The sequence below is a fragment of the Budorcas taxicolor genome, chromosome 7 (assembly GCF_023091745.1).
Source record: "Budorcas taxicolor isolate Tak-1 chromosome 7, Takin1.1, whole genome shotgun sequence".
NCBI lineage: Eukaryota > Metazoa > Chordata > Mammalia > Artiodactyla > Bovidae > Budorcas > Budorcas taxicolor.
Window position 1 is genome coordinate 61876353 of NC_068916.1, and position 141924 is coordinate 62018276.

Here is a 141924-nt window from a genome sequence, read left to right on the forward strand (position 1 = left end):
CAGAGAGCAACCTGTGGTAGCCAGAGCACACAAGTGTTTGACTCCACATTGAGAAGCGCACTCAGGATGTGAAAAGAAAACCAAGCTTTACTGAATGTCTGAAATGTTGCCGGTGGAGTTGTTTAGTCAGTGAGTCCTGTTGGCAAATTTGTCAGTAAGTAAGGCAAATTTGGCCTTGGAGTACAGAATGAAGCAGGGCAATGGCTAATAGAGTTTTGCCAAGAGAACACACTGTTCATAGCAAACACCCTCTTCCAACAACACAAGAGAAGACTCTACACTTGGACATCACCAGATGGTCAATATCAAAATCAGATTGATTATATTCTTTGCAGCCAAAGATGGAGAAGGTCTATACAGTTAGCAAAAACAAGACCGGGAGCTGACTGTGGCTCAGATCTTGAACTACTAATTGCCAAATTCAGACTTAAATTGAGGAAAGTAGAGAAAACCACTAGACCATTCAGGTATGACCTAAATCAAATCCCTTGTGATTATCCAGTGGAAGTGACAGATAGATTCAAGGGATTAGATCTGATAGACAGTGCCTGATGAACTATGGATGAAGGTTCATGACATTGTACAGGAGACAGGGATCAAGACCATCCCCAAGAAAAAGAAATGCAAAAATCAAAATGGCTGTCTGGGGAGGCCTTCCAAATAGCTGTGAAAAGAAGAGAAGCAAAAAGCAAAGGAGAAAAGGAAAGATATAAGCATTTGAATGCAGATTTCCAAAGAATAGCAAGGAGAGATAAGAAAGCCTTCCTCAGTGATCAGTGCAAAGAAATAGAGGAAAACAATAGAATGAGAAATACTAGAGATCTCTTCAAGAAAATTAAAGATACCAAGGGAACATTTCAGGCAAAGATGGGCTGAATAAAGGACAGAAATGGTATGGACCTAACAGAAGCAGAAGACATTAAGAAGAGATGGCAAGAAAACACAGAAGAACTATACAAAAAAGATCTTCACAACCCAGATAATCATGATGGTATGATCACTCACCTAGAGCCAGACATCCTGGAATGTGAAGTCAGTGGGCCTTAGGAAGCATCACAAAGCTAGGGGAGGGGATGGAATTCAAGTTGAGCTATTTCAAAAGGTGAAGGAAAAGGTCAGTTTTCATTCCAGTCCCTAAGAAAGGCAATGCCGAAGAATGCTCAAACTACCGCACAATTGCATTCATCTCACACCCTAGTAAAATAATGCTCAAAATTATCCAAGCCAGGCTTCAACAGTACCTGAACTGTGAACTTCCACATGTTCAATCTGGTTTTAGAAAAGGCAGAGGAACCAGAGATCAAATTGCCAACATCTGCTGGATCATGGAAAAAGCAAGAGAGTTCCAGAAAAACATCTATTTCTGCTTTATTGACTATGCCAAAGCCTTTGACTGTGTGGATCACCACAAACTGGAAAATTCTTAAAGAGATGAGAATACCAGACCACTTGACCTGCCTCTTGAGAAACCTGTATGCAGGTCAGGAAGCAACAGTTAGAACTGGACATGGAACAACAGACTGTTTCCAAATAGGGAAAGGAGTACGTTAAGGCTATTTATTGTCAACCTTGCTTATTTAACTTATATGCAGAGTACATCATGAGAAATGCTGGGCTGGAGGAAGCACAAACTGGAATCAAGATTGCCAGGAGAAATATCAATAACCTCAGATATGCAGATGACACCAGCCTTATGGAAGAAAGCAAAGAAGAACTAAAGAGCCCCTTGATGAAAGTGAAAGAGGAGAGTGAAAAAGTTGGCTTAAAGCTCAGCATTCAGAAAACTAAGACCACAACATCTGGTCCCATCACTTCATGGCAAATAGATGGGGAAACAATAGAAACAGTGACAGACTTTATTTTGAGGGGGCTCCAAAATCACTGCAGATGGTGACTGCAACCATGAAATTAAAAGACACTCACTTCTTGGAAGAAAAGTTATGACTGACCTAGACAGCATATTAAAAAGCAGAGACATTACTTTGCCAACAAAAGTCCATCTAGTCAAGGCTATGGTTTTTCCAGTAGTCATATATGGATGTGAGAGTTGGACTATAAAGAAAGCTGAACGCCAAGAATTGATGCTTTTGAACTGTGATGTTGGAGAAGACTCTTGAGAGTCCCTTGGACTGCAAGGAGATCCAACCAGTCCATCCTAAAGGAAATCAGTCCTGAATATTCATTGGAAGGATGATGCTGAAGCTGATGCAAGTGGAGTGCTACCTGCCTTACCAATGATGTCTAGCCTTAACTCCAATGCTTTGGCCACCTGATGCAAAGAACTGACTCATTTGAAAAGATCCTGATGCTGAGGAAGATGAAGGCAGGAGCAGAAGGGGATGACAGAGAATGAGATGGTTAAATGGCATCACCAACTCAGTGGACATGAATTTGAGTAAACTCCAGAAGTTGGTGATGGACAGCGAGGCCTGGCATGCTGCAGTCCATGGGTTTGCAAAGAGTCAGACACGACTGAGTGATTGAACTGAACTGAAGTCCTGTTGGGCTCTTTGCGACCCCATGGATGCCAAGCTTCTCTGTCCTTCACTATCTCCCAGAGTTTACTCAAACTCTTGTCCATTGAGTCAGTGATGTCATCCAACCATCTCATCCTCTGTTGCCACCTTCTCCTCTTGCCCTCTATCTTTCCCAGCATCAGAATCTTTTCTAATGAGTCAGCCCTCCCCATCCAGTGGCCAAAGGATTGGAGCTTGAGCTTCAGCTTCAGCATCAGCCTTTCCAGTTAATATTCAGGATTGATTTCCTTTAGAATTGACTAGTTTGATCTCCTTGCTGTGGAAGGGACTCCCAAGAGTCTTCTCCATCACCACAATTCTATTCCACGCTCAGCCTTCTTTATGATCCAACTCTCATCTGTACACGACCACTGGAAAACGATAATTTTGACTAGAGGGACCTTTGTGGCAAAGTTATATCTCTGCTTTTTAATATGCTGTCTAGGTTTGTCATAGCTTTTCTTCCAAGGAGCAAGGGTATTTTAATTTTGTGGCTGCAGTCACAGTCTGCAGTGATTTTGGAGCCCAGAAAAATACTGTTTCCGTTTTTTACCCCATCTATTTGCCATGAAGTGATGGGACCAGATGCAAGTGGAGTGCCACCTGCCTTACCAAGGATGTCTAGCCTTAACTCCACAGCAACCCATAAGTCAGTTTTTCAAACTATGGGTTGAAACCCAGTACAATAGTAAGAGGGATGAAATCTTTGTTAAGACTAATATTTTTTATTTGCCAGTTCTTTTTAAAAGTTGGGTTAAAATTTAAATAGAATAATTTGCATGTAACTCACAGAGAATAAAATGTAAAATTTGTTGTATACCATGCCATCAAAATGCAAGACATTTTAATATCCCCAGAAGTTCTGCCCCTTTCCAATCAATCCTTTCCCCCACATGCTGAGAAACAACCAATTTTCCAATTTGTATCTTTATAGGTTAATTTTGCCTTTCTGGAACATCATATAAATGGAATCTTGTATGTGACCATTTAAAAAAATAAAATACTGTAAATTATCACATATGTATCCCATGTGATAAGCATTGTTTTATGAAACATATTGTGTGTATGAAGTTGCTCAGTTGTGTCCAACTCTTTGCGACCCTGTAGACTGTAGCCCACCAGGCTCCTCCATCCATGGGATTCTCCAGGCAAGAATACTGGAGTGGGTTGCCATTTCCTTCTCCAGGGGATCTTCCCAACCCAGGGATCGAACCCAGGTCTCCCACTTTGCAGGCAGATGCTTTAACCTGTGAGCTGCCAGAAGATTCATGAAACATATTACAGCTACATATATATTTTTTTCAATGACTAGCATCTATGAGCCAAACCCTCTTCCTGGTTCTGTGGATACAAGATTAGTCAGACAAAAACCCTTACCTTTATGAAATCTTACTTTTAGTAAGTAGAGATAGTCAATAAACAATAAGCACAATATATCAGTAAGTTACATAGTGTAGTAGAGGTGATGCGGGGTACACAAAGAAAAAGTAGATGGGGTAAGGGAAATGGGGAGAGGGTTGAGTTTAGATTGGGTAGGCAGGGAGGCCTCCTTGATCTTTGAGGAAAGTCTTAATGAAATAGTAGAAGTGTGCTGGGCAGAGGGAACAGTTAGCATAAATGTGTGCACCCACATACATTTCTACTTTAAATGAGACTGTTTTGTAAAATATATTTGTTACCTTAATTTTTTAAGGGGGGAGGGGTAAAGTAACTAGTAAAACACAGGTATTATTTCCAGTTTTATTGAGGCTCAGTAAGGTGAAGTGATTTGCCCAAGGTCAAATAGCCAGCAGGTAAATCCTAGCCCAGATATTTGTCTTCAACTCTCCTATTTCTTACAACATCTCCCAATCTAAAACACAGCATTTGACTGAACTCTGCTCCTCCTCAGCTGAAACCACAGGGACCTGCACCTCAGTTTTCCTGGGGAACATTCCAGAGAGACTGCTGAATGAATCTCACCATATGTACACTGTATTTCCAAGACTATTGACGTCCTTGCCAGTTCCTGGGTCCTGCTGAGAACCTGATATTGTGCATCCTACCTTCACACTCTAGCCTGTCTCTATTCCTATAGCCCTGGTTAGAGTCCACAGAAGGCATGACTAGAGGGTCAGAGAAGGTGTACTGATGTTGATGTATACTCAACTACCATTTACGTTTTGATAAATATTTGGCAACGTCGTTTTTGATGATTTCAAATTTATTTGGGGGGTATATATCTATTTGTTTAATCAGTTCTTTAATTTGTTCCAACTTTCAGTTTGTTAAAAAGTGCCACAACAAATATCCTTGAGCTAAATCTTAGTGGACATCTATGGTTTTCTCTCTGTGAGGTCTGGAGGACCCAGGGGACATTCTCCCATGGTGGCTTCTTCAGCCCTGTTGATCCAGCTGTGTGTGGGTTGTCATGGCCACCTGTGTCAGGGTTCATTTATGTATCTAGGACAGCCTGCATTGCTTGCAGAATCTTAGTTCCCCAGCTAGAGACTGAACTCGGGCCAGAGCAGTGAAAGTGCTGAGTCCTGACCACTGGACTGCCAGGTAATTCCCTATTTTTTTTTTTCTTTTAACGAAGTATGAATTGTAATGAAACATAGGGCATCCTAAAGAACTCTAAAGTATAAAATAAACTTTTTTCCTGTTATTTTCTTTTGCATATATAAAGGACTTCTGCTACTTCTTGATCAATGATAAAATATGTAAACGTATTGTTATTTACATGAAGTATATAAATATGAGATAGAGATCGTGGGAGAGTGAGCAAAAGAAAACAGCCACGGCCTCTTATCACACTTATTATAAATAGTTGTTTTGGGGGGCTAAATTACCCCCTCTTACAACTGTTAATTGTCCCCCCCAAATCCATATGTTGAACCCGTAACCCCCAGTGCCTCACAATGTGACTGCATATAAAGAACTCCTATTGAAAAGAAAAATAACTCAGTTTAAAAATAGACATAGGATCTGAAGAGACATTATTTCAAACAAAATATACAAATGACCAATAAGCACATGAAAAGATGCTGAACATCATTAGCCATCAGGGAAATACAAATCAAAACCCCAGTGAAATACCGTCTCATACCCACAAAGACAGCTGTAATTGGAAAGATGAACAACAGTAACTGTTGGAAAGGATGTATAGACACTGGAAACACTCATACTCTACAATGCTGATAGAAATGCAAAATGGTGCAGCTGCTTTGGAAAACTTTGAAATGTATACTTAAAATAGGTGAATTATATGTATGTGAATTAAATCTCAATAAAGCTATTATACAAAAATGAAAGCAAGATATGAGTACTGGGTATGCTTGCTGCTATAAGAGTGTCAGTTTCTGGCCCTCCCAGCTGAGAGAGCAAAGAAACATATATGTTTCTATTAACCCATGCATATAAGCATACCTATACATCTCTCTATATGTACTCATCTGAGTCTGCATTAAGCTAAACATCATTTCATACTGACATCTCCACATCTAATCCAGTATCATGTAGGTCATTCTAGCCTGCCCCACTAGCTTAACAGTAATCTCTCACTCCTGAGTCTCACCATCTGCCCTTCCTTTATTTAATTGCTCGGTTCCAGCATACATGTGTAGCAGCTTCAGGATTACTAACCTGAACGCCTGTGGAAAGCAACTTTAGCGACCAGAGTACAGTGCTCATACATAGTTTACTTGACTCTAGTCTCACTTCACTCATTTCCCAAGATAATTGGGTCAACACCGTTTCCTCTCACCCTGTATGGTGAGGTTATTTCACAAATGTATAACACACTTTATTTTATCAAAGTTTAAATTCCATTATGCGATTCTCCCTACTGCATAAATTACTTTTTAAAATTGAACATAATGTTCAAGGTTTTTGCTGTGAAGTTTCTATGGGTTTTGACAATGTCATAGTGCCGTGTATATCCATCGTTATAGTATCATGATTAAGTATGGTATTAATATGATGAATTAATAATTAATATCATGATACAAAATAGCTTAACACCCAAAAAACCACTGTGTGTCACCTATTCAACTCTCTCCTCCTCTCTCAACATCCCTGAAAACCACTTATGTTTTTACTCTCTGTATAGTTTTTCCTTTCTCATAATGTCATACAAATGGAATCATGCAGCAGCAAGTTGGCTTTTCAGATTGACTTCTTTCATTTAATAATATGCATTTAAGAGTCATAAGCAATTATCCTTCAATTAAAATACAAATTTTAAAAAGTCATAAGTTTTTGTGAAAACAAGCTCATTTCTTTTGTCACTGGATAACACTCCATTGTATGGATGTACCTGTCATTTTTAACAGACTGGATTCTTTAGAGCAACTTCAATTTCACAGCAAAACTGAAAAGAAAGTACAGAGTTTCCCTACATAGGCACAGCATCCAATAGTGTTAACATCCTACCAGAGTGGTACATTTATTACAATTGATAAACCTACATGAGCACATTATAATCACTCAAAAGTCCACATTTTCTATAAGGGTTTACTCTTGCTGCCGTATATTCTACAGGTTTCTACAAATGTATAATGACATGTATCTACCATTATGATATCATACAGAATATATTTACCCACCTAAAAAATCATTTATTCTCTGCCATTGCTTCCCTCCCTCCCCCTAACCCCTTGCAACCACTGATCTTTATTACCACTTCCATAGTTTCACCTTTTCCAGAATGTCATATAGTTGGAATCATACAGTATATAGCCTTTTCAGCTTGGCTTCTTTCACTAAGCAATATACACTGAAGTTCCTTCCATGTCTTTTCAAGACTTGACAGGTCATTTCTTTTTAGAGCTGAGTAATATTACATCATCTGGATGTGCCATTTCTCTTCAGTTCTTAGTTTATTTATCATATACAGGTGTTGAATTTGGTTGAATACATTTTTTTGCCTCATATCTTCATCTCATAGTTTTTCTGATTTAGTCTGTTAATAGGATGAATTACATTGATTCATGAATGTTGGACCACCCTTGCATTCTGGGAATGAGCTCTTCAAGATTTCCCAGGCTTGCAGATATTATCTCGGTTTCTCAGTGTTCTCAAAGGGCAGGAGGACACAGTGTCATAAACTCTGGACAGTAGCCTAATTCTGCTGCTTGTACAAGTCTGTGACTTAGAACTCCGAGATCACACTTCCTGTTTAATGGGGAATGAGGTTCTGTTTGCAGTGAAGACACCAAGCCCCTACATTTCAGCTTGCCTCGTATTTTCGTGGCTCTCTAAATAGCTGTTCTCCTCCAAGTCACTGAAAGTAACTGTCAGTTTTGACATTCACTTACCCTCTGGTACTATTGGAATCAGCTTTTGTAATTCAAGTTTAAGTTTCTGTCTCTGGACAGCTGGGAAGGTAGTATGGATCAATGGTTAAGAGCACAGCTTGGTCCTTGCTTCAGATTTTTTAGGTATATATGTAACAGTGGAATTGCTGGATCATGTGGTAATTATGTGTTTGATTTTTTGAGGAACCACCATACTGTTTTCCACAGTAACTGATGACCTACAGTTTTAAGTTCAGGTTTTTCTAATACAGCAGAAAGAAAAAGAAAAGAGAACAACCAGAAGTAAAATTGACCTTCCCCCATGGAGCCAGATATATACACTTTGGTTGAAGACTAAAAGTAGTTTTGTCCCTTTTACTTATATCGTTTAAATTTTAAGTACTAACTAACAAAATACTTAAAAAGTACAGTCTTTGTATGTTCTGGCTATCCATTAGGTGGTCCTTAGGTGCTGAATCATCGAAAAATCCTGGGTAAAATGCTGAACAAATGTGTGTGCAACTTATTTGCAACCTCTTCCAGGAAGCTTACCTGCCCCTGAACCCCTGGGAGGTTCTTTCTGTCCCCAGAGCTCCAAAAGTGCTCCTGGTCTCCAGCACTTACCACATTGGGCCTCTTTCACGCTCCAGTGCTCCCCCAGTCTAGACTAGAGCCTCAGAGGATACATTTACTCACCAGTCAGTGTCTCCTGCAAGGCCTGGATGGTTTTGGCATTTTCTCTTTGGCTGCGTGTCTGGCTGGTGCTGGGAACAAAGGGTCAGTTTCAGGACTTCAGATCAGCCTGGCCAAGAACAGTGGATACACAGCCCCCATCGGCCCACGTCTGAGAGGCTCCCAGAACTCCAGCCTAAGATCCTTTATTCCCCTTGGCTTTCCATTCCACCCTTTCCTGCCTGGGCTGTCTGCACGCAGCAGGCCCAGGGAGCACATATTGATCTGTTTTCATTTATCTTGGGATTCCCTTATCAATGGGATTCTCTGGTAGCTCAGCTAGTAAAGAATCTGCCTGGAGACCTGGTTTGATTCCTTGGTTGAGAAGATGCCCTGGAGAAGGGATTGGCTACTCACTCCAGTATTCCATGCGAGAATTCCATGGACTGTATAGTCCATGGGGTCGCAGGATTTGGACTTTCACTGCCTCTCAACGGGATTCGCATACTTGGGGTTTACTCCAAGTGGACCCCAAGTGAAAAACAACTGAATTTCACTATCCAACATAAGCACTATTAACATTTAATGTGTAGACACTTACAAAATTGTACAAAGTTTATATGTTAATAATTAGAGTTTTACTTAGAAGTACCCCGTGTGCATGCATGCTAAGTTGCTTCAGTCGTGTCCAACTCTGTGCAGCCCCATGCACTGTAGCCTGCCAGGCTCCTCTGTCTATGGGATTCTCCAGGCAAGAATACTGGAGTGGGTTGCCATGTCCTTCTCCATGGGATCTTCCCGACCCAGGGGTCAAACCTGGGTCTCTTACATCTCCTGCATTGGCAGGCGGGTTCTTTACCACTAGTGGCACCTCCTATTGGAAGGCCTGGTTGGTTTTCAGTTTTTCAACGATATAAACAATGCTGAGATAAACTCTGGCTCCCAGATTATTTATAGACTCATAGAATGCAATCTGAATTTTTTCCACAAGGGGGAGGCCAGCTACTGTGAGAAGGCAAACTAAGATTCAAAAAACAGCTAGAAAGTTCTTACTATTTTGCTTTTGGTATGGGTTGGGGGATATGTGGTTATGTGGCACACAGAAGCTCACCCCAACCTTATGAGGCTGGTAGTAGTATTTTCCTCATTTTATAGATAAGGAAACTGTGGGATGTGTATGGATTCTCACCAACCAGGAGTGCGAAGGTGGAATCCAAAGCTGTCTTCTAATTCCATAAAAGTGGCTCTCTTTCCTTCTCAGCACCTCCAAATGGGGAACAGTGTGTTATTCTCCTTACATTCAGTTCAGTTCTAGGCACTGTGCTGGGGACACTCTGAGGCGTGCAGAAATGAATTAGAGGATCCCTCACCCTCAGGAGGTCATTATCAAGTGTGAAGACAGACTTAGAAGTGGAATGGCTAAATGTCCACTAGAACAGGGAGAGCCCTGGAAGGTGGAAAAGTCCATTTGACAGTGAGACCAAGCACAGCTTTGTAGAAGAAGTGTGATGCCAGTAAGAGCTAAGGTTTATTTAGTATTTACTCTAGGATGCACTGTGCTTAGAGCTTCATATGTATCATCTAACTAAAAGTTCCCCATGGACCTGGACAGCATTAACATTCTTTTTATAGGGAAGAAAATGGATGATTAGAGAGGTCAAGAAATTGGCTACTTGTGCCAGACCCCTGCAACCCAAATCCTTAATGTTTATTTGGCAGGACCTAGAAAGATTGATAGACCCTTAATAGCCAGAGCTAGGAAAGAGACTTCTAGGAGAGGAAACAGAGAAACCAAGTCTTGGAGGCAAGAAATATGAGCGCATTTGGGAATGCAAAAGGATTGATGTGCCTAGAGTGTGAAAGAGGAGGGATCTGAAGAGATAAAAATTAGAGGGAGAAAACAGCCATGTTGGAGAAGTCCATGAAGAGCAAACCAAGGAGATCCTACTGTGTTTTATACTGGGGGGAACCAACCAAAAGAGAATGACATCAACTGTGCTTTATTAAGATTCATATGGTGTATTGCATAGGGAACAAGAAGACTATTAGGGGATTTTTAAATAATCGTGGCCAAAGGTAACTAGAGGAGAAATGAGAACCAGAAGACATTACTGAGATAACTCCACAAGATCTGACCTCTTATTAGACTTTGGGGAGAAAGGAGAGAACCATGAACACAGTTTCCACCCTTGGGCAACTGGGAGAATGTAGCGTGTACACCAGCAGGGGCTGTGGGGAGGGAAGGTCTCTTCCTGTATAGGTTTGAGGAACCTGAGGGACCTCTGGGTAGAGGGGAGTTAGGAGCAGGAAGCTGGTGATTTAAATGTGGTACCCATGGACCAAAAGAAATGACTGGCAGTGGCCAGGGAAAATCCATACTTAAGATTCAGCAGGGGATGTTCATACCCTGATAACCTGCATTTCTACTGTCAGATTTATGCCGTAGAGAAATAAAATCACATGTGCACAAGAAAGTGTATGAAGGATGTTCACAGCATCATTGCTTGTAGCAGTGAAATGTGGATTGAGGGGAGGAATTAATAAATAAGCCATAAAATAGCCACATTGTTCAGTGGTTAAAAATTAAGTGGATAAAAAATGTAAACATGGACAGATCTCTAGAACATATAGTGGGTGAGAAAAGCAAGTTGTAGCACAATAATAATGTGCAATTCTACTGATGAAAACAAGAAGAAAAGAAGCCAAACCAAAAAATGTTGTCACATATATTTTAAATGGTGTGTGAGGGTGTGTGTGCACACAGAGAAAATTCTGGAAGGATAAACATACTGTTAATTAAGCTGTAGGGGAAGAGTCATGACAAAAATGAAGAGCAAAAGGAGTGAAGTGGGATTTTCAGCCTTAGTTGCCAAGTTTTAATTTTACAAGAAGAATGCAATTATAATTTCATGAATAAAAATACTCATACTATAAAAACAAAGTATATATAGATTCAATGGGGATAAGAGAGAATGGAAGAAACAGGGACATAGTCCAAGGCTCTGGATAAGGCAATATTATTGGAAACACTGGGAGAAGTTTCTGAAAGTGCAAAGTGGAGAGGGGATCACGATTCTCACTGACTCTGCAGAGGCAACCAGCAGGATGAGACCTGTGAGCTCAGAGAGTTTTCAACACCTCACAATTATAATCACAAGCTCCTGTGTCCCAGAAAGGTCACCATGTCCCACCACGAGCCTTGGAATGAGATGGTGTTTGTTCTGTTCTTTCCGGAGTTGTAAATATCCTATGACTTTTCATCCAATTCTTGTGTTTGTACATGCCCTCCCTTTCCCAGAAATTCCAGCATTCTTGGTATTGTCATTCCAGTCCTTCAAGCTGCCTGTAAAATCCACTTCCTCTCCTTCTGATTCTGGCCAATTCTTGCCTCATCTCTGGTCTCCCATTCGAAAATATTCCCACTCCTGGTTACTTATACGAACACTGTGGGAGGCCTTTTATGGACTAAGTGTCACCTGGTGATAGATGAAGCTGATTGAACATATAGAGGTGCTAAACTTCATAGGAAGTATATCATTTAATTCCTCCAACAATCTAGTAGGTATATACAATTACAACCTTCATTCCTTAGTGTGTGGTAGTAAGCATGTGGTGGGTGAGTGTTAAGACAAATGTTGAATGGGGGGCATAGAGTTTGGGGGACTGGAGTGGAAGGGACTGGATGAGGGGATAACTTCTTAGGTGCTGGAGTGGGAGTTGGAGGGAGTTCAGTTTACCAAGTGCCTTTATAGCCATGATTTCATTTGGTGTCACCACAGTGATCTAATGATGGGAATCATTAAGGAAAATAATGAGTCAAGCTTTAATTCCCTTAAAGTGGCAATCATCGGGTCAAAGGCTTTGGGGGCTTATTAACCCATCATGCTGCCTTGAGTGAGTCTGCAAGACGGTGGACACAGACCGAATGGGGGTTCTCCGTGGCTTCTTTTGGCACGGCTCTTCACTGATCATCAGGGTTTCTAGCAGCCGCTCCTCCCAGTCTGGAAGCTCTTGGCCAGGCAGCCTCTGCTCTCCAAGCCCGCCCATCCCAGGAGATAAGGCTAAGTGGCAGAAGAGCCAGTTTCCTGGGGTTAATAAATAGGCTGTTTATATCTAGAGGCAGTCACGGGGCAGGCACAGACAGGCTGGGAGGTCACAGTCTGGCTCAATGTGGAGGATTCTGATAAACATTCTCCCAGTGAGCCTTCCGAGATGCAAGAACAGCTCTGGGCTCATCGCCCTTGCAGAGCACCAAGGTCCCCACACCTCACTCCCTCCTCCTTTCTCCCCTTCTATTCCTCTTTCCTGGCTTCTGTAATGGAGAGAGGATACATTTTCACTGTAGATGCACCCATAACTTGGGGCAGGCAATCCATCCCTCTGCGTCCCAATTTCTTCCCTTATAATATGAGGGTAATGACAGGGCCTTCCATGCAAGAGGTATGGGAAGGTCCCTAGCCCTGTGTCTGGCACACACAGTGGGTATTTTTCCCCCTGCGCCCCATCCTTTCCCCTAATCCTGGCCCCTACCCTTTTCCCTTTCTAATATATTTTCCTGATTCGGTCCTGCCCTCACCTCCACCCCAGGCACTTCCACCCCCTCTGACTGTGCTTCTGGGTGGATGGGAGAGGCAGCCAAGCTTAGCCCTGAGGAGGGCTGACCACTGTGGGGCCAGTCTGGCCAGGCCAGCCTTGGCACTTACCACAAGACCACACCCTTGTAGCTTCTCTACTTTTAGTAAATAGCCCACAGGATTCGGGGGTGGAAGGAGGATGTAGAAAGGGGGAGGCCAAGATATTTTTCTCTTCAACTTATTATTTATTGCCCTCAGTATGACTCTTCCAGTGGCTTAATGGTCAGAGAACATTGAGTAAGCTGCTGTGTTACTTTGAATTTCCCATTCACTCTCTGGACTCAGTGTAGTGTTGGGATAAAAGAGGAGAGTATCAGGCCCTGGAGCCAGATTGTCTGAGCTGGACCCTTGTCTCCACCACTTACTGGCTTGGGTTACTAACCTCTCTATCCCCCACTTTCCTCGATTTTAAAATGGAATTTATATTATATGTGTTGTATAGGGTTGTTATGAGGATTAAATAAGTTAGTCTGTTTAAAACACTTAGAACAGAGCCTAGCCCATAGAAGGCACTCAGTTAATCTTAGCTCAGCAATTCTATGTAAATGGGGAAGTAAAGCAGGGGTGTGTGCACATGGGAAGAGCAGGACACCCTCTCAGGGTATTCCAAAGTCCTGAAACCCCACAGTCCGCCTCCTTGTTGACCTCTGGATAAAAACATTTCAGGAGCTTGTACACAAAGTACTTAATTGTCCCAGAGAGACCCTAAGAAATTGGACAAAGAATTTCAAAGCCAGATGGAGCCCTTAGAGATCATGTGGTCCAGCTTCTGAAGGTTCAGAAAGGGCAGAGAAGACCAGAGAGACTACAGGGCCTGGTCTGAGATCACAGAGCAGTGCTGAGCTGTAGAATTGTGGATGGTGATTTGAGGGGGCAATGGGGTGGCCGGATGCCGAGGGTCAGAGCGCCAGCCTCCATGCCCTCAAGAATGCTTGGTTCAGGTATGCACTGCATGGCTGGGATACTTGGGGTCATCCCTGGCATCTTTAATAATAATGATAACCATGGGAATAGATCCCACACCCTGCACCAAATGTTTTCTCATGTATTCTCTCATCCACATAAAATCTCCATTTTACAAATGAGGAAAGATGTGTTTCTCAAATAGCTAGAAAAGGGCAGATCTGGGGTGTGAATATGCATTTCTCTGATGCCCAAGTCAGCAAGACTCTTCTATGCTTCCCAGTGCCTAACTGGGAGCTTGAACCCACAGCTCCCAAAAACAAGATCTTTGACTTGTCTGACAGAGCTGGCCAAGCATCCAGGAGTGGATGAGCCTGGACTACCAGCCATCTTTTCAGCCCCTGATCCACAAGCCACAAGACAGCCCAAACCCTGTGTGAGAGAGGCGGATCCTTTCTTTCACGGGCCCTGCCTTGATGCTATCTGTTTTTTTTTTTTACAACTTTGAAAGATTATAATATATTCTCCAGAAAACATTCAGCAGTACAAAAGCCCTCCCTGAGCCCTCCTACCCTATCATAGGTCCATCACTGGTGGAATGATTCAGAAATTCTTGAGCTCTGGAAAGGTCCCTGGTTGGTCCTGACGGAACACAGGTAGCTATAGAGGAAAACCCTGCTCAAGTAAGGTTCCTGATGCTGGAGAATTTTGAGGGCAGATCACTTCAAACTCAACCACGAGTCTCCCACATTTCTTGGACATTTGTGGGAGAAAGAGCTCTTCTCTAGGAAGTTTCTGTTGCATACCAGGCTTGACATCCTTGAACATGATGGGTATGGTCTTGCTGTCTAGACTTGGGGGAGAAGCAGTAGCTGGTTTTGGAAGAGGTGAGAAAATAGGGCTTAGAACATGGAGTGAAGCATCAGGACCTGACTTTCCCAGCTTCATCCAGGGCAGGATTACAAACAGATGCAAAGTGGGAGAAGCAGCAGCCAGGGAGTAGCCTGAAAAAGAACCTCTACCTCTCAAAAACATAAAGTCTATACAGTAGCTGTCATGAATTTGTCAATTTAACATTAAGAAGCACAAGAGCAGGGTAGGTGGCAGTGGGTATGTCTGTTAGTAGAGTCTAAGGACCTAAGACACTTGGAGTCCAAGGAACTAGGTGATCCCCAAGGACCCTCTCGTCTGATAGTCTCGTGAGGTTGAGAGATCAAAGCCTGGGAAGTAGGACAACACCTGATTCTGTTCCAGATGCCCTAAAATCTTTTGGGGTTCAATGTGAAGGCCAGGTTATTTCCCATGGATCATAGAGCCTTAAGGAAAAGGAACTTGGTGTCCAGACCTCAGGTAGGCCTTCTGTTTCTGGGTCAGCTCACCCTGATCCGTCTCCCTAGCCCTTTTCTCACCCTCACCTGCACTTCACTTCCTGAAAAGACGAAACTTGTTGAGCTGCACCTCTCCCCTATGGAGGGTGCGGAGGGGAGGCTTTTCCCTAAATAAAGGCAAAGTACAAGGGACACTCCCAAATCTATGTCTCCCCTTTCCTTTTTCTCATTCGTTCAGTCATTCACTCATTCGTTCATTCACTCTTAAACAATTATTAATTAAATACCCTCTGTGTGTGCCTGGTACTTTTCTAGGGCCGAAGTTATAGTAGAGAATAAGACATAGTCTCTGACATCATGCTGTTTATATTCTAGGTGGAAGAAGAATGGGATCGACCAAAAGTAGGTAGACAAATAAACCAGTGAGAGCATTTAAAATTGTGAAAAGGAATAAAAGAATAGCAAAACATGATGCAGCGGGGAGCTTTCTTCTGTCTACTGTCCTTAAAATAAAGTCCAAGGCGGGAAAGCCCATCTCCATCTGCCCCTGTTTACCTCTCTAGCCTTTCACCTCGTCTCCTTTCATCTTGAGCTCTCTGTTTCAGCCGTGAAGAACCTGCGTGTCAAGGGGCCAGCTCGCCCCTGATCGGGTAGATCTTGTAGCGTCAAACACTCTCTTTTCACTGCCTCTCTCATGTCTCTCAGCCAGCTAACTCCTGCTCCTTCTCGGCTTACGAGCTACTTCCAGCGGGAAGCTGGTCCTGCTCCCAGAATCCAGGAGCAGTGCCTCTCTCTGAGGTGCGCTTTCTCCTTCAGGAGCATCCATCGTCCTCTGCAGCCAGGTTGCTGCTTTCTCCACACCAGACTGAGCTCCTAGAGGGCAGGACTCTTATTTTGCTCTCCCTGAATCATAGAAGCCTCAACAGTTGGCACAGTGCACAGTACATAGCAGATGCTTAAGAAACATCTGTTGAATTGACACTTCGTTTAGTACATTTTGTTATTGTTGTTTAGTTGCTAAGTCGTGTCTGACTCTTTTGCGACCCCGTGGACTATAGCTACCAGGTTCCTCTGTCCATGGGATTTCCCAGGCAAGAATACTGGAGTGGATTGCCATTTCCTTTGCCAGGGGATCTTTCTGACCCAGGGACTGAACCCAGATCTTCTGTATTGGCAGCAGGATTCTTTACCACTGAGCCACCAGGGAAGCCCTTAGAATGTTTAAAAGCTCAGCAATACGATGAAAAGTCATCGATGAAGCGTGGCTTTGGAGACAAAGAATTAATTGGGAAAAAATATAACAATTCCTCAGTCCTTTCTTGAGTTCATATTCCAGCATCTTTCAGCTCCAAAAATGCTTTACTAGAGACTCCTAAAAGGCTGATCAGGCAGGCAGGACAGAAATTATTGACCTTACTTAACAGCTAGGGAAGGTCACGTCCAAGAAGGGTGAATGTACTTCATCAGAAGTTACCCAGCCAGGTGGTAGTAGAGTGTATCTGGATAAGGTTGGTGCCCCAGAGACATCACACCCGATCTCTGCATCATGGAGGGAATGTGGATGGAGGTACTCATAGACCGACTCTGAACTAAGTGTCCTGGCTCATCTAAAACTCAAAATTACTGCTTCAGGGTGGCAATGGCGGTTGCCACAAAGGAGGAGACATGATTGGCCCACAGTCTACCCTCACTCTGTAATGCAACTCCAACTAGGCAGATTCTCCAGGCCACCATTCCATTTGTCCTTAGGGACTCCTCCCTGGGGTCAGTTCATGAGACACTGTATACTCATCGACTGACTAGGATGGAGAAAACCTCAAAATTCTAACTTCCTCATTTCAGAGTTGGGAGAGTCAGGGCTCAGAGAGATGTGAGTAGTCTCTGGCATGGATAAATGTAGGATCAGGAGTCCAGACTCTTGGTCCAAAACTTTCTCAAGTATCCCCTTGACATGACCTTCTGTGTTGGGAAAAGGGTGTCGATGCTGTGGACCTGATCTAGCCATTTGTTAGCTGTGGTCATGGTGGGGAAAGAGAGGCAGAAGGGATGACAGGATACCCACCCCATCCAGTTTGTCCTACGCTAGAGTTTATTCATTCCCCAGTAGTCCTCATTGGTTTTATGTGTGGTCAGTTAACCAGAGGAAGCAGAATATGGGTTGTCCACTGTTTAGTGACTGTTTATGAAGATCATTATTCTTCCAGGCAATAGTCTCCCAGCCAAACAATAACAGAGAGGACAGAGGGCAGGAGGGATGAGGCCAGGAGATAACATAGGTAGGGCTCCCTGCTACTAAGAATCAGGGAAAAGGCTATATGTGTTAGGTTCCACCAATATATAAGAACTTCCCAGAGAAGGGAAGCGACATTTTGAAAGTTTCAGACTGTATCCAGCCCAGGTGTGACTCTTTATTTACTGTGGGATACTGGACAAATCATTCAGCCTTTCAGAACCTCAGCCTCTTAAATGAGAGGGTTGAATAAGATGGTTTTTAGGGACCCTTTTCCATAACTCTCCCCACAAATGAAGTGAGTTTCAGAGGAAGTGAGAGTCAGTAACTCCATTTCAGATAAACTCAATAAACCTAGTATTTGTCAGGCCAGGTCCTGTTGAAGTTTAATTGGGAGATCTGAGGAATAGAGTTAACACAGCAGGCCTGAGACTGCTATCCTTAGAAAGATCTGTTCGCACAGTTGGCCCTGGGTTGACATCCGGGAACTTTGATGTCAAAGGACTTCCACAGTTCCCAGAACTGATAACGGTGGCTCACTTAAGCCTAGACTATTTGGATAAACAATGTGGCTCATGCTGAACACCTGTTTTTCTTCTGGGAGTCTGGCATTTTGGTACATGCTAGGCGGAGGATGCCTACAAGGCCAGCCCCCAATAAAAACTGAGCCCTGGGCTTCCCTGGTGGCCCAGTGGTTGGGTATCTGCCTGCTAATGCAGAGAACATGGGTTCAATCCCTAGTCTCGGAGGATTGCCCATGATGAGGGGCAACTGAGCCCACACACCCCAACTATTGAGCCAGCACTCTAGAGCCCACGAGCTGCAACTACTGAAGCTTGGCACCTAGAGCCCATGCTCTGCAACCAGAAAGCCACCACAATGAGAAGCCCCTGCTCACCGCAACTAGAGAAAGCCTGCACACAGCAACCAAGACCCAGCGCCACCAAAAATAAATACATAAAACCGATCACCGAGTCTAATGGGGCTCCTCAGAGGACCCTTTACAGGTATTGTCATAGTCTGCTGCTAGAGAATTAAGTGCATCCTGTGTGATTCAACTGAAGAGGCCTCTCGGAAGTTTGTGCCTGGTTTCCCTGAGTCTTTTTCCCATGCACCTTTTCCTTTTGCTGATTTATTCTGTAATCTTTTGCTGTAATAAATCAGAGTGTGAGTATGATTGTATGCTGAGTTCTGTGAGTCCTGATAGCAAATCATTGAACTGGTAGGTGGTCTTGGGAACCTCAGACAGGGGGTAAGTCTAGATTTCACAGAAACAACTATAATCCTAGCAATCTTTTAGGAATATACAGTTTAAAACTAGCACTATCCAACAGAAATATAGTATCAGTTGCATGTGTAATTCAAAATTTTCTATCAGTCACATTTTACAAAGTCAAAAGACACAAGTGAAATCAATTTCAATATAATTTCTTTAACCCAAATATAAAAATATTAAATGTTACCATGTAATGATATAAAATTTTATTGAGATATTTTAATTCTTTTTTTTCCTTCCTAAGTCTTCAAAAACCAATGTATACTTTATACTCATAGCACATCTCCATTTGGACTAGACACATTCCAAGTGCTCACTAGCCACACCCAGCTAATGGCTGACAAGTGGGATAGCACACAGTTAGAGATTAATGACAAGGACTCCAGAGATCAACATCTTGTCAGAATCTTGGTTTTGCCACCTACCAACTGGATGGCCTTAAGCAAAGTCATTTAACTAATCTATTAGTTTCTTCTCTAAAATGGGAATAATGTTAGCTACCTCATGAAGTTACAGGAATTCCAAAAATATGGGGTCGCAAAGAGTTGGACACGACTCAGCGACTGAACTGAGCGCCTAGTATGCATAGGAGGTTGGGTGAATGCTGACTGTTACTCTTATCATCCAAAAGGTTGGCCTCTGAGATTAATTTGCTCATCTCCTCATTCCATAGAGAAAGAAACTGAGGCCCAGAGTTTGGAAGGCACTGATTTCAAAAGCAGAGGCTCCAGCCACCTCTTTTCCTGTCCTCTGGCTAGCTCTAAAGACTGCATCTGCCAATTATTTAGGAATCCAGCAGCTTCAGGGCCCTACCTGGATTCTGCCATCCCTTCTTGATTATAAAAATGGGCCACCATTGGAGTTGGCACGAAGTGGTGGGGCCTGGGCCTCCCTGCTGCTGCCTCCCCATCTGGGTTGGGCTGGCTGACCTCATCACTGGGTCCAGTTATTACTCAGCACTGATAGGGATGGCTTCCATTGTTTTCCCTTTCACTGCCCTTCTTGTTTATTAACTCATGTTCCATCTCCCTCTAAGACACAGAGCATCAGCACTTTTCTTTTAAAACCTCCTTTTAATCATCTACAGTCCCTCTTCACCCACCAAGCAGGTTGGTAGTGAATGTGCCTAAAAAAGAGAAAATGAAGAGGGACTTGGTGCTCACTTATCTGATATTCAGTAGAGCAGCTTCTCAGGCTGGAAACAAAACTGGCTTATGATTCCTCTGCACATCTGTCTCCACCCTTCCTTTCCTGAAACCCAAATGCAAATCATCTACTCTCCTCTGACAAGCTCACTCAGCATAACTCATGTGTCCCAACCCAGCAGCTGGAATCAGACCAGTTTTGTGGGCTCAGAGCTAGACTAAAATTCTACTTATTCAATTTGCCAAATAGTGTTTATTTGGCATTCATTTATTTAATATTTACTGAGCATCTACTGTGTATTAAGCCCTCTGCAAAGCGGTGAGAATGAGACCATCGTGGACCTTATGATTTAGTGTGAAAAGGGGACAAATAAGAAAGAATGGTAAAGTAAATGGTAAACAAAAGGTTAATGTATAAAATGTCAAATGCTCTAGGAGGTAGAATAAATCAAGGGGACCTGAACGAAACTGTTTCCTTAAGAAACGACATCTGTACTGAGACCTGAAAATGGTAGGAGAGAACCAGTAAAAGAGAACAGAGAGAGTTCCAGGTAGAGGCAACAACATAGCTGGAGGTGAGAGAGAATGGCCTGTTGGAACAACTGGAGAACAGTCCAGTACAGCTGGGTAGAGAGAGCAAGGGGAGTGTGGTGAGAGACAAGGAAGCGGCCAGATTTGGAGGATATTGTCCCAGGGCTAAGGAATTCGGACTTTAACCTGAAGGCCAGGGGAAACAGCCTGGTGCAGAATAACATCTTTCAAAACAGGATTCCAGGGAACAAATCAACCAAATGTGCTAAAAAGGCTGATGGTGAAAAAGTTAGCAAGTATGATATTCATCCTTGTCTTCATGATCTTTGTACTGAGGCTCGAACTGCCTTTGAAAGGAGTACACAACACAAAGGCCCAATCCAATGGCAGGCTATCCTCCTTAACCTCCCACCCACTGTTCATGAGATCAGTACTCCCAAGTCTGGTTCAGCCCAGGTTTTCCTTAGACCCTTGGAGCTGCAGAGCCCACCATGGAGAGATTGTCAAGGACCCTTGTGTAACAGATGGACCAGAAGGAAAGTCATTTGTCTGTGGCCCTACTGCAAGCCTAAGGCTCTGACTCCTTGTTTTCCCCAAAGAAATTGAACACAAGGGCTAGGATTAGGGTAAGGCGATTCAGGCACTCACTCATGGGTGCCATCTCTGCACTCGCCTCACCCTAGTCCTGGCTCTGCTGGACTCACTTTGAAGGCGGGGATTGTAACTTCCAGAAAACTCTCTGGCATCTTTCATGGTTTTTGTTTGTTTGTTTAACATTTTTTGTTTTGATGTGGACCATTTTTAAAGTCTTTATTGAACTTGTTACAGTACTGCTTCTGTTGTTTGTGTTCTGTTCTGGTTTGTGGCTGTGAGGCACATGGGATCTTAGCTCCCTGACCAGGGATCGAACCCATGCCTTCTACATTAGAAGGTGAAGTCTTAACCACTGGACCACCAGGGAAGTCCCCTTTTTCATGGTGTTGACAAGGTGCTAGGCACATATTATGAGGAATCCTAGATGCCTACTGATGCAAATGAATACCGCATTTCTGACAAACTATGTATACAGATGTTTGTATCTTTGGGTAAATACGACCTTCAAGATACAACAGAACAAAGTCCAGAGGGCCCAAGAATGTACTCTAGGCCTGGATTCTGGTCCGCTCTCGGCCACCAATTTGCTGTGGATGAATTGTTCCCCATCTCTAGGCAAATGAGGCAATTGAATAAATAATATTTGTTGACTACATACTCTGTGTCAGACACTGTTCAAATGCTTTCATGCTTTAACTCATTTAAAGTTAAAGGCCTTTAAGACTCTCTTCACTTCAATAGGCTGTGGTTTGAGATAAGGAAGGAGTCACAGAGAATGTGAGATCAAGGCAGCCCTTCCAAATTCCCACAGGGATCATACCATCTAAAATCATGATAAAGGCATGGTATCTCAAGGCACTTGTCCATCAGAAGACACAGAATCACCTGCCTCAGAGTCAGCTCTGGAACATGGCTGAAGGTGGAGTCTCAGCCTTTGCCCCGAGATCGTAATGCAGTGATTCTGAAGGGGGACCTAGTTATCTGTACCAAAAGCTTCTCAGATGACTCTTTTAGTCTGATTTGTGAAGCACTGACTGCAACACATACTGCTGTCTGTGGATAGAATCATGCATGGACCTCGAACTCACTGACCTGGTCATCAGCATCTCAGAGCAAAGAAACAAATTGATTTTTTTTTTCTTTTTTTCCATGTGAGATCTTAGTTCTCTGACCAGGGATTGAACCTGCGCCCCCTGCACTGGACATACAGAGTTTAAACCACTGAAAAAGAAACTGTAGTCACTCAGTCATGTCCGACTCTTTGCGACCCCACGCACTGTGGCCTGCCAGGCTCCTCTGTTCATGGAATTTTCCAGGTCAAAATACTGGAGTGGGTTGCCATTTCCTTCTCCAGGGGATCTTCCCAACCCAGGATCGAACCTGGGTCTTCAATTGCAGGCTGATTCTTTACCATCTGAGCCACCAAGGAAGCCTTAAACCACTGAACTATAGGGAAATCCCCAAATCCGTTGCCTGACTAATACCACAAATACTAAGCACCTGATGTGTCCTAGGCCCTGTGCCAGCTGGTGATTATGGTCCCTACTCTTAAGGGACTCCTGGTCTAGGTCTGTCACTTATTTTTAGAAGCAAGTCATCTAGCCAGAACCAGGAGGGCCTTAGACAGCATCAACCAATCCCATCATGCAGTTCAGGAAACTGAGACCCAGAGAGGGAAAGTAATATGTTCAAGACTATACAGGGAGTAAATGTATTTTCTGCTCTCAAACCAGCTGAGGAATCCCAATGTTCTTCTAGGGAACGGGGCTGCATTCAAAAATTCTAGAGCAGTCAACTCGTTGCTTTTTAAGCACTAAGCCTACATAGAGTAAATATTCCTGGAGGTCTCACTCCAGATCTTGCTGACATTTTAAGTCTTTGATATCCCTTCTACCAGATCGGAGGCAGGAGGAAACGGAACACCAGGGGAAGTTCCATCAATTCTTCGGTGCTTTTTAAGCCCCTTCTCTGGCTGGGCTGAGGACACGGCGCTTGCCACTTCCAGCACTTTGGAGTCGAAAGAAGAGGGGGCTGCCTCACGGGTTCACAAGCACCTGGCGCCCATCTCTCGGCCCACACTTGCTTATGTCACTGTCGCCCAGCAGGGGAAGCGGAGGGGAAGTCATGCCCGCCCCTGAAATGCCAGGCGCCTTGCAATTGGCTACAGAGACTCCGGCCCGGCAGCGGATTGGTCATTGCTGAGGGCTTGAAAGGTGGATGAAAGCAGACGACACCTCAGACGGACCGTGGCCCAGGATCAGACAGCGTCTGCGGCAAGCCGAGACGCGTCCCCAGCCCATCATGGCCCGGCTCCTCCGGGCATCCTGCCTTCTCTCCCTGCTCCTGGCCGGCTTCATTCCCCCGAGCCAGGGACAGGAGAAGTCGAAGGTGAGTGAGCCTCGGGGGTGGGGGGCCAGGGGAAAGAACACAGCCCGCAGGTGTCACCATCTCTCGGTGAGGGCTTCCCTCTAGAAGGGTGACAACCTAGGTGCGAGAGACGCCCTTAACTCCCCTTGCCTCCGTCTTTGGCACACTCAGACTGTCGTCAGACTCCTCGCACTTTCATCTGCTGGAGACCTGGGTGCTCCTGGTGGGCGGAATGAATGAGGGAGGAAGGTTTGTCTCTCCAGAGTTCACACTTTCTTCCCCACCACTACCTCCGGGCCGCCTTGCTACATCCAAACCACCGTCTGTTTCTGAGACCCTTCCCTTCCAGCGGACCCTGAAGAGGGTAGGGGGCCCAGAAAATGGCCTGGAGACTCGGGGTCTGGGTGGCTGCAGAGTTCCCAGGGAGAATGGCAGGCAATATGTGGTGCCCAAATAGCCCAAGCATAAATGCAGGTAGGATTCTGGGACACTGGTAAAAAAGGCTGACAGAACGAGCTCTGGGCTGGCAGCAAAGAATGCCCAGGACACTGACTAGACCTCTCATCCTTTGTGGACCTCAGTTTCTCCATCCACTGGAGGTGAGAGCACAGGGCACAAAGAGGCTGATGACTTCAGAGGAAAAGCTGCAAAGCTTGGAGAAGCTGAAAAATCCACACATCATTCTCTGAAGGGTTTCCTGTTTGGGGGCAACCTCAGTACCCACCAGCCACAGCCCTTCTTGGCCTGCCAGCTCCATAGGAGAGGCAGAATTCTCTTGAGCCTGAGTCTATCCTCAGTAGAGCGTGTGGTCCTTAGCTAGAGTGGGGATGCTGAGGTCAGGAGCAGGGGTGACCTGACATGCTTAGACCTCTCCTCTTCCCCGGGGTGGGGAGTCAGGAGCCAGGCATAGACCCAAAGAGAGAGATTTTTGTTTCCAGCCTCCCAATACACACACACACCGACACACACCCCTCACCTGTATAAAATGAAGAAGCTTTGCGCTTCTGTTGTTTCTCAAATCTTCCATTCTAAGATCTTATGACTCCACAATTCTATTTCCATAATCCTATCTATTGTTCAGGAAGCCCATTAAAAATGCAAGGCTACTTCTGCTTGTTTCTATCTCGTCCTGTCCTCAGCCTAAATTCTAATCGGTCTGCCTCTCCTGGGAGTCAGCCTAGAGACTGGATAGTTATGGGGCCACTTCCTCCTAGCCTCTGGCTTTGTATCCAGTCTTGTTCATAATCTCCAATTCAGAAGGTATTTTCCTGGGCAGGGATGGGTCTGAGTTTCGATATTAGGGTGTGGAACTGAAGTGAGGGCAGGCCATGGGTAGGGCAGCATCATGGAGTCAGTCCTATAACCTCAGTTTGGGGAGAAGCAGAGATGGGAAGATGGGGCCCTGTTTCAAGAAGGTGGAGGTAAGAACATGGATCCTATGAATAGCTCATCATAGTCATGTGTTCTCTGTAGAACTCTGGGGAGGAATAGATGGATTCAGAGAAAACAGGATGTGTATGGGCTAGAAAAGCCTTAGAGTGGGGTGTGATCATATCAGATGCAACCAGTTAGGATTTGCTAGCCAATGACAATCTGGTCCTGCCCCATCTTTCCTCCCAGGTCTTGAGAGGGTTGAAATCTCATAGCCTCCATTTCTAGGACTCAATCACTACTTATCTTACCCCCAGCTCCAGGGCCAAGGCAGGGGCCCAGGGGCAAGTGGAGGAAAGGATGGACAAAAGGCAACAGCCCCACAGGAATATTTGCCTCCACCCATTTCAAAGGGAGGGGCTGGGGAACAAAGCCTTTCCTCGCTGTCCTCTCTCCAGTCCATCTTAAGGCTGCCCAGGCTCCCTGTCCTTCCCCTACAAAAGGACTTCACAGAGGCTAAAGAGAATAACAGCTGCTGACGTGTGTGGGCTCCTAGTAACCGCTGGTTTCTAGGTGACTAAATCAGGCAGATAGAATGAAGGAACCACCGGCTGACAGTCAGAGCTGAAGAGCCCTCTAGACAGCCTTGAATCTGACCCCTTCTCATAATCAAAGAGCCAGAGCCCCAGAGAAGGGACAGGATAGTCACAGGTAGTCGCATGGGAGGCCCGGCCAGGCCTAGAACTCAGGTCTCCTGCCCCCAGTCCAGCTCTCCTCTCATACCTTCACACTGTTGGGAGTGGTAAGATGAGTGACGAGAGAGACACAGGACCAGCAATGCAAGCCAGCTGGGGTCCTGGCAGGGTCTCCCCTCCCACTCTCAAGCCGTCTGAACTCTCCTGTCTTATGCAATTGTGGGAGAATTGAGGTAACCTCCCCACCCCCCACCTCCATCTCCTCTGACCTCCTGGTTAAGGTGCAGGGTTCTGGGACTCCAGGGACCCACAAGAGGAGGGGCGGGGCCTATAAGGAGGTGGGGCGCATGCTCAGTACTGAGAGCAGGCTGTAACTCTTTCCCCTACCATTGTCACTCTCTGACCCCTCTCAGTCTGAACCCACAGCACCAGCATTGCAGGCCCAGTAGAAAGCAGGAGGCTTTGTCACAGGTCCCTTTTCCTGGAAATACTCTGCCCAGTGCATCAGCTTCCACATACCGACTGGGGAACACCCAAGTCTTCTTCACAGAAACACAGCAACGTCAGGACCCTTTACCCTACCGCTTGATGAGGGCGCGGGGGCTGGGTTTCTTTCCAAGAGGCTTTCAAGATGGTTTTAATCTACTAGCAAATTCCCACAGCCATTTTGGGAGACAGGTGGTTTTTCCCTCACCCATCAACAGATGGAAACTCAGATTGAGAGTGACTTGCTCGGGGACACACAGCCAGCAAGACTTAACTCTAATGAGGGGAGATTCCCCTTGCCCCACCCCACCCTGAAAATGGGCTTAAAAGCTGAACCTCCCGCTGTTTTCAAGCTTCTCTTATTTAGACAACCTCTTGGCTTTTTTTTTTTCCTCCCCATTTCAGTTTGTTTTTGGGCCAGGGCAGAGTGGAGAGGCAGGCAGGAGGCCTGGCTAGGGTGTGTTTGTTGTGTCCTGGCTGTTTGCGTTTGGAGCTGGAGCTGACCCCAGCTGGGGCCCAAGAGGCCCAGGGGCTGGAGGAATGTCAAGCTTAGGTCTCAGGCCTGCCTCTGGCACCCACCAGAAGTCACAGGGCATGGAATATTAGACTCACGTGAAGCAGGGAATTCGTACCCGAGCCAAGAAGATCGCTTGCAGCAGTCAGGGAATGGCCATGTGGAAGGAGTCCAGCTCCCCCAGCTCAGCAGGCCTACGGAGTCTCCAAGACAGAGTGGCTTTATTACACTCCCCCAGGGCTATGCCCTACCAGCCCAGACGGCTCTCTTCACTCGGTTGGGCCCAGGTGCACCTCACCTTAACAGCCAGTCTTCCAGGACTGGCCAGAACAGAATGCGTGAATTTGCTTCTCTTAATTCCAACCACCTGTCTCTGGTCTATAATGCTAGCTTGCATTCAGTTTTATTGTCTTCCCACCTCTCCTCAGATGTCCAGGCCAGGACTGCCAGCCCACCTGCTAATTGTGGTAGTGATGCCATGATGCTCTCTCAAGAGTAAACCCAGATTTTTGCATTCTGCATCAAAAAATGGTAGAGATGAGATGAGGATAGGGTGGGGGATGGGGTGGATGTAAATTCAGCGTCCCACTTGCTGGCAGTAATCCGTTCCCTCTTCTCCCACCGAAAGCAATACTGTCAAGCCATCGTGATTCAGAACAGCTGGTCCAGTTCAAGGTTCTCACTTTATAAATGAGGAAACTGAGGCCCAGAGAAGAAAAAGGGCAAGTCCAAGACCACACAGGGAGTTAAAGGCAGAGCTGGTTCCTTAACTCACAGCCCATTGTTCACTGACTCTACTAGTCTGGAGGCGGACTGCAGAGAGGCAACTGGGCAAAGAGGAAGGCCTTAAGGTCACTGCCACACTGCTCAACGCAGGGAACATCGGATCTATGCCAGGCACTGGTCTTTATCCTGACCATGCCATTTAATCCTCCCAGCAGGCCTGGCCCCATTCCTGGCCCCCATCATACTTCCCTATTTCTGAACAACAGCCTCAGCTTTCCAGTTCTCCAGATTGGAAACGTCTGAATCACCATTTTCCACACTGATGTTTCCTCATTTCTGAGGAAATTTCAGCTCTTCCTTTCACGACGATCTACTTCTGGCTCTCATCACCACTTGCCTGCGTTATTCTAACAGCTTCCCAGTCTCCACCATCCCATCCAATAACACCGGCAAGGGGGTAGTCTCCCTCACAGCCTGCCTGGTGGCTGTCTAAACTGACAAGTGATGCAGAAGTAATGACCATAGTTATTTCTCCAAGTTTCCGTAGCACTCACCAGCTTATTCAATGCTTTTAATATTATCTTGTACAATGAATTAGGAGACTTCAGTTCTAGTCCAGTTTGAATTCTTGGGCAAGTCAAGACCACGTGGGCAAAAGTGTTCCACCACTCCCTGGTATCTTGAAAATGGTGGTGTCCGAGTTCCCTTCAGGCTCTAACCACTTCCTGGTGCTGGTCTCTTGCAGATGGACTGCCATGCTGGTGTGGGCGGCACCATCTATGAGTACGGGGCCCTCACCATCGATGGGGAGGAGTACATCCCCTTTAAGCAGTATGCTGGCAAATACATCCTCTTCGTCAACGTGGCCAGCTACTGAGGCCTGACGGGCCAGTATGTTGGTAAGAGCCACCCGCTCTTCCCCTGCTGTGTTTGGGGCTGTTTCTGCTAGTTGGGCACATTCCAATCACAGGAGCTTTTCTGGTACAAGAAGAATGGGGGTGATGGTCATCATGACATTTTAAACCCTGTACCTGAATCCTACTGTGTTCTGTGGTTCTGTGAAAATAATTATATAACCTGAGGTCTGATCCCCTACAAATATGTTCTAGAAGAGTCTCAGTTATCCTTCATCCCTGAGTATCTCAATTGCCCTAAAAGAAGAAGGATGGATGAGATTGGGTTTGTGCCTGGAACTTCCTTTCATTGGAGTAAGAACAGTAGGTTCCTCTTGCTGAGAAATTCTCCCCTGTCCTCAGCCCATCTGCCTCAGTGCTTCTCTTGGCCCCTGGCCTGAGTTCCCAGAGTTCGTGTGTTAGTGACAGAACCAGGTTTCATGATCCCTGGTACCCTCTACTTCTCCTTAGCTGGGTCAGAGTCAAAAGCCAGGGGACAGGCAAGCCAAAGGCATCTGACAGCACCCACCAGAAAATGCTTTGGGAGTGTGGGAGGGAAGCAAGGGCAATCTAACTTAGAATGTTCTATCTGAGAGTCATGGGCAGATTCCTGGAAGTATAATGACAGTGAACTGGATGGCCCAGTGGGTAGTGAGTGCTCCGTCTAGAATGCTTCCATGTAGCCCTTGGAATAGAGCAGAGTGCGTTTGGGCAAGAGGTGGGCTGACCATGGATGCTGCACCAGAGGCCAAGAGGCACTGAGTGGGGTGAGAGCTGGGCCAGGCTCTCCCCTGGGCCCCTGAATACCCAGAGTATAGGCGGGGTGTGAGGGCTCCATCTCACCCCAGGGACGTCATCTGCCTTCTGCCCAGGGATGGATGGTTCTCACTCCAGGACACTCAGTCCTGACAGTCCTGAAGGAGCCCACAGCCTACAGGCCCAGGTGGTGGGTTTAGGCAGTGGGTGTCTGATTATTAATTTGAGAAAGCACATTGCTCTCTTCTCCCCCAGACCTCCAACCCATCCAGGTTGGACTCCATAGGACGGGGCTTGAATGCCAGCAATGCCACACTCAATGGATTATCTTGGGCAAGTCCCTTCCCATCAGGCCTCAGTGATTTCAGCTATACAATGGGGCAGGCAGGTGGATGGTACACGGGAGGTGGGACTCCTCACCAGGCTATCCCCATCTCTGCTCTCTCCCTGTTCCAGAACTGAATGCACTGCAGGAAGAGCTTGAACCATTTGGTCTGGTCATTCTGGGCTTCCCCTGCAACCAATTTGGAAAACAAGAACCAGGAGAGAACTCGGAGATCCTAGCCACCCTCAAGTGAGTGCTGACTCAGTGTCCTGAGAAAGCTCCTCCAGCACATCCCTCCCACCGTGCCCCGGCCCAGGCTCCAGGCATCTTTTATGCTGGCCCCTACTCATGAGGGATATTTATCAGCCACCAAGAACTACTCTCTCCTTGCAGGAACTCTGTTTAGTGGAACAAGTAGAAGAGGTACCAGGAGAGACAGGGTCAGGGATGATGGCAGTCAGCCACGTTGGGGTGAGAGGAGGACAGGTTGAGGGCAGGGGTTATTGAGCAGTTACCAAATTGAAGGAAGACTGCTGACCCACATTATACCTGTGCCCATTTAACAGTCACTGGCTCCCACTGCCCATCATAGCATAAAATCCCGATTCCCAACCCCCCTTCCCCAGTTCTGTCCCCTCCTCTTATTTCTGAGCCCATGTCCCTGGGACCCACACAAAAATATTCCTTAGGTATGTTCGACCAGGTGGGGGCTTCACCCCCAACTTCCAGCTGTTTGAGAAAGGCGATGTGAACGGGGAGAAAGAGCAGAAGTTCTACACATTCCTGAAGGTGAGTACACAGCCAAGCCACATTGCTGAAGAGCCTCTCTGCCTGGCTGATGCTGGCTCTGGACGGGGCTGCAGCCGCTCCTGGCCCCAGGCCACATAGACAAGGCCTGTGCCACCCTCCTTTGTTCCTGGGCTCTTGGGGAGTTTCCTGGCATCTGATTATTATTCCAACTAGAGGGCTTTGTAGACCTTAGGGGCTCATCAACTCATTTTACAGATAGGCCCCAGAAGGGACAGGCTTAGGGTCTCACAATCTGCTAGAACCAAAGCTGGTGCTGGGATTCAGTTTTCTAACTCCCAACCTGGTACTCTTTTCTCAGTGCCGGGCTATTCTCCTTCCCCCGAAAAGTCCTGGGAAGGAGGAGGGATTACAGAGTGGGAAGGGCCCCAGGCAGAGTTAACACTTCTCTCGTCTCTGCTCCAGAACTCCTGTCCTCCTACCTCGGAGCTCCTAGGCTCACCCGGCCGCCTTTTCTGGGAACCCATGAAGGTCCATGACATCCGGTGGAACTTTGAGAAGTTCCTGGTGGGGCCAGACGGCATCCCCATCATGCGCTGGTACCACCGCACCACGGTCAACTCTGTCAAGATGGACATCCTGACCTACATGCGGCGGCGGGCAGTCCTGGAGGCCAAGTGGAAGTAACTGAGGCCCACCTCCCCCCTCCGCCCCATGTCCACCACACGGGCTAAGGAGGGCTCTGTTCAGGAAGGAACCCATTTCTCCAACTATGCCACACTCCCACGCTAGACCCTTTACTGTGACACAAGGCCCCAGCCTGAGATGAACGTTTGTGTCTGTACTGCTCTGCACATGGGCGTTTGCACACATGCCTACAGGCGTGTGTACACACGAGTACAGGGCCACACGTGTCAACCTGCACAAGCGCATATGTGGCAACAGCTGTGTGCCGTGAAGAATGCCAGAGAGGAACTTCCCTTTCCTTCTAGTTCTCTGTTCCAGTGATAACCATCCACTTTCAGCTGAGTCCAAACTGAAAACCCAGCTCTAGATTCAATTGTTCTGCTTTAACCAGGACCTCACCCTACTGGGCTGGCATCTCTCACTGCCTCCAAACACCACCCAGAAGTGCCCGAAGTTTCTGGGTCCGCCGCGCTGCCTGACCCCCTCATTCTCCACCACACAGCCTCGCTCCTTCCTGAGGGCCCTCCCCCGCCCCCCACCCCACCACCCCCACAGCATTCCCTGAGAGTCACCAAGGCAGATGTGAGAGCAGGGGCCACGCTCCCCGTGTCAGGGGGCGGCATCGCCATGAAGGAGGGGCCCGAAGCCCGCGTGGGCGGACCTCCCTTGAGCCTGTCTGAGGGGCCAGCCTTTAGTGCATTCAGGCTGAGGCCCCTGGCCAGGGATGCCACCCCACTCCCTCGGGGGGTGTGTCCTCTCCCCTCACCCTGACCTGCTGGCATGAGGCTCACCCCTGTCTGCCTAGTAAAGGCCTTTCTGCAGCAGCTGAGCCTACTGTCGTGCTTCTTCCATGGGGCTGCCCCAGCGCGGGGGCAGGAAAGCTGGAGGTGGCGGGAAGGAATGAACGGAGGGCTCCAGGGCCTTGCTTTTTGGTTTCCACCTAGGCCCGCTCTGCTTCCTCACTCAGCATTTGGAGTCTATAAAACCAGCTCCATCTACTGTCACCCCACAGTTCTCTCTAAGGCAGCTAGCACTGAGATGAGGTGTTCCATTTGACAGATGAAGAAACTAAGGCTCACAGAAGGGCCAGGCATTGCCCAATGTCTCCTGACAAGTGAGGGGCAGGACTGGAGTGTAAACTCAGGCCGCCTGGCCCCCAGCCCCTGGATGCTCCACCCTCACAGAAGCTCTGAGCAGGATCCCAGGGGATGCCTGCCAGGAATAATGGTGGTGCTCTTTTGGGGGTGGGTGGGGGGGGTGCGTCTGGGAAGAGAAGGGCACAGAGGGAAGAGGGGCCAGGAAAGAAGCACGCTGGTTGACAAGGAGGAGCACATTAGCCAGGGCATAAAAGAAATCCGGTCACAAAATGCTCATCTCTAGCTTGGATTTATGTCCAAGATTTGTGCAAACAGCTGTCCAGGGATCAAGAACCACCCCAGTCCAGGCCTCCACACCACAAGGCTCCAGCTGAGGGCCTGGTGGCTCCAGGCTGGGGCCCCTCGGCCGACGGGGGTCTCTTGACTAGAGATCGGCATCCGCCAGCAGTGTCCACAGAGGACAGCAGGTCCAGGCTGACGGCACCTCTCTCCACTCAGGGGCACAATAGTAGGCTTTTCCCAATCACTCCAAAGGAGAGGCCCAGATGGACGCCTTCTGGATGGAGCCTCTCCAGTCTGCAGACCGTCCAGGTTGGGGCCAGGGCCCAAGCCGGCCATCCATCTCAGCCTCCGGAGTGGCTGCAGCTCTGGCCACACAGAGCCTGTGGCCTCTAGCTTGCCAGTAATCTGAAGTCAGCTGGCTCTGTGAGACGAAGGTGGAGCAGGGGACTGGTTTCACTGAGGTCCTTCACGGTCATTTTTGGTGGACTCTAAATAAACAAATTTAAGATTTAAAGATGAGGTAGTACGGTAGCTTTCAAAGTCCTATGGAAATGAATACAGTAAGAGTGGGGGAAAAACCAGGGTTGCTGGGTGTTAATGAGTGCCAGGCCCTGGTCGAAGCACCTTAGGTACGTCATTCAATCCTTGCCCAAACCTAGGAAGCAGGCAGATTATTACCGCTTTATGGGGGAGAGAAATGGGGCACAGGGGAGTTTTTAGAAACTTGCTCAAGGTTCCAGGTCTAGGAAGTGTTGGCACCCAGTCAGTCTGGTTCCAGATCCCAGAAATGGAGTAGTTCTGGGAGAAGGGACAGTCCTGCCCGTTTGGCCACCCTCTGCACTCATCAAAGCAGACTCCTATGGCTCCACAGAACCCCTAGGGCTCCACGGGGAGACATGAGAAAGTGCCTGACCAGCTCAACGCCTCCTCCTCCCAACCACAAGATCCTCCAAACCACACCCCCTCCGAGTTGCCCTGCAGCCTCTGCCCACACTATTGCAGAGGGGCCCTCGACCACCAGGCATGGCAGGCTTCATTTCTGCACAGCTGCAACCTTTAGAAAACTCTTTGTGCTGAGACGGACTTGGCCTCCCCATGGCTCCCACTAGTTGCAATTCTGTTTCCAGAAGCCCCCACAGGCAAGGCCCCATAAAAGCCTCACAGAAAGCAAGGGAGAGACTAAGGGCCCAGAGTCCTTTCGCAACCAGCAAACAGACCATTTTAAAATGTCCAAGGCCTGCAGGCTATCCTTAGGATAAAGACCAGCCCTCCTGCTGGGGCTTACAAGGCCCTTGTGGTGTGACCTACCAACCTCCCTGACCTTGCCTTGTCTGCCTCCCTTCTCCATCTTGTTCCTGGCTCCAGCCAAGCCAGACTTCTGTCGATCCTCAAGTCAGCCATAGTTCTTCACTCCCTCCCACCAAGACCTTTGCACTGGTCTTGGCCTCCTCCCCAGCATCTTACACAGAGCATGGCACTTAGAACATTAAACTATAATCAGTGGAAGGAATGGTTTCAACTCCTTCATGATGCAGTCACCACCCTTTTCTTCTCAACACTATTTGAGAAACCTGCACCTCTCCTCCACTGAGATCAGAAGGTAGCAAGACTGCCCCCAAATTGGGACAATCCTGGCAGATTAAAAAATTATCTTTTTATAAACCAAGGCCCATTACCAGGGGTCACACTCACCTGGTTCTGTAGGCCTGGCCGTAGGTAAGTCCATCACTTGGGAGCTCTGATTACGTACCCCTCCAAAGGGCATCCGCCAGGTGTATTCTGGCTGCAACAAAACTGGTGTTTAGTAATCAATAACCATAGTAGCAGCTACTGTGCCAGAACAGTACTAAGTTCATATTAATCAACTATAACTGAATCCTTACAACAACCCAGGTTACCAACCCCATTTTACAGGTTGGCAAACTGAGGCTCAAATGGGGTGGAGTAAGTTGTCAAAGGTCATCCAGCTTGGCAAGTGGTCAAGCTTTGATTTGAATCCAAGGCGCTATAGTCGCGCAGTACACTCCAGGGTTTAAAGATGCATGTAAGGAATGGTGATGGGGGAGAAGCGGATGGGATGGGGGGCAGCTGGCACTGACCAGGTTGAGAGATACCTGAGGGGCTGTGGCAGGGGCACTGAAGAGAATGAGAAAGAGGTCAGAAACTCTGGAGACAGAATGATAAGGAGAAAAAGGGAAGAAAACAGAAAAAGGAAACTGAGAAGGAAAAGAGAAGAAAAGGCAAAGGGAGAGAATGCATGGTGAAGACTTTATACCTGGTGACACGTGGAGGTCATGAAAAAGGTCAAACTCCTGGCCTGGCTGGCCGGAGAGAGCCCTCCTGCTGGCCCTGCTCCCTTACCCAGCCTTTTCTGTCCCATACCAGGGCCCTTGAGCAGCCCTGAGCTGGAAGGTCCTGCCCCGGGGATGGCAGGCTGCACACCAGTCTGTTCCCAAGGGGCCAAGGATGCAGCTTCTGACCCTCTCCGTTGACCTTGCCCTTGGCATGTGTCTGGCTGGCCTGTGTGTGTGTCCTGGAGTGAGGGAGGGGGCATGAACTCACCAGACGGAAGAGGCGTGAGTTGGGAAGTGGGGGCGGGTGCTCCATGGCCGTGGGGGGTGGGGGGTAGCGGATCTGGGACCAGTCCTCAAAGCCGGGGTGCGGCCCAATGGGGGGCATGGGCGGGTAGGCATAGGGGCAGGCCCCGCAGAGGTGTTCCGGGTGGGGCTCCAGGTGGTAGCGGTCTGCTGAGGTCTGCAAGAAAGGTGGCATCTGGCTCTGGTCTGTGACAGGCTGCATGGGCCACCCCAGTGACATTCATCCCGTCTCCCATTCTCCTCTTAGAGTCTCAGTTCTCCGAAGGCTGGCATGTGGCCATGGAAGGCTGCACATGGGCCCAGAATACCAACCATAAGGACAGCTGGTGTGCCCTGGGCGCTGGTTCTTTACCATGTACTGTTCTAAATGCTCCAGCTGCGCTTTTTGTTTCGTCTGTAAAGCACTTAGCATCACACCTTGAATAAGGGGACAGAGGGCCTGACGTGTAGTCGAGCTCACAATTCATTCTGTCATCTGCTGGGCGTGTGTGTGCTCGGTCACTCAATTGTGTCCGACTCTTTGTGACCCCGTGGACTGTGGCCCAAGCTCCTCCGTCCATGGAATTTTCCAGGCAAGAATACTGGATCAGGTTGCCATTTCCTTCTCCAGGGGATCTTCCCGACCCAGGGATCGAACCCGAGTCTCTTGTGTCTCCTGCATTGGCAGCCGGATTCTTCCCCACTGTGCCACCTGGGGCCTCACTAGTTAGCTGGACGCCTGAGCAACCAGTGCCTCCCGCGTCAGACTGCGGCTCCCTGGAGGAGGTAAAATGCGGTAGGGGCTGCCTCCTCCCTCAAGCCGCCTCACCTTTGCTTTCCTCTTCTGCTGCCTCAGGGCATCTTTCGCCTTTTCCTCGTCTTTGAAGGCTTTTAGCTGAGAGAGAGAGGAAGGGAGAGAAGCCTGTCAGCAGAGGCGCTTCCTGGCCAGGCCTGGGTCCAGGGCCTAAGCAGGGTGGACTGGCCAACGCACGAGGCCACCACTCTGGGCTGTCCTGCCTGGCCCAGCGGTGGGAAAGGGCCCTGGGGGGCAGAGCACGGCCCAGGCCGGGGACTGCGGGTAAGGCCCGCTCACCATGGGCACAGGTCAGGACGGCTGCAGGAGCCTCACTGACGCCGTGCTTCAGCGTTCATACCTCTTAGCTTCAGTGTGGGAAAGAGCGGATGGCTCAGAGCTAATTCCTACTTATGCTCTTTAAAGGCATCAAAACCGATTGTGGAAAATCAGGGCTAGGAGAAGTAGAGAAGGGAGAGGACTCTCTGAGGGCCACAGAAATGTATCAGCAGAGCTGGAAGGAGAATCGGTGAGTGTCCTGCCAGCCAGTGTCACCAGGGCCGTCCAACCCATGTGCCCTCCCCCTGGGCACAGCCAGCTGCCCGCTCCTGGGTCCCGCTCTTCTCACCTGGGCGTGGGACAGGGTGACCTGGGCTTGCAGTTTCTCCACCTGCTTCTTCAGCTCTTCCTTCTCTTCATTCATGCGCTCCCGGTCGCTACGCTCCCTCTGGAAGTCCTCCTCAAAGATCTTCACCTAAAGGGGAGGTGGAGGGGAAGGGAGAAGGGGGTGAGGGAGGAGGGACAGCTCTGAGTGGGGGCTCAGACCTGCTCAGACCCAGAATCCTGGGCCTCTGATAGGAGTCAGACAGCAGAGCTGGTTTTACCCTGTCTTGAAAATGCCCATGGGGAGAGGAATAGGTGTACCTCTGGCCCCAACCCCAACTACAAACAGAGTAGTTCTGGGTCCCTTGATCTTATATTTTGGGCTTCAACCTAGGGCTTTATTGGAAAAAAGGATCCATGGCTAAAAAACACAAAACTGGTCAACAGCCATCAAAACTAGTCCCATTCTTCCATTCTGCCAAGACCCACAGAGAGGTGGAGGCCACAGAAACAGTCTGAGTGGAGGACTGGAGTTCAGGCCTCCTGGTGCCAAGAGCAGGGGGCCTAAAAAACTCTGCCCGAGGCTCTGGGGTGGGGGCTGGTGCCCTGGCAGGGAAGGGGCGGGCGGGGCCCTGTCTGCAGTTTCACATCCTCACTGCAGATCAGTGAGAAGCTGACCAGGCTCGGGACGATTTAGAAGGATCCGAAGCACGGCAGCAAATAGCACAGAAGCACGTGCAAGAACCAAAGCCTTCTCAACTTTCTTCACTCCTCTGTGCCACTCAACGAGAAGGTCTGCATTTTATGCTACTGTTTAAGCACCTCTTTAGTATTTAATTTCCCTTAAATAAAGGGACAGAGGACTCTAGCACAAAGCCATGATCAGGCAGAAGTATCTAGCTAGACTTTAACAGCACAGTTTTGCCTTTACTGTATTTATTGCTTATAGTTACTTTCTAATTATGACAAATAATAAACGGTTTTCCCATTTGCAGGAGAAATCTAAAGTTCCCTTTTAAATATATTTATTGAGTTTATTTAAACATATAGATAACTAATAAGGATCTACTACACAGCACAGGGAACTCTACGCAATACTACACAATGACCTATATGGGAAAAGAGCCTAAAAAAGAGTGGATGTGTGTATATGTATAACTGATTCACTTTTCTGTACAACAGAAATTAACAGGACATAGTAAATCAAATAAACTCCAGTAACAGCTCATTTTTAAAACATAAATTTAAAAAATTTTGCTTTCGAAATATTAGGGAAATAATAGCAGAGCTGGGGCATAGAAATGTTTAAAACATGACAGTGGTAGAGGAATGACCTAGATAGGGATATACTGCCAGCAAGGATAAACCTATACCAGACAGGAGTCCTGGCCGATGGCCAGACAGTGGACTGCAGATTACAGCTTGCGTGACTCAAGGTCCGTCCTAGGCCCTCAGGGTTGCTCCAACTCCCACTGGGCACCACCTACCTAACCTGTTCCCCTCAAACTCACCTGCTGTTTCAGCAATTCGTTCTGCGTGAGCAGCTCCTGTTTCCTTAGCAGGCCTCCAGCTCCTTCTGGGCTCCCGAATGCTGTTGGAGAGGACGGGGAGGCCTGAATGCTCAGTGCTTCCTCCAGGGCCTAGAATCAGGAAGAAAGGAGATGGGCCTGTCAGCAGAAGCCCTGGGAAGTCAGGTCCCATTGAAAGGGTCAGGCCCACTGAAAGACCCCGATCATGATAAGGATAATAATAATAACCACAACTATTTACTAAATGCCATCTTATAGATGAACACTATATGCACATCATTTTACTGAATCCTCTCCATAGTCCTATGAAGAAAAACTATGACCTTCACTCATTTCATGGATGTGAAAACTGAGGTTCAGAGACCTGAAGGGATTTGTCCAAAGTCAGACAGCTAGTAAGTGGCAAAGCAGGTATTCAAAGCCAGTATGTGCTCTTAACCAGCAGCCTAAACTGTGGTCTTTATGTAGAAGGGAGAAATCTCCCTTTCCCTGAGGATAAGTGGCTCAATTCTTAGCACCCAGACCTAGAAAGAATACGAAGTCCTTTGGAGGAAGAAGCTAAATCTCCTGGACCTGCCCAGAGATTCTCCAGCTTCCATAACCCGTTCCCACCAAGCCAACCCTTCCATCCCCAGATCTTCTGTAGTTAGATTAGCCTGGATTTTCATTTTGATGTAATTAATTTTTACCTTTCCAACCCTGAAAATGGGCAGAAACATCACCAAATAATATTTTGAGATTTTTTTGTAAAAGCTCTGTTTTACTACCTTCACAGAATACTTTTCCTTGCATAAATTGTGTGCTCACATTCTCTTGAAAGTTATTCATTAACCGGTTTTCTCCTTGCACCCTGTTAACATGTTGCTTGAGAACTTTGGAACACCCCTCAAGACTGGCCATCCTCATCACCACCTGGGCGGCAGGGCCTCTGCTGGCCCTGTGACAGCATTGCTCACAGTGCCTCCCTGGACCCTGGGGAAACCTTGCCCAGCTCGGACTCAGGCCCCTCCTTGTCTCCTGGACTCCCCCAGAAACAAGAGGAGACTGCAGAGCCGAGAGTGAATTCAAGGGGCTTTCCTGGTCCAGCAGCTAAGACTCCAAGCTCCCAATGCAGGGGGCCTGGGTTTGATCCCTAGTCGGGAAACTAGATCCCACATGCTGCAACTCAGAGTTCATATGCCCCAACTACAGATCCCGCATGCTACAACTAAGACATGGTACAGGCAAAGAAAATCAAATTGATGTACATATATTTAAAGCGTAAATTCAGAATGCTCGAGGGAAGGCTATGACTGCACCTCCCCCTCCATCTGCCCCATTTTTCTGATGAGCAGACTGAGGTCCAGGGACAGGGAGAGCCTTGCGTTAGTCATCCTTACAAGTTTCTGTCCCCAGCTACAGCGCAGAAACCTGGAGGGCAGTGATCCTGCCTGGGTCACCTCTACAACCAGCAGTACGTAGAACATTCTGCCTGGATTTAGAGCCCCAAGTCCCCTAGCTTGGGATAGATCATTCTTTTCAATGAGAACAAGTCCCAGAGCCCCACACTTGGCATCATCAATGCTTATCCAACACCAAAACCAAGCAGAGTCACCCCAGCAGGGCTGGGACCCAGTGAATACAAACTCACAACAGAGTCTGCTGTGAGCAGAAAGAGCAGGCAGACAGAAGAGGAAGAAAATCTGAGCCTTCAAGAAAGTTTCCTTTCAAAGCCTCTCCATCAGCTCACTCCTTTAACCCCTGCACTAGAAGGTGGGCAGGGCTAGCATGATTCCAGCCAGGGTTCAGGTGGCAAAACTGAGACCCAGATAGGTTATAGGGGCTATAACTGGGACTAGAACCATCCCCTAGCCCAGCCCACTGCCCCTCACATTGGCTCAGAGCAGAGGGATCCCTTTACCTGGGCTCCCCTAGCCCTAGCCCCACCCCTGCCCCGGGCCATGTCTCCCTGGATCCCCCTTTTCGAGGGTAGGAACTCAGGCCAGAGCTCATCCACTCCCTTCAGTTTTTCCTGAACACATGCTTGGTGCCAGGCGCCGAGGCTATGTGCCCTGGTGAAGACGCACACCTTCCAACATTGGATGGGAGGGTGGCTGTCAGTAAGTAATCACAAGAAAATGCCAGAAGGGTTTGAAAGAAGCTGCTGGTGCTTTAGCTATAGAACAGGGAAACTCGAAGGAGACTCAGGAAGGCCTTCCTGGGAAGCGGTGTTAGAGCTAAACCTGAACGATGAGTGGGTGGCACTACGTGAGCAGACAGCACATCCCAGGGCCTGCCCAGCTCACCCAGCCGGGCACTCAGCATGCGGGGAGCAGGGCAGAGGCAGTAGAAACCCTGGGGCAGCACCCAGGCCCTCAGTACCCTTACCCTGACCCAGGAGTCAGCCCTCCTGAGCTGAGGGTTGAGGGTACCGGCCATGGGGTGGGCTCTGCAGCAGGGCTCTGGGAAGCCCTGCCCACCCCCAGACCTTAGCTGCACCCACCTTGTTGAGCCGCTGGATCTCCTTTTCCTGGTACTCCCGCTGCCGGGTGAGTGGGCTCAGCTGGTCCTGCAGATACTTGACCTTCTGGCGCAGCTCCTTGGCCTCTGCTGTCAAATGCTCCCTGTCGGTCTGCAGGGGACACAGGGCTGGTGAGCAGGGAGCCTCTGCAGGAGGCCTGGACCCCCTGACTGCCCGCCTCGTCCCCAGGTGACCGCACCTCCCTCCCTCGCTCTCACTCCACAGCCCCACGATGCTCATGCACAAGGCTCTGTGCAAGGCACCCCCGTGAGAGCAGTCATGTCCACATGGTCCTGTGCAAGGCACCCCCGTGAGAGCAGTCACGTCCACATGGTTCTGTCCTCAAGGACAGGGCAGCCCAGTTGAGTGGAAGGCCCCGGGTTCCATCACCACCTTCTCCAACAGCGAGGTGAGCCCTCGGGCACTGACACAGCCTTCTCTGGTCTAAGCTCATCTATCCACCATGGATAAGGGGTTCATAACAGGGTCACAGGTGGGCTGCAGGAGGTCCATGAGCCCCCACACCAAGTGCAAAATTTTGACTGCAGTTTATAGAGAGAAAAGCCACAGTTTCTCCAAGGCTCACACGGGGTCTTCTACAATGCACAGAAAGTGATGTGATTGACAGTCTCCAAAGGACCTCTCAGCTCTTACAGTCTCTAAGTCTAGCGGAGAAAAGACCTTCAAAGAGATAAACACAGCATGAGGCGGAAAGGGGTCCTCCACAGAGAAATAAAGCTCTGTGAGGTTAAAGAAAGAACACTCCTGCCGAAAAGAAACCAGGGAAGGCTTTAAGGTGGAAGCCCTGCTTCCATCCATACTATGGAACAATCCAGGTTCTTTACCACAGTCACAGTTGGAAAGGCCCCCAGAGAGCATCAAGTCCTAGCCCCTTTATAGGACTATCCCGAGGTGACTTATCCAAGACTACACAGTGAGCTAGAGCTAGACGAGAATCCAGGTCTCCTAACTCTGGTGCTCTTTGTCCCCTTGTAAGGCAAGGGGAGGGTTTAAAACAGAAGAGGGCAGTATGGTGCAAAGGCCAGGCATACCCACATGAAACTATTTCCGTGTGTTTATGTGTGCTGGAGGCCTGGAAAAATACATCCAAATGGAAACAGTGATGACCACTGGGGAGGGCCTGGAACTGGGGGGTGGGGTGGTAAGGAGAGATGGTCTGGGGAAGCTCCCAACTGTAACTGTTGTGTGAACATGTCAATATTCTACAAACTAGCTGGTGAGATGCTTTCAGCCGGCGATGACAGAGAGCAGCCTTGGCTGGATCTTGTGGGAATTGTTACAGGCTCCCGTGTAAGAGGCTCTGGGTTCGCACGGCCTCTATGGCCCCGTGTCCCTATCCACAGGGCCACAGAAGCTTTGTTCTGAAAATTCCACTTTTCCCCCAGCTGACTGAGAAGAGCGTCAGATACCAGGAACCTAGCTCACCCACTGATGGGAGCCAGGGCCAGGTTGCCTGCCCCAGCTGTGACTGTGCTCTCATGAGAAAAGACTGGCAGTGTCCTCCGTAACACACATCCCCAGGGACGGGGCAGTCACCAGGGCAGGCTGACTGCTCGGAGAAGGCCCCTGCTGACGGGAGGGAACTCTGAAATGCAAACCATGTTGGAAATGGCCATTTCTAAGTCAGGCAAAAGCAGCCTCTGCCTAGTTCTCATGAAGGTGAAAATATGGTGATATAAAATCTCCAGGGAGCCTGGGGGTCAATGGCCTTTCCTCCTGAAGATGCCCCAGGATCAGGGCCTTGGCTGGTGTCAGTCACACACACACTGGTCAGATGCTCCTTCTTCAGGGGACCTGTTCCTGCTCCCCTCCACACACACCCTGAATGAACCTGATCTCCCTTCATGTTCTCTCCCTGCACCTTCGGTGTTGTGTTAACACACGTCTACTCATTTACCTCTGTAATTAGATGTTCTATGTCCCCTCCCCCTGGGGAGGGGTTGGCCGTTCACTGCTGACTGTGTACCCAGCGGTGTGCCTGGTGCATCGCTGTTGAACAGTGACCGGATGAAGGACTAAAGGAAGCTCTAATGCTGGAGCCCCTCCCCGACAACAGCCATCACCACTGTGCAGGTTTCACAGTACCCACCCCATCAGGTGTACTAGAGCAGGCCTGGGGAATCTTTTCACATTTTGTGCTTCCCTGTACAGTTCCCTAGACCATGAGACTTTAACAAAAAGCTCTCCGTATGAAAAAAGAGAAAAACGAAAAACATACCTAGTCCAATCTCGATTTTCAGGTGGGAAACTGAGGGAGAGCTCAGGAAAGCGCTTTTGCCTCAGGCCACACAGCCCTTGAGTACCGGGGTCAGAGAGGGAACCGGGTCTCCCGACTCCCACCCCCAGCTCCTGGCGATGGGGAGAGGAGAGCAGGCCTCTGGAGCTGAGTTTGCGAGACCCACAGTCATACTTGCCTCCTCCATTTCTATCTTGGACTTGGCCAGGAGCAGCTTGCGGTCAAAGTCGCGCTGCTTCTGCTCCCGCTCGGCCTCCAGGTCGGTCACCTGCTTCTGCAGGTCTGCCAGCTTCTGTCGCAGCTCCGTGATCTGGGAGCAGAGGCAGAGAGAGGGCGCGTGTGAGGGCCGGGGTGGACACCCATAGTCCAACGCTGCAGTGAGGGAAGCAGCATGCACAGCGCTGAAGATGCCCAGAGAGCCTAGTGGAGAAGCAGGGGCACGGCCTGGAGTTCCCATCACCCTCACAATACCTTCTGCTCGTACTGTTGTTTCATGGACCGGAAATGCTGGTCCCATTGCTTGTTCACTTCCAGCAGCTGCGGGGGAGAGACTGGGGTTAGCAGGAGACAAGCAGAAGAGGACCAAAGAGAGCCAACGCCACCACCACCAGCTTCATAGGTGCATCGTGCAGCATGTGTGGGTGGTGGGTCCACACGCTGCCTTGATCCCGAGCTTCTCACAACCTTTCCTCAAAGTGAGTCAGCTTTATCAACTGCCACATTTTACCCTCACCAGGAAAGCAAGACTAACACCAAGACACAGAAACAGTACATAATTCTGGTATAGAATTATGGGACCCACACCCATGCAGAGGGCAATTCGGGACTAGGTATTAACTTCAAGTTCTCTTTAACCAAATAATTCCACTCTGAAAGATGTAGCCAAAAGAAGCACTTGCACAAGTGTGTAAAAAATATGTGCATTAGTGATCATCTCAACAACGTTTATATTGCAAAAAAAAGGATCGAGGCAAACCTGAGCATCAGAAGTAGGTTAAGGAAATGATAGAATTAAACAGAAACTGGAGCACTGCACAGCTACTCAGAAAGCTGGGCGCCTGATACATCGCCTGTGTTCTGAGATGACACTAATTACTTGCCATAATTTTGATATATCAACAATTCTTCAGTGAAGGAAAACAATCCAACATCGTTAAATTAATAAAACAGTGGAAAGGGCATCCTTTCCAATTCCAAAAACATTAAATATGATAAAAAGTACTCAGAATTAAAGAATCACAGAGTATGCTTTTATATATAAATATAATAAATACCCTCAAAGATATGGCCAATTTTAAGAAAGGAAAAAAGCAATCTGCAATGTGGTATTTTGACATCATTTTTACGAACATCATACATTAGTAAGTATATAGACAAAATTCAGGAATATGCAAAGAACTGTTCTAAACTGTGGTCATTTCCAGGAGGTGAGACGCTCCATCTTTTCATAATGAGTATTTTTTAATATTATCTTTGTAATAAAAATATATATATACCTTATAGCAATACAGAAAGAAAACTAAATGAATATGCGCCTAAACAAAAGACCAGTGGAGCCTAACTTTCAAATGTGCTGGAGGATGAGGGAGGGCAGAGAGGCCCAGGGATTGGACAAGAACCTGAGCTGCGTGGAGAGGAGCGGCTCAGTCAACGGAGAAGATTAGGCTCCCACCTCTGGTCCAGAAACATCAGGGATGGAATACGCATGAGACACGAGGGAAGAGCCTCAATTTCTGGAGACTCTCGGCTGATTGGGAGCAGTGCTACAAGCAGGTGAGGGGTCTCTCCGTCTGTGACAGACCCTTCCTGAACCAGCTGCGTGGTGACAGGTGACAGGCTCCCCATTGCTGATGCTGCACTTGCCTCCTATCACCACCTCTCGCCACCACTCAGGGTTCACCATGGGAGCCTTTCTAAACTAAACCCCCCTCAACAACGATGGGCCACGCCCTGAAGGCCATGTCCTCAGAGTGACTCCTATGGGCAGGGGGACTGATCAGGAGACAAGAGCCCAGGGCAAGGCAGCGTGCCTCATCCTTGGCAGATGGTTCAGTGGCCACCATGACAGCTCATCACACAGACCAGTCAGAGCCAGGGGCCAGGAAGGGCCTTTGTGCTGCGGGCCCCGGAAGTGGGGAAGGATCTTCCCTGACCCCCAGCACCCCCTCCAGCCACCTACCTCTGTGCGCTGCTGCTCCAGCATCCTCACCTTCTTCTCAGCCGCACCCAGGGCCCCCACCTCTGGGGTTTTACCTGCCGTCACACCAGCCTGCGGAGGAACACAGAGGCGCCTGCAGCAGAGCCTCAAACAGCCCTTCTCTCGCCCACTCAGGGCTCCTCCAAGGCTACTCACCCCCGAGACCCAGGCCCCTGTCTCCTGCCTCTCTACCCTCTCACCCACCAGTCCCAGCCATAACAACCTCTTACGTCCACACAGACCATCATTCCGCTTCCCTGATCCTCAGTGGCTCCGAGGCCCTTCTTACCCCACCCCCTCCCCATAGACGCTTCTTTCCCTGTTCAGGCGCTAGCTCTATGGCACTGCCAGCTGCCCTCCCTTCCTCCACGCATCAGCCAAAAGTCCTCTGAAGGCAAGAGTTAACTATTTTAAAAAATACTTTATAAAGTATTTTTTTTTAAATGTTTTATTAAAAAATATACAAATAAAGACATGTGTGCATGTGTGATCAGTACATGTACTTCGTTGCTCTTGCCTCTGAGAGGGCCTAAAGCGGTGTCACTCAGGTAACAATGAGCACAGATCTTGGTTTCTAAATGGCACTCTCCAACAAAAAGAAACAGGGCTCCTTGGAGAAGTGGTTAATTTCATGGCTGGGGCAGAGAAAATATAAGGTGAGTATGGAGCAACTTGTGACACTACAGAAAGTAAGGAAGTGTTCAATCATCATCAGAAGAAAGGCATGTCAAATGGGCACAGGAGGCAACTTGAAAGAACTTCCTATGACCAAAGCAGGAAGAATCTGAACAAGAAAATAAATCACGACGGTGTTGGGTTATAAGCCAAAGGATAAAATATCCCTGAGTCCATATTAATAGGAACAGATGAATAAAAAAATAAATGGGGGAGAAGGGACAAGAAGAATTCCAATTAGTAAACAGAGAAGGAATGAGGGAAATCCAAAATCACCATTAGAAGGCTGTAGTGATAACCATGGCAGTCAAGAGCTGCCAGTGTTTGCTGAAATAAGCAAAAAGAGAAACAGCACATCTGCAGTCTCAAGTATATCCTCGAAAATAAATATTAATTACAAAAGGAAAATTAGTCCCTTTATTATGGAGAAACCTGACAGACAGACCCTTAGCCAAATGATCAAGATTGGGTGTGAATGGACATACTGACGTCTCATACCCTTGACGTGTTACAAGATGTCACTCCTGTGGTCTTCTTGTCCAAATCAACATCAATCTAATTATAAGAAAACACCAGAGGAACCCAAATTGAGGGACATTCTACAAAATAGCTGAAAGCCTCAAGAATCACTGGAGCTGACACAGGCAGAGGGGACTAAAGAGACGGTACAACCAGATGCAATGTGGGACCCTGGATTTAATCCTGGCACAGAAAAGGGGCAAGAATGAGAGACAGGGGAAATCCGAACCAAGTCTGCAGTTTAGTTAATAGTATTGTGGCCATGGTCATTTCCTGGTGTTGATCATTGAACCACGGTTACGTAAGATGTCAAGGCGACTGGGAGATGGGCACTCTCTGCACTATTTGCTACTCTTCTGCACATCTACAGTTATACCAAAATGAAAAGTTTAAAAAAAATGTTTTTTGAATATGAAGCATTGAGGTGAAAGAACAGGAGGATGTCATCAACTCAGAAACTGAACAGCAAAAAACAGGAAAGAAAAGAAACCGAACAGCAGTTCTACCTCCAAGGCCCTGCATGATGTAGGCCAAGGTCCACACTCTCAGTACAAGATCAAACAGGACAGGCCCAACCTCTGACATCCTGTAGGCCTGACAGCATTTGTCCTGGAGTCACTGTCCACATTCTCTCCGTTCCTTGCCTTCCCACTCGCCTCATCACTCACACATACACACACACACACACTCCCCTGTGACTTGACAGGGTTGGGCCTGAATGAGCTTGTGAGGCTCAAGCGCCCCTGCAGGCTAAGGTCTGTAAGTACACCACAGAACCCAGAAGTAAGGGGAGAGGGCTAAGGGAGTCCCTCCAGGGACGTCACCTCCATTAAGAAAAGTGAGAGATGGGCCTGACCCTAGAAGCCTGATGCCTCCTGGAGGGGAGCTATGTTTAATATTACTGGGGAAGGAGGAAGAGGGGGTTGCTCCTGGAGGTGCACCCTTAAGCTACACAGAGAATGAGTGAGTGTGAATGAAAGTCGCTCCATCGTGTCCGACTCTTTATGACCCCACGGACTGGACTCCAGGCCAGAATACTGTGTGGGTCCCCTTCTCCAGGGGATCTTCCCAACCCAGGGATCAAACCCAGGTCTCCAGCACTGCAGGCGGATTCTTTACTAGCTGAGCCACCAGGGAAGCCCCTGTCCCCAGAGAAGAGAGACCAAATCTGTCATTAAAAGTGACAGTCAGTGTTCAGTTTACCATTTGCCAAGTGCTAAATCTACTTCACAAGCATCACATCACTGAACTCTCCAATCATCCTCTGAGGTAAGTGTTATTATCTCCATCTCACAGAGGAGGAAACAGGTCAGAAAGTGCATGTAACCTGTCCAAGGTGGCAGCGTGGACAAGAGGTGGGTTGAGCCTGCATTTAACCCACATGTAACTGCAAAGCACAGGCTTCACCATCACCTGCAATGCAAGCCTCTTATGGGACCTTCCTCCCTGGCAAGGCAGTAAGAGCATCTGGCCTTTCTAGACACCAGTGATGTCAAGGGCTTTGGAAAAGCGAAGAGGGCTGCCCATACACCACCGTGAATCCAGAGATCAGGAGAATCCATAAGGCACTTCCACAAGAGGGCAGACAAGGCAGGCCCTGATGTGAGGCATAAACAGAAGAGGAGAGGGGCTTCATGAGCTGTGAATCAGAAGGCCATTCATCAGCATGTCGGCCTGTTACCCCATGTCTGCCTGACAGCAGCAGGTGGATACAGGAATCTGGACAGTGTGATGTCACACGGCCTCTCCAAACCTCCTGCCATAAACAGCCATGGCAGTCTCATGGAGTACAGGTCCCTGCCCTGCCTCCCTGACATGTAGAGAGGAAGTCCAAACCAGATAATGAACTGGCAAATCCTGGGTAAATACTACCTTGTCACATAGTAATAAGGAATTAAGTTATTAGGATAATTATTGCTATTACACAAGTGTGGGGATTGTTAAAGACACTGATGGCTGTGCAGCCATTAAACCTCATTAGAGAAGAAAAATATGTCAGTGAAAAGCTGGTTCTCAGCTCTGCAGGAGGACACAGACCAGGCGAGGGGCCAGCCAGCTCCCATGCAGGAACTGGATGTGAGTCGGCACTGGGAGCAGCAGTGGGAGGAGGCGAGAGGGCCCAGGGCATTTGCAGGCCTTGCTGAGTCAGCCCACACCCTCTCCACATGTCAGAGGCTCCCGGAGCACGACCACAGGAGCTTAACACAGTCCCCTCGGGGGCTCTCTCAACCTAACATCCTAATTCCACTAGGAGTATCTGAGACATTAAACTGATTCTGGGAGCCACCCTATAAGAGAGACTGACAAACTGGAATGAGTTTAGGGGAGATGCCCAGACAGCACAAATGACTCGACACCGCCTTTATGAGCAATGACTGAAGGAGCTGCAGCTATTCAGCCTGGAGAAGCTATGGGGACCCCACAGAACCACAGACACAGCCCACAGGCTAAGCGTGTGTTCCAGGGAATGGGACGCTCCCTGTGGCTGGCAGCAGAATATGGGCTGAGAAGTGGAAGCTCCAGGGAGGTGGACTGTCAGAACAAACCAAGGAAATGCTGTCTAACAACCAGAACCTTCCAGCAGTGGGACTGGTTCACTGCCCTGGAGGCTGGGCACTGGCCATCAGGATCTGGGGAAGGAGTTTCTGACCACATACCTGCTGCAGTGCCGCCGCCCCCTTCTTGCCCGCGCCTTCCATCTTTGGTGAGCCTGGCCGCCCAGAGGCACCGTCTTTACTGCTGCTCATCAACAACTTCCTAAGTTCCAGGTTTTCCTCCCTGGGTTGGAGGCAAACGGAAAGGTCATACTGCCGGCCCCGGGTAGAGAAGATGGGGGGTCTCAGACATCTTACTCGTCTGAATTGCAGCTGAGTCCTGGGGAGTAAGGGGAGTCCCTGAGACCTGCCCTCAGGTGGAACTACAAATGGCATCCTCACGCCACTCTGCATGACCTCTCTGGAATTCTCTGATCTTCACCAACAATCCATCCCCAACTATGGGATGTCTGTATACATGAGATCTTCAGGATACATCCACACTGCATTAAATAACCCTGGATTGGGACGTCTTGGTGGTCCAGTGGTTAAGACTCCAGGCTTCCACTGCGGGGTGCGGGCTTGATCCCTGGTCAGGGAACTTAAGATCCTCCATGCTGCATGGTGCAGCCAAATAAACAAATAACCCTGGATCACACTCTGAGAAAGTTCCACCCTTTCCAATTATCCTCAGACATCCTGCACGGGATAAGTCTCAGTTTGGTGCTCACAGGTCCTGAGCGCCTCTCTAGTGCTGGCAAGTGTCCCATGTTAATTCGCCAGAATTAATCACCTTTCCATTTTTGCTGTTATTTATTGTTGGAGGCATCTTCTATTTATTCCAAGTAATGCTGTTTTCCAGCTACTCTAGTGTAAGTTTTCTTTATAATAATCTTCAGTAAAAACATGATGCAAATTAAATTCTTAAGTAAATACTAAAGTAGGTGATAAAAGATACAAGACAAATGGTGATGTGGATTCACGTACGACTGAAATATGGATTTCTTCATATTCTGTTTGCCAGCTGGGTTCCATGTGAAAATAGCCTCAGTTTCCTTCTGCAGGGTGAGGGGTTTGGCCCACGTGATCTCAAAGGGCTGAGCTCTGATGGTCAAGACCAGTGTTTCTCTGGGGTGATCCTGGACCCACTGATACTGTAACTACAGAAAACGTGCTTATGGGCCCACTGGAAAATGCAGACACCTAGGTCTCACCCCAGACCCACTGAATCAGAATCTCAGCACAGGAGAGAGGGTGCAGAGTGCAAACTTGCAATGCTTTTCCTGACCCTCGGCGATTCTGAGGCACAACTAAGTCTGGGACCAGGAGCCAGCCCAGAAGAGCGTTCCCTGACAGTTCTCAGGAAACAGCAGGACAGGATGGTGACCAGCAGAGGGCAGCAAAGTCCAGAGCTCCATCTCCAACAGCCAGCAAGCTGTTGTTAACAGGCAGGTTGCCAAGGAAGGAGTGCACTTTCGTCCAGACCTTCTGAAGCTCTGAAGGCACTTTATACACAAACACTCCTCACAGTATTAAATGGACCAGAGAGGAAATACTTGAGGAGAAGGACCAAGAGACCTGACACCCAAAGAAGAGCTGGGCACAGGGCTCGGCGCTCTCAACCCAGAAATCAGCGCCACACACCACTGCCCGCATCTTGCCCAGCCAGCTCCTCACGCCTTCTCGGCGGAGCCTGGACTTACCGCAGCCTCTCAGCAGCCTGATCCCGCTGTTCCAGGCCCTTATCCAGCTTGGACTTCAGGGCCTCGTTCTCTTTCCGAAGCTGCTCACAGAGCGTCTGCAAGGCAGAGAGAGGGAGATGGGGACAAAGTAAGGGAAGGAGTGCACCCCAAATGCAGAATGATGCTGAGGTCGGGGGAGGCACTATAACCACACCACGTCCCAACATGATATCCCCATAGCATGGCCTCACCCAATTCCTCTTGGGACAGCAGGAGTCAAGCCAAAGTCCCACCCAGGCTCCTCTCGGCATCAGCTCCCTCAGGAGCCAGCCATAAGGAGGCCTGACCAAGAGCCAGCCACAAGGCCTTCTGGTCCTCCAAGGTCATCCCTCCTCCCCTGTTCCCACCGCCTAAAATGCTCTTCCACACCAGCTGTCCCCTGGCCGGCTTCTACTCCTGCTTCCGGTCTTGGCCTAAATGTCAAACCTCCTCCGAGAAGTCCTCCCTGACTGCCACATGCAGGTAAGCAAGGTCACCTCCGTTATCCTCGCCCACATCCCCTGCTCTCACCCTCCTGGTACCTGTGACAATTACAGCTACAGAATCATCAGTGTCATTACCTTCTTTGTGTCCACCCACCCCATCCCTACTAGTCCACAAGCTTCCAGAAGGCTGGGATCCCCTCGCCACTCTCTCGTCCCCTGCAGGACCCCCACCTAGCCCAGGGTCCAGCACAGCTCAACACTTAATCCCGCTGAAGGAACATACAACCGAATGACTGAACTGCCAAATTAATGAAGGACCGTGAAGACCTGAGTCCTAAGAGGCCTAGAGCTTAGGCGATTTGGAGAACGAATGAGGAATCGGAGCGGGGGTGGTTGTGAGGTTGTCAGCTGGCAAGTGGGAAGACAGGGTATTGGGTCAAGACCTCACCAATTTCCAGTGTGGATCAGGATTCCCTCACTTTTGAGGCACATTTCCTTCCCTTACAAAGTGGCAAAACTGCACCTCTCCTGCCTCCCTTACAGGGCTGCTATGAGGACCTACAAAACTGCGAGAACACAAGGGCCTCATCAGCTGCCAGGCCCTCGATAACCTTTGAGGATGCGTGTTTGAAGTGCCGTGAGGTGGGGGACGTGGAAGACGGGGAGCCAGATTCAGGGCCTCACAGATGGAAGGAAGGGAATGGCTAACTAGTAACGGTGATGCACCAGGTCAGGACTAAACGACTCAATCTTTCAACAGATTATCTAGTGAGCACCCAACCTGTAGCCCATACACAGTGGGGTGCTCTGCCACTCACCACCTCAGTGGAGCCTCACAGCTTTCCCAAAGCTACACAATTCAGCTCAGTTTTAAATGCTGGCCAGGGAATTCCCTGGTGGCCCAGTGGTTAGGACTCGGCGCTTCCACTGCCATGGCCCAAGGCTCAACCCCTGGTTGGGGAATTAAAATCCTGCAAGCTGAGAGGTATAGCCAAATGTAGGCGCTCGTTCTCTCTCTTTAGTCCCTAAGTCATGTCCGACTCTTGCAACCCCATGGACTGAAGCCTGACAGGCTCTTCTGTGCGTGGGATTCTCCAGGCGAGAACACTAGAGTGGGTTGCCATTTCTTTCTCCAAAACGTAGGCTAGTACAGATAAAAAAAAAGTGCATAAGGTTGCATAGCTCTTAAGAATCACCACTGGGACTAAACGCCATCTGGCAGACCCTAAATGGTGCCTTTCCCCTGTGATGAAAGAGCAGAGAAGGGAGGTGGCACTCTGAGTCGGGCTGGAGGCAGAAACAGTAGGTGATGTTCACTGGACCTCTCACCCACTCCCTCCTGTTTCCCAGGCTTGTCATGATCATATGACCAGTTATGGCCAATGAAAGCTGAGTGGAAGTGACAAGTGGCACCTCTGGGCTGGCTCATGCACAATTCTCTGGTCTCTTTCTCCCTCTGGCTGCCTCATACTCCAAAGGGCACAAGACAGTGGGGGCCTTGTTTCTGCCACAAAGCAGAAACAAGCCCCTGCCACACAGAACAGGAGGGAAAATGTTTACAGTATGTAGGCAGATTTCAGAGCTGCTTGTTTCCACAGCAAAATCCAGCCCCCTGGGACAGCCTGGAACTCGAGGGCGATCAGATGTGAAGGAGCAGAAAGCCATTATGCTTGACTGCAATGTCCAGCAGAGGCCTCATGCCATGCCTGGCCTTGGAAATGCTAAAGGAACCAAGAAACAAATCAGTGAAAGAATGAGGAGGGACCGGATTAATCCACCTCCACCCACAGGCTGGGAAAATACACAGGATGCCACGGCCCTGGGTGGAGCCTCCAGGGAACAGAACGTCCTGCTTTGGGCACTAAGAGAAGGTCAGGACGAGGCTTCACATGCTATCCTTCTGGGCAAGAGGCAAATACCCTGGGCAAAAAGCAGATCAAGAGAGGTCATCACAAAGGTCACTATCTTCCATCAAAGTGGCTAAGAGAGCTCATGTGTGAGTCCATTTGCTCACTCATTCATCATTTACCAAATGCGCATTCCGCACCTATGAAGTGCCAGACGCTGGCAGCGGTGGACATATCAGACAAGCACCTGCCCCTTTTGTGAGGCCTACATTCTAGCAGGGAGCGTAAGGAAAAAAACAAATACAAAGAACCCACTTAATAAAATTATTACAAACTATGGTAAGAGCTAAGAAGGAAACAAATAGGAACCTGATTGGAAAATAAGGGATGGGACTTCCTGGAGGCCTAGTGAGTAAGACTCTGAGCTTCCAACGCAGGGGCATGGGTTCGATAACTGGTCGGGGAACTAAGATCCTGCATGCCGCACAGCATGGCCAAAAAAAAATCTGAAAAAGAATATATGTGTGTGTCTGTGTGTGTGACAATCATTCTGCTGTATGCCTGGCCTAGGAAGGAAATCTAACTTCATTCTCACAGTACAGGGAGGGTTATGAAGGGGAAGCCTCCTCCACCAGGGAGGCAGGCTAGGACGGTAGTTAAGAGCATGGACTTTGGAATAAGACATAGAGGTCCAAATTCTAGCTGCACCATCTACTAACTGGGGGACCTTAGGCAAAAAAAACAAACAAAAAATCACCTCTCAAGGGCTGCAGCGCCCCCTGTGAAGTGGGGATAATGATGCTCCTGCTTCAGGGGGCAGGGGAGTAACATACAAGGGGCCTGTCCCCTCCCTGTCCACACCTGTATGTGAAGAACAAAGGCGAGGATGCTGCCACCCTGCCTCATCCACTGCCTCCACAGTCACCCCAACCATGAAATTTGCATCACCCACCCCACCATTTCCCAATTTCCTTCCTTGTCCCCTCACACAAGTTCCTTACCCCGCTCACCACCTTGAACAAGAAGCCCGAGACTGGTCCCCAGCCACGCCCTCGGAAGTCCCTGTGGTCCCCTAGATGCCCCAGAAGAGCTGGAGGAAGCGGAAGGGGAACCACACGGCCAATCCCGGGCCACCCGCCCCCAGGCCCGGCCTCACCTGTAGGATGGAGGTACGCTGCTCGTTCTTGTGCACCTTGGAGGCCAGCCGGTTGAACTCAAGGGCCATGCGGCCCAGGTGTGTGAAGAGCTGGCTGTGGTCGGGCTCCTCGGCGCACACGCTCAGGGTGGTCTCCAGGCGCTGCAGGTGCAGCATCAGGGTGCTGTCCTCCTGGGGTAGGGGGCCCAGCTCCTGGGGGCAGAGGGTGGGGGCGGACCGCTCTTCACCACGGTCTGAGCAGGCCTCTCCAGCCTTTCTCCCTCTGCTTCCCCATTCCTCATGACTCAGTTTCCCCCTCTGATCCCAGCTCAGCCTGGGGAAATTCTCCAGTTACCCAGGTTCCCTGTCTGGGGCTGACTCACAGTGCAGGCCCCAGGACTCCCGCGCCACTGGCTGTCTCATCAGTAATGGAGCCGCCTTCCTCCCACACTCCGGGCCTCACCGAGGGCCTCTGGGTCAGTCACGTGTTTATGTGGGCCTCAGAATCCTCATCTCCTGCACGCACACACCCCCTTTCTTCCCTTCCACCCCAGAAGGTTCCCTGCAGGTGAACTGACTGACAAATGAAAGCGGCAAGCCCAGGGAACAATATCACTCTGTCCATAGCACTGCTGCTGCCACTCAGCAAGGCTCGGCCAGCAGACATCGCGGCTGTCCGTCATGTCTGTACCAGTGTCTTCTGGGGAATGGTCCAGGCATTCACCAACTTCTCAAAGGACCCGAGACTCAAAACACACTAAGAAGCATAGTTCTAGAACTTCCCTGGTGGTCCAGTGGTTAAGAGTCCGTCTGCCAATTCAGAGGACTCAGGTTTGGTCCCTGGTCTGGGAAGATCCCATATGCTGCAGGGCAACTAAATCCATGTTCCACGGCTACTGAGCCCGCGCTCTAGAACCCATGAGCCGCATCTATTGAAGACTGCGTGCTGGGAGCCCATGCACTGCAACGAGAAGCTACAGCAGTAAGAAGTCTGTGCACCACAACCAGCGCTTAGTTCCTGCTAACCACAACTAGAGAAAGCCTGTGCGCAGCCATGAAGACCCAGCACAGCCAAAAATAATTAATTAATTTAAAAAAGAAAGAATCATAGCTCTATATAGTTCAAAGATACCCAGTCTAGTAGAGAATTAAGATAGAAAGCAAACCATGGGCAAGATAGTCCAGTCTCGGAACCTGTCACTCTCTCTCTCTCCTCTGTCTAGAATACAGACAGTGCCTTAGCTATGCCAACACCATGTCCAAGGATCCACAAAGGTACCTGACAGCTGACTGCCTTAAGCCCCCAGCTCCCCAGCCAGGCACCTGAGTGCCCACCTTCCCCTGCCTGAGCCCCTAGGCCCCACATCTCCTCAGCCTTCATTCCCCTGGTGTCCCCTCTGTTCATCCTTCCTGGTCCTGCCCACCTGTGAGCGGCTCTAGCAAGCCCTCCATCACACTGATGCGAGTCACAGGACGTCAGAGCTACATGAAGCCTCAAGGTTCGGGTCTAGAAACCAAAGTGTGGGGAGAAGAAGGCTGCCCAAAGTTGCCCCATGAGTCAGTGGCAGAGCCAGGGCCAGACCTTGGGCTTCCCGATGCTCCATCTGCGGCGACTTCCCTCGTCTGAACTCTGCGGCAGCGGAAATGCCCTGAGGGCCACAGCACGGTGTCCAGTGAATGGCTCCCTAATACTGTCAGCACCTCATTCTAACAGGGGCTGCTGCTGCTTCAATTCTGCCTTCATTCCCGCACTGCCTCTTTCCACACAGGGTCTGAGGTGGCCAATGGTACTCTTTTTACAGCTGGTGACCTGTGTCATCTCTCGGACCTCTCCAACTAGCCTGCTAGCTCCCAGAGGACAGGGAGGCTGTCTTGTCTTTGCTCGGCACAGACTAAGTTCTCGGTGGGGCGAAGGATGAACCTACTGACAAGATGAAGTTCAGGGTCATAGACTGAAATGCTTTCAGAGCAGGCAGTAGGGGGCGGGGTGGGGTGGGGGGGAATCGTGCCTCCTTGGCCAGCTTCTTAGAACCCTCAGGGACACAACAGGACTAGGGGCTAACATTCCCAGGGGATGAAACACAGAACCTTCCCGATACCCAGAGCTGCCCTGTGTCCCCAAAGCCTCGCTAGTGTAAGCTGTGTGGCAGCCTGATGGAGACCTCACCCCGGGGACTGACACACACAAGAGATGATCAGTGAACCAAAGAGCAACCTTTTTGTATCTTGCCTTGCTGATTCAATATTTTTAATTTTTATATGTTAATGTATTTTTTGGCATTTAACTTGAAATTTTAACGTTTTAATCAACTGCTCATAGCTTAAAGAGTCACATTGTCCTCCAAGGTTTGTAATGGGAACCAGCAGTTTCTGCCTCACTTCCCTCCACTCCCCAGTTCCCACTTCCCAAAGCCTTTCACTTTAAAGAGCAACATTCGTGCCCCAAATAAGGCAGTGGAAAACAAGACATCAGTGAAGGGTTAGATGACCTGTTGCCTGTATAACAATAAAAAAAATCTCCAAGAGAGGAGGGAGGGAGAAGGAGGAGAGGGTAAGAAGTGGAAGATTTCTGAAGAATGTACCATGCCTTCCTCAATGGTTCTCCAGTAAGTCTGCCATTTTAAGAGAGAGCAGGGCGACATAGTTGCAATAAAGGCAGCAAAGGAGGGTGAAGTGGGGACCAGGTAGACACCTCAGAGCTGGTGGACTGTGTATGCTTGTGTGTGTGTGAGCGCAAGGTTTAACCTCCTACCTACATGCCCCAAAGGGGAGCCCGGGGGGGACCCAAGAGCCTGCACAAAATGCCAATCCCCTGCCTCAAGCTGCTCTGGGTTCCTCTGACCCTTTCTACTCTACTCGGGTTACAAGCCCACAGGCCCAAAGGCTGAGTCATAGTGTGCAGAGGTGCTGAGCGCTTGGCGGAGGCAGCGGGGCTGGCAACGTGCCTGGACTTTCACAATGGCTGGTACTCGTGTGGCCCACGGGGAAGTCACCAGTCACAGATTTGCATATGTAAGCGAGAAACACCCCCCGGCGCTGGCCCCTCGAGCCTATCCCAAGTGACTCCGAGGTGCCCAGGGGATGTGAGCGCGTCCTGTGCTTCTCACCAGGGGCCAGGTGACTGAAACAGAGAGGAGATGCGGGATGTGCCCAGGGACTGGCCGTCCACTCACCATCGTATTTCTGGTGTGGCCGCTGCTCTCCGGTGACGAAGGTCCCTCGGCGGGGACCACTTCAAATTCAGAGGAGGTGTTCTGTGCAGAAAAAGAGAGTCAGGGGACGCCTGGGAGAAAACCCCTCGCCCCTCCTCTATGGACCCTATAGCTGAGAGTATGGAAGGGGCAGAGAATGGAGGGACAAAAATCCCTTCTTACGTCCAAGTCCTCTGGGCAGCCCCTCCATGTGGGAGGAGCCAGCCCAGGCTGAGCTCACAAACCATGAAGCAAGAATAAATCCCAACAAGTCTGCTGGGCAGCCCACTGTGTGACTCGAGGTCACATCCTCCGTGGCCAGTTTCCTCATCTGTGAAACAGGGATACTGGGCTAGCTGACCTTCAAAGTACTTAGCATTTTAGGATCTTATCTTTTTTTAATGGCCTTGCATTTATAAAGTATTTTCATGAGGACTTCCCTGGGGGTCCAGTGGTCAGGACTCTGTGCAGGGAGCACAGGTTCTTGGGAACTAACATCCCACATGCTGTGCAGCACAGCCAAAAAAAGAAAAAAAAATAAAATGTTTTCATGAACTCCATTTTTTCTCCAAGCAACCTATGTGAGTGGTCAGAAGGTTATATGCCCATTGGACAGAGGAGGAAACTGAGGGCCTCTCACTAATAAATGTAAAAGTAGGACTGCATTTCAAGGACCACAAATCCAACATCCCTATGATGGCACCTGAGCCATGTCCCAGACCCGGGAGTCTCCGACTGGTTATCTGGGAAACACAGGCAGCAGTCAGTGTGGCCGCGGCCACAGGGGTCCTGTACCTGCCTTGCCAACCCAGTCCCAGAGATCCCAGGGAAGTGGACTGATCTGGGGTAAGTCTCAGTGAGAAACTGGCAAACTTAGAGAGACTTTTTCAGGACACACGCAAATCTAGGATGAACCAGAACTCCAGACTTTGCCATGTCCCCCAGTCACTCCAAGGAGCAGATACTGGTTGTGCAACCAATCGTTGGGCTGCTAGACCAACAACTGGCTCTGGGATTGCTGCTGAACCTGGTTGAACAAAGGTTAATTCAGCCTTCCCTTGTCCCAGGAAAGGGCAGGGATCGAGGGATCTCTGTGCTCAGCTTCTGCTGAGCCCCCCGGCCTCCAACTTTCTAGGCCTTGGCACTGCCCCAGAAAGTTTCCCTTTCCCCTCTACTCTTTCTCAGCTGTCCTATATGACCTCAGAAAACATTCTTCTCTCTTTGAATCTCATCTGTGGGATGGAGACTCTAAATATGACCACCCTGAGTCCCTTCCAGTCCTAGGATATCAAGTCAACCTTCTCAAGGCAAATCTGCAGAAGACAGTTTTGGAGCCCCTGCTGAGAAGGTGAGCTGCCTGTCACATCTGCCTACTTTCCAAGCACTGTGCAGTCAATACATGCTTAACATTACACAACCTGGCAGATGGGAAGAACTCCTTGTGCATATCAGGGTTTTCCTGGTCAGACTGAACTCTGACCTTCATTTGCAAATGAGGAAACCAAGGCCCCAGAGAAATCAACTCACCAATATCACCCAGCAAATCAGAAGTTTCCTGACCCCAAACATCCCTCTTCCTATTCTGCCAGTGGGAACTTGAGATCTAGGCAACTTTCTGTCATGACTCCAAATGCAACTTACACTGGATGGAGGTTTGGGGACTGGCTCTGGCTTGTCGCTTGGGTGTGCCGGGTCAGCAGGGGTTGCTGGGATAGCTGTGTCTTTTCCTGGAGCATTGAGAAAATATGTGTGAGAAGCAGAAAGAGGAAAAGCCCAGATGCCACCCCCTTAAGAATGGCCTTGGCACGGAGAGTTCTCAGGGTTCCTTCCACGAGTCTGGGGAAATGGGAGGTGGTCCCAGGATGACGGCCCTGGAACAACAGGGGAGAACCTGGGCAGAGACCATCTTCCTTGCTCTCACTGGGAAAATCCCAAGGTGATCATTGTTCCTTGCTACTTTGGACCTACCTCAGTAATGACACGGATGACAATTTATAATTAACAAAGTGTTTTTATATTTACTATCCTGGCCAATTCTTAAGACAGCTTTGTATCCCCATTTTAAAGGTAAGAAAACAGACACAGAAAGGTCCATTGATCCTGGTGGCAACTGCAGAACTGAGCTCTCCCTCCCTGAATTCCTGGGGCTCTTGCCCCAGGGAGTCCCTTGAGGCTAGCTGCATGGTTCCTTCCTGAGGTGAGCCTGGCAACCATCCAGGACTCAGAAAATACTACTGAATATAGTAGAATTATATGTAAACTTGTTTTGTATTTTCCTAGTCTCCTGTAAATGTGTTATCATACTTTCATAATTTTTTAAAAAAAGAAAATACTACTGAATGGACAAGTGGAAGCTGGCAATGCCCGCTGCCTGCAGCACAGCAGACTCTGAGATCATCATCTCCTCCATGTGTCCATTCAGTAAATGTCACCAGCAGCCGAATGGAAGGTTGGCATACTGGCCTGGGCTGAGGCCGCAGGTTGGGCTGCAGCAGGAACCATCTGAGTCCTTTTCTTCCCTAGTTTCAGACCTTGCCCTGGATGTAGAGACATGCCAGAGGAATGCACGTGATCACACACAGGATTTTAACCCTAAGTCACAGTCAGCACTTTCCCTTAATAGGTGGTCTGTGGACCTGACATCTGAAAGGCGCTGCTGCAGGCCGAGAGGCAAACCCAGCTCTGCCTCAGCCTCCCCACCTGTAAAATGGAAGCGGGGCAAGGTAGACCAGAAAGCTTCTGACTCAGATGTCAACTCTAGTGACCTGAACGTGTTGCCTGGAGCACGATGCCTGGCATATAGTAACTGCTCATCAAATATGCGCTGAGTAAGTTATATTGATAAAGATCCTGAGCCCACATCCTGGAAGGAGGAGATTGTTGCAATCCATTTCTAATGTCTGCCAGGGTCTCAGGACTCCTGAGTCACCAGCCATTTTTGGACAAGATTATTTTGAGGTCCTTTCCAAATCTGACCTTCTGGGGGATGCTGTAGCCAGAACATGATTGGGAGGACAGCCTGCAGCCTAAAGATAAAGGAAGTAGAGGTGGATTTCTGACTCAGAAGGGAGTCCTCGGTTAAGGGCCTAGAGAGTGAGGGTATGGGCAGAGGACCGCCCGGGCTCCCCTCGTACCTGTGAGCTCAGCCAGGTCATTGAAGGAGGCCAAAGAGGGAGATGGTGGTGGCAGTGGCTCACTGTCCTTGACCAGCTCCTCTGCCTTCTGCCGCAGCCTGGACGCTTCCATCTGGGACTCTTCCAAAAGTTCCCCTGGGGAGACAACGGGCGAAGGAGGAGCAGAATTACTCAGTTAAGCATGCCGGCTCTCCCACCCTGATCCCCTATGCCTGCTTCTGCCTGGGTTTGGTGCTCCAGGTCCTGGGCTTCACTCCCTGCATCACCTTGTGGGCTCAGTGGGACACATATCATTCCAGCTCACGGCCAGAAACAGCCTGGTAAGGAAGAGGCCCTGAAACCAGGGGGAAAGGAGCAGAGGGGAATCTGGAACAAACTTCTGACCTCCAGCACCTTCTTCCTGCCCCATTCCTGCCACACCTGACTGAGGACTCCACAAAGCCAGGGGCTCTTTCAGGCCCACCATCATGGTCCCAAGGGGGGCTACCCACAGCCTACAGACTGCAGTCAGGGGCTCCCTGAAGAGAGGAGACCTTCCATAACATCAACCACCCACCACCCCTCTGGGCCTTGTTTGCCTTCTTGTGTAAGTGGAGACAGGGAAACACCACCCCTCCTTCGCCAATCTGCCATTCCTAGGAGAGATCTGCCAAGCAGGGAGAAAGCATTTGGGAATTGGGAGCTATACTAAACTCCCAAAGCCCAAGGCCAGAGAAGAGAGCAGTGAGGTGAAGGAAGAGCTTTAGGAATCTGGAGGAAAGGGTCCCCTCTGCATGGGGAAATCAGTGAACACCTCGCATGGAGGAAGAGTCAGCATCTGACCTGGGTGCTGACAGACGGGGACCGGTCAGCCATGTGGAGAGAAGAGGGCTGGTCCTGGGCAGTGGTGACAGCTTGGGTGAGAGCCAGGAATCAAGGGGTCTCCTCCTGCCCTGCTTCAAGCCAAGCCGGACTCCCTGCTCTAACACTTGGGGACTGGACCGTGGTTGCCCTGGTGATGCCAGTTCTCCCCATTTTTGGTGCTTCTGGTAGATGGCCTATACATGGCTATTCCCCATGTCTGCCAACTGAGCCTGCCGGCTCCCTCTCCGCCACCCCACGCCTCCTTCTCAGGCCCTCACAGTGTTCTGAGTCTGGTCATCAGGGTGCTGGGGTGCTGGGGACGCAAGGCTGGGAAGACTGCCACCTTGCTAGAGGAGTGCACAGAGACACAGCTGTAAGGCAGGAGCCCATGCTGGGACGGGAGGGAGAGAGGGGGCCTGGGCAGAAGCATGCGCCAGTCAGCACTGCAGGCTAAGGGAGGAGCTCTGCAGGGAGAGGGCAGGGTCTGCTTTACCTAACATCTTTATCCCTTGCATTTTTTCCTTCAGTCGGGAATTCTCCTCCACTAGGCGCTCAAAAGCTGAGGACGCCTCTCCCAGAGGCACGCCGCCCCCAGGGTCGTAGATCCGGTATGGTCCTCTCCCTTCCATGAGGGTGGCTCAGCCCCTGCCGTGGTACCCGCCTGGCTGGAAGGACAACAGCAGTAGGTCAGGGGGCTGGCCGAGCCACTGAAGCGTCCTAGACAATCAAAGCCCTGGAAGGCAGTCCCCAGAGCCCAGAAGAGAACCCAGCACCACAGGCCGGTCTGCCCGGGGTATGGCAGGGCAGGACAGTCACTTCCTTTGATCTCGACCCTCTGCCTCTATTCGTGTGGCCTAAGAACACCATCAGTTTCTTTTAGCAGCCTCGCTGCACCACCAGTTCATTTGGAACAGCAGTCAACTGTGAGGTGCAATGTGGAGTATAAGAAAAAGCATTGGCCTGGGAGTCAAAACACATGAGCTTCATGTCCTACTGATGGGGTCCGGAAGAAGCGGGACCCTGAATCATTGCATCCCCAGTGCCCAGCAGGGTATTAGCTCTGATGGGAATGTCCAGCAAACACTTATCGAATGAATAAACAGTCTAACTATTAACTCACTGTGGGATTGTGGGCAGTCCCTTCCCCTCCCTGCGGAGGGGAAATGAAAGTCTTACACTAAATCAGTGATTTTTAAAGTGAAATGTTGTGCCCAAAGGGATAAGCAAGTCATCCAATCCGAAGTTCCATTTATATGTACACTAGCTTTTCTAAAAGAAAGAAGAAAAAGAAAGCCCCCTGACTAATATTTAATATACGAATTGACACTGTCACCCTCCTCCTTCCAGTTCTAATGAACAGATGTACTTTCCATCAAAGCACCATCTGCTTGCACAGCAAGTACTCTGCATTACTCTGCTCAGTTTCACTGGCTTTATTTCATCTGAAACCCCTCCGCAAAGTGATTTCAGAATTCCAACTTTTGTGACTTAGTAGAGAAGCTTCTTTCTTGCATTCATTCATTCAACAATTATTGATTGAGCATCTGTTCTGTGCTGGATGCTAGTCTAGGTGCTAGGTAACTGTCAGCAAACAAAACAGACCAAAAGAAAAATCCTTTTGGAGCTTACATGGTAGTGGTGGAAGAAGATAGACAATGAGAGAGATGAGCACAGTATTAGGGGTAATGGAAATATCTACGGACAGAAATTAAGCAGGAAGTATGAGGTAGGGCCTTAATTTTAAATGATGGTGTCAGGGAAGGGCTCACAGGGAAGGAGGGCTCAACTTCAGGGCCCACCTGAAGGAGGTAAGGGAACTAGCCATGCAGATATCTGGGGGAATATTTCAGGCAGAGAGAACAGTAAGGGCAAAGGCCCTGAGGCTGAAAAACTGATTCAGCCTCCAGCCCTACAAAGAGCTGACCAACCACAGAAGAGCTCCAAAGGTTTCCACCACCAGGGGCTCCAGAAAGACTTGGAGCCCTGATACCTCCCTCCCAAGATCACCACTGCCAGGGCCAAAATGATTCCAGTCACAAGTCCTCAAAGATCCTTTGAGCACCCACAAGTGTTTTGCTAAAAGAGTACCAAAAAAAGACTAATAATAATAGCTCATTCATTAACCTACTTGCCAAGCACTGCATTAAATCGTTTGGCTGCATTATCTCAGTTAAGCTGTACAACAGCCTGAAAAAACATAGCATTATCCTCACTTTATAATGGAGGCTCAGTGAGGTTAGGAAACTCAGCCAGGATTACACAGCCAGCAAGCGAGGCAAGATGCAGATCCAGGTCCACCTGGGAAAGCTGAGTCGATCGCCTGCTATCCTCACACAGCTCCAACGAGACTCAGGCAAGAGGGGCAACAGGCAAGTTCAAGCCTGTGTGCAAGATAACGTGCAGCTATCTATCCAGTCACTCTGGGCTGTTTCCCTTGCCCTATAGCACTAGAGATAACAAGGATTCGGGCCACAGGGTCCCCATTACCCTGGGATGCCATAAGCCAGAAAGAAAAAGTTCTGGTGAGTGAGACCCCCGTCCCCCAAAGACTGCCAAGAGAAACACACACTTGCAAGCCACCCATACCCTCACTGAGCCCCAGGGGCACAGGACAGCTGCCCACACACCCAACACAGAAGTCACCAGCTTATGGGGGACTTATTTTTAACTCAAAAGATCAACATTACACAGCAGAGCAAAGAAAGCTCTGAAGTGTTCACTGAGTTAGAAGGCAGTGTGGGTGAGGCACTGGGCAGTGGCTGGTATGGAGTAAGGAGCTCCAAACATTGGTAGATGTTGGGGGGTTCCTACCTCTGCGCTCCCCTTTCTCCTGTGTGCCTCTCCAGCAGGCCCTTACACCCAGAATGGGATATGTATGACTGGGGTAAATCTTTATGTATCTGACTGAAAATCTCCTGGAGGTGAGCATGCTCTCCTCATCTGCGGTGCCAGTGCAGGCCTGGCACTTGGAAAGCGAGAGGTGACTGCTGCATGGAGTCCACAGACGGAAAGACTGAGACCTGAAAGGAACCCTAAGCACCTCTGGTGATAAGTGACAGCAGGCGTCTGGGTTCCTGCTCACCACTCCATACTCACCCTACGTGGAACTCACAGTTGACAATATGTGATAATTTGGGAATATCTTTACTCCACATCTGGCTTGCCCAAATAGATTAGAAGCTCCAGGAGAGCAGGTGCCGAGTCCATCTGGTCTACCAAGGTGTCATCAGAGTGGTCCAAAACAGAGCCCCAGGAAATCTCTAATTAGAGCAGAGAGACGGAAAGGACCAGAGGAGCCCTTGATCCTACGCCTGCTTCCTGAGAAGCCATGTGCAAACATCCTGAGAGCCTAACTGTGACCCACTAACCAGAGACACCGGGACAGCCATATACTTCTAAAATTGAGCCTGGCACAACTAAGCTCCCTTGGAGATGCCCAGAGGTCACACCAAGCAACAGAGCAGGATGCAGGACCCAGGAATTGAAACCCCACCTTCCCATTCTTCAAACCATGCATGCTCTCCCTCAGCACTGGGGAGCCTCCGGGGAGGGGGCTCAGAGGAAGCAGCTGAGGGGCAGGCAGGCTATTCTCTCGACTCCAGCCTGGGTGGGCAGAGCTGGGGGCAGGGGGAGAGTACAGGCTGCAGGCAGAGGGAGCCCAGACCAAATAGCTTACTGTGAGAAAGTCCTCTCTGGAGACCAGAAGAGCTACCCAAAGGACGGCTTGGACTTCTGGAGGCAAGAAACACAAACAGGGGAACAGGGAATTTCCACATCCCGCTGACCTCATGCCCAGATGGTCAGCGGCAGTTTCAGGATGAGTTCTGGGCAGATGGGAACTCTGCTCCTGGTCTGTGTGGTTCTGAGATCTTTCCTATAGAGGGGACTCATTCTCAGGATGACAGAGCTGGACAGGAATTTCCAAGGACAACGAGGCCAAGTCCATTACCAGGTGCCCCAAGGCTCCTGGAATGAGGGCCTGCGTCATCATCCTGTCTTCCACGCTGATGGTACATTTCCCTCCATCACAGACAGAGGGATGGGTGGGACAGGGGAAAGGAGGCGCTGACCCCACCCCCACGCCTCGCTTGGGGCAGTACTGGAGCTCAGCGCCTAGGCATCCCGGGACACGAGCTCATTTGACCCTCGCTCAGGGTGTGAGGGCAGCAGGCAGGCCCCGGAGCATGAAGACCAAGGTCACACACAATGTCAGGGTGGAGCTAGAAGGGCCCCTGCTCTCCCTCCAGTCTGCCACTGCCCCATCTCCATTTCTGCTCCTGCACTCACTCACTGCACTGCAGACCCCCCTCTCTGGGTTCTTGCCAAGTCCAGCATGGACTCTGTGTCCACCTGGGCCTGGGTCTAGCAGCTACAGATCAGGTGACCCACCAGCAGGAGACACCAACCCACTGTGCAAAAACAGAAACGGCTGTGGGTGAAGATACAGGCACCTCAGACCTTCTTCCAAAACAAGATCCTGGTTTAAGGTTGATGGGGGTCCCCACAGCCCACCCTGAAAAACCTGGGGGCACTCACTGGAACCAGAAAGGCCTGGTTTGGGCCCAGACAGATGGCAAGTCAGGCAGTGACCACAGAGTGTAAAGATGGAGATGATGCTGTTGAAACTGAAGGAGCCAGAAGAGGAGAAGGAGGAGACAGCAGCTGGGGGGATGGAGGTGGGGTGAGGAGGGAGGGGTGGGTAGGGGTTGGAGGGTAGGGATGGGAGGATGGGAAGGAGTTGGGGTGAGGGGTGCGGTGAGGAGAGGTGCGGGGGCATGGGCCCAGATCGCAACCTCCACCCAAGACGAAGGTTGAAAAAGGCTAGATTCAAAATGAAGCCTCTGCACTGAGACACTTCAGCCCATTAGAGGCTGTCTTTCAATTAGGTGTGTGCTGCTGCTAGGAGTAGGGACTCCCAGGGTTCCCAAATGATATGAATTTGCTTAGTTAGTAACATTTGCAAAATCGCTACGATTCCTCAAGCATGTTTTTCCACTGGATTGTCACAAGAGCCGTGGGAAGGAGGCAGGGCTGACATCTGTTCCACAGGTGAGGAAAGTAAGGCCCACTTGGGGGCTTAGCCTGATCTAATGCCACTGGGCACTGGCTGCATCCTGAGGCCAGCCAGACCCTGTGTCTCTGGGGGAAGTGAAGTTCTCGCTAGCCCAGGGAGGACAGCCTGAGTAGGTCTCTGGCACTGGGAACTGGGAGGACACAGCGGCCACAAGCGACCTCCCCAGGGAACGGCAGGGGCTGCCACGGAAGCTGGTGGGTGTGGGGGACAGTGTGGCGAAGGGAAGGGTCTCCAGAAAGAAGGACAGAAAGTCGTAAGTCCCGGCATCTACTCTATTGCACACTCTGTCGGCCACGGGCAAGCTGTCCATTCTGTGTACCTCAACTCCCTCATAGGCACAGAGAGAGGAGCCTGGACTAGAGACAAACTGCGTGATGTCTTCATGCTGGCCTAAGGATCCATGGAGACCCACACTTTGCGAGCCAGCCACAGGGCAAGAAAGAGGAGGGGACCCCGCACACACACAGAAGATAGTCCAGCCCTGGATCAGGAAGAAAGGGTCCCAACGGGGCAGGATCAGAGACGGAAGCAGATGGGACACGCCAGGTGCAACAAAGAAGGGGGAGCCCAAGCGCACGATGAGACCCTGAGCCGGAACCCTTCTCACACGTTGCCCCAGGGCTTTGCCCTGGTCCCAGCTTGGCCCACCCCTGCAAGCTGGGTGACACTGACCATCCCCTCACCTTTTCTGAGCCTCATCTGCAAAACAGAAAAAAATAACAGAAACCATGGATGTCGGATTAAAGAAACTAAATGAAACAATATGTGTACAATTGGAAGGGAGTTCTCACTTATTTCCTGACTATTTGATTCAATAAAGAAATGTATTCATTTTGTAATAAGATTTCCTAAATGATAATAATTATAATACCTCACGAAGTACCTGGCACTTAGTAGGTTCTTACTAAAAGGCTGAGGCAGCCCCTAACAGCCCAGCTGATGGGTTGTAGCATCCACTTAGTTCTTGTGAATTGCAAATAACTGTAAGCAGGAACACTGGGACAACACCATAGCTGGTGAAACTGAAGCTATGAGAAGCCCTTGGACCAAGGCCACGTTCAGGAAAGATCAGGAATCATCTGAGCCTCAATTTCCTCAACAGTAAATGGGAATATCCTGCAAGTCCCCCAAGGGCTGACGGGAAGTGAGGCATTATGAAACATCTCGCAAGCTAAAACAAAAATCTTCCCACTTCCACACTTCACAATGACCTCCAGACCACTCCACCCATTTCACAATCAGGGAAACTGTGGCTTCAGTTCCATCCATCAGAGAGCAGGCCGAGTCCTCTGATGACTGTCAGCAGAGACACTGCACCTACCTTAGACAGTGTGTACCCAAGGAGCCCACCCCGGCATCTCACTAGTGAGAAGCCTAAGATGTAATCAGTCTTTCCAAACAATTCAGTAAGAAAGAGGCTACAGGCACAGAGTGTAATATGAGGAATGGGCGGGGCTCAGGAATCATGGGATCTAGCGGAGGCTGTTGTTGTAGTCACTAAGTCATGTCTGACTCTTTGTGACCCCGTGGACTATAGCCCGCCAGGCTCCTCTGTCCATGGGATTTCCCAGGCAAGAATACTGGAGTGGGTTGTCATTTCCTCCTCCAACGGATCTTCTCGACCCAGGGATCGAACCCACGTCTCCTGCATTGGCAGGCAGATTCTTTACCACTGACCCACCAGGGAAGCCCTCTAGTCTAGATACACCATGGCAAACATTTTCCATCACCTGGCCTCAGTTTTCTAAAAGGAGGGGTTGTTGATGATAGCAATAATACAATATAAGGGGGCAGACTAGACAATTTTTAAGGCCTTTTCTAGTTTTAACATTCCAGAACTTGCAATATATTGCCATCCATTTCTAAAATCTTCTGATCTTAAAAAGGCTACTCTCCCCAGCTCAGAACCTTCCCAGGTGGTTCTGTGGTAAAGAATCCACCTGTCAGTGCAGGAGATGCAGGAGACAGGGATTCGATCCCTGGAGTAGGAAATGGCAACCCATTTCAGTATTCTTGCCTGGAAAATCCCATGGACAGAGGAGCCTGATGGGTTACAGTCCATGGGGTTGCAAAGAGTAGGGCATGACTGAGCACGCACACCCTAGCTCCCATCCCTCCCAACGCCCAAGTTGCTGTCCTGCCTCATGAACCCTCCTGCAGTGCTCTCAGGGGTGTGTCGCCTTCCCAAGAGCAGCTGGAAACCCCCAAACGATGTCTGCAGCCCTTCCCCGGGTCCTGCCCTCCTCCCTGGTCTGCATCCAGGTTCCAGGTCAGCCTGAGTGTCACGTCTCTCAAGCACAGCTGGCATCTCCCACGTCCTTCCTCCCCACACCACTGATTCACCCACAGAGAGAGCCCCACTGGCCCTACTTAGCCTCCAAGATCCAAGCTCTACACTACCAGCCCAGGCACCGTGGGGAGGACCGGGCCATTAGTTGGCTGAAAACTCTGCATAAGAGGACCAAGGAGCATCTAACTAAAGCTGGGATGGGCCCTGAGAGCCCTGTGCTCCCATAAGCCAGGCACTGCACTGCGTCATTATGCACAGTAGTCCCGCATTTTCCTCTTACCACATGGAGATGAACTTTCTTATCCCTATTTTCCAGCAAGGAAACCAATCCTCTTGGCTGGATGGCATCATCTCTATTTTTCAGACGAGGAGGCAGACTCAGACAAGTCAAGTCACTTGCCTGAGGAAACACAGCTGGTTGGTGGCAGAACGAAGAACCCAGCCTCATTCTATCAGACTCCACACCAGTGCCCTTTCCACTGGCCTGCGCTGGCGGAGAGGCACAGGCTGAAGCTCAGGGGGAGGACACCAGTCCTGTTGTTCCACTGCCTGAAACGCTCCAGGTTCCCAGCTGCTGCCTCTATGTGTCACTCACCTTGCATGAGGTCAGGTGTCGGTCTGCCCTGGACTGCCAGTAGTCGCCAGGGCTCAGAGTCTCAGGTTGAAAGGAAGCTCAGGGGAGATTCAGACCCATGCTTATCCAGTCCCCAGGGGAGCCAGGGGACTCTGGTTGACCATCTTTAGTGACCCAGACCAACTTCCTCCCCAAGGAGCACCCCCGGGCAGCCAGCACTAACTGCAGTGAAGCTACTCCCAGCTCTGGTTCCACTGCCCCTGCTCTGCCCTCTGGGGTCCCTGAGAATAAGGAACAAGATGCCCCTCTTCTCCATCTCAGCCCTGAGCAGATTCGGAACCTGCAGCACTCAAGAAGCAGACTAGCCCTTGTTCCCTGCACTGTTCACAGGGACAGGCTTCTGGACCCCTCCCCACCCCGTCCCCTCCACTCCCACCCTATCTGTACCTGACCTTGAAAATGGACAACACTCCAGATGTGGCTTGCCTGACCAAACAGAGGAACTTTCATCCCCACCTTTTAGGTGTTATGTTTCTACTGATGTAGCTGTGTGGACATTTGCTTTTCTTATACCTGGGTCACCCACGGTAAAGAATGTCCTTTCTCAATTATGTCAACAATCAGGTTCGGTAAAGCAACTATACTTCAATAAAAATTAACTTAAAAAAAATCAGGTTTGTATGGCTGAGATGAAAGTTATCTTATAAAAAAGTATGCTTGAGGAAGTTTCAATTATTTAAAGGGCCAGAGGTAAGTCATTCAGTGACCACCTATTTAAGAAGCTAGAAATCTCTGTCTCACTGTACAGAGACTGGACAAAGATGCACACTGACACACGGCTTCCAATAGCAAAAATGTCCTGAATGTTCATCAAGAGGGGGCTAGTTTAATAAACTGTGGTGCATTCATTCAATGGAATAGTACACGGACATCGAAAAGAATGGGCAGACTGCTTTGCAATGACAGAAAGGTGCCCATAAAATACTGTTAGGGAAAAAAGCAAAGCATTGATGTATAATGAGATATTATTTATCCTGTTACATTCATACACACACAACTATGTGTGTGAGTGTATGCATGTATGTGTGTGTGTGTGTGTGTTAGTGTTAGTTGCTCAGTTGTGTCCGACTCTTTGCAAACCCATGGACTGTAGCCCACCAGGCCTCTCTGTCTATGGGATTTCCCAGGCAAGAATAATGGAGTGGGCGTGTAGCTATTCCCTTCTCCAGGGGATCTTCCCGACCCAGAGATCAAAATCACGTCTTTTGCATTGCAGCCAGAGAGCTTCACCATTTCAGCCACCAAGGGAAGCCCTGTATGTGTGCATAAACATATACACATACTATAAAATCTTACATATGCATAAGAAAAGGTCTGGAAAGATACACACCAAACCACGGCTAGTAGTCAGCTCTAGAGAAGGACTTGGGCTAGGGGGTTGGAATCAAAGGAAACCTTTATTTCAAAACTTAGATTTTTTAACTCTTTACAAGAGAAATCTAGCCTGTTCTATTTTTAAAATTGATTTAAAAAAACAGGTAGAAGAGAAGACGGAGGAAAAAAGACAACTTTTATTTTCTACTTTATACCTTTCGCATCCCTTGAGTTTTTGGAGTTTTTTTTCTCCAATGAGCACATGTTATTTTGTAACTCTTCTGAAGGGAAAGTTCACTTTGTTTTTAAGTTGCTTGACAAAGTCAGAACAATAAGGAAGGGCTATTGTTCTGGCACCAGATGAGGCTGGTTGGCAGAGGGCAGGGATGAGAGCCTCCTTATTATGAATGCCTCCTATGCACAGACAGGTTATAGGGACTAGTTCACAAATCAGAAGGGACTTCATCACCTGAACCAAAGAACTTATTCATTAGTAAAATCAATATTTCTATGGTCTTTCTCAATTCTAACAGTCTGTGATGTATATTGTTTCATGATAAATAATTTACATATATGCAGGAAATTCCTGTACTCTAATTTCATTCTGGGAAATATTTGACCAAAGTGAAATTAATAGAGAAAAAAATGTAGATGACTAGTTATCATACAAATACTTAAAAAGCAGTGAACAAAATGTTTAAAAAAAAAAAAAATCAAGAGGTAAAGTCCAGGGTTGAGTTTTCTAGTCAAGGAATTTGGCAAATGGAGAGTTGGTAACTGTAAATTGTTTCAACCTGGAATCTTCCAGAAAGGACCTACCTTCAGGAAGGTCAAGGCTGGGTTGGAGGCAACAAAGGTGGGAAGAAAAGCACCAGACTTTGGTGTGGGAACAAAGGTGAAGCTTCCCATCCACTACCCGTGGGCCCTCACATGGGGCCTTATACCTGCTTTGCTGGAGAGGAAGCCGAGTCCAGACGGGTGCAGAGCTGGGCTCAAGGTGGCCCAGTTCCCAAGGACCAAGCAGAATGGCCCCCTCTTGATCATCAGTCCCCAGCCTGTACTCACCACTGCCAACAGCCCCCTAAGAAGGGCTGAGAAGGCAGCCCAAGCAACTCCAGCCTGAGAGCCTTCGCCTCCTCACAGCTCCTGGGATCCACTGGTGCACCTACCGCCGTGCCTAGAAGCCTGGCTTCCCCACCCACCCACCCCCCAACCCAGCAGCTGGCACTGTTGACCCAGGAGGAGCCCCTCGCCTATCAGCTATAGGGCAAAGGGCACTAGGCCAACCCTGGACCTAAAGGGAAGGGAGACTCAACTGTCCTCCTGTGTACTTGTGCCCAAAATGCCCAACAAAGGCTTTCTCCAACCCTGTAACTTTTCTCCATGGGGGAAGATGACAACTTTTGAGAATTCCCCTCATACCAAATACGGTGAAAAGAGGGTTTCTGGGAAACCAGGGCTCAGATCCTGGTTCCACTCCCTCACCAAGTGACCCTGAGCAGACCTCACTTTCCTGGTTTCCTCTCCCCAAGGAAATGCTGCGAGGACAGATCCGCAGAACTCCCTGTAGACCTTGAAGTGCTAACCCAACAGGGGCCACGGTGGCTGGGAAAACAGCTACCAGGGACCACCAACCAGATAAAAGCCACAGATGCCCTGTTTCAACAGTGAAGACTGGAAGTAAGCTAACGAAGACGAAAATGAATAAAGACACCGGGGCCACTTCATACCAGCGAATGTTAGTACTACGCTGTTCAGGCACTAAGTCGTGTCCGACTCTTTGTGACCCCATGGGCTCTAGTCTTCGAGGCTCCTCTGTCCATGAGACTGTTCAGGCGAGAATGATGGAGTGGGGCGCCATTTCCCTCTCCTGGGTATCTTCCCAACCCAGGGATCAAATCCACATCTCCTGTCTGACAGGCAGATTCTGCACCACTGAGGTGCTAGCGAAGCCCCTATTAATACTATACAGTTGTGAAAAACAAATAGGCCAGAGCTAGAGATCCAAACAGAAATGAATCTCTCAAACATAATAAAAAGCAAAACAAGCAAGCTGCAGAAGAACACAGCTGGAAACATTTACGTAACATCTTAAAATATATAAAACAATATTAAATATTGTTTAGGGATGTATATATTTATAATATCCATAAAACTGTAGAGGAAATACAAGAGAATAAACTCTAAATTTAGAACCCTTGTTACTTCTGGAAGAGTGGGGAAGGAGATGATCAGGGAGAAATTTCAAATGAACAGAATATGTTATTTCTTAAGCTGAATGGTGGCTCTCCCAAGTGTCTGCATGTTACTCTCTGCGTCTGAAAGATTCCTTTGCATTTTCTAAAAGTTAATCCTGCCATCTTCAGACCCCTGTTCCTCTTCCCAGAGACTGGGATTGGGGGGACTACACCCCAGAGGCAGAAGTGGGGCTGTGGCAAGACCAGGGTTCCTCAGACCACAGAGATGAAGCTGACCAAGATCATGGTCTGCTGGCCAGCCGAGAGTGGTGTAAGCCTCCTCCACTGTGGGTGGAGACCAAACCAAGCGCCCCTGACTCATGGGACACCCCCACGCCCGCCCTAAAAATACCAGCTCTGACCGCTGAGTAGGACGCCTTGGTGACATGACTCCCACAGCATCCCCAGCCCTCCCCCACTACCCCCATCGCCCCCACACACACCCCTGCCTGGGCCACCGGCCTGTCCACCAGCAGGTGCTCAAGGACACAAGGAACAGCCTCGGGGTGAGGTCCCTGGGGAGACAAGAGTTCAGCCCTGCCTGGGGACAGCCCTTGGACAAAGAGCCACCACTCCTCAGCCCAGTCATCCGTTCCTATCAGAGGAGTGACTGACTGTCCTGGGCTGGTCACAAGGGGGGCACAGATAAAAACTTCCTGCCAGCAGCCAGGCCGTGGTGGCTCTGCCTTCCTTCTGGCAACTTCACGGAGCTGCTGACACTCTCCAAAGAGGAGCAGGATAAAGCAGGGGCAGGCAGGGGGCAACAGCAAGAAGCCAGGAGGTGGAGCACAGAAAGGCCTGGCCCAGCAGCAGACTCAGAGACCTCCGGGCAGAGAAGGCAGCCCAGTCACTGGGCTACGGCCCTGAGACACCTGTCAGTGCAATACCCTCGTCCTCCAGCTGGGGCACCAAAGCCGGCCAAGGGAGGGAGACTCGCCCACGGCTGCAGAGGACGGTGGAGACAGAGAGGCGAGGAAACCCAGATCCTCTGCTGGCCAGCTGTCCACTCTTTTTACCATACCTCCTACTCCTCCCTCCCTCCCCTCCCTCCCCTCCCTCCAAGGGGTCAAGTGAGCCATGAGCAGAGGGGTAAACAAGGGGGCAAGAGAGGAGGTGGGCCCACCACAGCGAGCCACCTGTAACAGAACTGGAAGGGCTGCCCACAGAGCGCTCCCTGATGCTGTGCTGGGGTCCAGGAGAGGCTGGCTCATCACCTGTGGGGTGCTGGGTGCTGCTGAGGAAATTTGGGCCAGATGTCCTCTGTGGCCCTCCCACGTATATACTTCCACTGTTCCAAACAGGGATGGAAGGGCGTCTGAGATACCACAGTGGACGATCCATTCACAGAGGACACAGAATGGTCCAGAGGTGGCAGAGGAAGAAGGGCAAGTTATGCTGAAGCCTGGAACATCTGACCTTCCTCATCGTCTCCTCCTGAAATCCCTTCAACATCCTCAAGATCGGCATCGTTAATAAGACTGAATGGTGTTCAGCAGCTGGCAGCGACGGGTCACTTACACCACAGCAGCCCCACGCCAGCCCTGCGCTGAGTGCTTGACAGGCACTGTCTCCTTCATGGCGCCCCTCTGGAGGCAGCGCTTACGTCACAGAATCTTACAGATGAGGAAGCAGGCGCAGCCCCCCTCCAGGTGTGCTAACTCTAAATCAGGCACGCCACACCACGGGTTCTCAAAGAGCAGCTGGTCTGGCGGCCCCAGCACCGCTGCCACCAGCTGGCTGAGCTGCTCTGGGGACGCAGCCCTGCAGTCTGTCTAACAAGCCACCCAGGGGATTCTGATGCATGCTCAGGTTTACCACCCAGCTGCTCTGATCACTTCCCAGTGCTGCCGACGGAGCAGGGAAAAACTGACACTTCTCTGCCTGGCAGTCAAGACTTTAGGGTTTTTCCTAGCCCAGCTGGTCAGCTCCCCCAACCCAGGAGAGCCTTACCCCAAATCCTCTGCCCAGTTTCCTAAGTTCCAGAAGGAGCTCAGGCCTAGCTCTGTACCTCCTCATCTTGGCTGGGCCTGGCCTTGAAGTCACTTCCCTACAGAAGCCCCCTGACCACCTGGCACCCCCAAAATTGCATCACACCCCACTGAGACTCAGTGCCAGGCAACTGCTGGCACACTATGCCTTCCAGCTAGCACTCAGGGCACATTTCTGCCCAGTCTACCACATGCTCCTGGAGGACGGAGAACCATGAGCACCATGCCACTCCACACAGCACCACGCCAGAGGACTGTCAGGACCTGTTTGCTGACTATCAGGAGGGAAAATAATGTCGTGGGAAACAACTTCTGGCTCTCACCCCAACTCTGCCACGAATTCTCTGGGACAAGGGCCTTCCCATCTCTAGGTCTCAATTTCCTTATCTGTGAAATGCACCATTATTCTAGTTTCTTCTACTCTACTCATCGTTTGAACAAACCCAGCAGTCTTACCCCAGACACTCTTATCTAGTAGCAGGAATGCACATGTGAAGACTAAAGAGGTCGTGGCTCTCACCCTTTCACTCCAGGAAAAGAGAAAGACAACAAACAAGCAAACACTAAAAATTACTGTGTCCCAGACGTATACAGTGTCTCTACACACACTTTCTCATTTGCAAATAAGCACGGTCATTTCAAGGCATGATGAATGTATTAAAAATACATATAATAGTAATATGACAGAAAGTGAAAAAATGAGTTACTTTGCATAGAAAGGTCAGGGAAGGCCCCTCTGAGGAGGTGACATTTGATCTGAGACTTGACAGATAAGGATGAACCAGCGTGGAAAGAGCTGGGGAAAGGTGTTCCAGGCAGAAGCAATATCCACAAGGGCCTCAAGCAAGAATAAACTTGCCATATTGAACACGGAGAAAAAAGCAGGCTGCTGTGGTTAAATCACAGTGAGTGTGAGAGTAAAACAGTACCCAGGAGTACCCAGAGAGGGAGGCCAATAGCCAACCTCTTACAATTCTGAGGTGTTCAAATCAGGTCGGCCAACCCAACCCAGGACATCCGGGCCCAAGTCACAGGCAGGACTGGGGGGTAAGGGTATGAGTCAGACCCCACGCCTTCCTGGGGCCCCAAAGGCCCTGGTGTGGGAATAGGGGCAGGCAGCAACCCTCAGCAGGAGTGCCATGCCATACCCACGGATGCCCACGGGTGGGGGAAAACAGATTCACCTAAGTATGTAGAACACAGGACACTCAGGGCTGCTGTCTCCAGAGAGACATGATCAGGTGCTTCCGTGAAGTGCCAGACCCCGATCACATTACTTTTCCAGGACACAGCCAGGATAGTGGAAAGGAAATAGTGCTCAGGATTCAAGGCTTGCTAGTCTTGGGCAAGTCTTAACCTTTTTGGTACTCCGTTTCCTCATCTGAAAATTGAGGCTACTAATAGTGACTCTCTCCTAGGGTTGTTGGAAGTTTAAAAGAGATACTAAATGTAAAGCACTGTGCCTGGCACATGATAAGTGCTGATAAACGTAAGCTGTAACTATTACCATTATTGGTTTTTCACTACCTCAGTTCTCTCTGCTGTAAAACAAGGATATTAATACATCATAGGATTGCTATAAGCCTGTGCTAATAAATATTCCAGCCTCCTAATGCAGTATCCATTGTCAGGAATGAAAAAAAAAGAGAGAGACAGTTCTCTTTCCGGATTCTCTCATCAGGTGCTGAATTCCCCTCTACCATACCACATTGTTTGGAAAATGAGTAAGAGCTGATTAAATTACATTTTGACAATACTGTGAAATAAAAGTGATGCATTAGGAATCCACAGATTTCTCTGTACTGTCATTCTGCAAGGGGGTGGGGATAAACATTGCTGATTCTTCTGCATCACCCACAAAAGTCCCCCCCCCCAGCCAAAACGGTCTCACCCAGTCGCACAAAATTCCCACCCACAAAATTCCCATACAATTAATGAATGTATAATACAATCACTTTCATGTACACACAAACTCGCACTCTCCTGCAGATAAATATTCTACAGTGGAAAACTCACACACGTAGAAACTCCACACCCAAAAATCCCTCCCCCAAACTCACTACAGCTGCCCTGCAAATGCACCCAAATGTTGCCTCCAACAGAGGGCAAAATATTTTCAACAGAAACAGTAAGTTCACAAGGAAATCTGGAATCAAACGCGCCGAGTTCAAATCCTAATTGTGCAACTCTCTAATTGTATGACCCCAATCTCCAAATGCCTCAGTTTCCTAAACTGTAAAATACGGATAATAATAATCAAATTCATGTTGAGGGTGACAATGACAAATGAGTTTAAAACATGTAACGAGTTAAGATCAGCACTTGGAAAGCGCCCAATAAGCTATTTTCCTCTTCATTACGTGTGCACACTGCCTCCAAAACTGGTCTCCCATACTGTAAACAGATCCACGCCCGCACACACACACACACACCCCCACCCCGCCGGTCTGCACGCCTTGCACATCGACTGCACGCTCGTTCCAGACGCGCTCGCCCACTCAGTGCGCACGCGCGCCCACCACCCTCCGCGCGGGTCAGGGATTCCCCACTCAGCCGGACCTCGCCACCCTCGGAGGCGCCGCGTGCCTCGAGGCTAGCCCTTGAGCCAAGAAGCCAGGCCACCAGGCCGGGCCTGACCTCCCCGCGCCACGCCCGGTCACTGCCGAGACTCAGAACGGCGCAGTCTCGGGCTCCCTTCCGTTCCATTCCCGCTCCGCCCAACCGGCTTACCTGAGGGTGGGGGCCCTGAGGGACAGCGCCCCGTTCTCCGCGTCCAGTGCCGAGTCCAGGGACAGGGTAGAGGCCCGCGCCAGGCTCTGGCCTCACAGCACTCAGCAGGATCCCAGCTCCTGGCTGGGGGACCTGGCCAGGGACTAGGAAGTGCTGGGGGCCGGGCCGCCCCACCCCTGGGAAAGTCCCCAGCGATTGACAGGCCGCTTGCCCAATCACGCGGCGCCGTCTGGGCTGGCCAGCAGCCGCCGGGGTGGGACGCAGCGAAGTAAACAGCAGCCACCGGAGGTCAGGGGGCGGGAGAGAGTCTGCAGATTGGCCGCAAGAGTCCCATCCCGCAGGCCGGCCCCTAGGTAGCCTCCGGGCCACCCCTCGCGGCACTCCCAGCTGCGGAAACTCCGGGCGCCAGAAAGGGGCCACCCCGAAAGCCGGAATTTCAGAGCAGAGACGAGCCGCAGAGACCACCCACCCCTTCCTTGGGACGAGGGGCACGCGGCCCAGAGCTCGGGGAGGGGATTTGCCAAAAGGTAGTAAGCATTTGTAGCTGAGCCAAAGCTAGAGCTCCGGGTCCTAGAGTTCGGTCCAGGGCGATCCCGAGACTTACAGAGCTCATGGAAATTCTGAGCTGAAAGTACCCTTAAAGAATCTTATTGTCACAGTTGACGTTTTTTGCGCCCTTACTGCTCCAGACTTGGTAAGCTTTATTTAATTTGCTCAGCCACGCTAGTGAGATGGTTTTCTATCCCCAGCCCCCACTTTTATTTTTAACCATAAATTAAGATACAAGGAAGGGGGAGATTAGAAGACCTCAGTAAGTGGCTGAACCAAAATTCAAACCCAAGTGGGCAAATCCGGAGCCCACCTCCTACCATCTACCTATACCTGGGTCAGATCATGCAAACAGGTTGTGAGAGTCCCCAGACCTGGCAGGAGCAGTAACATGGTAAAGGTTGGGAACACTTGTTTTTTTAAGCCCATCATTTTATTTAAAAGAGGGTAAATTTTAATTTCAAAAAGTGGAAGGGCCTGGACTTCCCTGGCAGTCCAATGGTTAAGACTCAGAGCTTCCATTGCAGGGGGCACAGGTTCCATCCCTGGTAGGGAAATTGAAATCTCACACACTGACTGGCCAAAAAAAAATTTTTTTAAGTAAAATTAAATTTTAAAAAAAAGTGGAAAGGCCTTGTAATAAAGAATAGCTTGGATAAAGAACAGCTTTATAACAGGAATAAAGAACAGCTCTTTAAATTGAGGTAATATCGCTTTATGAAAAACTTCTTCTAAAAGATTCATTTCACTGGAACTATGGAAAATTTAGTGATTGACAGGCCCTCATCCTTGGAAAGGATCTGAGGACCTATTCCATATAGGCCCTCATTTTACAGGAAAGCCCTGTAAATTAACTGTGACTGTACGTGAAAACACACACACACACCCCTACCCAAGTACTCTCAGGCTTTGTGACATCCTATGATGCTTTTTAGTTACTTCAAAGGGGTTATCAAATTCTCAAAACAATGTTAATTCTAGTTCATCTTAATTGCAAAAATAAATTGAAGAGAGGGAGGGAGAGAGGGATGTGAACAAACAAAGCACCACTGAGTGAAACCAATTTGGAAGGGTACCGGGAGATTACAGTCTTGGACTGATTCATGCTGCAGCTCTCAGGCATCCCCTCACCCATTAGGATCCCCCAGTCTAGTTTTTGTTCTGCTCTTGTCTGTAATTCCCAATTTGCCTTTTCCTAAAATGCCCAACCCAAGTCTTCTCATGAACACTGAAATTTATTTTAAAAAATGAAGAGTCTCCAATTATTTACGTCTTGTTTCCAAACTACTTCAGCTGTTTTTCTAAATGTCTGACCTTAGAGAATTAGGTGAATTGTTTCATTCCACAAAGTACAGGATGACTCCTAGAGGTGGGCTTGTTAGACAGTGCTCTAGAATGGCATAAAAAGGTTACACAGTCATCTTTTTGCCCGATCCCCTACTTTTGGATAATTTTTCTTAACATTTACAATGTGTGAGAAGAGTCATCTCTTCGAAGTGATGACTGCACTCACCCCTTTCATCCTTTACAGTCTGTTTGACTTTCAAACATTCCACCGTGTTAAAGGCCATAGGATTATTGATCACAATCCCCTATTTGGCAGATCAGTAAACTGAGTCTTCAATGTAATAAAAGCAGGGGTCCCAAACCTTCAGAATCTATTGCCTAATGATCTGAGGTGGAGCTGATGTAATAATAATAGAAATAAATGTAACACTCTTGAATCCTCCCAAAACCATCCCTTCCACCCCAGGCCGTGAAAAAACTGTTTTCCACGAATCCTGTTCTTCGTGGCAAAGAGGTTGGGGACTGATGTAGTAAGGATTTACTTAAGGCCACACACATTGAGTGATGTAACCAGGGTTGGAACCCAGGAACTTGGCTCCAAGTCATATATACTCTTTCCACTGCATTATGTGCCCTAATTTTTCTTACAGAGACTCAACACTCATGATGATCACAGGCTATGAACCTAACTAATGGGCTTCTAACCACCCAAACACTGATTTCCTGGGTGGCCTCTCTAAGCCTCTGTTCCTCTCTAAAAAGTGGAGATATGATTACCTACCCCTTAGGTGATCATGATAAATGAGATCATGTAAGTCAAGCCAAGAGCTTGGCACACAGTAGGCATTCAAGAAAAGATAGTGGTTTATAGATGTGAATCACATGCATTGAGTAGAGCTTTAGTGTTAAACCCAGGAATGCAGCCTCCCTAGGTTCCATCCCACTATTTACAAACTCTATGGGACCCTCAACTCTGGGGGCTCAGTGGGGTGGGAGACAGGCCCCCTAGATTAGCACCCTCTGCTCCCTCCAGACCTGAAAGGAACTTGCCAAACTGGGAAGCTGAGTCTGACACTGAGAACCGAGTGACTCAGGCCACTGGGAACCTCTTGCTCTTCCAGAGTGAAGACAGGCACCTATGCAAAGTCCCACCTGGGAGGAGAATCAAAAGACCTGTGTGTGGTTTCATTTTGTTTTGTTTCAAGGCATGCAGTGACCCAGTCTCCTTTCTACCACCAGCCCCTTTCTATCACCTCCACCAAGGCTGCTCCAAAGTCACACCTAAATCCACATTTGAGAGAAATAAAATACATCAAAAACTATCAACCTGTGAGTGGTTAAGCTCTAAATCAAGTGCCTAAAGAGGAGTGAAGGCTGCGTATTAAAGACATGAGGCGGTAACATCAATGGAATATTTGCTGTGCGCTAGGTCTGCACTTTCACATAATGTATCTCCCAACCAGCCTCTGAGGTCAGAACCATTATAACCCCCACTTCACAAATGAAACTGGGGCTCTGAGGTGTTAGGTGGCTTCCACTGCCGCAAGTCATGGGAACATGAAGATCCTGGCTCTGAAACTCTTAACGCTCTTGAGCATTAGGTTGTAGAGTCTCGCCAGCTTGCAGGGCACAAAACTCAACATGCCAGTCCTTAAAGGGTCCTGAGAAAGGGCCCCTTTCTATAGGGATGAAACCACTGCTTGAGGGCCAGCATGGGCCAGGGACTTGTCAGAAGTCTTACAGCAAGTTTGGAATAGTACTTAAGTCGCCTGCTGCCAGAGCAACGCTATTTCCACACCTCAGTGATGGGAACAGAGCTTCTAAAGCAAACAGCACCTGCCTCACTCCTGTAGGTTAATTAGTGAGTCAGAGCCTTGGATAGCAGGGATGAGCAACCAATGAACTAAGGAAAGATCAGTCCTGGGTCCGGGTACCTCTTTAGATCCAGTCCCACGTCTCCATAGCCTGGGGACAATCTCAGGAATGGAAAACCCTGTGATAGATTCTAGGTGCTTTTTGGTGTTGGGTGTGTGCATATGAGAGGGAGATTTCAGCGATAAGTGAGAAATGCACGTCAAGCGCATGGTGTCAGCTGTAGTTATAGGAGGTGATCATATTTGGGAGTAAAGACTAAATCAGTGAGCAGAGGCTATGGCCCTGCTTCCCACCCTCAGCCTGAAAAGGTGTTTTTAATTCTATTTATTTCCCAAATAACCACATGAGAGGATGGATACGACGGTGCTAAGAAAGCCATAACTGTTCACATACATTCAGCACTTTAAGATGAGTTAAACTATTTCATAGTCACAGTTTGCCCCACTTTCAAGAGGCATGTCACGCAAGGGTGAGAAGGTGGGTGCTGGGCTCAGACAGACCTGGCGCTTACACCTCGTGAGGACTCTCCCCCAGGGTCCTCATCAATAACTGGAAGGTTAGAACAGTGCAGGAGTAGAAAGCATGGAACACCACAGCGCGTGACATCAGTGAGAGGCGACGATGATAATCATGACCCAGTCCACAGGGCGGGCAGGGATCGTCCCTCTCCTTCCAGGGAGGACCTCAGAGCCCAGAGCTGTGGAAGAACTTGCCGTAGACCGCACAAAAGTTTCTCGGAAACATCACGCCTTAGCAGGCTTTTCTCCTGACTGTTCCTCCAGTGTCTTTCCTATTTTTCTTTTCTCTTTTTCATTCCAACTGTTTCCTCTGCATCCCTGGGCCTGCCTCTTACTCTGTGTTTTCTGGGCACTGCTGGAGGAGAGGCAAGGGCAAAGTGACACTGGGGGGAATTCCCAGCCGTGGCCTGTAGCAGACGTGGCCAAGCCAGGCCCCTCCCACGGTTCCTAGGAGCCCCAGGCCTCCCTTCCTCCAGGCCCTCTCCCTCTGGCCTCCCGTATCTGCAACTCAGAATGTCAAGTGGATCTGGGTTTGGAGCCAAGCTTGCCCCTTGTCATCCTCCTGGAAGTTGGCAAAGGTCAGCCAGGCTCCTCCCAGCCCCTGAAGGAAGCAGACCTGAGGGAACCAGAGCATTTCCTAATCCTGGGAAGCCCTGACAGGGCCCTGAGAACAATCCTCCTTCAGCCTCACCCCAAGGCCTCTGCTATGCACCCTCTTCTGGGCCACTCCCACTTCTCCCTTCATTCTTCTCCAGCCCAGAAGCCACTGTGACAGTGACTTGGCCTCCACTCCTTGCCCCTCCTAGCCAGGGACTTCCCTGGGCTGGGCCTCTGACCCGCTCTGGAAAATCTGGACTGTTTGTGATCAAAGAGGAGGCCGCATCGCCGCTGTCTGCCAGCCGTCACCCCTGCTGGTGCCTTGGGTTCTCAACCTTAGAAAGGGCCAGCTGGCCCTGGAGGAGAGCAGGTGGGGGAGCCCTCTGCAGGCCCTTTTGCCCCCTGTTAAGGAGGGCACCAGCCTTCCACCGTGTTCCCAAGGGAGGCAGGGCAGACTCCCACCTGGTCTCTTCCTGTCTAGCTTTAGATCACTGAAGTGCCCCACACACGCCCACATACCCTCAAAAACGTACTGACACACAATCATATAATGACCCAGACACTCACAGACACACTCACACAAATACGTAAACATACTCACACGCGCTGCCTCACACGGTCTTCCACATAAGCATCTTGGGAGATCTGACACAAGCTCACGAACATAGACACATATCTCACCCCTGCTCATGCACACACACACACACACACACACACACACAGACACCTGCCTTTATACTTATGAACCTGCTCCCTTCTCTTGGGAAAAGGATAAGACAAAAGTAGATCTTTCTTTTCCTTCCCTTTGGAAAAACTGCTGGCGACTAGAGAGAAAATGACTGGCTGAGAAGGCCAGGAGAGGAGGGCAGGAAGAGGAAATAAGAAATGGAGGGAGAGAGGCAAGAAGAGAATGAGGGCAGGCCAGGAGGTAGCGGTGCAGAGCCCAGGCCCCAGGGAGTGAGCGAGGGAGCTGGGTCAGGGCAGCCACAGACACTAGCCAGCAGAAAAACGGGGCGCCAGGTGGCTTGTGGCCCAGAGCCAGAGGGTCTGGTGGCCCCACAGGCTTGTGCAGTGAACCTTGGCCCGTCCTGGCTTACCACCCTGGGCAGGTCACTCACCTGGGGAAGGGCAGGAGAAGATGACGGGGTCTATGCAGCAGGGGCTGCCGCCTGAGAAGGCGCCTCGGCTCACTGTGCTTCTGCAGGAAGGAGAGCTGGGCAGGGCTGACTTTTAGGCAGGAGGGGAATTCCCCGAGATGGAGGCGCAGGCAGCCCCACAAACTCAGCTGAGGCCCCATCCCGCCCCCTGGCAGAGCACAGGGCCCTCCTTTGTCAGTTCCCCACCTGTCACTTCCCAGACTGGCTGTCACTTGCTGTGAATTCCAGGGCGGGGAGGGGGCTCCGGGGGACTGCCGAAAGCCTGATGATTCTGTGGCTGGGCCAGGAACAGGCACGGGGGCAGAGGCCACCGGGCCGGCCCACCCCGCCCCACCTCTGGGTTCTCCCAAGGATCTCAGTCTCTTCCTTTGCCTAAAATGGGGGATTCCAGTGCCCAGGGTCCTGAGGAAATCACCAGACACCCGGCCCACATCCTCCTACCAACCGCCCACCTCCCACCTCCCATCATCCCATCTGTTTCCACTTAGTTTCTGCGGCTTCTCCACAGGGAAGGGAAAAAGCCCCTTCCTTCCCTCTCGGCTGGATCTCACCAGGATGCTAAGTCGGGCCTTAGAGATCTACCCACCGATGAGCAGCCCAGCTCTGCACTCAGTCATGAGACTCACTTTCCCATCCTGAGCCTCAGTGATCCTCTGCTATAAAATAGGATAATGAGTCCTGCTTTGCCAGCCTCCTGCAATGGTAATTAAAATGAGGGTTTACAGACATTCTTTGTAAACTGTTGACTACTTTACAAACACCACCCTTATGGCAGAAAGTGAAGAAGAACTCAAGAGTCTCTTGATGAAAGTGAAAGAGAAGAGCGAAAAAGTTGGCTTAAAACTCAACATGCAGAAAACCAAGATCATGGCATCCGGTCCCATCACTTCATGGCAAATAGATGGGGAAACAATGGAAACAGTGACAGACTTTATTTTGGGGGCTCCAAAATCCCTGCAGATGGTGACTGCAGCCATGAAATTAAAAGATGCTTGCTCCTTGAGAGAAAAGCTATGACCAACCTAGACAGCATATTAAAAAGCAGAGACATTACTTTGCCAACAAAGGTCTGTCTAGTCAAAGCTCTGGTTTTTCCAGTAGTCATGTATGGATATGAGAGTTGGACTATAAAGAAAGCTGAGCACCGAAGAACTGATGCTTTTGAACTGTGGTTTTGGAGAAGACTCTTGAGAGTCCCTTGGACTGCAAGGAGATCCAACCAGTCCATCCTAAAGGAAATCAGTCCTGAATATTCATTGGAAGGACTGATGCTGAAGCTGAAACTCCAATACTTTGGCCACCTGATGTGAAAAACTGACTCATTGGAAAAGACCCTGATGCTGGGAAAGATTGAAAGCGGGAGGAGAAGGGGATGACAGAGGATGAGATGGCTGGATGTCATCACTGATTCGATGGACAAGATTTTGAGTAAGCTCCAGGAGTTGGTGATGGACAGGGAAGCCTGGTGTGCTGCAGTCCATGGGGTCTCAAAGAGCTGGACATGACTGAGTGACTGAACTGAATTGACCTTTACAAACAGAACGTCTCAGCTCATTATCTACTGAAAAGACGCCTGAGTAGGGGGATATTTGGGGACTGTCTGGATGAAATGACCTTTCTCCCAGTTCTGGAGTTTCTTCATTCTTACACAACATTCTAGACCACTGAAGACATAGGAATGGACAAGTCAGACCCACTTCCTGCCCACTCAGAGCTCACAGACTCTGGGCTGGCTGCCCTGTCCAGTACAATTGCCATTAACCATGCATGGCTGTTTACATATAAATGAGTTGAAATTAATAAAATTAATAATTCAGTTCCTGCAATGTAGCACCAGCCACATTGCAGGTGTTCAGTAGCCATATGTAGCTCCCACCTTAGACTGCACACGTATAGAACATTTCCATCATCATACAAATGGCTACTGGATAGCATTGCTCTGGGGGCTGTAGGCAAATTAATAGGTAATTACAGTCAAGTATGGTAGAGATGTGTGTTGACAGGAGAAATACAGGGAGCTATAGGAGCCTGGACAAGGGAGCATCTGGTCAGGATTTGGCATCTGGGAGGTCTTCTCAAAGGAAGGGACACCTTGGCCGAGACCTAGAAGTAGCCAAGCAAGAGTACAAGGAAGGGTGTTCTCAGCAAAGGGAACAGAATATGCAAAGAGAAGAAAGAGAGTACATTCAGGGAGCTGAAAACTGTTCACTCTCAGTGGAGTCAACCATTGTTGAAACCACGGAGTCTGAAGCATGCAAGGGGGATGTCACAAAGGTGGGTCTGGAGAAACACACAGGGCTGGATGTCAGGGGGCTATGCCAGCCCTGGGCAGGGCCCTGGGAGATGGGGGGACGGGGTGTGATGGAGTGGAGAGTCCACTGACTCTGATCCTCAACTGCTGCTGTGCCCTTCAGATTGGGACTGCCCAGGGAATGCCAGAGAGAACTCTTGGCCCAACAGCCTCACTTTACAGACGTGGAAGGAAAGAACAGACAGAGGGAAGTGATTTTCCATGTGAGTAAATCGAGGGACTTCCTGACTCCTAGTCCAGGGCTCTTTCCCACACCACAGTCAGGCTTCCGCTTGCACAGGCCACGTTTTAAATATTTCAATAGCCACAGGTGGCAAGCAGCTACACTGACAAAGCTCACAGAAAGTTCTACAGAATGAATGACATCAGTTCTTGAGCTAGGCCAGGCGCAAAGGACAATACGCTTCTTTGAACATGAACTCTTTTCTCTTTGGGGAATAAAAATATACCTTCTCACGCCCTCGCTGTCAGATGCTCCATCTTTTCCCTCTGATACCAGGTGGCAAGGCCTCCCTTACGGCCCCAACAGCTCAGGAAACAGGCGTTTGGGATGGTGGCAGGACTCAGCATCAGGGAGAGAGATCTCCCTCCTGGCCCTTTATGAAGCCTGCTAGCGGCCCTGCATAAGCCCCCTGAGTCATCCAGAGCCTTCTGGGAACTTAAAGAATGTCCCTTCATCAAGGAAACAGAGTTTCAGATTCCTCATCAGGAGATTGTGTAATCCAGCCCTGATTCCTGGATTCTGACACTTCCCGGCTACATGGGATGTCCTCTCCCGAGGCCACAAAAATCATAGATCCTCTATGAATTCGCCCACCCAGGACTGGTTGGAGGGAACTTAAAAAGCTAACAAGGCTCAAGGACCTAGACCCACCTGAGCTGGAATCTCCAATTTGAACACTTGGTTCACACAGCCTGTGGGAAGATTAGCTCTTGGCTTTCCCTGCCGAAATGCTGAAAGCAATCAACTCCTCTCACCTTCTCTTCCCCATCTTCCTTCTTCCAGCCGTAGATATCCTGAAATTGCCTTCTCCGTTTGGGTCAAGGGATAGACATTAAGAAATAAGAGCCCCTGGGACTGGGCATCAGAAGACTTGAGTTTGAGTCCTGGCTCTGCTGTGTGGCCTTGGGCAAATTCCATCACCTCTCTGGTCCTCAGCTTCCCCTTTCATAATAGGAAGGAATCAGATAGATGATCACTAAGGGATCTTCCATTCTGATACTGTAAGGAAAGCTAAAAGTTCAGAGGAAGAAGAAATCAGAGCAGGCCAAGATGGTCAGGAAATAATAACACTAATTGCTAATACTTCAGATTAATGTGTACAGGCATGGTACTGCTGCTGCTGCTGCTGCTAAGTCGCTTCAGTCGTGTCCGACTCTGTGCGACCCCATAGACGGCAGCCCACCAGGCTCCCCCGTCCCTGGGATTCTCCAGGCAAGAACACTGGAGTGGGTTGCCATTTCCTTCTCCAATGCATGAAAGTAAAAAGTGAAAGTGAAGTTGCTCAGTCGTGTCCGACTCCTAGCGACCCCATGGACTGCGGCCCACAGGCTTCTCCATCCATGGGATTTTCCAGGCAAGAGTACTGGAGTGGGGTGCCATTGCCTTCTCTGAGGCATGGTACTAAGCGTTCTTAAATGCATTCCTCATCAGAACCCTGTGAGATTGGTAGTGCTGTTTTACAAACGAGGAAACCGAGGCTTACAGTGGTCTAAGCCAACAGCTACTATTTGGCATAGCTGGAGTTCACACCCAGGTAATGAATGTCTTCAGAGTTCACCTGAGGGAGATGAGACCTTTGCTGAACTTCAAAAGATGAGTGAAATGTGGATATACAGGGAGAAGCTCTCACAGAATAGGACGAATGACTTTGCTACTTAATTATCCTGTGCCTCCCTCCTTAATTTCCTCTCCCACCCTGACATCTGTGGTCTTGTTGCTAATGTGGGAATAGCATTGAGTCAGCCTCGTACTCGTCAATCAGTATTTATTTAGCGAATGAATGGATTTGACTCTGTGGGATTCCTGATTCACCAATTCTGTTGAAAGTTACCCCAGTGCCATTGGAACCTAGCCCAGGACTTGGGGCAGATTTCTGGATCCCACCATGGACCTAAGATATCAGCCTCTCTGGGGGCTAGGGCCCTAGAGATGGCACTTTAAATAAACTTTCAGGGGTGATCTTGGAACTTAGTGGAGTTTGAAAAGCCCAAGTTCCCTAAACTGGATCTTCCAACTCTGAAATGAGAATTGCCTGCTCGAACACAGGCAGCCAAACACTCACTGTCACAAACTAGTGGGAGGTGCCAAGTGTGCGAGCACTTCTCTGGGTCACCCAGATGTCAAATCCATGACTTCGGCAAGAGTGCTTTGAGTCCAGGGGTGCTGGCATGGGCCTAGGATGGCAGGGCTTCGAGGCATGCACTAGGTGCCAGGCCCCTTGCTGTTGCTGACTCACTGTGTGACCTCAGCAGACATTTCCTCTCTCTGTCTCTCACCTTCCTCATTTGTGAAAAGGAATCAATTCTCCTTGTTCACCTGTAACCCTGGGAAGAGCTAGGTGTATAGAAGGGGTGTCCATTAGGAGGATTTCATAAAGAATATCATAGGTCAAGCGTTCGTCAACTTGAGAGTCCGTCCGAATTATTTGACTCATTTGGTCTTGAATGGGTGCCTCAGATCAGTGACTCTCAATCCAGGCAGTACATCAGAATCATCTTAGGAGTTTTGTGGAAATACAGATATCCAGACCCCACTTTATAGTAATAATAATAGAATCTCAAGGGGCGGAGTATGGCCTGGGATTGGTATTTTAATAGCTCCCCAGGTTAATCAAAGTTACAAGTTTGCCCACTGCTTTCAAGGGTCTTTTTTTTTTTTTAATATTCATTTACTTGGCTGTGCCTGTGTTTTTTTAAACATTCATTTATTTGGCCGTACCAGGTCTTAGTTGCAGCAGGCAGGATCTTCCACCTTTGTTGCAGCATGTCAGATCTAGTTCTCTTGACCAGGGATCAAACCCAGGCCCCCTGCACTGAGAGCATGGAGTCTTAGCCACTGGACCCCCAGGGAAGTCCCTCAAAGTTCTTTTCTAAAGGTTGGTTCTGATGCAGGTGGTCGCAGGACCTCACTGTTCCCCTTTCATGTATCAGGGAAGGCGTCTTTTCAGTGCCAGGAGCAGAGACCACAAGGAGGACGGATTGGGAAGCTCTATTCCACTTTTGTGGGTCATAGGACATCACACATGGTGAATGTGAAAGGGAACATTAAAACTCAAGCCAAGATGGGGGAAGGAGGTGCATAGAATTCTGTAAACATCTGAAAAATGGAATTTAGGGGTGTGTTTTGCAAAATTGTGTTTCCCAAGGAAACAGATACAGGGCAGAATGTTGCAAGATTCAAGTCAAAGGAGGAAGATCCAAGTACAAATGTTGCAAGACTGTGCTGCTAAAGGAAGCGGCTTCTTAGCCTATCAGCTCTGAAACGAAGCTTTGAGATTGTTCAGACCAACCCCCTGGCCGGAGAGAAGGAGAAACTAAGGCCCAGGTAGGGGAAGGCTTATGCCCAAAGTCACGTTAGCGTTACAGTCCAGATTTCCAGAACACCTCTTGCCTTTTGCCTTTTCCTGTATCCCTTGTAACTTGTTTTCATTCCAGATTCCCAGCCCACCCTCTGCCTTCACACCCTCTTGGACACCACCCAGGATGAAAGGATGGGACTAAATCTGTGAGTCTGGATCTATAGCACCCAGATAGAAGAGACCAAAGCCAGCAGGAGGCTGGGGGGAGCCGGAGAGGAAGGAGCGGGGTATGATGATGCAGCCTGACCTCAGAAAGGAAGCCTGGTCACCGGGGAATTTCCCCGGTGTGAGGTCTCATGTCTATGCAAATATTGTACTCCCATTAACCTGGACCCCAGGATGGGAGAAGGCCAGGGGGAGAGAAGGGACCCTGGGAGAGGCAGGGAATTGGGAAGGCAGGTAATAGGGCCTGACCATCCTGGGTACCTAGGCATTGTGCTAGGATCTGCGTGTGCTTAATCTCATTTAGTTCCTGAAACATCCTCCTGAGGTCAGGAGCCTGAGACCCAGTAGGGGAAGTCACAAGCGCACTTTCCAACCCCAGGAGAGCAGGCTTCAGGCAGAGGGCACAATCATAGTGGATCTGGTACTGCAGCTGCTGACAAGGGTGACGGTAATGGGGCCCCAGGCCGGGAAGTCTGGCAAAGTTTCATTTTAGGTTTCCATCTCTCTCACCTGGGGAGTTTTATCCTGGGAACAGCGAAAAGGCATCAGGGCAAATCCCAGTGCTCAGGTTTTCCCAGGCCCAAGAGAAGGAGGTTGGGGAAGGGGGCGAGGGGCACGTGGTGCTGTTAACCCTTTCACCACCAGCTTCTTCTAGAGCAGGCTAAGAAAAGTGAAGAACAGGATGGAGACTTTTAAAGGAAAATCTCTCTCTCTTCCACCTGCAGCTTTAGATATCACTCACCTTGAGCCTCACTTCCTCCAGGAAACCTTCCCTGGGGATTCTCATCCATTGCAAGGCTGATCCCCCTCCTTCAGGGAGCTCATCTTGGCTCCCCAGAGCTCAAGGCAGGGCGTGATTAGGCCCAAAGTCTGTCCGCCAGACAGCCTGGCTGTTTCTCCTCCTATGGAGGAACAGAACAAAGAACATACACAGGAACAAGCAGGTCACAGGTTCCTGGAGTTGTGTGCTCTACACACAGGCTGGGTGCCAAGAAAAGTGTGAACTCACCTGTGCCCTAGCAAGTGTGTGTGAAAAGCAAGTGTGCCTATGTGCGTGAGGCCCTTCCCGTGTGGCCACCAGTGCATCTATGGGCAGCGACGTCTGTCTTTCTGTTTGTGACCCTCTGTGTATTTGAGACCTAATCATTTTTCTCTCTGTGGTCAAGAATATGCATTTCTGAGTCTGGGTATGCTGCTGCTAAGTTGCTTCAGTCGTGTCTGACTCTGTGCGACCCCATAGACGGCAGCCCACCAGGCTCCCCCATCCCTGGGATTCTCCAGGCAAGAACACTGGAGTGGGTTACCATTTCCTTCTCCAATGCATGAAAGTGAAAAATGAAAGTGAAATCGCTCAGTCGTGTCCGACTCTTTGCGACCTCACGGACTGCAGCCTACCAGGCTCCTCCGTCTATGGGATTTTCCAGGCAAGATTACTGGAGTGGGGTGCTATCGCCTTCTTCGTGAGGATAGAGACTGTACCTTTTTTCCTGTTTCCCTGGTTCGCAATAACAAGATCATTCTGGTGGGGAAAGCAGGCCAGTTTTGGCAGCCCTGGTGGGAAAGGTGGGTCTGGGTATACAGAGTGTGTACATCATGTGGCTGTGCGTGGCTGTGGTTTGGAATTGTGTGTGGGGTGGATAGTAGTACTTATGAGCTTTGAGTAGATGCCAGATGCAAGTGCAAGTGGAAATGGAGATGGCTGGCCCTGCACAGGCTTGAGATTTCTGTGTCAGCCCCCACCCTCCTTGCTCTCCTATCAGGCCCTCCCCTCCCCACCCATGGCTGTCTCCAGGTCAAGGTCCATGGCGATCTCAGTGGAGTAGCCCCTCAGGGGTTCTGGTTACAGCTGGCAACGTTGAGGGCAGGTGGTAGCTGGAGGAAGGAGTAGGGCTATCCCACAGATGGAAGGAAGGGCCCATTCCCGGAAGGCTCTGGTCGAGGGCCTCCTTGGGCCTCACCTCGTTGAGCAGAGGGTGAAGGGATGGCTACACCAGGGTCCTTGGCTTTAAAACACTTCCTGCTGCCTCTGACTCCCAGGTGATGCCTGGCTTCACCTTGGCCTCCCTCTCTTGCTCCCCATAGCAGTTAGGGCAGTCTCCTTGGTTTCTTGCTCCCCCATGCATCTTTCTTCCCTTTTCTCCATCTCTGCTTCCCCAGCCCTGGCTCGCATCCTCATCCCTCCACATCTGGGGAATAATTGCAAGCCTGTTCAACGGTCTCCCAGCTGCCGGGCTGGTCTCCTCCTCCACGCTGATCCCCAGAAACAGTTTTCTAAGGATGTCTCTGATCTTACTACTCCCATCCCCAGCACCTTCACGGGCTGGCCAGGGCTCAGAGGGTAAAGGCCAGATTCCAACCTGGAATCTCCATGACTGTCCTGAGTGGTGTCCTCATGCTGGGCGTGGGGCAGGGCCCTCAGGAGCACACCCCACTGCCTCCACTCCCCACCTCTGTATCTTACCTCAAAGGACTCTCTCCCTCCTTCAATGTCTTTTCTACCCATCTCTCCCCCTCCCCATCTACCCCAAGCCATGCTACTTGGCTTTCGGGATGTTAGTTCCCCGACCAGGGATCAAAGCTTCACCCCTTGCAGTGAAAGCTCAGCATCTGAATCACTGAATGGCCAGGGAATTCCCTCTCTACCCATCTTTTGAGGTGCTTCTCACATATCCACTTTCCAGGGAGTCTTTTTCTGGCCTGTCTGTGGTTCATCTGTGGCCTCTTGGTATCCCTTGCTGCTGTGTGCCTGGTTGAATTCTTCTTATAACATTTTCCCACTTAGCTTTCTCTGAGAGTAAGGAGCACAGTTGCAGGGACTCAGTAGATCATCAGAAGCTCTTGAAAGAGACTCCTTCTCTTTCTCTGCTCTGAAATGGAATCCAGCCTATTGATTAATAACAAAGAGCTGATATTTATTGAGCCCTTGCTGTATCCCAGATAGTGTGCTCAGACATGCATTGCCTTATTTCATCGTCACAACAACCCTGTGAGATAGAAATCTTGGTCGTTCCCATTTTACAGATGAGGACGTCAAGGCACAGAGGCCAAGTGACCTATCTACTTCCCAGTGGTTGGCTGGCATTCGAATCCAGGCTGAACTGCCCGCCTCCCTCTATAGATCTGACTACTGAGTGGTGGACTCGGTGCAGAACCAGCATTTCCCACTCATCTAAGTGCTGCTGTGAAGTGGGGGAAGTCTGACCTGGGAAACCTGAAGTCTGAAGGGTGCGGAGAGGCCCGTTGGAGTGGTGATTTACTGCTCTGGGTTCTGAACTGTGGGCCAGTCAACTCAACACTTCCCCATCTTGTTCTCAGCTCTGCTGTCAGCAGGAAGGCGAGTGTGTCAGCAGAGAGAAGAGCTGGAATCAGGACAACTGGGCACTGGTCACAGGGGTCACCCCAGGGCTGCAGTTCAACTCTGGGGCCTCCATTTCCCAACTTGGGAAGTAGGAGGGCTGGTTTGGATGATCTTGCAGACCATTTCCAGTTCAGTCCATCCATGACGTGTTGCCTCTGTCTTCAGGTAATTTGCATCAGCACTTGGACTCCGGTTAGTAGCCTAGTTAGCCATCTCCTTTGCCTAACAGCAGAGGACGACTGAGGAGGGGCTTCTCCAGTGGAATCACTCTGGTGGTGACTTGGCTCTCAGCAAAGCCGGCCACAGCAAATATCGGGGTCTTGTAAATAGCCCACACTTCCCACAGTGCTCTCCAACAGCAGGAAATAGGACAGTGGCAATCCCCAAGTCGTCACTCTCGGCTCAGGTCGAAAGGGCAATCTCCTGCCAACCAGCCACTTCCTTCACACGCTTCCCCGTGGCCGTAAAGGCCCGAGTGCACCCCAGACCAGAGCTGCTGGGAAGTGTTTTTCTTGAGGGAAAAGGCAGGGCTCAGGGCTGGAGGGGACCAGTTCGGAGCCGGAGGGAGGCTGACTTTGGACTGAAGCCCTCTAGGGAAGACTGAAGGAAGTGGAAGGACCTGGGGGGTGATAAGTGCTGGACTGAGGTCAGGACCACGCAGTTCCGGTTGTCTGCCACTGCAAGGCTCTGTGACCCTGGGCCTGTGCAGTGTCAGTTGTCTGTCTGGCTGAGAGGGAGGTGAGAATTTCTGAGGGCCCCTCCCACACTTAGGATGTCACGACCATCCTCCCGTGCTCCCACTTTGAGACAGCAGCGGTCTGGGTTCCGCTTTCTCTTTCCTTTCGTTTTTAATTTAGACCCCACCACTTCTCTCTGTTGAACTTTGGCCACAGAAACAAGCTCCAGTGTCGTATGATATTATGTTTTGGAGAGAGGTGGGTGGGAGGGACACTCAAACAGAATCTCTTAAGGATGAGGACCACAAAGGTCTAACTTTTTAAAATATCTTTAGCATCTTGCAAGTGGCATGGCACCTAGGAGGCATTCGTAAGCACAAGCTGCATGAGTGGATGGTTGGATGAACGAGGTGTCTTGGATTCAGAACAGTGGTGACTCCTTCCTCTGTCACAGCTCCAAGGAAAAAGCATGGTTTCTTCTGCAGACACCTGGGACTTGGTGGGACTATTTTAATAGCCTTCCAACTGGTCTCTCTTCCTTCATTACCTCTCCTTTAAAAAAAAATTTTTTTTTTGGCATGCTGTATGGCATGTGGGATCTTAGTTTCCCGAGCAGGGATCGAACCCCTGCCCCCAACAGTGGAAGCACGGAGTCTTAAGCACTGGACCGCCAGAGAAGTCTCCTATAGGTTTTCCAGAGAACCTCCAAAGGCCACCCCTGGGTTATGATATAATCCTGACTTACAAGCTCTTCTAATTGGATGCCAATTCCCATTTCTAATCTTGTCTACCTCCCCTCAAAAACTCAAAACACTGAGAGGGGACTTCACTGATGGTCCAGTGGCTAAGACTCCAAAATCCCAATGCAGGGGGCCCGGGTTCTATTCCTGGTCAGGGAACTAGCTTCCACAAGCTGCCAACTAAGACCCCTTGCAGCCAAATAAATAAAACAAAAACAGCTGAAGGTCTCCTTCCTACTGCCGACCAATCTCAGAAGGCAACATCCCATAACTGAGAAAACTGCCTGTCGAGGTCTTAAGAGTGGTCAGTACACAGGTAGCGCGCCATGTGATCTCTCCTTCCTGGTTTCTAGGACTTCTAGAAATTCCTGGTTTTTCCGCTTCTGTGTTCCCCCTGGCCTATGAGGCCTTCCGACATCTATTCCCTTAGATTCCATCACTCTTTCCCTTCCACCCCCAACCTATTCGTCTCTCGGTGCGTATTTTTAGGACACTGTCCTATTTGTCTCGAGATGCCTCTGTGATCCACTGCTGACAAATGCTTGAAAGCAAAGCCACCTCTCAGCTCCGACAGCGGTGCTTGGCTCACGGTGGGTGGTCCCAGCTGCTCACTCTGGTCCAGGCAGCCCTGAACTTCCACAAACTATCTCATTTACTCCACAAAGGCTGTGCCGGAGGTCGGACTGGGCCCTGTCTTAGAGATGAGGAAACTGAGGCTCACAGAGATAACATGCTCAGTCAGTGGCAAAGGTCTGGCTCCACAGCCCTGAACTGCCCTGTTAATTTATCTATGGTAACAATTAATTGGGCAAATACCCAAACAAGTCTCAGCTGACCCTCACAAGGTTTGGGCTCACAGCCTGGTGGAGGGAAGGAAGTAGGGAAGACACAAGGTAACCGCCTGACTTTCAGACTCATGTTCAGATGGAGACGGCTCTTCAAAACTGTTAGGTCCAACCCCTCGCTGCACACATGAAGAGACCCAGAGAGGGCAGGGGCTGGTCCAAGGTCACACACGACCAGACTTGGGACTTCCCTGGTGGTCCAAGGGTTAAGATTCTGAGCTTTTGCTGCTGGGGGCACAGGTTCAATCCCTGATCACTGAACTAAGATTCCCCCATGCCACACACAGTGCAGCTAGGAAAAAAAAAGACCAGACCAGCATGTTTCCCAACACCCCTCACCCCGTTCCCTGATCAGTGAATTAACACACACTGAAATGCAGGAGAGGGCAGGTCAGCTGGGACAGGGAGCAGAGCCCTCCAGCCCCCAGGCACCCAGAAGCCACGGTACTGGACAGTTTGAGATCCGAGTCCCAGAGCAGAACCAGAGCTGAGGTAAGAGAGATGGAGAAAGTGCAGCCGACCAGTTGATCACTGACCTTCACAAACTGGAAGCTTTCCACAGGCCTCCCCAGATCACGATCACATCTGGTGCCCCTGAAGAGTTCAGAAGAGGAAGTCTGGGCTCAGAGGCTAAACAGATGAAGAGCTCACAGAGAAACATCCAGGCAGCAGAGGGGAGAGAAGGGACCTGAAACCTAGAGCCAGCTGGGCCAGCCTTCCCAGTCTGGACCCAAGCTCTGACCCTCATTCGGGGGGGAAGACAGAAGCCACTCCCGGGTAGCTTAACACCTTGGCTTTGATGGCGGCAACTCAGGCTGCAGGTTCTGCATCAAAATCACAGTTCCCCCTGGGAAATGCGTTTATGCGTCTGTATGTCTCTGTTTATTTAAAGAGAGAAATGGAAAGGGAACGATTTGGAGGCACATCCTAGAATATCAACATCAGAAGAATAAGCCAAGATCATTTTGTCGAGCCCATATTTTGTGGATAAGAAAATAGAGACTCAGGGAGGGAAAGAGGCTGGCGTAAGGTCACAGAGCAGGTGTGTGGCAGGTGCAAACTTGAACCCAGGTCTCCGTGCTCCTGGTTCAGCTCTAGCACCATGAACGGGATGAGGTGGCAGTGAGACAGTGGGAGGACTGCCAGCTGGCTCAGCACATTTCCACGCCCCCCTCCCCAGAACTGGAACCACACCCCCCCGTAAAAGCACACACACATCACTCACTTCACAGACAGAGGCTCAGAATGTTTTTGGCTTCGATAAAGCCCAGACCAGGGCAGGGGCTGTGACAAGAGATGGCAGCTGGGAAGGCGTGAGGAGGAGGAGGATGGGGAGTGGAGGTGGACGGGATCAATGGCTCCGGTTCTTCGGCCGCTCAGACGTGAGCAGGGGTGACCGTGCCGGGCCCTCAGTGGCTCACGGGAGTGGGAGTTTCCCCTAAACCCCAGCTGAAGACAAGCGCCCACCCTGACCCCTCCCCCCACCCTGTCCCTTCTTTAGTCTCTGAAGCTGGAGCATCAGGCTGGGTCATGGCAGGCGGTGCTGCTGACCATCTCTCAGCAGAGGTGCCCACGAGCACCAGTGGCCTCAGTCCTCGCCTCCACAGATGGCCAGCAAGGCCTTCAGGAAGTGTCCGGAGGTGTCACCCTGGCAGGGTCAGAGGGAGAGCAGAGTGAGTGGAACAACACTGATGATCTCAAGGCCCCCCCCTCCCAGCTGCTCTCAGCCTGGATGTCACCCCGACACATGAAGGCTCCCATGTCCCTTCTGTGGCTCCCCGTTGTCCTCAGGGAAGATGTCCAAGCTCTCAGCCTGGCCTCAAGGCCTTGTGTGGTCTGACCCACATGAAGCTCTGTGGCTTCACCTCCCTCCTTTCCTTCTGAAAGCATCTTGAGCATCTTGCTACCTAAATGCCTACCATTCCTCCATCCAGCATGCCCTCTGCACTGCCCCCAAATCCTGTCTGCCATCAGGTGCCCTCTCTGCTGTGATCACAGCCCTCTCTTCTGGCCTCTTCCCTTGTACTCTGCTAACACTTTTCCCCCAAGCTCATTAACACATGTGTTATGGGATTCCTTATTTGAACAAACATTACTGAGCACTTGCTGGGCACCAGCCCTTGCAGAAATTTATGTGAACAGCATTAAGGTTATGTTGTATGTCTGGCATGTTAGGGAAATGGAAATGGAGGCGCCTTATTTAGGCTTCAGAAGCAGGCCTCTGACTGACTCTGACCTTGCCTAGACTACGTGCCTGCCTGCAACCACACAAGCAGCACTTTGGGTAAGAAAGGGGGTGGGTCTTGGAGGTTCTTGAGCCCCTGGAGGCCTGGCCAGCCCCCTAGTATCGAAGAAGTCTCATGATTCATAAGGTCAAACACAAAGCATTGTAAAAGTTATAGGAAAACCAGAGCTGCATGTTTGTGTACAAACTGATGATGATACCAGTCTGTAGCCTGGGATTATAATCGGGAGCACCCAGAGCTCACCTGTGGGGTGGATGCACCGCCAGAGACCTTTTTCCCATTGAGACTCCAGATAGCTTTTACTTGCAACTTCCCAGCGCTATTCAAGTCTGAATGTGGGTTTCAGTTCAGTTTGGTGATGTATATGCTGTTACCTTTCTCTATTGTTTTTATTTCTTTTCTTTTAATGACTGTACATGAAATTAAGTCAAATAATCCTCTATTTAATATTAAAATTGTTTATTGTGTATGTAATGAGTGGTCTCTTCTGTTAATGAATCCTTCAAACCTAAAATGAAAGTAAAACTTTCAGCCAAACAGGCCATTATGGAAAAAGTATGGAGATTCCTCAAAAAATAAAAAATAGAACTACCATATGTTTCAGCAATTTCACTCCTGGGTGTTTATCCAAAGAAAACAAACATTACTTAGAAACGATATATGCACCCTTATGTTCATAGCAGCATTATACACAACAGCTAAGATGCGGAAGCAGCCCAAGTGCCCATCAACTGATGAACAGATGAAGACAGGCACACACAGGCAATGGAATGTGACTCAGCCGTAAAGATGAAATCGCGCGTTTCTAAGAACACAGGTGGCCCTAGAGATTACTGTGCTAAGTGAAATAAGTCAGAAAAATACCGTATAGTTTCATTTATACTCAGAATCTAACAAAACAAATGAACAAATGTAACAAAAAACAAAGAGCTACAGATACAGAGAGCAAATACCAATTCCCAGAGGAACGGGGATAGAAGAGGAAAGAAAAAGGTGAGGGAGATTGGAGATACAAACTTCTAGTTGCCAAATAAAATGAGTCATGGGTATGAAATGTACAGTGTGGTAAATACAGTCAATAACTAATACTTTTGTACGGTGACACGTTATAAGTAGATTTACTGTGGTGATCGTTTTGAAATGTATAGAAAAAAATCACTACATTGTATAATAGGAAATAGCCCAGGGTTATAGATCAATTATAGATCTTCCTGGTGGCTCAGACGGTAAAGTGTCTGCCTGCAATGTGGGAGACCCGGGTTCGATTCCTGGGTCAGGAAGATCCCCTGGAGAGGAAATGGCAATCCACTCCAGCACTCTTGCCTGGAAAATCCCATGGATGGAGGAGCCTGATAGGCTACAGTCCATGGGGTCGCAAAGAGTCGGACACGACTGAGCAACTTCACTTTCACAGATCCATTATAACTCAAAAACAAATCAACTCATAGAAACAGTTCAGATTTGTGGGTGGTGGGAGGAAGAACTGGATGTTGTAGTCAAGAAGTACAAACTTCCAGTTATAAGTACTAGGGATGCAATGTACAACATAAAACATATAATTAACACTGCTGTAATATATAATATATAAAAATTATATCATGATATACAAAAGTTGAGAGTAAATCCTAAAAGTTCTCATTACACACACAAAACATTTTTCTACTTCTTTAATTTTGTTTCTATATGACATGATGGATGTTCACTAAAGTTATTGGGATAAGCATTTCATGATTTTTATAAGGCAAATCATTATGCTGTACCCTTAAGCTTATATAGTGTTATATGTCAATTATATCTCAATAAAACTGGAAGAAAAAATAATAAAGATGTTCTACCAATTCACATCTCCATCAGGTCTGTAAGAGACTGCCTGTGAGCTTCCCCATGGTCTTGTCAACCAAGTCCAGCATCAAGCTTTAAGATTTTGGTCAATCTCAACGTCAAAGAAATGGGCTTCATAAACAAAAAAAGTAGACATCTACCTGACTCCATTTACATGAGATAATCAGAAAAGGCAAATTTTTAGAGACAGAAAGTCCCTTGAAAGTTGTCTAGAGCCGGCAGTGGTGACAGGTACAAGGGACGACACTGGGGTGATGAAAACACTGAGCTGTGGAGGAGACTATACAATTTGTCCCATTTACTACAAATTACTGACTTATGCCCTTAAAACAGGTGAATTTTATGGTCTGTAAATTATGATTCAATAAAATTGCTTTTAAAAAGCAAGAAAAGGGGCTCTTGTTTTATTTGGAAATCCTAAATTATAAGCCTGTGATCCACCTGGAATTTATTTTGGTATGAACAGTAAGTAAGGCAGATCTCCTCTCATTTAGCAACGTCTTGGTTGTTCTAAGAGGTGACACTCTGGGAATAAAAAGAACGTCTATGTTGGAGCATCTGACACTCCCCCCTACCCCCTGACCTCTCACCCTGCTTGCCCCTCACCTCAATGGCTTGGTGGAGAGACTTGTCATATTTCTCGATGAACTCCCGCCGGATGTTGAGCAGGTCGATCTCACTCCGGGAGACCATGATCCTGGTGAGGGTCTTCTCATCCGTGCCAGCACCCTGGTGGAGGCAGGTGACAGGGAGACACAGGGCAGGAGGAGGAAGGGGCTAGGTCAGGTAGGAGCTCTTGGGTGGCCATCTGCTCCGCTCCCTTTCCCCTGCAACCTGGGGTGGGACATCCTGCCTCTGTCTTCCATAAACAGTCCTGACTCCAACTCCCCTGTGCCTAGGCCTGGCCAGACAGAGGCAACAATTGCCTATACGAGCTGAATAGCATGCTCCCCGAATTCATGTCCACCTGGAGCTTTACAAGGTGACCTACTGTGGAAATAGGGTCTTTGCACATGAAATTAGTAGAGGACATACTGCATTGGGGTGAGCCCAAGATCCAGTGACTGTTGTCCTTACATGAAGGACATGTGGACATACACACAGATAAAGGCAGAGACTGGAGGGACGCAGCCACAAGGCAGGAAACACGAGGGTTCCAGGCAACCATCGGAAGCTGGGGGAGAGCCATGGGAGAGCTTCTCCCTTAGGGCCTCCAGGAGGAACCCATCCTGCCAACACCTTCATTTTGGGCTCCTGGCCTCCAGAATCGTGAAAGAATACACTATTGTCACTCAATTTGTGACAGCAGCCCTGGGAAATTAATACAGGATCCAAGGAGCAGACACAGAACATGGAATGTATGGGCAGCCAAGGCCCACCTCTGCCCCCCAGGAGCTCAGAACACCAGCTGAGGAGTCAGGGCTGCACATGGCCAGGGCTCAAGAGATGGTTGTCATGTTTGGGGACAGCAGGCTAAGAGGGGTCTCAGGCTCACTCCCACTAAACAGAATGTCCAGGCTCTGTCAGCAGCTGGGACTCCACTGTCGGGTTGGGAGGCTGGCCAGAGTGGCCCGGGTTTTCAGGAAGCCAGAGCTAGTCCCAGAGTTGAGCACTTGCTTCTTTTTGTGATCATTTGTCACAGGAGACATTGTTTCACTTGCTAGAATGGGAGTGCCAAGGGGGCAGAGACTGTCCTTTTCGAGTTCCCAGAATAAGCTTGTCAACCTTAGCATCTGGGACCAGACCATTCTCTGCTGTGGGGGTTGTGTGTGCATTGGAGGATGTTTAGCAGTATTCCTGCTCTCTACACACCAGATGCAAAAAGCAACACTCCCCAAGTTGTGACAACCAAATGCATCTGAACATTGTCCAGTGTTCCCCAGGGGGCAACGTAAACCCTGGTTGAGAACTACTTTCCTAGAACCAGGCCTGGGACAAAGGCTGAGAAACATCAACCAGGCAGAAGCAACTCCAGTTCCTGACCGGGCCGGTGGTGCCCACCTGTGCACCAAAGTGGAAGTGCGCAAAGGGAAAGGAACACACAAGTAAGTTTTCTTACCTTCATGGATTTGTAAAGTTTGTCAGCAAAGAAGAGAGGCTTGTTCTTGACACTTTGAACTGGTAGGAAGAGGAAAGAGATGCAGGGCACTTGGTCAGAGGAGGTGTGGCCAGACCATGGGCTGCTGCTGATGCTACTGAAGTAGCATATCCTTTCCTTGCAACCTGTGCCCAAGGTTGTGGCCAAACCAGGGTCACCCCCAGGCCTGACACCTTCACTCTCCCTTCCTGACACCTCCTCCTCTGTCTCATCCATGGACCTGGCTCTCACTCAGTTGCATCTCGTTTCCTGCTGAGGTGCTTGTAGCTAACCAAGGCTAGCAGAGGACTCAAAGGGAAGAAACCACTTGCGAAGCCACGGTACAGGGCCTCAGACTTCTAAGTGCAACAGAATCAAAGACAAACTTGAGTAAAACTCAGGTTTTAGGCTCCACCCTAAAGATTCATATTAAAGCAATATTTTAAGCAGAGGTTCTCAAAGTTTAGTTCCTAGAAGTTGTCTGCATCATCTGGGAACCTGGTAGAAATGTACATTCTCGTGTCCCACCCTCGGGATGTGCTGAATCTGTACCTTGGAAGGTGGGTGACCAGCTCACCCCACTTTACCTGGGGCATTCCTGGTGTTAGCACAAACCTGGTTGGTTGCATACCTCACTGTGGTACAGCCTAATGTTTGAGAACTCCTGATTGAGAGAAACACTACACCAAAGAAAAGACTGTCAGTGTAATTTAGGGCACTGCCAATCCCTGGGGCTGAGTGTTGCCCCAGAGTGTCCACATGTTTGCATCAACCTACCTAGCACCACCCCAAATACTGCCTGCCTGATGTAACAACCTCCCACCCTCCAAAGCCGGGGATGGGGGGTGGGTCTCTAGCCCTCAGCAGCTGCTGGATCCCAAGGCCCCAGAGCTCACAGGGATCAGAAGGGGTGTCTCAGGTAGCTTAAGGAGGAGGATTCAGATGCCAGAGCCAAAACGCTAGAATGACTCTGGATGTAAAAGCATCTCTATGAGGAGGGCAGGGGCCGAGAGGCTGGAGCCGTGCATCCCAAGGGCATACTCATGCAGGAGACAGGCATATACGTGTATATAGGCATATACATATACACGCGGGAGACAGGCCCCTGCAGCAGGTTCGGGACCCTGTGGGAAAGACCACATTATATACTGACCTTCCTGGGTCCTTTTGTAGTTACCTACCACCTCCTAAACAAAACCCAAGCTCCTCGACCTGAAAATCAAAGCTCCTGTCTCCCTTTGCTCTCTCATCTCCTCTGTTTCCCCAAGGTAAGGAGAAGTTTCCTGTCTGTCCTCCACTACTTTACCTCCCCAAATCCACATCCCCAGTCCTGTCACCTCCTCCAAGGAGACTGCCCTGACTGCAAGCTTGGGGCTCAGTGCGGTTAAGGAGGAGACTGAGCAGAAACTTCCATCCTCTATAACCAACCACAGAAAGCCTTCCCCGGAATCTGAAGCCTGCCCACCTGCCTCAGAGGACCCCGGGGCCTGCCATGGGATGGAGTGAAGTGGAGCGGAATGTCTGTGCACACACACGCACATACACGCGTTCTAGGTGGGAAAAGAGGAAAGCGGGAGCAACATGAGGAGAGCAAGGCTAGATGAGTCTCCACAGATCAATTACCCTGGGATTAATACGAGTCTGGGCTTTGGGCTCAGACAGCCTCTGGTTCCAGTCCCACTTCTGCTATGTAACCTTGCTGAACCCCAGCATCCCACTTTGTAAACTAAGCAGATAAAAACACTGTGTGAGGATTCAAACAAAGCTGTGTGCAACTAACTTCACATAGGGTCTGACAGGAAATAACAACAGAAGCTAATATTTATCCAGCGCCGTTTATGCGCCAGGAGGCTGTTTTTTAAGTGTCATATAATTAACTCCTTTAAACCTGGTACTATTATCACACCTGCTTTACAGAGGAGGACAACTGAGGCACAGGGTGTTCATGACCTGCTAAAGGATATAACTGCACAGCTAATGTGGCACAGATGGGACTCTACCTGGATTTACTACGCTATTCTGTCTCCTAAGTGTTGCTCCCAGCTGGTAAAGATCCACTATAAATTAAATAATAACGTCACGACAATAACACCTCTGCTTCCTATGTTCTGCAATAACTTTTCCTTGCATTTGAAGTCCCTAAAATCAATAGGCATCCTGTAATTGATGGCAATTATGTGAAAACCTTCCACTGATACCTCAAGGTTAAGATTAAAAAAAAAAGTGCATCAATACAATGCATTGTATTGTAGTCATAAAATAAGATACTGCTAATCACTAACGCTAATAAAAACAAATCTGACCTTTGTTCATATCTACTCAGTCATTTGCACACATGGAGAACTGAGATCCAAAAGGAGAAAGACTTTTCAAAGGCAAGAGCTAATATTATGCAATAAGAGAGTAACCAAAGAGATCCAGGAGCTGGGAGAAGGAAAAGGTGTGTGCACGTCTACACACCCTAGAACTGCAGGACACTGCACCCCTACCCAGCCCAGCCATCACCCTCCCAGCCATGTCCCCAGAGAGAGCTCTTTCCTTACCCTACCCTGCCACCTAGACGGAGAAGGCAATGGCAACTCACTCCAGTACTTTTGCCTGGCAAATCCCATGGAGGAGCCTGGTAGGCTGCAGTCCATGGGGTCGCTAGGAGTCGGACACGACTGAGCGACTTCACTTTCACTTTTCACTTTTATGCACTGAAGAATGAAATGGCAACCCACTCCAATATTCTTGTCTGGAGAATCCCAGGGATGGGGAAGCCTGGTGGGCTGCCATCTATGGGGTCGCACAGAGTCAGACACGACTGAAGCGAGTTAGCAGCCGCCTAGAACAAGTCCTCATGTTACCCCGCCAATCACGCATTGACAGACCCCAAGAAGTGGTAGTGCTTATTTTCCAGAACTAGTAGTTTAAGAAGTTGCAAAGGCCACACTCATCCTGGGACTCTGGACATGCTTCCTATCCCTCCCTAGCCCTTGCCCTTGGTCCCCGCCAGTTACCAATGGCCACAAACACGTCTCGGACATCCCCAGACATCTCCTTCTTGATGGTATGCTCCACGTCATAGTTGGTCATCTTGACGAATTCCTGGAAGACTGGCCCCAAGAGAAGCCCCCAAGGTAGGAGGTGAGCTTTGATGTGGGGTTTAGAGGGACATCATCCTTTCCCCTACCACCCAGCAGCAGCAGGCGTGGCTGCAGCCCAAACCTAAATCTACCAGGCAGGGCTGTTGTGGAAGGGACATTCTAACCTCAAGGCTGCCTTGAGCTCTGAGCCAAGCCTGTATCAAGTCAGACACTGCCCCAGAGCTTCAGGCAAGTTTCAGGAACTCAGGCTGGGGTAGCAGAAGGAACAGGCATGCTATTCACAGCTGTTCCACAAGCCCACCGAAGGACCTTGGGTGAACCCTTCACCCTTTCTGGGCCCCCCTTTCCTCCCAAGTCAAGTTGGGATAGAGATTAATGTAAGTAATCACAATGATAACACTAAGGAAGTTATCAGGTACCAAGCGCTTTGGTGCATTAGTAATTATTTTTTGCATCCTCACAATAGTCATGTGAGGTAGAATTAAAATCCCGTATTTATAGGTAAGGGAACAAAGGCACAGATATTCAGTAACTTGCCCAGGGTCACACGACTGATAAGTGGGAGATTCGAATCAAGTCAGTCCAGCTCCCAAGTCCATTCTTTTAGTCACTGTGCTAAAGCCCCTTAAGTATTTTACTACAAAGTACCAGGCACGTGCATGTTAAAATGTCTCTGTCTCAGTAGTAAGGGCCCCTCACCACCGCCTAATGTGGGAGTCGCCGCATACAGTGGTGCACGTGGCAGCCTGTGTGTCTCTAAGACGTGCACGTGGTCTCTGTGTCATCACCACCCTCACTACCTTACTCCTGGCAGATGTCACCAAAGAACCGTGACACAGAACCTTCAAATCCTTCTCAACACGGCATTCTAGGCAGCCACTACCAACCCCCTAGAGTTGGCCTTGGAGGCTAAAGCCACCTGCCATCCTTTATCCCAGGCATCACGCGTGTTTCCCTAAGGAGGTGAGGAGAGTTGGCCCGAGGCTCAATGATGCTGTTAGCAGCACAGCCAGGGCCAGACCCTGGGGTTCCTGAGTTCCCGTCAGCCAACAAACTCCCTTGCTGGGGTAAGGGGCGGGTGGGTGGGCAGCTGGCTCCTCTTGTCAAGGGTTGGGGATCTTCCCACTGCCTTGGGAGGGGAGTTGGGTCTCACCTCTCCGGAGGTGTGGATAGCTCCGCGTGCAGAGGATCATCATGAATCGTGTCTCCAGGGAAGATTTGTCTCCACTGGATGTGTCTGCCATTTCCTGCAGAGTCCAGGTGGGGGCAGGAATGGGGAGGGGAGACACAGGACACAAGAAAGCCTTGGTTGTTTTCCACTTCCATGTCTGCCTGGGTCGAGGGTGGTGAGAAGCTGGGCTAAGCCAGCCACCCAAGGAGGCCCTTCCTCGGTCTCCACATCCTGTCCAGCTCCCAGGGACCATGTGGACTCACCCAGAGGAGCTGAGCACAAAGCACTCCCACCTTAGCCTTGGGGACACAGGACTGGGCCCGGGGCAAGGGCAAGCGGGGACTGGGCCTGGAGACTCAGATTCTTCTTCCATCTTTAAACCCCTCTGAAAGCCTCTCTGGGGAAGTGTCTGTGCATGTGTGCAAGGGAAAATGGCCTAGCCAGTGTTTCCCCAAGCGTGGTAAACAGGCAAACGTGTTTACACTCCACATATTTATTTCCACAGTGATCTTCCGGTCAGTTCTATTTACATCAATATGAAATTCCCTTTAAAGTAACTCAATTTGGGGACTTCCCTGGTGGTTCAGCAATCAAGACTCTGTGCTCCCAATGCAGGGGGTGAGGGTTTGATCCCCGGCCAGAGAACTAGGATCCCACAGGCCACACGGTGCATCCAGAAAGTAAACAACTCATTTGGGGTTAAAATGAGCGTCCATTTAAAGCACTATTCGCAGTTGGTGGTATATAGCACCATTCTGGCAAGTGGTTGAGTGGTGAAGTTTGGGAAACACTTGCCCAGCCCATTTTTCATGCAGTGGGGTTCTCTGGAGGTCCTGAAGGGGAGAGAGAGAACCTGGGGGGCAGGCCCCCAAATCATGCCTGACTGCCCACTCAGCCCCACCCAGACTCAGACCATTAAAACCCACATGAAGAACAGGGCACTCACCAAGATCTCAGCAGCCACCTGAGAGCAGGGAGGAGAGAGAAGGGAGAGAGGGGAAGGCGAGAGTCAAAGGAGGCCCAGAGAGGGGGCCCTGGGGTGCAGGTGAGGTAGCCTGGATCGGCATGGGGGGGGGCAGGGAGGGGCTGCGAGGACAGCTTCCCCTGATCTTTGAGTTGGACTCAAAATGAGGACAGGTCTGAGAATTAACGATGGATGTGCTTACTGGAGGGATAACCAGAGGGTACAGGACAGGACCCCCTGCCCCTCACGCCTGCCACTGAGAAGTTCAGTGTGAGAAGTGCCATGTTCCCTACACCCTTTACCACATCGGGATTGAAGGGTCCTCCAGAGACCTGTTACATACCCTCTCATGTTACAGACAGGACACAGGAAAGCTAAGGCCTGGGGGGTGGGACATGCAGCCGGTCAGGTGGGAAAATGCCAGCTGCCCCAGTCATCTTACAAGGGTGAACTTCCATCGTTGCATCATGCTGAGCACAAAGTTCTGAGGTTAGGACACTATTTTGTTAGGCAAATGGCTATGACTTGCAGGGCCTGGGTACGAAATACAGTCAGCCCTGTGCACCCCCTAGATGGAATTTTGTTTTTGCCTGTTTACCCAAAACTCTGCTGACTGCTTTATTCTGTTGGGCAGACTGAAATCATCCTCTTCATAAACTTCTCAATAGCCTTACACTTTAGAAACCATTTTTGTTACATAAACTTGTAACGTCTATCAAAATTCAAAATGCACATGCCTTTGATCAAGCAACTATGCTGCTAGGAATTTCTCTTGCAAATAAACTAGCCAACTATATCTTTGGAGATATACTACAAGGGTGCTCACTGGTAATAGAGAAAAACTGGAAACCATTACCAGATTGCTTGTTAATCGAGCTATGGTTCATTTAGCAATGGAAATCCACTCAGCTAGTAAAAAGAATGGGACTGGTCTACAGGACTGCTAAGGAGAGAGCTTTCATTTAAATTAAGCAAGAAAGTAAAGTACTTTATGTTGCATATAAGTGTTTCTTTACCTCGATAAGAAAAGATAAATATGCTCACTCTTACATATTTACTGGGAAGTTGTGCTAGAGGGACAGTCAAGATACTGTTGACAGTGATTAGCTTTAAAGAGAAGGGCTGGGGGAAGAACTCTGGCATTGCATTTTTCCTGAAATTTTATGTTTCTATTTTCTCAACATGCAAATACATTATTTTAACTTTTTAGAAAAAAGTTAAATAGGAGCTATCAGAGCTACTAGGATTATGGGATGTTTCTGGGCTTTTTGTTGTTGCTTTGTTTGCTTTTTTAATTTATTTAGCTGCACCATATCTTAGTTGTGGCATGTGGGATCTAGTTCCTTGACCAGGATGGAACCCTGGCTCCCTGCATTGGGAGCATGGAGTCTTAGCCACTGGACCACAGGGAAGTCCCTGCTTCTGGTTTTTATTTACACTTTCCCATACTAAAAACCACCTTGTTGGGACTTCCCGATAGTCCAGTGGTTAGGACCCCTGGCTTCTACTGGAAGGAGCATGGGTTTGATCCCTAGTTGGGGAGCTAGATTCTACATGTGGTGCAGTACAGCCAAAATAAATAAATAAATAAAAGCTCTTAAAGAAAAAGATCTATTAAAAAAAAAGCCTGGTTGAACCTTGAAGACATTATGCCAAGTGAAATTAGTTAGAAAAGGACAAATACTATATGATTTCAAATATGTGAGGTGCCTAGAGTAGTCAATTTCATGGAGATAAAAAGAACAGAGCCTGTTGGGGCTGGGGGAAGAGAGGTGGGTGGTTACTGTTTAATTGAGTATAGACTTTTAGCTTTGTAGGATGAAGAGGTCAGTGGATGGATGGTGGATGCCCAACAGCGTGAATGCACTTAACGCTGATGAACTACACTTTGAAAAGGTCAAGATGGTAAATTGTAAGATGTGTTAAATGTATTTTACCACAGTTTTTTCAAACGTTATGCTAAAAAGTCTAGGATTGCTATTTTAAAAAGAGGGAGATGTTTAAAAAAAATAAACAGAAAGGAACCTAAAGAACCACAGATTCTTCACTTTAGATCAGAGAACCTCCAGATGTATTTGTTTTTTCAAAGCATGTTTAAGATCATAATATTTGTAATATGAAAAATGCAGTGAGCTACTATAATAATTTTCCAGATAGTCAACACAAGAGCTTTTCCTTATTAGCTCAGCTACTTCATGCCAAAAATCTGGGCGATTCCTCCAAAAGATAAACAGAGTTATCACATGACCCAGCAATGCTACTCCTATATAACCAAGGGAAACGAAAATATTCATGCACATAAAAACTTGTACACAAATGTTTATAGTAGTGTTCATGATTGTGAACAAAGTAGAAACAACCCAAATATCTATTAGCTAATGGAGGTAAAAAATAAATACATATACCCATGAAATGAAATATTATTTGGCAATGGAAAGGAATGAAGTATTGATATATGCTATGATATGGATGAAAATATATAAAAATATTATAATAAAGTAAAAGAAGCTAGCCACAAAAGCCACATATCATAGGGTTCCACTTATATGAAATGTCCAGAATAGGCAAATCTACATAAACGGACAGTAAATTAGTGGTTGCATAGGGCTGGGGGGTTGGGAGGAAATGAAAAGGAACGCAATTTGTACAGGGTTTCTTTGTAGGGTGATGAAATGTTCTAAAATTACCACAATGATGACTGCACAAGTCTGTGAAGATACAACCACTTAACTGTAACTTTAAATGGGTCAGTAGTATGGTATGCAAATTATGTTTCAATAAAGCTGTTGTATTAAAAAATAATCCAGAGATTGAATTATCTAAAAATGGTCACAACTCTTTATTTCACTCTGGGGCTATAATAATGAGATCATTTACATGATTTATTGCTCACATGGGAACACTAAGAGTAAAGAGGAAGCTGTCTGCAATACCGTGGGGCAACAGGTAAACACCGGACATATGTCACCTGATAATTACAGACCCAGACCCCAGGAGCTTAGGGTGCTCTCAGTGTCCTGAGTGAGAGCATGGGAAGGAAGAGGTACAAAACCATCAAGCGTTAATGTCATTATTTTTCTGGGGAAGCTTGGCTCTGCATATCAAATGCCTTTGATTTTTGTATACATTTTCCTCTAAATTCCCAACTCACCTCTAGAAATCTATTCTAAAATCACGAACATGATGAGAGTTGGTTACTAGGGAAAGGGCTGGTTAAATAGTCTGGCAGATTCTTAGGTGGAATAGTATTTAGCCATTAAATGATGCTGTTGATTTTTAAAACATGATATATGGGATTTCCCTGACAGTCCAGTGGCTATTCTACTGCACAGGGCTCAGGTCTGATCCCTGGTTGAGGAACTAAGATCCCACATGCCGTGTGGTGCAGCCAAAAAATAAAATTAAAAAAAAAATGTAACCATATTCACAAAATATTCATTTTTAACTGTTATAAACCAGGAATCTATTTCTATAAATACATAAAGACAACTAGAATGATATACTCCATTAACAATAGTTATTACTAGTAGCAGGTTATACGGGGTTTTGTTTTTGGTATTTTCTAAAGTTTCTACAAAAGAATATGTACTACTTAAGAAACCAGTGTTTCTACTGTCAGACAACGAGTCCACACGAAGATCAGCGTCTAGCATCTGTGAATCGGGAGAAGCAGCTGAGCTGGACAGGGCCTGGCTCTGGCTCCCTCAGTTGACTCCACCCAGGTTCTCTCTCCCCGCTTTTCTCCTGAAAAGTGGCTGCCAGCAAGGCCCACTATTGCCCCCTGCTGGCATGAACTAGAAGCACAGCTTCCCAGGGAGACCCAAACAAACACCAAGCGGAATTCCCTAGAGGATGAATTTTGGGACAGAGGATGGATTTGGGGTGAGTCTTAAGGAGGAAGGGCTTCCCTGGCGGCTCAGGTGGTAAAGAATTTGCTTGCAATGCAGAAGACCTGGGTTGACCTCGAGGAACTCACTTTCGAGGGCTCCCAGGACAGTCCCCTTGACCTGGGTCCCATTTCAAAAATAACGACCCGAGACCCTTAGCACTCAGGCCCCCTTCCCAGGAAGCTCCAAGACCGGCTCAATCAGCGGCCACTGACTTGCTGTGTGAGTTTCAGGGGGCATTCACCGTCTTTGCCTGCATCTTCCAGTTATATTATGAGGAGTCTGACTCTGAGACACTCCTTAAGCCCCTTCCAGGTCTGGGGATCAGGGCTCGAGTCCTATTCTTCACACAGGAAATGTCAGCAGAATTAGCACCACCCTCCCAAGTCTCTCTCTGAAAGTTTTGGAAACTGTCACAGTCTCACTTCTAAGGGTGGAGAGTTGCCAGGGGCTGAAAGCCTCAGTGTCAACCAGTCACACCAGCCCTGCCCTGCCAGGCACCTTCCTCACTCCCAGACAGCCAGGGCTGGCATGGACAAAAGTCAGCTGGAGTCACTGGGCAGGGGGAAGGGGGTGGTGGGATGGGGTGTCTCACCTGGGCATCTTCCCGGGCCCGTTCCCGATCTTCTCCTCCCTCCTCACGGTTCCCCTGCAGCAGGACCAGAAAGAAAGGTCAGACTCCAAACATCCACCCTCTCCGTCCCTCAGCAGCCAGAGGGCAGTACTCAGCCACTCACCTCTCCGAACGCTCTCCTGCATCTGTAACATGGGGACAGTGATCCTGCCTTCCCAGGGTGGCAGTCTTGAACATGCATGAACACTGGGAAGGCACTTAGCCCAAGGCCTGACTCGCACACAGTGAGCTTGCTATAACTGTGCCTCAGGGTGTGGTACCCAGGTTGCGAGAGTTCAAGAGACGGTAACAGCTGTTCTTTTTTCCCCCTGTATTTATTTACTTTAAATTAATTTTTACTGGAGTATAGTTGCTTAGTTTCTACTGTACAGCAAAGTGAATCAGCTCCTTGTATACATGTATCCCTTCTTTTTTGGATTTCCTTCCCATTTAGGTCACCATACAACACCAAGTAGAGTTCCCTGAGCTATAAAGTAGGTCCTCGGTAACAGAAGCTCTTGGATGATGACACAGGGAAAGGTCACCCACAATGGCTCTGAACTGTCAGCTGGGGGCCCAACAAGCCAGGCTAAGAGCAATCAGGGAGGGCTGCTTGGAGAAGGGGGCACTAAGTCAGCTTTGAAAAGTGAACAATGGAGAAGGCGTTGCAACTGCCTCAACGGTAAGAATCTTAGGAGGCAGCAGGGGAAGACATCCTCTTTTCATCAGGAGTGAACCCCCTGCCTCTCATTGTAGCAACCCTTCCCCCGCCAGGGCCCCAGAGGGCCAAGCAGGTCTGGAGCCGTGAATTCACCCACCGTGGCCAGAGAGATGAGGATCCTCTTGAAGTGGCCGGACGTGTCTGAGCTCAGAGCATCCTCCAGGGACTTGTGATAGTCTGAGACAGGAAAAGGAGGTATGAGTGGCGGCTGGCCAAGAGTAGGGGAGGGGTCCAAGGAGCATAGATTTAAGCCAGAGCAGTGCTGGCAGGGTGGTGGGGATGAAGGAGTTTGTCGTTGGCTCCTGGGGGCCACCAGCCACCCTGCTATTGATCTGCCATGGGTCCATCACCTCACTCTGCCCCTGTCCCTGCTAAGAGCTCGGTGCATCTCCCCTCCCCCAGACAACAGCCTCCCTGCCTTCACTCTCTCCTACCTCCCCCCTGCATGGCAGTGACTGAACACAAAAGAATAGCTCTGATTACACCACTGCCCTGCTCAAAGGTTCTACCATTTTAAAGCTGTTTAGAAGACAAAAGCCTTAAACAGTTTTGACTGATGCTCAAGGTTCTTCAGAATAACACAGAAGCACTTATTAAAAAGTTATGAAGAATTGCAAGATGGTGATAGTAACGCATGCAAACAGACACAGGGCCTTCTGAACACGGGCCACACACCTGTGAAGCCGCCCTCCCCTCTCCAGGGGCCTGGGTGCTCTCTCCCCAACTCCCAGTCAAAACCCTCCTCTACCTCCAGGCCTTTGTCCTCCTGGGACTCTCTCTGAAGCACCTTCCCCCAGGCACAGGGCTCGGCGCACCCAAGGGGTTTATCACAGCCTTGTGGCCTGAGGTGGGGAGGCGGGGCAGGGCTAGAGGGTGAGGTCAAGAGCCTGGGGGGCCTGGCTCTTCCCCAGGGCCTCCCCGCAGCACTGGGCCACAGGTCTCCCGCACTCACCTTCCTTGTAGGCCTCTTTGATGGCCTGGATTTCGGCGTTGGTCCGAGTGGCCAGGATCTCGATGAGAGCCTTTTCATCTGTGCCAGCTCCCTAGAAGGTCAAGGCAAAGAGGATCTAAAGCACAGCCCTGACCCCTGTGGAGAGGCCCAAGGGGCCCAGGTCAAAGAGACTCCTAGTCCAGAACACTGTGCAGGTCGACACTCAGATCAAGCCTCCCTCATGTTCTCTTTACCCACGGACCAGACCTTGGTGCAATCAAAGGACTACACCAGCTTGTAAAGATTTCCAGAACCTCCCACAAGAACTGCTTTGGACCAAAAATTTAAAAAAGCAAAGAATATAGCATATACGGGTGTGTGTGTATAAAAACGCTTATATGCACATATCTCAATATAAATACTTATCTATAAATACATAAAAAGGATAGAGGACATGCACCACGGTGTAACAGTGGCCGTGGTCTCGGGTGGGTGAGGGAATCATGGATGATTTCAATATTCTTTTTTGCTCTGCTCTATTTTCTCAAGTTTTCAAGGTAAATACATTATTTGTCAGAAGGAAAAAAATATTCTGTGCTCCAAGGAAAACAACAAGGCAATATTTGCTTACATCTGGATTGGATGGGTGATACATGGACTGAGGCAGCTGGGGAGCCCCTTATGCTGAGGTCCTCACTTCAGAGGAAGCAGACAAGACAGGTTGACTGACTGATGAGCTCAAGTATCTGCTAAACACCCATTATGTGCCAGTCACTGCGTAAGCTGCTGGGGCAATGACTATACAAAAGGTAAGACTAGAAAGGTAAGACAAGTCTGTCTTGGGAGGTTACTGCCCAGGGGTCAAGCGTCCCTGAGTCCTCTGACCTGAAGGGTATCTTCATCAGTCTATTAAAAGTTGGTGTGGGGACTTCCCTGGCTGTTGAATTAAGACTCCACACTTCCAAGACAAAGGGCGTGGGTTCAATCCCTGGTTGGGAAACTAAGATCCTACGTGCTCTTACAGTGTGGCCAAAAAGTTAAGAGATAATGAAAATAAAAGCTGATGTGTGGTGAGGCCAGCCTGATCCTCAGAGTGTCCTAAGATCCACAGTGTAGCCCTATCCTTCTCATTTTGTGTTTTTAAGTCATCCACTTTTCTGTCCAGGAATTTTCAGGACAATAATCTTAACTGGCTTTCCCTGGGGAAAGTCTGTTCTTCCCTTAACCTTTAAGGAACTAAAACCCCAGCGGATTGATTCATGAGGCTGTCACATCAGGCTCTGGAGACAGACAGACTTGATCTGAATCCCAGCTCTGCCACTTTCCAGGGCTTCGACTCTGTGACCAAGTAACTTAAGCGCTGAGCCTTAGCGTCCTCATCTATAACATGGGGACAAAAGCAAAGCCTCACCTTGTGGGGTGACAAGACAAGGAACTACCAGCCAAGACCCCGAGCCCAGGACAGGCATGGGAAGGGCTCCACCAAGGAGCTACACCCAGCCCACCTGGGCTCAGGAGCGCCTGTGCTCCCCCAGCGCCCACACAGACTGGACCCCGTCCCCTGGGTGCCCACACTTTACCTCCATGGCTTTCTTCAACTGCTTGGCATCATAATGGGCCGGCGGCATCATGAGCCCCAGAATGAGCCTTGCCAGGTCTCCGGAGAGCTCAGACTTCAGGTCAGCCATCAAGTCCTGCAGAGGGCAGAGCCAAGGTCATGTCAACATCGGCAATGGCCCACACGTGGCTTGGGACAGGTAGGAGACACGGAAGGAGGAGGCGGGGCTCCACAGGATATAGGAATCGTGGGCGTCTGTGTCTGCCTTGGCTGATGTTGGGTTCAAAACCACCACCACCACCACCACCACCGCCACAACCACAAAGAGGGTGGAGAAAACACCATGCAAGCGGGGGACCTGCCCACTCTCCCTGGAAGGAGGAGACAGGGAAGGAAAGGGGGTGGTACCATTTCCATCCTGGGAGAAACTAGTCAGCCAAAGCTAGATGCCACTAACACAGCTCAAATCCCTGATCGCAGCCCTAAGGGGAACCAGTCACAAACATACTGCTGATCACAGGGAATGCGGGGTGCAGCGGGAAGGAGAGGCGTGTGTCCATGCCAAGCTCCGTCAGAGGAGAAGTGTGGACGCAGGGCCCAGGGTCTAGGCTGAGGCCCTTACCCGGCCAAAGTGAGACTTGAAGGTCTGGCGGATCTGCTGCCGCTGGGCGTTGCTGCGGTGGGCGATGATGTCGATGATGGTGTCCTCGTCAGTTCCTAAGACCCCAAAGCCACAGATCAGAGGAAGGCCTTGGCCCCAACCTCCCCCAGCGATGGGCCCCAGCCGTCTTTGCTGGGGGAGAGGCCAGGCTAGCCAGCTTTATGGCCCTGCAGGAGCCTTGCTTCTGGCCCAATCACTAACCTGGATTCCTTCTGCACTTTTCTGCTGGGTCACTAGTCAAGATAAAAGAGAACCCTGGGTTGAGGGTCAGGGCCTCTGAGTTCCAGTCCTGGGATACTGAGAACCCTAGATGGGTTATGGGGCTTGCTCAAAGTCACATGGTGAGTTAGCAATAAAGCCAGAGCAAAAACCCTACCTCAGCACTTCTATACCAGGACCTGGGAGCACCTTGGTCTCTGGGAAGGTTCCTGAGAAAGCCCCTCACTACCCTTCTCTCTATACTTCAGGGAGCCAGAGATTCCAGGGGGCTGGATACTCAAGGCAAATAAAGTCCTCATCACCCTGCAGACTCCAGTCTGAAGCCTCAGGTCTTGCCCCTGCCGGTCCCATTGCAGACCCGCTACCCTCCAATGCCCCAGAGGCTAACCTGACCCCTTTCAGGTGCCCCTTACCAAGCCCCTTCATGGCTTTCCGCAAGGCTTTGGCGTCTGCATCAGGGTTGAAGTCACCAGCTGGGCACACAGTTCCTTTCAGCTACAAGAGGCAGAAAGTGAGTCAGCAGGTGTCTGGAGGCCCCCCAGGGGCCAGGCCAGGAGAGGAGCATGCGAGGGAGGGGAGGCTTTCCCCAAGAGCCCCAAACCAAGCAGCTCGGGGGAAAAGGCGGGGGTGAAGGCACAGCAGACAGACTCCTGCCCTAGAGCTGAGAGAGGGAGGAGACAGACCCAGGCTTGGGAGCAGGGCAGGGGCTGTCAAGGGCAGAGGGGCCGGGCTCCTGCCCCAAGAGCCAGCTCTGGCCCCGCCCCACTGGAAACCAGGCTCTCACAACCCAGCCCTGCTCCCAGGGTCCTCTCATTTCATAGAGCTCTCCCTGAAAAGGTAAGCGAAATGTTCTGAAATACTGGAACAGAGCTGCCCAGATTTCAGTCACCCTCGAATGATCTTCCCAGTGTTTTCTGTATCTGCGCATGCCCTATGCTGTTTCTTAACATTTTAACTTAATTCAGCCACTTTTCTGTTTTACTTAAATGCATTCATTTTGAAGTGCACTGAATACTCCTGAAGGGCAAGGGTTTCGGTCCATTTCATTCTTTGATATAATGCAAGTACCTGACACAGGGGTAAGCACTCAAAAAATATCTGCTCAATGAGTTAACAAATGAAAACAATTTTATATCACTATTATGAACAGAAAGTTGGTGTCATAATCAGATAACCCACAAAAATAAATGCCATAAAACCAAAAATATATGGTTTCAAATATCACCAAATTTAACAAGATACCATGGCTTGCCAAGAGCTCTGAACCTGAAGCTAGCTCTCTCAGCTCGTCATGAAAAGGGAACATCAGCGACTGTGGCAAGGATGTGGCATCAAGCTGAGACTTCCTCCTTGACATTAACAATAATTGATTACTGATTTAAATATTGGTTAAACCAAAGTGGAATAGCTTTCACAATGCATGAGGGTCAGTGTTATTTAATGCCATGCAGTCTCTCCCCAACAAAAAGAACACAGTTCATTCCTCATATGACTTAAGATCATCTTCAGTGACAGCTCTTGCCTTACAATTTGGCAGACACTGTCCTAGAGCATCGTGCACAGGGGCCCTTGGAGGGCACCCGGACCGCCATGTCCAACAGCCTCTTTTTGGAGATAGAGACAGAGAGAGGTGGGGGTCTGCCAAAGGTAGCTAGCAAGTGAGCAATAGAGTCCAAGGTTCCAAATATTTTTGTAGGGGCCGAGTGCTACCTCGGGGCTGATTTGCCCTGAGGACTTCTGTGAAACTTTTTATTTTTGCCCTGTGTAGACCCTGGGTCTGAGGATGCTCAGGAGAACTAAGAATCCTCTAGTACACCCAGGGATGACCATCTGTTCTCAGCTTCCATGCCTCTAAAACCCAACTACTGGACCCAGGATGGGATAGGCCCCTCCAAAGAACCAACCAAGTCTCCATTCAGCAAGATCTGTATGTAGTTAGTGGGCCAGAAGGCTCCCCAGCGTGTTAGAGGCGAATGCAGGAATCAGATGCCAACACCAGAGTGCCCGCCCACCAATCCATCACTGCAGAGAACAGGAAGCTTCAAGACGTGAGACTTGGTGTCTCTGGTTGGCCACCAGGGGGCAGCTGGGTGCCAACCAGAGCAGCAGGAAAGTGCCAGCAGAAGAGTGGAAGCTGTGTGGTCAAGAGGTCAAGCAGGAGGTGCGGAGGGTCTGACCTCTACTCGGGCCACTGCACTAAGCTCCCACATCTGATAGGCCACCTGCGCTGCCTCCGGGAAGAACTGGCCAGCAGCACTGGAATGGAGGGTGTTAGGGAGAGGACAGGAGGGAAGGTCATCGTGGGCACACTTCACACACACAACACACACACACACTTCAAGTAAACCCATCTGGCTTTACCCTCTCTCCAGCCTGGGCCTCACCCACTCACCAGAGCCGACCCTTCACCTCTGAGAACCTTCTACCCTGTTTCGACTCCCAACAATGCTAGCTCTGACCAGCAGCCTTCCTGGCCCCCAGTCCCAGGCAGGAGAAGATTTCTCGAATCCCTCATCCTCCCCTTTCCTACATAAGTCTCCCCTCTCAAACACGTCCACGACCAGCTTCGAGCCATGTCGTCGCTACCTCTCCTTCTGCCAAGCACCTTGGTTTACCAGCTGCCAGGTAAATATCTGCTGAACTGAACCAGCTCCTAAGGCACCTACTAAAAGTAAACAGGAGGCTCTCGTATTCCCTGTTTAACTGGATCCTTAGACGTTCCAGAGAAGGGAGATCAGAGTACCTGTAGTTCCCTTCCCAGCAACCCAAATCTGGTCAAGTCATGCTCCAATTTACTCCTCCTCCTGTGGCGGGTTCTCTGGTCTCCTTAGGTGAGATTCATGCACCAGGAAGAAGTTCCAGGCCCCGCCACCTCTCAGCCTCATATCTTCCCAGAGCAATACAAAAGTGTGACCTCAGCTACATAAATGAGCCAGGTGGCACCTTCTTATCTCCAGGCTCTCTCTCCACCCCAAACACTCTCCCTCCAGGCCATGTCTTCACCCCATCACCTTTCTCCCTGGATCTCAGCCTCATTATCTCCAGGAGCCTCCCCACCCCCACCTGGAGAGTTCACATAGACACGTACACTTCCCCACCATGGACACATGCCCAGGTCTGTGTGCTTTTCTAGGCCGGAGGCTTCATCAGTGCTTCCCCTCAAGGCCTGCACGTGGAGAATGCTTAATGCATAGATGCTGAATAAACGAGCAGCCAGGGCAGGCATCTCTACTTTTTCCATTTAACAGATGATGAACCAGAGAAGCACCTGAGAAGTTAGTAGCAGGGCCTAGACCCTCATATTCTGATTGCTGACACACATCCCTAGACTGCTTTCCAAGTTCACACGAGCAGACGTCTCCATGTATGGGAGACCACACTCATGTGCGCGTAACATGGGCGCTCAGACTTTCACCATGCGGTGTTCTGACCTTCAAGGAATTCCCAAGTCCATCTAATCCATCCATCCATCAGAATGAGGTCAAGAGAGTCCTGACCGGCCACACCTGAGGCCACGCCCTCCAGCCTGGGGCCAGGAGGCCACTTACTCATCATCTCCCCCACACAGCTTCAGCAGAGCCTTCTTGTATTCGCCAGAGGTGTCATTCTGGGGAGAAAGACAGAGGGAAAGGTCACCTCTCACCCAGCCCTGGGATCCTCTCAGACAAGAAGGGGAGGTCCTGCATAGCCCCAAACAGGGGCAGGCTGACCATGTGTTTACAGCAGCCCTCACTCTCAGCCTGTCTGGAGGTGACTGAGACCAAACTGTGGTGTGATAGTAAGCACTTACCAACTGGCTCTTTGGGAAAAAGAGAAAAAGTCCTGATCTGTAGCGTTTGCTAATTTCCTCTAGTGGACAATTCCAAGCTACCAGGTATGACTTCACTGCACACGGAATTAAGAATAGATGTTTTGGGGACTTCATTGGTAGTCCAGTGGCTAAGACTCTGCACTTCCAGTGCAGGGGGGCTGGGTTCTATCCCTGGTCGGAGAACTAGATCCTACACACCTCAACCAAAGATCCCACACACCACAACAAAGACCTGGAGTGCTGCAGCTAAGGCCTGGTGCAGCCAAATAAATAAATATTTTTAAAAATCAGTAAAAGAAGAGATGCTTCCCAAGCCAGTGTGAACTGGCCCCAGCACACCCCTGCCACCAGATAACCCTAGCCCAGCCCTCCTATGTGAAATAGTCCATAAAATGGACTGAGCAAAAACACTGGGAAATGCCAAAACCAAACAAATGTATGTTTGATAGACACGGCATATTCTACATCCCTCTTGGGGCCTCATAGTGAATAAACTATAGTGAAGGCTGTGAGAAGTTCTTTGGTAAAGAAGCAGACTTATTTTGCTTCTAGTTTTTCCCAGACGTTTCCCATGAGCTATTTCTGCACACAATGCCTATATAATTCTTCTCTAGAAACACACTTTAGGGAGCACAGCTTGAACTCAGAAAGCTTTATCCCACTCACCCAAAACAAGGAGAAACCATCCAGCTTTACATCTGTCTCTGAAGCAAGTCTCATGGGCTGGACAGCCCAGAGCCACCACCTGGCCCAGGGCCTGCGAGTCCCCAATGAAGCCTCCTCTGGGCTCACCTGGGACGCCTGCCTCTGACCTCCTGCCTCTCGCTGCCTCTAGGAGGCTGACCTCTCACTGCCCTAGTGATGGGGCCTTCATCCCAGATTCAGCTTTGCCCCCATCATGACCCAGTCCTGCCTTCCTCTAAAGAGGTGCCCCATGTCTTAGAAGCACCTTGCTTGTAAGGTGACACTTGCTTCTCTGTAGTTGCCTTCAACTCCCTGAAGGTGGCACAGGCAGGGCTCCTGCAATTCCCTTGAGACTCCAGCTTTCTAGGATGACACCCTTCCTCCTGGGAGAGCACCCCAGCCCTTTCTGGAGCTCCATGAGCACCTCACCTTGATCATACTGTACAGGGACTTCTCGTACTTGGTCCGGAATATCTCCCGGATGTCGAGCATGTCCAGCTCACTGCGGGAGACCATGATGCGGATCAGGGTGTTGTCCCGAGTCCCCAGGCCCTGCAAGACGAGTGGTTTGGGGGATGGGGAATTGAGAGGAGGCTAGACTGCTAGGAGTCCCCTGCTCAACTGAAAATACAATGTCTGTAATAAATCGTTAAAATTAAGAAGGAAAGAAGCCAAATGTTGCCATTCCCTCTGAAGCTCCCTGATGTCCCTCCTGCTTTTGTTGTCTTCTTCCCCCACCTCGTGTCATTTCCGTCTTTGATTTCCTCATAACTCTAAGCAAGGTATGGTTTAGATTTGCACATTTTGGAGCTCTGTAAATACACCACTATGCATTATTTGTCCATCTACTCCTGACAGGCATTGGGTTGCTTCTAGTTTTTTCATGACATGGACCATACTGCTATGAATGTTTTTATGAACACATCATACAGGCGAACGTCTCTGGACAGCTGGACCCAGCTGGGTCCAGTCTGGCGCTGGAAGACAGAGAATGGGCCACTTGCAGGGACTTTGGGCCTGTGGCCTCTGACAACAAATGACTGTGTTCATTCACCCAGGTGCACTATGAAGATATCACTACCCTCTGTGCTGTGTGTGTAAAGTCCCGGGAAAATCTGTTCTCAGTACTCGCCAGGAGCAGAATCCCTGAGTCCCTGCGATGAACATCACAAGTCTTGGCAGGCAATGCCAAAATGTCTTTCACTTCCCATGTACATTATATATAAACATTCTAGTTAACTAGCGTTTAGAAATAAGGCTTGGGCTTCCAACCCAGCTGGCTGGCTGGATTGGGGGTATGATGTCACCGTACCCCCTGAACAATCATGGGAACAGGGTAGGTATCTGGGTGGGAAGGTGTGTGAAAGGCAGCACCCTAGGTTCTGGAGCTCACCTGGGACCAAGTGCCATCACTTGGCTTTATGGCCAATGCCTTGAATGCTCTCTTTGGCCAGTGGACTGGCAAGGATTTGCCAGGGTCCCGACAATCTTGTGGGGGCACACAGAAGCCCTCTCCCCAACCTCGGGCGCATCAACCCTACCACGCACCTTCATGGCCTTGAATAGCCTCTCAGCAAAATACTCTGCAGTGCTCCGGACACACTTCACTGAGAAGAGGAAGGAAGAGGTAGTTATTCTGGCTGCCTTGGAAGGGTGATGGGGTGGTCTGAGCCCTTCTTTATTTCCATTCCTTGGGAGCCACCAAGTTCAAACCTGAGAAGAATCCTGATTCCTGATAATCTGAAATCCCTGAGGACCCCAGACCCACCACTTTTACCACAAACCCAGGGGATAGAGAAATCAGAACATGGGCCTGTTGTAATGTTGGGAGTGCAAAGACCCCCTTCATCTTTCTGGTCCTTTGGTGTTTCAAGGAACTGGGTTGGGTGGGGAGGACCTGAGGTGGGGCTAGGCAAGGTGGTTCTTTAGAGTCTGCTATGACAAAACATGTGCTACTGCTGCTAAGTCACTTCAGTCGTGTCCGACTCTGTGCGACCCCATAGACGGCAGCCCACCAGGCTCCCCCATCCCTGGGATTCTCCAGGCAAGAACACTGGAGTGGGTTGCCATTTCCTTCTCCAATGCATGAAAGTGAAAAGTGAAAGGGAAGTCGTTCAGTCGTGTCGGACCCTTAGCATGGACTGTAGCCTACTAGGCTCCTCCATCCATTGGATTTTCCAGGCAAGAGTACTGGAGTGGGGTGCCACTGCCTTCTCCGGATAGAACATGTGAGACGAGTGCAATTGTGCGGTAGTTTGAGCATTCTTTGGCATTGCCTTTCTTTGGGACTAGAATGAAAACTGACCTTTTCCAGTCCTGTGGCCACTGCTGAGTTTTCCAAATTTGCTGGCATATTGAGTGCAGCACTTTCACAGCATCATCTTTCAGGATTTGAAATAGCTCCACTGGAATTCCATCACCTCCACTAGCTTTGTTCGTAGTGATGCTTTCTAAGGCCCACTTGACCTCACATTCCAGGATATCTGAATCTAGATGAGTGATCACACCATTGTGATTATCCAGGTCATGAAGATATTTTTTGTACATTTCTTCTGTGTATTCCTGCCACCTCTTCTTAATATCTTCTGCTTCTGTTAGGTCCATACCATTTCTGTCCTTTATTGTGCCCATCTTTGCATGAAATGTTCCCTTGGTATCTCTAATTTTCTTGAAGAGACCTCTAGTCTTTCCCATTCTGTTCTTTTCCTCTATTTATTTGCATTGATCGCTGAAGAAGGCTTTCTTATCTCTTCTTGCTATTCTTTGGAACTCTGCATTCAGAAGCTTATATCTTTCCTTTTCTCCTTTGTTTTTCACCTCTCTTCTTTTCACAGCTATTTGTAAGGCCTCCCCAGACAGCCATTTTGCTTTTTGGCATTTCTTTTCCATGGGGATGGTCTTGATCCCTGTCTCCTGTACAATGTCACGAACCTTATTCCATAGTTCATTAGGGATTCTATCTATCAGATGTAGGCCCTTAAATCTATTACTCACTTCCACTGTATAATCATAAGGGATTTGATTTAGGTCATACCTGAATGGTCTAGCGGTTTTCCCTACTTTCTTCAATTTGAGTCTGAATTTGGTAATAAGGAGTTCATGATCTGAGCCGCAGTCAGCTCCTGGTCTTGTTTTTGTTGACTGTATAGAGCTTCTCCATCTTTGGCTGCAAAGAATATAATCAATCTGATTTTGGTGCTGAGTGAACTCCGGGAGTTGGTGATGGACAGGGAGGCCTGGTGTGCTGCAATTCATGGGGTCACAAAGAGTCGGACATGACTGAGCAACTGAACTGAACTGAATGACAGAACATTACTGGCCCAACCTCTGGATCTTGCTGGCAGAGCAGGGCCACAACCTGATTACCTGAGATAGGGTTGGTGGGGGACAGCTCTGGGCGAGAGGATGAGTGCTGGGCCTTAGCTTGTTCCGAAGAAACACACTCATGCAACCTGTCCCAGGCTCAGACAGTGACTCTTGGAACATCTGGCTGGCAAACTGACATTCTGGTCTTCTTCTTCCCACCTCCATACCATAGAGTTCTTTCCATTCTTAGCCCCATGTTCCTGGGCCAGAGTCCCAGAATACCCTGGGAATGCGGTGTCAGGATGTGCCCACAGCCTCTGGGTCAGGCGGCTCACTCCCCACCCCCATTTACCAGATGAGGAAACTGAGGCCCACTGAGCATTAAGTGACTTTCTCCAAGTCAACAGCAGACTGAGAAGAAGCCTGAGTTTTGAATCTTGACTAGTCGACTCCTGGCTTCCACCATGCCCAGAGTACTCCAATTCATTACAAAACTACCCCTTGGCAAGAGATACAGCCTCTGTGAGCTGCGGTTTTCTCATCCGTGAAAAGGAGATGATGACAGTGTCCACTCCTGGGTCATGTGTAAAGAGTAAACACTCAGTGGAGCACCAGGCACACAGCAGATGCTCCACAAAACCCGCTCTCCTGATCATGACTTCCTGACCCCTGACCCCATGTGCTTTTCGGCCCCATCACAAACATGGGAGGAGGGAGTGGGAGGCAGCAGTGTCCAAGGCTTGACCCCCAGCCCCCAGGCCTCGGCCACATGGCCCTAGCTAAACCTTTAGAATTCACCACCCATCTGGTTTTCTCCTTCCCATCTCCATACCATACAATCCCCATGTCCCTGGGCCAGAGTCCCTGAATCCCTCAAAGGCCCTGGAAATGTAACCTCGGACATACCCACAGCCAGCATCAGCTTCTCAAAGTCCCCGGACAGCTCCCCTCGGATGCTGGCTTCAATCGGCTTCCCCGTGGTCTTCAGATACTCATCAAACACTGAGTCAGACAGAGAGACGGGGTGTCAAAGGCACCCTCATCACACTGGAAGCAATAGGGACTTCGGCAGGGGAGATGCAGTGGCCAGGACCAGATTGCCACGGGAAAGGCAGGGCTGGCACTTAGGGAGGTGGCAGGAAGGTCGTGCACATCACCGGCCACCACGCAGCCTCACTGTGTCTGCTGTGAGGGACTGTGTACACATCCCGCTCCACCATGAAGACAGGGACTGTACTGAGACGGAGGGGCTGAACACCCTGTAAAGACCTCTTATAAGGGACCACGTCACCGGCCACCATGCAGCCTTACTGTGTCTGTTGTGAGGGACTGTGTACACATCCCGCTCCACCATGAAGACAGGGACTGTACTGAGACGGAGGGGCTGAACACCCTGTAAAGACCTCTTATAAGGGACCACGGAAGCCACCGTGTTAAAATCAGGATGAGTGTCTGGGTTGTGGGTGAAGCATTATCATGCTCCTTAGCAGAAAAGGAAATGAGAAAAGAAATCTTGACACAACCCCCAGGGGACAGCTGCAGGTCTTCTCTGGAGCTCACCCAACCGGAGATGCTGCTTGCTGCGATTTCCCAGAATGTAAATGAACTGGGCTTCATCTGTTCCCCATTTCAGTTCCCCTGCCTCGTACAGGTCCTGGAGGGGGAGAAGTGGGGCTTAATTAAGAGAAGAAACCTCAGGAAACAGAACTTACCAGCCAAGCCACTCAACCACTGCCAGATCCTTGAACATGCTAGTAATTGCATCTCCTTTCTTTCCGGGGAAACTCCTATTCAACCTTCAGGGCCCAGATTAAACATCCCATTTGTTTTCAAAGCACTTCCTGATGTCCCCAGGTGGAGTTCTCTTTCCCTTACTCCCTCTTCTAGACTTTCGTGTCTTTATAGCTTTGATTCACTGTATATTATAATATATAATATTTATATGCCTGGCTTCCCACTACAGTGTCGACTCCTCAAGAACAGGAATTATGTTCTACATTCTCTGTATCTACCTACAGTATCACTGGCATATAGTGGGAGCTCAAAACACCTGGAATATATGGTATATCCAAAGAAAATGTGACTTGTGTGATTAACTTCTGTCTGACTCCCCAGTACTGTTTGACTTTGCTCATTTGTGATTCCCCAATGCTTGGCATTCAGGATGATTGGCATATAGTAAGTGTTCAAAAAATATTAATTAACTGAATGAAAAATGAACAAATAATGAAAGCTCCAAAATACATCTCACCAGCTTTACATATGCTATGTGTCTTTGAAAGGTAACTTCAACCCTTCCTTTAGCGAAGCACTGTATACTGATGGCGGTGAGTCAGTTATTTCTCGTATCTGACGCAAATTACTTTGCCTCCATCCCTCCCCCTTCTGGGGCTGCCTGGCTGTGCCCAGCAGTCTCCACTGGCGCTTATTCACCTGAGCGTCCTGCTGCACCAAGTCCTCGCTCACTACGTCATCCTCCTCCCTGGTACCCTGGGAAGAAAAGCAAGGGACACTGGATCAAATACCAGGGCTGGGAGAAAGCCTGGATGCCAGTGGTGGAGACAGGGAGGACTAGGAAAACCACGGTGGCCCGGGGTGTCCAGGGGAAGAGACTGACAGCTGCCACCGGAACAAGACCGCAGCACCTGGGAATTCCCTGGTGGCTCGGTGGTTAGGACTCTGCACTCTCACTGCTTCAGGCCGGGGTTCAATCCTTGGTTGGGGAACAAAAATCTCACAAGCTGCAGGGTGCGGCCACACACACAGAGGACCACAGCATCTATTTTGCAGGGAATCACAGGGTCCCTACCATTGGATTCTCCCCTTATCCTTGGAGTGTGGACCAAACAGGGCAGTCCTGAGAATAAGCAGGCCTGCTGTTGCCAGAACTTCTCGATTATTCAAAAGAACCCAGAGATCTGATTTTGGAGCAAAATCTCTCTAGTTTTAAATGTTAGCAACTAACTCAAAGTGTAAAAAAAAACAACCACAGGTAAAGGAAAATGAACAAAGGAAAAAGCAGCCTGAGTAGGTAGACTTCAGCTGTGACACCACTGCGCATCCTCTTCATGCTCTTTTTTATGTTGTTACGTCATCCTTGGTTGGGAGTTAGCAGCAGGGCTGGGAAAGCCATGGCAAGAGAGAGGCCGGAGCATAGAGGAGGGGGTACTTGTGGGGAGAAAAAGGAGGACAGAGAAGCACAAGAGAGACGGGGTGTGTGAAAAAAAATGCAGGTCACCTGCCTGTGCAAAACACAGGGGACAGAACAGACCCTGGATGCTCAGCTTCTACACTCAGGCAAGCCAGAGACCATCTCAAGTTTGAGGATAAGATGGGGAGAGGTGGCCAGAAAACACGAGGAGGACTTTCCACCTGAGGAGCCACCAAGGAGCCTCTCACGAGCCACACTGTCTAGGGGAACAGGGACAAGGTGCTCCAAGCCCTCTGCGTCCTGGGGGAGAGCTCGGGGAGGGCCCCAGGGTAGACCAACCTGCAGCAGGACCACGAGCATCTTCCGGAAGTGGCCAGAGGTGTCCCCAGTGATGTCAGCCTCCAGGTCTCGCTCGTAGGCTGCCAGGAAGGAACACAAGCTGTGGTCCCACCTCCAGAACATCCCAGGGAACTAGGATAGAGGTCCCCGCTGCCCCTAAAATACTGATATTTCTTACAAATCCCCAAATCCAGTCTCCACACTGGCCGTGCAAGACCCAGGCTGTATTTTCACAATGCTTTGTGCTGACTCATGACATGGTGAGATGGAATCTGCACACATCTCTATCCTCACCTGTGGCATCCTACTCCAGACAGCACTGTCACTCACCTGGACAGTGGCTACAGCCTTCTGACTGTTCTTTCTGCTTCTCCGATCCAGAGCAACACGAGTGACTGTCTTAGAGCCCGCACTCATCACCGGCTCCTCTGCTTCCCACTGCTGCTGCTGCTAAGTTGCTTCAGTCGTGTCTGACTCTGTGCGACCCCATAGACGGCCTCCTACCAGGCTCCTCTGTCCCTGGGATTCTCCAGGCAAGAACACTGGAGTGGGTTGCTTCCCACTAGGTTTGGAATAAACATTGTCTCTTTGCCTTGGCCTGCATGGCCCTGTGTAATCCTGTCCCGCTCTCTGCTGTTCTAGCCTCGCACTGGACACCAGGCTTATTCTGCCTGGGGGTCTTTGGACTTGTCATTCCCTCTCCTGCCAGGGTCTTCTCCCTACTCTGTGTACAACTGGCTCCTGCTCGTCTCCTCCCAAAACAGGCTTCCCCAACCACCTATCTGAAGCATGTCCTCTCCAAGTTGGATGCTTGTTTTCTGTCTTGTGTCCTTCATAACTCTTCACCACGTGTCATCATCCCATTTGTTTACCTGTTTATTATCTATATCCCTCATTATCTCATTAATACATAAGCTCTCAGGCAGGAACGGTATGGATGCCCACCACCATATGCTGAGAACCCAGCAGAAAGTAGGTACTTACTAAATGGATAGATGGATGGACAGACAGATCAGAGGGAAGGAGGAAAAAAGGTGGAAGGGTTGAGTCTTAGGGTCCCTACTCTTGTGAGCACCTTCATTACACATCTGAAAAACCTTGAATGGCCCCTCTTGCCCATCTCACCATCTTTGTACGCTGCCACCAGCTGGTGGATCTGCTTGTTGGTCCGAGAAGCCAAGATCTCAATGAGGCACTTCTCATCGGTCCCAATGCCCTGGGAGGAAAGAAGGGGCATGTGAGTCAAGGGTTGAGATGGGAGGCTATCAGCCCCAAGTTGGGAACCTGGGGTGGTCAGAGCTGGGAAACCCCCAGCACTCAGGGTGTTCCTAACACAGGTCTTAGGCATTGATCCAGAGCTGCAGCCCTGAGAATCTAAAGATGGGAGTTCTAGTCCTGCCTCTGCCTGCAACTTGCTTTGTGATGGCTCATTAAAAACACTTCATCTTCCTGGGCCTTACTTTTCTCATCCTTAAAATGGAAATACTACTAGTTGCTCTGCCGAACTCACAGAAAGAATGAGAATGTGATCATCTCTTACACTGCTAAGTTTACTAGCTTATGAAAACAAGTCCATATAGCTCATCTGAGACAAAGATCATAGCACTTTATAAACTGTAAAGTGCCGAGTTACACTCAAAGGCCTTTGAGCTCTCCCTGATTTGTAGGGAGAAACCGTCCACCTCCACTAGACTGGGCGGCTCCTCATATCCTGAACAAATTCCACAACCACTTCCTCTCCAGCCTAGAATGACCTGCCCATTCTGGTCAACCAAAGCTTCTCCAGGCTTCAGGCCCAACTCGATCCCCTCATCTTCTGTGATGCCCTCTCCAGCCACCCCAAGCCCAGGCCTGTCCTCCCGATCTCCTTTACCATGCCCCCGGCCTTTGGGTGTTGGACACAATCTGTTTCCACATCCCCATGTCCTGTTTCCTCAGGACTGTAAGCGACTGGGGCGGGGTGTGGGCCCAGGGCCCCCTTTCACAGGGTGGGCCTCACACCAACACCTATGCCACCTCCATCCATCTGGACGGACCATGGCACCCTCTGGGACAGGACTTGGGCTGCTGCCTCAAAGCAGGGCTTATGTGTGGGGTGGGTGTAGGGCTCACTGAATTTCCGCTGTAGAAGCTGCAATCTCCCATGAACCACACCCCCAACCCTCACACACACAGAGACCCTGCTTCTTACCGAGATGGCATCTTTAATTTCTTTGGCATCAGCATAGGCAGGTGGCCTCATAAGACCCACAATCAGTCGTTCAAACTTCCCCGTCAACTCATACTTCAAGTCTGCAATGAGATCCTGGTTGCGGGAGGGAGGAGGAGATGGAAGAAGATGGGGAAGAGCAGTTATAATGATAAGAATTACTCTGAATGAGGACTTATTCTGTACAGGCACTGAGCAAAGTAATCCAACTTAATCGTCACTCTGGGGGTACATACCATCATTGGCCTTCAGAAATGGGCTTAGAGACATCAGGTAACCTGCCCAGAGGCACGCAGCTAGCAGACGGCAGGACTGCAGTCCAAAGCACAGTGCCCCCTCCCTGCCGCTATGTGTTCACTTGTTCACTGTGTCTCTCCCACTGTGAGTCCACAGGTTGACACCCTCGGGTCTTATTTGTCTGGGTAGCCCTAACCCCTAGCACAGTGCCCAGCAGGTGCGCTAGATGCAATTATGGTTGGATGATCCCTGCCTGACTGAGAGAAGAAAAAAGGAGGGCAGAAGTGCCAGCATAGAAGCTGAGCTGGAGTAAAATACTCAGGAAAGGGCCTGGATGAATCAGAGCATGCCTCCTCCGCCCCCAACCCTCTGGTTGTCATGGTTACCTTGCCATAGAGGGACTTGTAGTTCTGGCAGATCTCCTGCCTCTGCCTGTTGCTCCGGGAAATAATCAACTCCAGGATGGCCTCCTTGTCACTGCCTAGAAGAGGGGAGGCACCCGTCACCCTACCCACTCTGCCTCCAGGAAGCCCAACAGGGATGCTCCCTGCAGTCCTCGGTATCAGCCTTCTGCTCGTGAGAGGCAGTGGCATCAGAGGGGGGCTCTGTGGGGACCTGGCGAGCCCCTCTGAGAGAGATGCTAGCACATGATGGTCCATGATCTAGCTCCTCGTCACACACCCCAGGAAACGGGCCCAGAGAGGAGCATGGAGTCCCCCGCGGTCTCCCAATGAGCTTGGCTTAGAAAGACCCAGGTGTCCTAACGTCCAGGATAGGTTCTTTCACTGACAGGAAAAATAAAAGAAAATAATAAGCTGCAAATTGAGGGTAGTGCTTACCCGCAAGACAAAAGGCAAAGTGATGTTATCCGGAGGGGGACCTACCCTGATGTTTCAGCTACGTGAGTGAGCAAGTGCCGCTCTCAAGCTGGGTGGCAGGTCTAATGGTAAAGTAGACCTGGAATGGGCATGTGTGCTAAGTCGCTCAAGTCATGTCTGACTCTGAGACCCTGTGGATCATAGCCCACCAGGTTCCTCTGTCCGTGAGATTCCCCAGGCAAGAGTACTGGAGTGGGCTGTCATGTCCCTCTCCAGGGGATCTTCCTGGGCCAGGGATTGAACCCGCATCTCTTATATCTCCTGCATTGGCAGGCGGGTTCTTTACCACTAGCGCCGTTGGAAGAGTCCATTATAAAATTATAAAAAGAAGAGACAAGGGGATGTCCCGGCAGTCCACTGGTTAGGAGTCTGCACTTCCACTGCAGGGGCCCAGGTTCAGTCACTGGTTGGGGAACTTAGATCCCGCATGCCATGTATCGTGGCCAAAAAAAAAAAAAAAGAGAGAGAGAGACTAAAGAATGACTGAATAACCAAAAGGGGGGACACCCCCAAGCCTAGGTGAGTCCTGCTTCCTTCCCTGCAGGCCCCTTTCCCCGCAGTGGCTGAGCACCCACCAAAGCCCTTCATGGCATTGTACAGAGTCTCGGCATCCTGGCTGGGGTTGAAGTTGGGAAAGTCACAGACGGAGCCCCGGTACTTGGCACCCTGTGGAGAGACAAGCAGAGGGTGAGCTGTTGACCTGGCCCTGAACAGGGCTCCCAGTCCGAACCCCAGCTTACCTTCCAACCCTGGCCATGGAATAAAAGTCCCTGCTGCTTCTAAAATGCTCAGATCAGTCTCCATAACGGCATGGCAAGAGCCGGGGGGTATTTTCAGTCTTTGGACTGAACAAAGACAATGCAACAGAATCTGCCACATCTCTCCATCTTCACCTGCACTGCCTCACCCCAGACCGCGACCGCTCACCCGGACAGTGGCTCAGCTCCCTGCCCCTAAAGCAGAGAGCTGGCTACAGAAAGCCACAGCCAGGGTAGGGAGGGCTATCCCTGTACCTCCTGCCAGCACCTGCCCCAAGGACAGTGCCTTTTCCCCGTGGCAGGAAGGCTCAGTCAAGCCTCGAGCTCTGTACCACCTTCCCAGAACCTGGGACAGATAAAGAGCCCAGACTGCGTGCAGGGGGTGGGAATGCTTTCTGCAAAACAAACAAGAGCCCCTCATGTGTTTATGTCTCTCTGCGGTGTAGAAAGCCCTTTCACCTTTATAAATGTGATTATTATGGCATTTTGTAGAAGCACTTAAGATGATCTCTGTCACAGAAACAAAGAAACCGAGCCCCACAAAGGGAAGCCACAGAACTCACATCTCTGTCCAGTGACCCTTTGTTCTCCAGCTCCAGAAACCTTGCAGCTGCCAGCTTCCAAGGGGGAGAGGGGTGCCTTGGCCCAGAGTGGGAGGCCCAGAGTCACCCTCAGAATCTGCCCTGATGAGGTGCCACTCCTCTGGGCCCAGTAAACTGAGCCGTGAGCTGGCATCTGAGGACAAGCTGGCTGGGTTGTTGGGGCAAAGGTGGGGAGCGAATCTTAGATGTTAAACCTGAATGCACAAAGGGCTGTTCACAGAGAAGTCAGATGTGGGTCGGACACACAGCCCTGAGAACCACGGGGCCCAGAGAGCAACCAAGAGCTGAGTGGAGGATGCCAGAGCCTGGGGCACTAGGCACACTGCGTGGTGACTGGGCACTTAGCCTGTGCCAGGCCTTCGCTACACGAAGGGTTGAAGATTACGGGAGAAAGAAGACCCAAGCCTGACTTTCATGAGCTTCCAACCCAGCGGAGGAGAGAGACTAGCCTACAAATTAGCACAGAGCTAGTAATAAATAATCCAGGAATGCAGGAAAAGAGTGGAGGGCGATCCAAGCTGGATGAGGGGATCGGAACGGGTGGGGTGGCTCACATAATCCTGTTTGAAAAAATAAGGAGTGCATGGGAGCCCGTGAGCCTCCGGACCATCTCCTGGGTCTCCCAGCGCCCACACCGCAGGGCCTGGCCAGGCGTTCAGGGGCCCTGTGGTTTATGTCTGCCATTGCTGGCTCCTCCGAGGTATGCACGCGTGGGCACAGAAGTGCTATTTAAAGTTCTGGCAAAACGGACGACCAGAAAGGGATACAGCTCCCTTCCCGCCACCCGTGAATCCCCTGCAACCTAATCGCACTGCTGGGCAGAGAAGGAAAGAGTAACACAGGCCAACTACCCGGACCAGAAAAGAGACACTCCCTTTAGAAAGCTCCATGAGAGTCCGTCTTGCCCATGTAACTTGTGTCACCCCAGCACCTAGCTCAGGGCTTGGCACGACTAGGCACTCTACTGGCTTCTTAAGTAGACAGGTGTGCGAGCGGATGTGTGACTGTGAACACGCCCAGAGCAGATCAAAGACTTCCTGGAAGGGAAGTCTAAGTCGAGCAGAGCGCTAAAGGATGAGCAACAGCTGGCCCAAGGGGTGGGGGAGGGGAGGAAAGGCTTCACAGAGAGATGCAGCATGGCAGAGGTCCGGAGCTAAGAGCAAGCAGGAGCACTCAGGGAGGCGGGCCCAGATTCTTCAGTGTTTATGCGGATGTCCAAAGCTGCCACGATGGTGGGATTGTAAGTGGCCAGGAAGGAAGGAGAAGAGGGCAAGACGGCAGCGGAGCCCCCAGGAAGAAGGGCAGAGGTCCTGGCAGCACGCTGCCACCTTCCCTCCAGCCCCTGCCCCTCCTCACCCCAGGGTGGGGACAGAGGCTGCAGCTGAAAGACGAGGCTGTATGGAGCAGAGAAGTCTAACTTCAGACACAAGGCCCGATCAAAAGGCTCCCTTAGCGGTGGGCTTGGCCTGCAGCATGGCAGTCTTTCTCCCTCTGTGGGTCTTTGCACAATGATAATAAATAGCCTGCCAGCACGATCACAGCCACTGGGAGAGGGGGGCTCCAGCGACCCCAGCACTGGTCACATTTAGACACGCAGGAACAGTCCTTCAAATCGCCCAGGTTTCCCACCGTCAGTCATTCTCACACCAACCTGGTGAATTTGCCATTTCCAAGCGCCACCTGAGTGGCCAACACTGCACCTTCACCCTGACTGCCTGCCACTCCCCCCGCAGACAGTTTCCTGGCCCTGTACCCCGCAAAGGGAGAGAAGAGAGGAGGAGAAAGGACTTTCCACCCTGAAATATTCAGCAGGCCCTGAGGCCAGCTGATGAGCAGCTGGCACCCCGGGCTGCACGCAGGCTGCTACTTGGGCAGGCGTCCTGAGGCCTCTCGGGAGCTAAAGCGATGTGACTCAGAGAGATGGCTGCGTGGCAGGGACTCTGCCTGAGAGCCGCCTGGACTGGGCCTGCCCCAGGCCTCCCTCTGCAGCTCTGAAGTTGCAGACACCAGCCCCCTTGCCCCGTCCTCAGACTGCTCTTATTGCCACCTTTATGTTCAAACCAGAACACCTCTGCAAAACAGAGGCCACAGGACCTTGTGTGATGTCACAGAGTCCCAGAAGCATGATCTTCCCTCCACTGAGGTCCCCCCTTCTGGAAGGAAAGATGGGGGGATGGCACAAGGGTCACAGCAGAAGTAACTGGGAGTGACCTGAACCAGAGAAAAGATGGGGTGGCTTGTTCTGTGCCTGTATGTGTACATGTGTGAGCACACATGTGTGTTGGCAAAGGGGCATACTAGGAGCAGAGTTGGGGTGCTAAGAATTAGGAGCATTAGACACAAACTACAACTCAGTGGAGGGAAGATCATTCTCACTCTTCTCTAGCCTGTGTGTTAGATGATTTAGCCCAACAGCAGCCTTATATAAGTGTTCTGAGCACAGTTAAGGTGGGCGAGGCTAAGCACTGATGTTCAGTGGGGTAGGTGAGTTAGATGCATTTTCAACTCACCATGGGTTTACTGGGAGGTAACCCCATTGCAAGTCAAGGAGGATCTGTACTGTCTTCAGCTCCCTCCTCCCACCCCTAGCCCTCACACTCCAAGCATCCAAATTGCTTTTACTGCCCTGCACACACTACATTCTCTCCCCTCTGGTCCAGGATCCCCTCTATTCTCGGCCCCCTTGCTCTTCCCAAGTAACTCTCTCCAGTTCCTAGTTCCTCAACCTGCATGCTCCCAGAGCACCCATCAGAGCATCAGCACCACGCATGAGCATAGGGGGCTTCAACTCATCCCACAGGACAAGGGACTCCTAGAGCCCTCCTGGAATTCTTGCTTGCAGGATGTCTGTGGCTGCTGGTCCATGGTGACAAGAAAGCACAGGTCAGCCAGGCAGACAGTAGGGTCTTGGAGCACTGGACCAGGAGTCCAAAAATGTGTGTCCTGGCCACCTGGCTCCCAGGGCCTGATCTGTCCACTAGGGTCATCTGGCATCCTGCAATTCAAGTATCTCTCTGGAAGTAACTCTAGGACGACATGAGAAGTGGGGAGCAGCAAGAATTATGCCTTGGATCACGGTCTGTAACCACTAACACCCTCTCTGGTCACAGAGGCCACTTGTGCAAAGTGTGCTCTCAGAGGCTGACAGGGAGGCCATGGCTAAGACTCTTTTGAGCACTGATCTCACATCATATAACACACTGTGCTCTTCAAGAATTGTGAATAAATTTCCTTAAGACCTCCGTGCATTGGGTGGCAAGTCATGAAGATGGGGACAAAGTGTAGTTATCACAGAGCTCAATCACCTCATAATGGAAAGTGGGGCCCCCAAGAAGGTAAAGAACTCACCCAAGATTGCGCAGCTCCTATATTATGTCTGTGGCCAATAGCTCTGTGATCAATGTGAGGACCAAAGCGGCCAAGTCAGGGGTCTCTTTGTTTTATTCTTCCTTTTCAACCCCATCATTTCAGTGACCATGTCTTTTTCTCTAAGGCAAGCTGACAGGGATCAGTTTCAGGCAAACCCTGGCACAGAGCAATACTTCTGACCAGGGCAGAAACGTAATCTTGGCTACACACAGGAGTAACATCTCTGATACACCTCAAATTCTACAGCCCGGCAAAGTGCTCAGATGGCACGAAAGACTGGGGCCACCCAAGGCAGGGAAACTTCATCCCAAAAGCCAGTAACAGGGAACACTTTCACCTCCAGAGCAGGGAGCATCGTCTAAAGTTTTTGCCAGTCCAGTATCCATCTCCCTGCCAGGGGGAACCACTCTTGGGCCATGCAGTTCAGGAAGGAGCAACTCCACTACCCAGATCCAAGTTACCCAGGCCCAGCCAATGAAAACCAAACCCAGGTCTTCCCTTGGAATCATGTGGTATAAATTATGTTGTTTCCTGCATGTTGCCCAGGAAGCAGAAGGGAAGCCTAGAGCTTCTGGTAGCTAGTATGAGAAATCAAGGAAGAATCTATCTAAGAATGAAGCCACCCAGATGACACCTAGGTCATGGAGGCAGAATCCTGACAATATCAGATGGGCCCCTGGATCCAGCCAGACCTGAAGCCCTGGGCTTCTCGGTCATGTGAGCCAATACACATAATTTGTGTTTAGGATGCTGTGTGTTCTCATTGGTCACTTGCATCTGAAAGAGCTGTGACTTGTAATAGGAGCAAGCAAAGCCTGAGACCCTCTTCAGCTCCTTTCAAACTGATGGTACCAGGGATCTGTACTGAAGGCCCAGTGACTCCAGGAAAAGCCCAGGCCCAAGGGAAGTACTACAGAAAGCGGAGAACCTCCTTACCTGTGCTGGTTTGGCCATGGTCTCAGGTTCTGCAGCAGAAAACACTGTGGAGAAAAAAGAAATGCCATGAGATGCCTCTGCACTTTGCCTCTCCCTATTCTTTCCCCCAGATTTCCCCACCTTTCCTTCCTCCCAAGGGAGAATGTGCTCTGCCTGCTCTTTCTCAACTGCTTCCAGCCCTTCAGGTTAAATCACACCCAAAGACGCGGCTCAGGGACAGGCACATTTTTGGGAGGATAACAGATGGACTTTTCAGGGTCCAGGGGCTCACACCATGATGGGAAAGACTCGTGGAACTGAGAGGATTTGGAAGAGGAAGAGAGGACATGCCCACTGACCAGACGATTCCTCCAAGCCATGCAGGGCACTTTCCCAGATGCTGTCTCACCTAACCCTTCCAGCAATCCTTTTTGGCACCAAAGTCCTTTTTCTCATAGAGGAGGAAACTGAGGATGGGGAGGTTAAACAATTTGTCCAAGATCATACAGATTAAAATTAAATCACTACCTACAAAATAGATAAACAAGGACCTCCTATATAGTTAATATCTTGTGATAACACATAATGGAAAAGAATTTGAAAAAGAATATATACGTATGTCGGAGAAGGCAATGGCACCCCACTCCAGTACTCTTGCCTGGAAAATGCCATGGATGGAGAAGCCTGGTGGGCTGCAGTCCATGGGGTCGCTAAGAGTTGGACACGACTGAGCGACTTCACTTTCATGAAAGTGGGTCACCTGCTGCGAATATCTGAGGGGCTCTGGTTTCTTTAGCATCTACTCCGATTAGGCACTGCTGTAGATGCTGAGTATATAGCAGTAAACAAGAGAGTTTCTAAAACCTGTGCTTTTCGGGAGCCCCCTCTATAATGGGGAAGAATAATAAATGCATATGATAAAAACTAACGAGAGAAGCTGAAACTTGGTCGGGAGAGAGTGACAAGGGGTGTGATCTCAGCTGGGGCGTTTGGAGGTATCATGAGCCATGTTGCTACCTGAGGGCAGTGAGGTCAAGGAGCTCAGTGTGGCTAGTATGGTGGCAGGGAGTGGGGTGGGGGCACTGGTAGGATGTGGCATCAAGGGACCAGTGCTTGAGGCCACTGTAAAGACTTTGGGTTTTTCTCTGATGGGACAGATCATGGGTGAGGGTGGAGAATGAACAAACAGGACACCCAATCTTATTGAAAGGGGTGTCAGGACACAGAATCTCCAGGGGAGGAAAAAGAAACAAATGTCTTACCCCAAAAGAAATGCAAAAGGGAATGTTAACTGCTTTGGAAAGGGGAAGAGAAGGGTGGAGGGGCTGGGCTATGAAGCCCTCTTGGCAGATGGGCAGAGATGGAAGAGATGCAATCTTGGGATTAGAGGAAGAAAGAAGGACTAGTGCTTTCCATTTAATTGGGACTGTACAATTTGATCTTTTAAAATCAGGTCTATGTATTACTTTTTAAAAGTAAAAGTAACAAACTCTTATCAGACTTAAATACAGTAAGACCCCACAGGGAGCTGAACCAGAACAGAGGGTATAAACGAAGGAGATGCTTAACCTGCCCGCTTTCCAGGTCTTCACATACCATCACCCCCATCCTACACCCCCACACACTAAGGGGAAATCAGCTCCTGATCTCAGCGCATAATCCTGCTCTCACTCTGGGGCCACTGGAGACCCGCAAGAGAGTGGGAACACAGGTTTGGAGTCAGACAGGCAGACCTGGGCTCAAGTCCGTTTTGTCACTTACTCGCTATGTGACTTTGGGCACATTGCTCATCTCTGAATTCAAGGTTATCTCAAGTACAAAACTGGGGCCTTCCTCTTCCTGCCTTGGGGAGTTGGAGGATGAGACTCAACTTATGCCAAGGCCAGGCAGAGATGTGTTCTCAGTAAGTGGTGGCCTTCAGTGTGCTGGGTGATATTCTAAGGACAGGGCTCTGTCGTGTTTATCTATGTGTCCCTACTGCCTGAATTCAAGTCCCCCAAACAGCAAGTCAGCAGACAGACTTGAGTGAAGAGCAGAGTGCCCCGATTTGCCTGCAACCGCAGAGAGCTCAGAGCCGAGCTTGAGGAAACCCTGCTTGTTTTCCTGACAACCAAGGGCCCTCTGGTACAAACTTGAGCTCGCCACTCACTCGAGTGTTCTTGCCTGGAGAATCCCAGGGACAGGGGAGCCTGGTGGGCTTCCGTCTATGGGGTCGCACAGAGTTGGACACGACTGAAGCGACTTAGCAGCAGCAGCAGCAGCAGGAAATGGAAGCTCTGCCAGCGGGTAGGGAGCCCACGTCTACCCCGAGGGCTTCGACCAGGAGCCAGCTCTGGGTTTCCCCAGGCCAGGGGGACCGTGTGGGCAAACGTGAGGGAGCACCAAAGTCAGCAGAGGAAAGGGACCGCAAGAGGAGCAGGAAGTCACCTGCATCTCCTGCTTCAAAGCATTTTTCTTTGGCCTTGTTGCTGGAAACTTTAGCAGCTGGCGGCAGCCCAGGCCCATCTGGATGGCTCAGAGGAGGGGCCGCCAAGTCTTTGGGAAAATGCTCTGGGTTTTGAGAGCAGTCTGTATGTGCCTCTTGTGAGTGCATGTCTTGTGTATACATAGAAAGCAAACATCGTCCAGAACTGCATGTTCTGAGTGCAGTTCAAAGGAGCTGAGCTTCGACAGCCCCTCCTTTGAGGGCTGGGGGAAGCTCTGGAGCTAATCACAGAGGCGCCACTGAGGCTTTATGAGGGGCTCTGATCCCTTCCAGGGTGACCCAGACCACACTTCTCAAGTTGCCTGAATAAACGTTTTACATCCAGTGTTTCAGAATCCCAGATCTAACAACCCACTGCTTCAAGTCCCTCACTTTCTAGACAAAGATAAAGGCATGTCAGGCTCAGACAATGGCCCACCTCTCCACCTCCCATATTCAGGTCATCACAAGGCTCCACATAGCAATGAGCCCTCGCTGCAATAGGAAGTGAAGAGGCCAAAGGAAAAGACCCAGGTTCGGTTCCCAGCCTGCCCCTCTGTTCAGACAAGCTAGGTTGCCTCTCTCAACCTCAGTTTCTTCATCAGCAAACTGTGGACAATGTTACTCCATCTTTGGGAAAACTGAAAGAGGGTGTGAAAGACTTCTGCAGATACCAACCAGGGATTCTCACAGCAAAATCTCAGAACATCAGTCCTGGGAGAGTTCTCCCCCAAGGCCACAGGACTCCTCTCTATCCCCATCCCACCCTCGATATGCAAGTTTCATCATCTTGGTTGAAACAGCTTATCCAGACTGGCAGGTATGGCCACTCTACACTGGTGCCTCTCTCCCCCCAGAAGCTCTGACTCTCTTCAGACATGGATTTCCATGAAGGTTCATCAGGACAGATCATTCCAGAAACCCATTCAAGGCAGAGTGGCCTCCTGGCCTTGTGCTGCTGTGACTACCTTCTGCCTTAGTTCTTCAGGCTGCCAGCAAACAGGACTGACTCCAGGAGGAACACTCTGGGGTACAGAATGCCAGGGCTGGCTCGACCACCAATGCCCAACTATAGCATTGCGGAAACCGAGAACCAGACAGAAAGTCTCGTCCAAGTCCTGCAAAAGGCATAGCCTTGGAGGTCAGACCCAGTCACAGCTTTGCCCCCTAGCAATTTGTAATTTTGTAAGTTACCTAAACATGAATCTCAATTTCCACATCTACAAAATAAAGTCCCAAACATTTACAAAGGACACAGCGTGGCATTTTGTAATTAAGACTGTAGGCTTTGCAGTCACAGCCTAAATTCAAATGCTAACTGCTCATGGCCATGGGTGAATTGCATCATTTCTTTCTTACTCAGTTTCTTCACCTCTAAAATGATAATCTCATAAAGTTTTTGTGAATATTCAATACAGTAAGGCAGGTAGAATACTTAGCATGGTGAAGTGCAGAGTAAATGTTGAATTAGTGGTGCTAGCTTCCATTAAGTGGACTTCCCTGGTGGCTCAGACTGTAAAGCGTCTGTCTACAATGCGGGAGACCCGGGTTCCGTCCCTGGGTCGGGAAGATCCGCTGGAGAAGAAAATGGCAATCCACTCCAGTACTATTGCCTGGAAAATCCCATGGACAGAGGAGCCTGGTAGGCTACAGTCCATGGGCTCGCAAAGAGTCAGACACGACTGAGCAACTTCACTCACTTACTTAGCTTCTGTTAAAACAATCATTGTCATTCGAGCAGTGGTCTCCAAAGTGGGGTACCAGACACAATGATCCATTGGGGTGCAGGATGAGAATACTACAACTTACAACTTTTTAAACTGATCTTGGGACTTCCCTGGTGGTCCGGTGGCTAAGAATCTGAGCTCCCAATGCAGGGGGCGCAGGTTTAATCCTTGGTCAGGGAACTAGATTCCACATGCCACAACTGAGAGTTCACAAGACGCAGCTAAAGATCCCGAATGCCTCATCTAACACCTGGCACAACTAAATAGACAGATAGAAATAATGCATTGATCTTGTCCTTTCATGTTCCATTTTTACGTCTGCTATACATACATAAAGGTAAAGATGCATATTAGGGGTTCAGGCTGACAGAAGTACACAATCAAGAATATGGACTCGATGGAATGAAGCAGAGGAAGAAGAAAGAGGGGAGAAGAAGCACCAGCATAAGAAAAAGCACTTCTGTCTTCAAAACGCAGCCTGCCGGCTTTGGAGGAATTGAGTGCACTTTTGGGGGGAGAGAGATGTTGAGTATTAGGGTATGAGATCAAGTGTGGAGGGTAAGGGCAAATTGAGGAAAATTTTATAAATAATCTGGAAAATCATGCAAAAAAAATCACCCAAACCTCTGTGGCCCAGGAGTGCCCAAGGTACTGCCCACTCATCTCCAAGGGCCTCCTTCAACCGTAGGCCCTCTGAGCTCAGCATTCAAGGCCCTTGACATCCTTCCTGATTTGCTTGCCCTCCTCTTCCTCTTCACCCACCACCACACCCCTTTTCCCCCTAAACCAGGAATCTCTTCCACTAGCACTTTCTAACGAGTCTTCTAGCATCAAAAGCAGTGCTTTTTCAATTCCGACTTCATTAATAACCACCTGCAGAGTTTTTCAAACTTAGCAAAGCATAAGGCCACCTCCAGAGGCTCAACAGGCCACAGATGAAGCCTGGGCTTTTAAAATTTTTGAAAACTTTCTTAAGTGACTCTAACTCTTCTAGGAAGCCAGGAGGGGCTTTTCCCACCTTTGAACAACAGCGTGATTCTGAAACCATCTACTCATGAGAGGCTTGGGTCAACCGCTTTATCATTCCTCAGTTAGATGGAGGCTGTTTGTCTTCAAGGTATTACAAGGGAAAAAAAAATCTATAAAAACCCAATTCTTAGAGACATGCTCATTCTGTCCTCTCTGATAAAAAGTTGGGTGGATTTCCCTCCCTTTCCCCTCCCTCACCTCTGGTGGAAAAACCTGTTTGCCTCCATTTGCACGTTCCTTTTGATATAAAAGTAACTACTTTTTCTCTTCTGAGCTGGTTCTAACATAGGCCTGGTCTAGTCACTGATTATTGAATAGAATAAAATCTTTTGCACATGATCATTTTTATATCTGTGTGACTGATATAAAGGTAGAATCACTTTACCTTTTTACCTTTTCCTGAAAATCATTGTGTATGTTTCCTTAATGCACCCCCTACTACCAAGGGTGGTTTATAAGGATTGTTGAGTGAAAGATCCTGAGTAATTTCCATGCTTTCTTTAGTGACTCCTTTGAAAAAAATCATAGAACAAAAAGAAATCATCTTGCCAACCATTTTCAAACTCATTATACAGCCAGGAGTGGAAATCACTGGAGGGGTTAAGCAACTTTCCCTGCTCATACAAAACATTAGTGATTAAGCAGGGCCTCATTTTTCAAAACCTATACATTGAGTGCCTCCTGCATGCCCATTGGCAGGAGCTGGGGGGTAGAAAAGATAATAGGACAGATGAATCTCCCACCTCAATGAAGTTGACAAATTTTTGTGCAGTGACCTGCAATTTTTTTTTTTTTTTGGATCCCATATACCACCAGTAACAAAAGGAAAAAAAAAGATCATTCATTACATGAAACAGACATACTTTTTGAGCATGAGATTAAAAATATATATAGTAAGAAGTCTAACAATTTCTTCTGGCATCCCAGTAAATCATCTTTAGTGCTTCCCTGGGTGTGTGCACCCCTCTTTGGAGGCCCCTGGGCTACAAAATCTAGATCCTCCCCTTTCTCCTTTTCTGATGGCTCTCCCCACCACAGTCTGCAGGAAGACACCAAGGGCCGGCCCCTCCCCCTGCCAGGACCTGCCTTAATGAAGCCAGAGTAAATGCCTTTCCTGGCCCTGTGCTCCGGCACACCCCCTAGCTCACAGCACTCGGATTTCTTAGAGAGCAGTGTCTTCCCCTCTCCTGACCCAGAACCATTGATCCTCAGGCAGGATAAGGCCCCAGGAGACAATCTGGGATGGCCCAGCTTTGGAGTTGGACTGGCCTGGGTTTGAATCCCAGTTCAGGCCACTTACGTGAGCAACAAAAAAGCACAGTGTCTCCCAGCACACAGGCAGGAGCCAGACTGCCCGAGACTGCAGCCCGATCTGCTGTTCAGGAGCTCGAGTGGCTTTGGGCACGTACTTAGCTTCAAATGTAAAACAGGGGATAAAATAGTGCCTACCTCAGAGGAGCTGTGGTGAGCATAAAAAAAGTTTAGACATATCTAGTGCTTAGAAGGGGGCTTCCCAGGCGGCTCAGAGGTAAAGAATCCACCTGCCAATGCAGGAGACACGGGTTTGACCCCTGGATAGGGAAGTCCCCTGGAGAAGGGAATGGCTACCCACTGCAGTATTCTTGCCTGGGAAACTCAATGGACAGAGGAGTCTGGTGGGCTACAGTCCATGGGGTCACAAAAGAGTCGGACACAACTCAGTGACTAAAGAACAACAGTGCTTAGAAGACATCCCGGAACACAGGACACCCTATGCAAATGCTAGTGTTCTTTCTACCCTACACATATGATAACTGAGTTTCCACATTTGCAGAAAGGGCATGGTAACAGCATCCAACATATCAAGTGTTCAGCCAAGACCTGGTAAGTTACAAGGTTCAATAAATAATAGAAGTTACTATTTTATTATTATTTACAAAGACACGCGTTTGGTAGATGAGGAACCCAAGGCTCAGGTCATCTGCTTCCTCAAGCACCACACCCTTCTG

The 141924-nt window shown here is 49.5% G+C and overlaps 3 protein-coding genes across 8 annotated transcripts in view; 1 reads left to right on the plus strand and 2 right to left on the minus strand.

Annotated features, from left to right (window-relative positions):
- Positions 1-23334: 23334 nt before the first annotated feature.
- Positions 23335-31496, plus strand: GPX3 (glutathione peroxidase 3). The gene is made up of 5 exons (XM_052642630.1): positions 23335-23493; positions 28010-28163; positions 29370-29487; positions 29928-30027; positions 30451-31496. The coding sequence occupies exons 1-5, from the start codon at positions 23407-23409 to the stop codon at positions 30670-30672; spliced, it is 681 nt and encodes a 226-aa protein (XP_052498590.1). The 5' UTR covers positions 23335-23406; the 3' UTR covers positions 30673-31496.
- A 546-nt stretch (positions 31497-32042) lies between these two features.
- On the minus strand, positions 32043-76975 carry TNIP1 (TNFAIP3 interacting protein 1). Of its 5 annotated transcripts, none has more exons than XM_052644165.1 (18): positions 76819-76975; positions 61045-61216; positions 59709-59843; positions 58216-58301; positions 56557-56637; positions 53405-53596; positions 49938-50032; positions 48358-48478; positions 44489-44578; positions 42781-42846; positions 42488-42619; positions 40035-40163; positions 37535-37663; positions 36049-36174; positions 35457-35522; positions 34614-34805; positions 33744-33830; positions 32043-32539 (listed from the first exon to the last, which is right to left on the minus strand). In XM_052644165.1, the coding sequence occupies exons 2-17, from the start codon at positions 61178-61180 to the stop codon at positions 33777-33779; spliced, it is 1830 nt and encodes a 609-aa protein (XP_052500125.1). In that variant the 5' UTR covers positions 61181-61216; positions 76819-76975; the 3' UTR covers positions 32043-32539; positions 33744-33776. The 5 variants fall into 5 exon arrangements, with proteins under 5 accessions (XP_052500125.1, XP_052500124.1, XP_052500128.1 ...); XM_052644164.1 differs by having other exon boundaries at positions 33744-33834; XM_052644168.1 differs by lacking the exon at positions 34614-34805.
- Positions 76976-95703: 18728 nt separating this feature from the next.
- The window catches only part of ANXA6 (annexin A6), a 48871-nt gene continuing 2650 nt past the window's right edge, over positions 95704-141924 (minus strand). Inside the window, exons 2-26 of one of the 2 annotated variants that reach the window (XM_052642868.1) lie at positions 134738-134781; positions 129648-129738; positions 128581-128675; positions 127940-128053; positions 126874-126964; positions 125749-125828; positions 124692-124748; positions 123819-123912; positions 123165-123260; positions 120501-120559; positions 119382-119504; positions 118006-118064; positions 116635-116713; positions 114871-114952; positions 114200-114294; positions 113600-113713; positions 112041-112131; positions 111186-111265; positions 110350-110403; positions 105850-105867; positions 104886-104979; positions 103646-103741; positions 100626-100684; positions 99173-99295; positions 95704-96126 (exon numbers count right to left, since the gene is read on the minus strand). In XM_052642868.1, coding sequence (XP_052498828.1) covers positions 96067-96126; positions 99173-99295; positions 100626-100684; positions 103646-103741; positions 104886-104979; positions 105850-105867; positions 110350-110403; positions 111186-111265; positions 112041-112131; positions 113600-113713; positions 114200-114294; positions 114871-114952; positions 116635-116713; positions 118006-118064; positions 119382-119504; positions 120501-120559; positions 123165-123260; positions 123819-123912; positions 124692-124748; positions 125749-125828; positions 126874-126964; positions 127940-128053; positions 128581-128675; positions 129648-129738; positions 134738-134755 — 2022 coding nt within the window. In that variant the 5' untranslated portion in view covers positions 134756-134781 and the 3' untranslated portion in view covers positions 95704-96066. The remainder of the gene's footprint in view (positions 96127-99172; positions 99296-100625; positions 100685-103645; positions 103742-104885; positions 104980-105849; positions 105868-110349; positions 110404-111185; positions 111266-112040; positions 112132-113599; positions 113714-114199; positions 114295-114870; positions 114953-116634; positions 116714-118005; positions 118065-119381; positions 119505-120500; positions 120560-123164; positions 123261-123818; positions 123913-124691; positions 124749-125748; positions 125829-126873; positions 126965-127939; positions 128054-128580; positions 128676-129647; positions 129739-134737; positions 134782-141924) is intronic. The other variant, XM_052642869.1, reaches the window with a different exon arrangement.

Bases quoted from the DNA above. Each gene is read 5' to 3' on its own strand.
- TNIP1 (XM_052644164.1), bottom strand. From the start codon at position 61,180: ATGGAAGGGAGAGGACCATACCGGATCTACGACCCTGGGGGCGGCGTG. The intron at 50,033-53,404 runs GTGAGGCCGGGC...TCTGCCTTGCAG, and splicing joins AGCGTACCTCCATCCTACAG to ACGCTCTGTGAGCAGCTTCG. The intron at 37,664-40,034 runs GTGGGTGCAGCT...TCCTGATTCTAG, and splicing joins AGATCCAGCGGCTCAACAAG to GCCCTGGAGGAAGCACTGAG.